Below are 144,179 nucleotides of genomic sequence, written 5' to 3'. Positions count from 1 at the left end.
TCATCCCATACAATCCGAAGACACAATGTCAACACACAACCTCTGTGTAATCCATCTAACCCAAATCTTCTACACATTATAAATTATAAGATACATTTTGGTTCCTTGTCCATCATTAAATAAAAGAAATGCATACATGACCTCTAACAGACTTTAGTTCGAAGAACTTTCAGTAATTAAGTACGATTACGGAGTGTGAATGATCATAATATTTCACACAATGTGTAAATATGCAAACCATACGCAAAGCAGCAAATATATATCTCACACAATAAACAGGTCATTAGCATCATATCAGCATAAGCAAATAAATGTTCATACGTAACCTTAATAAGTAAATATGAAGGCGCAAGCAGATAAATCACAACGTATATCTTACATACATAACCACAGTCAGCACAATTAATCAGTTGTCAATTACAATTTAAATAAATAAGCACAGCAGGCACATAATAAAAAAATATGACATCAGTGAAAGAGCAGTGCAGCCAAGCGATGCATAATATATACAAATAACAAGCCTGTTCATTAATCAATAATTGTCAAAATCAGCAAATGTACACAAGCACGTCGCTTCACAAGTAAATTCATAGAACATGAAATTTAGCACAAAGTATGAATCACGTAATCGCAAGCAGCAAATTACGTCTAAAGTACGTACCTAAGTGGAAATATGTTACCTGAAAAATAAACTCAATTAATAGTTACCTTTTTTAGTTTATTACTTTTTTCTTCGAAATTACATTCTTCCTGAAATTTTCTCCATAGCAAGTCGTCTTAACGTCGGACATGCACAGAATTTACCTGAAGGTCTTAAATATTTTATACAACCGTATCCTGAAAAATACTGAACGTTAATAACATAATTTATAAAGTCACCATAGCTTTATACAGAATTTAGTCGGAGAAATTAGACTGTGTATTTGTTTACGTCTGTCAGTGCATTCGCACTGAGCGCTCGATCAGCTGTAGGCGCGTGACGTAGGAAGCGATTGTTTACGGTCAACGACTGCCTTGTGCGGCGCGCAGACTGACTGTTGCTTTGAGTATGTGCCGCCGCCGGAACACGGCGCGGTATCCTTGTACTCTCTGCATGTTTACGTATAGCTGTTGGTTTCTCGAAAGTATGTCATTCCACAAAAATTTTTACGTTCGATATATGATGTATTCCCTTAGAGTGCCGAGATTTAAGAGTTTCTACTTCAACAGTGTTATCATGAATGATTTTGCGAACCCTATATGGACCGTTATAAAGCAGAAAAAATTTGCGACACAATCCCTTTCCTTTGTGAGACAAACGGTGGGACTTAATTAATACCTTCTGACCAACTGAAAAAGTTTTTAAACGACCAGGACGTTTAGCTGATTTCTCTCTTCTAGCAGCCGCAGACGCAATATTTTGTAGAGCCAGGTTGACAACTTCAGAATGCCGCAGTTTCCGTGAAGGCGGAAAAGGAACGATTTCAGAAATGCGATTTGTCGGTGCTTTATTTTTTAATATCAATAGAGGCGGTAAAGAAGTTGAATCATTAGGAAGTTCATTCAGAATGTTTTGAAAAATATGAAGATACTGATCCCAAGTTCTGTGATTCTGATGACAATAAAGACGGCACAATTTATTGATTTCCTTCATCCATCTCTCTGAAGCATTAGATTGAGGGTGAAAAAGTGAAATAAAAATTGGTTTAATCTTACGACGCCGTAGAGTACGAAGCCAAATTTTAGAGCGAAACTGTGATCCATTATCTGATATTACCTTATCAACATGACCAACTTCTTTAAGAAAATGTTTGATGAAAGCATTAGATACTGAACGAGCTGTTGCCTTGCGTAAAGGTGTAAAACACACATATTTTGATGTCAATTCCACTGCTACGAAAATGTACGCAAAACCATTAGTAGAACGAACCACTGGACCGAACAAATCGACTGCAGCCATGTCCTTTAATTTCGCTGGAATGATAGGAAACAACGGTGCTCTGTGAGAAACAGTTGGCGGCTTAGCCTTTTGACATAATTTGCATTTGGCAAGAACAGATCGAATACGTTTTTCCATATTACTGAAGTAGCAATTTTCTCGTAATTTATGAAAGCATTTTCTGGGACCAAAGTGTGCATAACTGAAATGTGTAAACGAGGTGTGGCCAAATCATCCAATCTAACAAAGCGTCTAAGAAAATTACAGACACCAAGGAAACTACGAACATCACGTTTTGTGGAAGGAACAGCATAATTACGAATAGCATCTAGTTTCTCTGGATCAGGAAGAATACCTTCTGAAGAAATAATGTGACCCAGAAATTTCACCTGAGAACGACCAAATTCAGATTTTTTCAAGTTCACTGTAATGCCAACTCTTGCAAAGATACGCAATAATGAATCCAAAATTTTGTTGTGCTCGCTCCAAGAACGTTTAGCAATAAGAATGTCGTCAACATATGAAGTAATATTGTCACGAATATAAACAGGTAAAATTTCGTTTAAACTACGAATGAATGCTGCAGAAAATATAGTAAGTCCAAACGGTAATTTCTGAAGTCACTTTTGGGTAAAACAGTCAAATCCGGTTATTCTTTAGCTACTGTCTAGATAGATGGATAGTAGAAGAGTTATTTTTTATAGATACAAAGAATAGTGAAAGAGTAGGCAGCGGTGCAGAAAACTAAAAGGGAAATAGCACCACTACAGCTCGGGGCCCTGTGAACGCTACGGCACATATTCACTTAGTGTAGTGAATCCCTTGAGGACATTAATAGCTGCACATAAATTTCAGTTTGTGACTTAGTGGCAAATTTGGCAAAAGTGCGTACATAAATTGATCTAACCATGCACATGGATGTATGTCATTCTTAGAGTTGCGGAAGATCTTAAATTTCCGAACAGTTAAGAAGTGTTTATAGTCAAAGTTTTCGCCTCGTGGCGACAAAGACCTACCGCGTCTGTCCCAGTCCCAATGTCGATTATTGTCAAGTTCGCGCGCCTGGCGCTCTCTTGTTGCATCCCGTAAACGAAATAAATTACTTTCTTGAAACCCCTCTGCTATCTGTGATTCTAAATTTCTTTTGATGTCTTTTCCTACAATTTCGCCTTCAATTTGTTTGACTTGCTTTCGTAATGCCTCAACTTCCCTTTTAACGCGTTCATTAAATTTTCCTTGGTTTTCAACATGTTTATTTATGTTCTGGTACTCTTCAGTTTCTGCAAATGGTAATGGAGCTGTATCATCCGAATCTCTGTCCCCATGTAAACTAAGATTTGTCAATTTATCTGAAATCTCCTCAACTCTTTCCGATAAGTCACCAATTTTTTCTTTCTGTTTATTTACGTCTTCCGTAAGTGTCGCGACTCGGGTTTCAGTATTAACACCTTTAGTAGTTAACTGTTCATACTGTTGTGTTAGGTTATTTAATCTGTCATTTGGTACGGATTCCTCGATTTTCTCAAATATTTCTTCCTTATCGTGTACACGTTGTAAATTCAACTCTGATAATTTTTGTACTATCACGCGATCTCTTTCTTCCTGTTCTCTATCCTGTTCCCTTTGTCTAATCTCTACTGCAATTAATCTATTATTGTGAGAATTCAAATCGGTTGTACTTCTTCTCTGATTTCTTTCTTTAATTCATCTTTCATGTTTTTGAAGCATGTCCCTATTCGTGAGTCTATCCGTGTTTCCATTGTTTCCATCTCTGTTTCTAAACGTGTTGCCACTGTTTTTAATTCAGATCCCAAAGTTCCCATCTCCGTTTTAATTGTTCCAATCTCTGTTTTAAATTCAGATCCTAACCGAGTTTCCATTGTTCCCATCCGTGTTTCCATTGTTCCTATTCGTGAATCTAACCGAGATCCCAAATTTAATATTGCACCCATCAACTGCTCCATATTAAATGATTCAGAATTCTTTTTGCCCCTAAAATTTCCCGCAAAACTAACTTCCTTCTGCATAGCCATAAGGCTATCTGTGTTCGATACTATTCCAGAATCTTCTGTCGTTAATCTCGGATTCTGTGAATTTTCTGATTGACAAAAATTTTGAAATGGATCCGGACTATTTTCCCGACTTATTACATTGTTTTCCACTTCATTATCCATCATACTGTTTTCCTCTGTTGGCGAGTTCGCCATGTTAACAATTTCGTCATTCTCACTATTCATCATTTTTGCCTTTTTCATCGATCGCGTAATCATTTACAAAACATACAAAACTCGTCACTGTACGAAAATTACACACAATGACTCTTTATCTCCAACAATACCATTCACACGAAATGTTTCCTTCAGACACGATTCGAACAATTGAAATAATTGCACTAAATTGTCAAACGCGTATACAAGACAACAAATCAAATTCTGAGAAAAAAATACCATTAGAAGAATGACAATTACCAAATCTACACATGCAAAATAGACTACAATTACTAAACTACAAATTACTACAACAATACTACTGTCTACTATTTTTACAATCAGAAGAATTCCAAGGGACGATCCTGGCAGCGTCGCCACGTGCATGGGGGCTTAATTAAAATAAAATGAATGAAAATAATTTTAATTTTTTGATTTAGTAGCTGTCTGTTCGGTTACGAAGTCTCGTAACGGTTGGCCCTGACTAGTATTATTACGCAATCTGACTGCATAGAAGAACAACAAAGAATGAAATGGAAATTTTCATTAACACAATTAATTAATTAAGTCCCCAGCAACTATAAAACCTACGAAACCAAAGCACAAGTGTAACTGTTCTGTGTGTGGAAGTATGACTCAACGTACGCATCTGGCATGGTTCTTCTTCAATAACACAAGAAATTTTAAATAACATTTATACTGAATTAATTAAAGAAAATAAAAATACCATAATTACTCAAGAAAACCAGAATTACACTCTAATACAAGAACACAAGCCAGATGCTTTGTTGACTGAACCTGTAATGAAGCATTATTTACGACATTAAATAATGAAAAATAAATCAAGTTTCGTTACCTTCATATATTGATGAAAAGCACTCAAATTATTACAATATCTCCATTAGAACAACATCTGCTGTCTATCCATCAATCAACTACATAAAACATGGAAAAGTGCCGGCCGCGGTGGTCTAGCGGTTCTGGCGCTGCAGTCCGGAACCGCGGGACTGCTACGGTCGCAGGTTCGAATCCTGCCTCGGGCATGGGTGTGTGTGATGTCCTTAGGTTAGTTAGGTTTAAGTAGTTCTAAGTTCTGGGGGACTTATGACCTAAGATGTTGAGTCCCATAGTGCTCAGAGCCATTTGAACCATTTTTGAACATGGAATAAACTCGCTCCACTACACCATCTCGACAAACACTTTTCACTACGACATCTCAGCGAGCACTGAGCTCCGCTACCTCTCAAAAACCACAGCCTACCACGAGCTCTGAACAAGCACAGACCACTACGACATCTCAATAATCACTGCCAGTGGAGGCGGCGGAACAATACTCTCTAGCGCGATCTCTGGCGCTGTGGCTCAGTGTAGCCACCTTTCAAAACCATGCTCACTTTCTGCACGAAGAAATTGCATAACTGCTCTTTGTGCTGATCGGTGGGAATCCATCATGCAACGAACTGTGGAAATAATTCTCCAGAAGTGAGAAAGTTGTTACGAAGGCGTTAATTCCCCTTGTTTGACTAGGAATAGAACGACACCTTCTCTTGCAGCCAATTAGGATTACATAGAACGCGGCGGCAGCGAAGGCTCCTTTTTACTTGAGCATTCTTTATAATATACGATTATTATGTGAGGGAAGAAAGCATAAAGCAATAGATAAGTAAACCCAATATGTCAGATTAAGAGATGCTATACTCGATATTGGTCGGACGAGATACCTACAGCTTACGAGGCTGGTTTGATAAGTCTGCTAAATTTCTATGAAAGAATGGAACATTTTTGTTGTGCCTTCATGGTTGCCAAGCTTGATAATTCCAAGGATCGTATAAGGAACTTCAGCAATGTACAGCATATAGTTAATTTTTGACAGCCATCTGAATTGTCAGTGTGTCGACTGCGACTGAAAAATCGAGAAAACCGAGTTTCGTGCTGGTACTAAACATTTTTATCTGAGGTGTTGGACTGTCGCACAAATCAAGGCAGAACTGGATGAAGTTCACGCGGACTCAGCACTATCACTGAAATCCATTTACTTTTGGATTAATGAATTTAATCGCGATCAGAGAAGCAAAGAAGACGAACTTAATCCAGACATCCAACTGAGTGATGAGTAAGGAAACTATTGACAAAGTGCATGATATGGTAATGGAAAACCGCCGAATAAAAATCCTTGAGATTTCTGAGATTGTAGACATCTCAACTGAGCGAGTAAATAATATCCTGCAAGGAGAACAGGCTGTGTGCAAGATGGGTGTCGCGATTGATCACAGTCGACCAAAAGCGCGTCCGGCACAGCATTTTAACACAATGTCTGGCGATGTTTCATTGCTAACCGCAACATATTTTGCTCTGATTTGTGATTTTTGATGAAACATGAAGCCATCATTACACACCAGAGTCAAAACAATGGACAAAGGCACGTAAAAGTGCACCCAAGAAGGCACAGATCATTTTGTCAGCTAGTACCGTGATGGCCACTCATTTTTGGAATTTTCGAGGAATAACTCTCATACATTACTTTGGCAGAATCGTAACTGGACCCCACTATGCATCATTTTTGAGTCGTTTGAAACTTGCCTTGGCTGAAAAAAGACCACAGTCGACAGGCGAAAAAGTGCTCTGTCACCAGGGTAATGCACCATCTCAAACTTCAGATATAACAATGCCTTAAGTGGAAGCAATTATCCATCTTGTTTCATCAGACTTAGCAGCAAGTGTCTTCTTCCTGTTCCCTAATTTGAAACTTTGGCTTGCTGGGAGGAAACTGTCAACAAATGGGTAATTGATACTTGCTGTCAACGAGCTTTGCGGAGTCTGACAGAACCTATTTTTCCCTTGAGATGAAAAAGCTGGTGGACCAAATGTACATCCCTCAGAGGAGACTATGTCGAGAAGTACGGTGAGTTGTTTACGAAAGAAACTTTTTCTTGGTTTTTTATCAGACTTATCAAACCAGCTGTTACACGCTACACATGTATACAGTGATGGCCCACGTAGCGCAACAGTTTATCGTTGACTGATGCTTTTGTTTGACAGTAACACCATACTAACACTATGACGTCATGAGAAATAACGATTAGTTCCAACTAATTCCATGTCGTTTACATCCAAAATAACGATGTGGAAAAAGATAATAAACGAAATATCTATCTGAGGCAAGTAACGGTAGAGGACCCAAAAGTAGCTGATGAAATTCAATACCTAGCTCTTCGCCGCGCAAATGAAGGGATACCGTCGCGTCATTTTTCGAGATCCCACACTGCAAAGTGGAATCCAGACAGACACGGGCTCAACACACGAACTTTATGCTGGCGGAGTAATGGTTGCAGAAGCCCTGATGTGAAAGTGCAGAGACGGTTGCTGAAAAATGTATGAGAAAGAACAAACAGTAGTTGGGCATGCGCTCGCTCTTCGCCCGCCTGCAGGAAGGAGCGGCGCGGCCTACGTAAACAGCAGAGCGGACGGCGCCGGCGGAAGCCGCCAGCTCTCCGCCCCCCGCCCCCGGCGCCGTAAGCGGCATGCGAGATGCCCACGCCTTCCGCCCCTGCTTACCGACAGCGCTACCGCGCGCTTAGCCCCTAACGAATAAAAATCGTGGATATTTTTCCTTCTTAAACTGGACGTTTCCCCAATTTTAAAATTCTCCACCGAGGCATCCACTCTTACAAGGTTTTCCCCCTAACGCGTAACTCGTGTAAGATGTGACTCGTACATCGTTAGACTAGTACGAGACGAGAGAAAGTTTTTTTAGTAGGCGGAATGTCCATCATGGTACTAGTCCACGCTGTTATTAGACGAGTGAGTGTGTGACTGTATTCCCTCTTAGAGTAGATTGTGGAGTGTAAAACATCTCTAGTTAAGTATGTTCTCACAACGGTGCCGTAATCGCAACTCTAAGCTTATCACATGTTTTATACCCAACGGGAGAATTCTTTTTCTTTTCGCATGCTTGTTTGTGGTACCCTCGTCTATGCTTTTGTTCAAAAATGGTTCAAATGGCTCTGAGCACTATGGGACTCAACTGCTGAGGTCATTAGTCCCCTAGAACTTAGAACTAGTTAAACCTAACTAACCTAAGGACATCACAAACATCCATGCCCGAGGCAGGATTCGAACCTGCGACCGTAGCGGTCCTGCGGTTCCAGACTATGCTTTTGTCTCGGCCCGATTAAATATTCTTTTTAATTAACAACAGTCTTGGTTGCAACTTATTCTTTTATTAACAACTCGTTTCGTCCACCACGTTAGAAACCATAAAACAGCACTGTGCTAGACTGAAACATACGATGAATCAGATGAACCCGCAGAGGCATTTTCCCTTTCCAATATATTTTTTGTTTCTTCTGAATCATGTTTATACGATAATTTTAGGCAGCAATTATTCAAAGTATACTTGGAGAGCGCTGCTTACCTACGTGCCTACGAGGTTTTTGTACTGGGTGATAAAAAAGTCAGTATAAATTTGAAAACTGAATAAATCACGGAATAATGTAGATAGAGAGGTACAAATTGATACACATGCTTGGAATGACATGGGGTTTTATTAGAGCCAAAAAAAAAAATACAAAAGTTCAAAAAATGTCACACAGATGGCGCTTCATCTGATCAGAATAGCAATAATTGGCATAACAAAGTAAGACAAGGCAAAGATGATGTTCTTTACAGAAATGCTCAATATGACCACCATCATTCCTCAACAATAGCTGTAGTCGAGGAATAATGTTGTGAACAGCACTGTAAAGCATGTCCGGAGTTATGGTGAGGCACTGGTTTCGCATGTTGTCTTTCAACAACCGTAGAGATGTCGGTCGATCACGATGCACTTGCGACTTCAGGTAACCCCAAAGCCGATAATCGCACAGACTGAGGTCTGGGGACCTAGGAGGCCAAGCATAACGAAAGTGGCGGCTGAGCACACGATCGACACCAAACGACGCGCGCAAGAGACCTTTCACGCGTCTAGCAATATGGGGTGGAGAGCCATCATGCATAAGTATCGTACGTTCCAGGAGGTGTTTATCAGGCAGGTTGGGGATGATGCGATTCTGTAACATATCGGCGTATCTCTCACCCGTCACGGTAGCAGTTGCAAAACCAGAATCACACGTTTCCTCGAAGAAAATAGACCCAATAACGGTAGATGTGGTAAATACAACTCATACCGTGACTCTCGTCGTGCAATGGAGTTTCCACGATAGATCTAGGATTTTCGGTAGCCAAAATTCTGCAGTTGTGGGCGTTGACAGACCCTCGGAGCGTGAAATGAGCTTTCTTCGGTCCACAACACGTTACTCAACCAATCGTCATCTTCCGCCATCTTTTGAAACGCCCACACCGCAAATGCCCTCCGCTTCACTAAATCGCCAGGTAACAGTTCATGATGCCGATGGATTTTAGCATCGGAGGGCACGCCTAAGTGCCATCCAAACAGTAGTGTATGGAATGCCAGTGCGACGTCCGACTGCACGAGCGCTGACTTCCCCGTGCATAGACGAACCCGCTACAGTCTCCATTTCTTCCTGAACTGTCTCAGCAGCATTACGCCTTGTGCTCGGTCGATCACTACGGCGTCTATCGTCTAAACAACCCGTGGCTTCCAACTTCGAAATCATTCTCGCCACAGCTGCATTTGTCAACGGACCTTTACCCATTCGAATCGCCTTCCTATGGCGATATGATCGTAACGCTGAACTAGCACCTTTCCCATTCTGATAATACAGCTTCACTAAAAGCGCCTTTTCAGGTAACGTCAACATGCTGCGACTGCTGGCGCATCTGATTCTCTCTCTCATTACAGCTCCTTTTATACACGATTGTCATACGCAGTCACTGACGTTTTGCTGTCCAGCGCCATCTGTCGGACATTTTTGAACTTTTTTTTTTGTTCTAATAAACTCCCATGTGATTCCAAGCATGTGTGTCAATTTTTACCTCTCTATCGCCATTATTCCGTGGTTTATTAAGTTTTCAAATTTATACCGACTTTTTGATCACCCGGTATTTTTGGCTTAGTGAATTGAGCGCCTGGCGGACAGGCTGGTAGCACCATTGAGTTCACACTGGAGACTCAGATAGGCGAGCTGCAACTACACCTACATCTATACGCCTCAGGCCGCCTCAAGTTGTGTGTCAGTGCCAGTCACTCCTTTTCCTGTTACAGTAGCGAATGGTTCGCGGGAGGAACGTTTGTAGGAGAGCCTCCGTATGGCCTCGAATCTGAATTTATTGTCATGGCCTTTTCGCAAGATGTGTGTAGAAGGAAGTATCATATTGGTGGGCTCTTCCAGGAACCTTGTAGGAAGGGCAAGCGCAGCTATGAGTAGTTATCTTGGGTATCAATAATCCACTTCAGCTGTATTTAGTTAGACCTTTATTATTGGATCACTACCGGTTTCGTGGCACTGGAAGCCTCATCTTCAGGTGAACATACACGAGGGTGAGTCAAATGAAAACCTTAAATATTTTTTAAAATATTATTTATTGTGCAGAAGTGGTACAAAGCTGTCTCACTTTTCAACATAATCTCCCCCACGCTCAATGGCGTACCTCTTCATCAGAACGGAACTTCTTTCCTCCCATTGCGTCTTTGAGTGGTCCAAACATATGGAAATCGCTTGGGGCAAGGTCTGGCGAGTATTGTGGATGAGGAAGACACTCAAAATGCAGGTCTGTGATTGTTGCAACCGTTGTACGGGCAGTGTGGGGCCTTGCATTGTCATGTTGGAAAAGGACACCTGCTCGGAGCAATCCACGTCGCTTTGACTTTATTGCAGGCTGCAGATGATTTTTTAGGAGTTCTGTGTATGATGCACTGGTGACAGTGGTCCCTCTAGGCATGTAATGCTCCAAAATGACGCCCTTTTCGTCCCAAAAGAGAGTCAGCATAACCTTCCCTGCTGATGGTTCTGTTCGAAACTTCTTTGGTTATGGTGATGCGGAATGGCGCCATTCCTTGCTCGCTCTCCCCTAGTTTCCAGTTGGTGGAAGTGAACCCGGGTTTCGTCCCCAGCAACGATTCTTGCGAGGAAGCCATCACCTTCTCGTTCAAAGAGCCGAAGAAGTTCTTCACAAGCATCAATACATCGTTCTCTCATTTCAGTAGTCAGCTGCCGTGGCACCCATCTTGCAGGCACTTTGTGAAACTGGAGCACATCATTCACAATGTGGTGTGCTGACCCATGACTAATCTGTAAACATGCTGCAATATCATTCAGTGTCACTCGGCGGTTTTCCTTCACTATGGCTTGAACTGCAGCAATGTTCTGTGGAGTCACAACTAGTTGTGCCTGACCTGGATAATGAGCATCTTCCACGGAAGTTACACCATTTGCGAACTTCCTACTCCATTCGTAGACTTGCTGCTGTGATAAACATGCATCACCGTACTGAACCTTCATTCGTCAATGAATTTCAACAGGTTTCACACCTTCACTACTCAAAAACCGAATAATAGAACGCTGTTCTCCTCTGGTGCCAAGTCGCAAGTAAGGCGGCCATCTTTATACTGATACTGCGACGGTATGTGTGCATCAGCACTATGCTGTCACATACAGGTCATTCTGCACGCTGTTTGTAGCACGCTTACCAACTTACAGGATAACGGCACTAAATTTCGATTTGTTATTACAAATTTCAGGTTTTCATTTCACTCACCCTCGTAACTAAAACATTAGAGAGGTAAAGTTCGGAACCTTTCTTTACAACATTCGTTATCAGTCAGAACAAAACGCCGCTAAAAGGCGATATGTCATAGAAAAAAGCAGCACGATTCCAGTATAGTGTAATTCTGCTATTTTATTCTGACATATCGCCCATTAGCGGTGTTTCGTTCTGACTGACAAAGAATATTGGGAAGAATGCTTCGGAACTTTTACGCTCTCATGTTTTAGTTAAATGTTCACCTGAAGATGTGGCTTCTAGTGTCATGAAACCAGTAGAATTAAAGAACTAAATACAGCTGAAGCTGTTTAGTGTTACCAAAGATCTTCCAAGAACGTTCGCTCTTGGAAGTCGAACAGTAAACCACACCGAAACGCAGAAGGCCTCTCTTGCAGCGTCTGCCATTGGGACTGGCTTTCGCGCTTACTAAATGAATCTGTAACGAAACGTGTAGCTTTTCTTTAGGTCTTCTCTATTTCCTCTAGCAGTCTTATCTGGTACGTATCAAAGACTGAAGAACAACATTCAAGTTCTGGGCGGACAAGATACCTACAGCTTACACCCCAGTAGTCTTATAACTGGGCCGCTGTCAACGAAACATATGTAAACGTCTATGGCTCACACAGCAAAACAGTTAAACGTTGACTGGCGCTTTTGTTTGACAGTACTGCCACACTATTTCAGTGACAAGATTTATTCGCTGCGTGGTGTCTGTGGATGCATATTTTTTCAGAACAATTCACTGGCTTCTTCCGTTATGAAACTTAACTTTTTTCAACAAAACGTAACGTCGTAGTAGTTCAGCCGTTTACGATGAAAGATAGGGTTTACACTATGAATGAAAACATACACGACACGATTTCAATATTTTAACATTTTATTATTAATTTCACAAACCGGTTTTCGACTGTTACTCTATCATCGGGTACAAAAATAAATATAAATATGGGAAGCAGTGAAACCTTCGTCAGCTAAAAGATTTTAAACTAGTGCATCTGCAAAGGTGGAAGTTGTTACTGTTATATTTACGAAAGATGAATTATTACAGTGAAAATGCGATGCCAGATTATTTAACTAAGATAAACTAAGTGACACAGCAACTAGTGAACCGTATAACAAATTACAACAGTAATTCTTAGAAGAAAATAAATTTAACAATGAACTTTCGTGACATGTTCCACGGGAGAGACCAAACGAAATAATCATACCTTTAACAGGTACTAAAATACGAACAGATAAGATATACTAGTGAGATCAAGCAAGTAAGTGAAGAAGCTGTGATTACACAAAGTAAATCTTTTTTTTAACAGGGCACGCGAAATTATAGTGACAGAAATAAAGGGAAAACTGGGGCACGTGAACAAGAGAGGTGTTTTACAACATGGAGTAGTATCTGCAGTTAGGAGCGGCGACTAAAGGAACCGTGTCTAGCCATTCAGTAGTAAGTTTGGGCAAACAGACATATGTCTGTTAAGCCACTCCCTTGGAACATGTCATCAAAGTTTATTTTGCAATTTATTTTCCACGAAGAAAAATTGTTGTAATTTGTTGTATGGTGTATTAATTAACGTGAGAAACCTTACATCGTAATTAAATAATTTTATATCGCATTTTCGCTGAAGTAGTTCCTCTAATTCTATAGTTAAACCTAACATTAACAATTTTCATCTTTGGAAACATACTGTTAGATGCATTACATTAAAATCTTTGATCCTACAAAAATCATACTGCATCACATATTTTTGTACCCGATGATGGTCTCACAGTCGGAAACAGGTTCTTTAAATAGCCGTGCGCGTTAAAGCGTCGCTTCCTGGAATGGGAGCTACGCTGGTCCTGGAAAGAATCCACTAAGCTGATCAACGACGAGTGTCGATGTGCCGGCCAGTATGTATATGGTTTTCGGCGATTTCCCACAACCCACAAGGTGTATACCGGACTGATATCCAAGCCCCGAGTCAGTTACACAATTCATAGACAATTAATAAGCTTTCGATCACTTTTACACGAACAACGCACATACTCCATTCCTGGTGGAAACGCGGTGGCGACAGGAAGGGCAACACTAGAACTACAATGTGCGTCATTTTTTACCCACGAGGGCCCTGCGCCCCTCCATAATCATCGCAGGACCAAACGCTCCCGTAACTTTTGATCAATTATGGGGTTGTACAACTCACGAAAATTTCGTTTCGCTAGCACCCCTAGAAATATGAAAAATTTACCAGTTACACCAGTAGTACCATGTAGGTCATTTTTGACCCACGTGCATTTTAACCCAACTTAACATCAGTAACACCGATTTTCCGGCAATAAATCGTTTCTGGGCGTGCCTCGACGTTATACATGAGATCTTGGAGTACATTATGACACCTTTGGCCAAAAAGTAAGTGAAATGCGAAGAATTCAGAGATCGGGCGATACTTTATATTAGCGCAGCTTTCCGTTTTCTAGGGACTGGCGACATGCAGACCTACGGAGTGACTCTGGGAATGTATAGAGTAACATGGGGAAGCCCGCCCCCCCCCCCTTCCCCCGACACCGCTCACGCTCTTACACTACTGTCTGGGGCACAGCTAATAGTTCTCTTGCACAACAGCAGATGACAGGTGCGTCGCCCTTACGGAACGTCACGACTGACAACTTCATCACCTACGTGAGTCTGGCAGATGAGCTGAAACAAAGAGGAACACGTTTACTTGGCACCCTCCGGAGATCACTCACAGAGGTCTCTCCTGCAACGCGAAGTCAGGCAACAATCTTCTCACAGCATGCCAAGGTACAACGAAAAAAAATCTTTATTCTGAGTAACATGCATGCTGGATGTCAGGTGTATGAGAATACTGAGAACAGACTTACAGAAAGTGTGAAGTTTTATAATGAAACTAAGGTTGGAGTCGATATACACTCCTGGAAATGGAAAAAAGAACACATTGACACCGGTGTGTCAGACCCACCATACTTGCTCCGGACACTGCGAGAGGGCTGTACAAGCAATGATCACACGCACGGCACAGCGGACACACCAGGAACCGCGGTGTTGGCCGTCGAATGGCGCTAGCTGCGCAGCATTTGTGCACCGCCGCCGTCAGTGTCAGCCAGTTTGCCGTGGCATACGGAGCTCCATCGCAGTCTTTAACACTGGTAGCATGCCGCGACAGCGTGGACGTGAACCGTATGTGCAGTTGACGGACTTTGAGCGAGGGCGTATAGTGGGTATGCGGGAGGCCGGCTGGACGTACCGCCGAATTGCTCAACACGTGGGGCGTGAGGTCTCCACAGTACATCGATGTTGTCGCCAGTGGTCGGCGGAAGGTGCACGTGCCCGTCGACCTGGGACCGGACCGCAGCGACGCACGGATGCATGCCAAGACCGTAGGATCCTACGCAGTGCCGTAGGGGACCGCACCGCCACTTCCCAGCAAATTAGGGACACTGTTGCTCCTGGGGTATCGGCGAGGACCATTCGCAACCGTCTCCATGAAGCTGGGCTACGGTCCCGCACACCGTTAGGCCGTCTTCCGCTCACGCCCCAACATCGTGCAGCCCGCCTCCAGTGGTGTCGCGACAGGCGTCAATGGAGGGACGAAAGGAGACGTGTCGTCTTCAGCGATGAGAGTCGCTTCTGCCTTGGTGCCAATGATGGTCGTATGCGTGTTTGGCGCCGTGCAGGTGAGCGCCACAATCAGGACTGCATACGACCGAGGCACACAGGGCCAACACCCGGCATCATGGTGTGGGGAGCGATCTCCTACACTGGCCGTACACCACTGGTGATCGTCGAGGGGACACTGAATAGTGCACGGTACATCCAAACCGTCATCGAACCCATCGTTCTACCATTCCTAGACCGGCAAGGGAACTTGCTGTTCCAACAGGACAATGCACGTCCGCATGTATCCCGTGCCACCCAACGTGCTCTAGAAGGTGTAAGTCAACTACCCTGGCCAGCAAGATCTCCGGATCTGTCCCCCATTGAGCATGTTTGGGACTGGATGAAGCGTCGTCTCACGCCGTCTGCACGTCCAGCACGAACGCTGGTCCAACTGAGGCGCCAGGTGGAAATGGCATGGCAAGCCGTTCCACAGGACTACATCCAGCATCTCTACGATCGTCTCCATGGGAGAATAGCAGCCTGCATTGCTGCGAAAGGTGGATATACACTGTACTAGTGCCGACATTGTGCATGCTCTGTTGCCTGTGTCTATGTGCCTGTGGTTCTGTCAGTGTGATCATGTGATGTATCTGACCCCAGGAATGTGTCAATAAAGTTTCCCCTTCCTGGGACAATGAATTCACGGTGTTCTTATTTCAATTTCCAGGAGTGTAGTTGACCAACTGCCTAGACACTACAGTGTTCGAGATGGCACCCACCGACGGCCTGTGCAAGTCTTTTACAATATTTTTGATCTTGTCATGATCAGCGCTCACACAATTTTAATCTACTTACGTCTAAGAGGATTTCATGTCGAGACTTGGCCCTCAGAGTAGCAGGTGAGCTTGTTGCCCCCTACAATGTGCAAGGAGGAACCAATCTCCCCCTGTATTATCGGCATGTGGAAATAGAATTCAGGTTTCTTAAAAACAGCAAAGCAACATCAAACGTATGCTTCAAGTGTAATAAGTATGTTTGCAATAGCTGCCAGGCAAAAACTCTTGTCGAAAGTCTGATCTATGAGCCCATACCAGCTTTGTCAATTCTGTCAAGTCTTTGTTCTTAAATATTTCCAAATATTTAAAATTATAGATTGAAATTGTTTGTTCTTATGTTTTAGTTCCTTGATAGCAATAAGCCAGAAAATACGCAGAGCATTTTTGCCACCTGCTGCATTTTACAATTCTTCAGAAATATTTGGTTATTACTTTATTTGTCTGTAAAAGTAAAAATACTATTAGTACTCATATAACCAATATGTTTTGATTCTGATTCAGTCTTTTTATAAAGGAAGACATTGCAACATTGTTTTACTTACTTGTTTTAACGATGATTGATTAAAGATTGTGGAATTTCTTCTGTAAAATTTAAAATAAATACATTATTTCTGAAAATTTATGTTAGACGGTGTACTATTCACTTTAGAGACCAAATTATCCTTTGGTTACACTTTAGGGTCTTTCTGAACTTATTGTCATCATGGCGACTCTCACAACTTTACTTTTACAGACAAATAAAGTAATAACCAATTATGTCTGAAAAATTCTAAAGCGCAGCAAGTGGCAAAAATGCTCTGCGTATTTTGTGGCTCATTGCTATCAAGAAACTAAAACATAAGAACAAACAAAATACGAATAAAACGGTGGTTTCCTACTAGGTGCACGGCTAAGTTCGGTACTTCTAGTGTTAAATTAATGATGCCAGATCTGTTTAACACTAGGATGCATATACAGGGCCTCCGAGTACCTTGTATGTCTTCGTTTTTAAAAAAATTCAGTAAATTTTTGTTTGATTTCAAACTGACTTCCAGTACTCTTTCACTAACACTGTGACATTCCTCCTATGAAGTCTGAACGAGATACCTTTTTAAGTTTTTTGTATAATTCAATATGTTTACCCATACACCGTGAATGCAAAAGCAGGGTTTCAGAAGCCCTCACACATTTATAAATGTTCTTTAGGCTATATTGTCTTCAACATTAGTTTGGGAGCAGTTATTAATTCAACAATAACTGTAGTGGTATTTCCAGCAACAGGAGTGCCAACAGCCGCAGTAGCTTTAGTAGTAATAGTACAACTAAAAAATAATACACACTACTTTCACATATTGATGATGTCGGTGTATTATTGATCTTTTTGCTATCAGATGTTTTATTAGTGCTGCTCTTGTCAGCCTCATTGTTACTGTAGTTTGTTTGTTGTTGCAAGGCCCATATTGTTACGAGTATGACTCGTTTAGTGCTGCACAAGCTACTGTTCGAGAGACACGCCTTTTGCTATGGCTTCGACACGCAAAGCAAGAGAGTCAGTATGCGCAAATGCAGCTAATTTTGAAAGTGTTGTGGCTCAGTGGTTTGAAGAAGATGATTCTTGCGAGGAAGGAAATATTTTTGAAGATGCAAGTAGTGAAGAATCAGCCAAAGAACCTGCAGATGTGAATATTGAGGCAGATGACAGTCCTTCCGATAAAATTACTTCATCAGAGTCTGAAAATGAAGAACCACCACAAAAGGGTATAAAAGACCACACATACATTAGTCTGAATGGAACAATATGGAAATTAAATCCTCCTGCAACTTTTCGTACGCCTGTCCATAATACCAAAAAGAAGGCACCTGGTGCAACCCGTGGTTTGAAAACCGGTAAACCTAAGGATGCCTGGGACTATTTCATCTCCAAGGAAATACTAGAGAAAATCATCAACTGCACAAATATTGAAGGCAGAAGAGTGACTGCATTACGTGGTAAAACGTGGAAAAACGTTTCGCTTGCTGAAATGGAGGGTTTTCTTGTTCTTTTACTGCTTTCCGGTGTTGAGAACAGTTGGGATGTCCCTATTAGAGAATTATTCTTGGATGAAAAGGCAAATCCTACATATAAGGCCACCATGTCAGTAAATAGATTCTAGGATATAAGGAGAATGAGTAGATCTGATGACAGGCGTACCCGTGAAGCTCGATCTGCAGATGACAAACTTGCAGCTGTTCGCTATATATTGGAATTATTTCTTGGCAAGTGTAGAAATAGAATGATTCCCAATGATTCGTTCACAGTTGACGAACAGCTAGTCCCATTCCGTGGAAGATGCAGCTTCACCCAGTATATGCCCTCTAAACCAACCAAGTATGGCATAAAAATATTTTGGTTATGTGATGCTACATCTGTATATGCTTTAGACGGAGTTGTTTACACGGGAAGCAAGCCCCATGAACCTATTCAGAAAAATCTTGGTTTGAATGTGGTGAAAGATCTTGCTAAAAGGACTGAAGGATCATCAAAAAATATTACTGTTGACAACTTCTTTACTAGTGTGCAGCTGGCAGAAGAGATGCTTCAGAAGCAAATTACAGTGGTGGGAACAATCAAACAAAATAAACCAGAAATTCCTAATGAGATGAAACCATCTGCCTCAAGAGCAATTCATTCCTCTTTGTTTGCATTTAGACGTGACAGTAAAATGGTGAGCTATGTTCCCAAAAAGAAAAAGTCTGTAGTTCTCATCAGCACAATGCATTACGACAGAAACATTGATGAAACTCATGCAAAAAAGAAACCAGATATAATAAAGTTCTATAACTCTACGAAGGGTGGAGTAGATCAAATGGACTAGAAAATTCTTTATTACACTTGTAAGAGACAAACAAGAAGATGGCCATTTGCATTATGAATGAATTTGATGGACGTCGCAGTAATTAACAGCGAAATTTTATTTTCTGACATACCATAGTGGAAGAAGTGATAAAAGGTGTTTGTTCCTAACAGATTTAGCAGAGGAAATGGTAAGACCACTAATGGAACTTCGTATTCATATCCCTGTTCTTCCAAAGAAAATCGTTGATGCCATGCAAAGATGTGGTGTTCAAAAAGATAACATATTGCCGAACCAACTACCTGTTTCAGGAAAAAGAAGAAGATGCAATTATTGTTCATATAATAAACACACGGAAAGTGCTATGTTTAATGATATTCTCTTAAAATTGAATCGAGCTTCACGCTGGGTGCCATTTTAACGATATTACTGGAATGAATGATTTGAAATTTCGTAGAAAAAAAAAAGGAAATAATAATTTTATTTCTTGCTTAAAAGTTAATTTGCCTTAGTGCGAACTTTGTTGTAGAACCACTCTCTTCATTACGTGTGGTAATAAAAAAACAAATTTTACTTTCTTAAGGATTACGTACATTTAAAGGAAATTATTACGTGCACTCATATTAATTGGATAGTACTATCTGGATAAGAACTGAGTCTCTTAAATCATTCGGCCTTGGCATACATTTTCCAGAATGCAGTGGGTTTTTCTTTTTGTGAAATATTTTTACTGACTTTTTATCCCGGCACTAGCCATAGAACACAAGAATATTTTAATTAACAGAAAATGTCTTAATTATTGCCAAGCCGACATTTATCACTGATCAAACCTACTACATTACGCATGTGATTTATAGATGACGTGGGCATGCTCATTTACATAAATAATTCACACTTTTAATGAATACTAATATATTTAGCCCAAACAACAAGTCAACTCACATTAATTCGTACGCTTTGATTAAAGGCGGCAAAGTCCCGACAGATACAAAAGAAGTACATCTTAACTCTGCTGGATAACCACGATGCATACACAACCTTTAGTGCCCACAATGCGGGTTAATGAATCAGGCGCGTCTAATGGGCGCGAGCGTAGCTGCACATCGCGTCTGCTAGAGCGATCAAGGATTAACACTTCCTTACTTCTTCCTCACTTCAGCTGCTCTGTCCACAACTGACCCTTCCTCACTCTAGCGGCTCTGTCCACACACTGACTCTTCCACACACTAGCTGCTCTGTCCACAACTGACCCTTCCTCACTCTAGCGGCTCTGTCCACACACTGACTCTTCCACACACTAGCTGCTCTGTCCACAACTGACCCTTCCTCACTCTAGCGGCTCTGTCCACACAACTAGCTGCTCTGTCCATACAACGACAGAGAGTCTCCACATGCCAAAGATAAACAACGGCACGACTATTACGATTATTAACATTTCTTTGTAAATCGATTTCTAGCAAATATCGCTGATACCGCAAATACTGACACTTTTACATTCACATAATAAATATAGAAATTTCCTATCCTAATACAGAGAAATGTTACAAAAAAATATAATAAAAATAACAAACATATTTCATACCACATTCAGTAATATTAAGATATATATATATATATATATATATATATATATATATATATATATATATATATATATATATATATATATATATATAACTTGCCCAGATCGGCGTATATGTTACAAATAAATTGTGAAAATGCCAGGGAACGTTACATTGCCCCCTGGCAGCATTTGGCAAAGAGGTTTTACACTTTGACACAATGGTGCCAGTAACGTTCTTTACACCTCTGTATGTTTTATGGAATGGCTCTTGTAATTAGCCCCAGGATTATATAAGTACATGGCTCCCCCATTTGGGCGTAGGCAATCAGGAAACCTGGGCAAAACTGTGCCGGAGCCCAGCCATCCCAGTTGGTTTATAGTCCATATTAACAGTTTTTCATTTGAAGTATTTTTGCAGTTTGTCACAAACGGGTTTACACAATTACACAATATCACTATTTTTCTTGTGATACACTACAAGGTCACTTGTCCTAGGATATATCAATTACGGACGTACATAGTACATGTTCAATGTTTATCAAAATGAAGTCATTAATATGTTATTCAGTTTATGTAAACATTTCAAAAGCCAATAATGTATTTGATGAGCGGTGGGGTGCGGCGCTCGGCGCGGCGCGCTGACTTCGTGTAGGTCACCGCCCCATCGTTGACAGCTACGGCGCGTACGGGCGTGGCTGTCTGGTCTGCTACGGGCTGCTGTGGCCGCTGCTATAGCCGAACGCGTTGGATACCAGCTCGCCCGTGCGACGTCTTCTTGCGGTGCTCCAGGAAACATGCAACAAGTTCACAAACAGTATACTATCCGTATTTCCTGCTGTGGGAAAGAACGCACACAATATTTTCCACCGTCATGACTTGTCATTAGTCACACGCTCTTTCCTAGCGTCCCTTTACATACAAAAAGTTAAAATTTGACACTAGGTTTATCCACCGTCCGTTATCGGTTCACTGTTCGTGTTGTGCTAGTTCTTTATCAGTGACTGTCACTGTCTGTTTCTGCCGCACAATACTACACTTTTGTTAAAGTTTATTTATTTCTATTTACAATGTCCGCTGCTGAATTTGTTTGCAACAGCACATTCGTAACCTTTTACCAGAGTGTAAGATTTACGTACATACAATCAACGTCCTACGTAACCACAGTGAAGTCTCTGTAGGCGAAAATTTACTTGGACCGTATCTGGCTAGCTCTTTCTTATTGATTGAATCTGCACATGCTTCAATTGAAGCTTCTTTGTGAGTTTCTTTACGCTACATAAATTTACAACAAGGTTGCCTCCCGTGGTGCTCTCGGGTCACTACTGGGTGCATTATTTTGTGATAACACTAGTGAGATAATAAAGTTCTCAGGGCCTTATATTACTAATATTGTTCCGGGTTCAGATCTGTCAATCTGACAGCTACACATAGATACACATAATATAAAGGATTGTGCCAAGAAATATCTCAAATTAAACACAAATTAAAAGAGTACATAACACAAATATCCACACACATGAAAAAAGTCAATCATATTCTTATAACTACACACTCCTACACTAGTACACCTTATTAATGTTCATTGTTTACAAAGGAACGGTGTCCGCATAGGACTATTAGTCTTTTACTGTAGGAATGCTTTTACATCCTTACGCGGATACAGTCCCCGTACTCTCCCTGAGTGGGGATCTGCTAAGAGATAGCTACACTCATGTGGCACACTTACTACTCTAAAAGGTCCATTATACACCAATTGCCACTTGCTATTCTGTTTCAAAGATGCCGAGGACTTAGGATGATTGCGTAAGAGCACCAAGTCCCCAACATTAAATGTTTGGTTATTCGTTACATGTCGATTATATTTTTCCGTCCTTTTCTGGGCGCACCTGGTAAGGTTGCATCCCGCTTTTCTTATCTTCTCTTCCTTAGGCTCAGGAATGACTGGGACCTTAGGCAAGGGTGCCAGCCACTCGTTCAGAGCTCGATTATTATTCATTAATATCTCATTTGGTGGATACCCCGTAGAAGCATGCGGGGTTGCGTTGTGAATTTCGACAAACTTATGTATCATATCTGGCCACCTTGTGTGCTTATATGCAATGTATAACCTGCAAAATTTATTTAACTCTCCAAATACTCTCTCTACTAAACTTGCTTGTGGGTGAAAGCGGGAAATTAGTATACGCTTTATATCTTGTTCATATAAATAGTTTTTCCAGGTATGGCCTGTAAAATATGAAGCATTATCCGATATTATCGCTTCAGGCTTACCTACTTGTATAAAATATTCTTTGCCTAACCATTTCCCTATTCCACGAGCAGTGGCTGATTTAAGGCAGTATATTTTTAAATATTTTGAAAAGGGGTCATACACCGCTAAAATGTACTTCAATCCACCCCTGGCTCGTGGGTAGGGTCCTGCTATGTCTATAGATACTAATTGAAGTGGTCGATGAGGCACAATAGGATGCAGTTCAAACCTTGTGGACTTATTTTGAAACTTAGCCTTTTGGCACAGAGGACAAGTCCTGATAATGGTGCGAGTCTGCTGGCTTATCCCTTTAAAATAACAGAATTTGGATAAAATCCTTATTGTTTTGCCTATCCCAGCGTGACCCCATGCTAAATGCGTGTGCCACACTACAGCTGGGATAGCCTGTTGTGGTATACACACGACTCCGTGGTCATTTGACACACTTGTTTTATAATACAGAATATTATCTACTATTTTGAAATTCTGAACACTTTTAAGATTGGTTCCTTCTTTAATTTTGCTAATTATATCTCCCCAGATCGGATCAGTTTCCTGCAATATAGACATATTCTTACACATGTGTAAAAAGTCCCTCCTATGTACTTTATCTTGTACCAAGAGTATTCGATATTCCTCCGATTGTTCTAAAATATTTGACATTGAGGATTGCCCTAGTGGAAGCCTCGACAAAGCGTCTGCCACAACATTATCTTGTCCCTTTAGGTACATGATTTTAATTTTATATTCCTGTAATGCTAACCTCCATCTTAGCAAGCGGGTATGGTATAATTTGCAAGTCATTAAATAGCTCAGAGCCTGGTGGTCTCTGAATACTTTGACTTCCTTACCATAGATATAGTAGTTAAATTTCTTTACCGCCCAGACCACTGCAAGAGCCTCTAATTCGGTAGCAGAATATGCTCTCTCGCAGCTGCTTAGTGTGCGGCTGGCAAACTCGATTATTTTTACTGTTGTGGGGTCGTTGCTCCTTTCCCACTGAAATAAACAAGCACCCAGACCGTATGAACACGAATCTGTCGCTATACAAAAATCTTTTGTCATGTCTGGGTGTCGCAATATGTTTGCATTCACCAAGGCGTTTTTGATAGCGTCAAATGCGCGTTGACATTCGTCTGTCCACACCCAGTGCGCATTTTTACGCAACAGGCTCAATAACGACTCGTTATTCATTAATTGGTTCGGGACAAATCGTCTAAAAAAGGATGCTAGACCTATAAATGCCTTGAGCTGTTTCTTAGTTCTAGGACTAGGAAACCCACGAATTGCATCAAGTTTTTTGTTGTCAGGTTTGATGCCTTGTGGTGTTATTATGTGACCTAGGAATTGAATCTGATTACGTCCAAACTTGGATTTATCAAGATTCGCTGTTACCCCTGCTTGCTTAAACCTTTCTAAGACTTTACTCAGTAGTTCTACGTGCTCCTCCCAGGTGGCAGTGGCAATCACTAGATCGTCTACATATACTGTCACCCTTTGCAGCAACTCCGGACCCAAAACCGCGTCAAGGGCTGTTATGAAAACTCCTGCACTTACATTTAGGCCGAAAGGTAGTACCCTAAATTGGTAGCTTCTTCCCCCAAATATAAATGCAGTATATTGTCTCGACTCGGGTGTAAGTAGAATTTGCCAGAAAGAACTTCTCATATCAATAGATGTCAAATATTGCACTCCATGGAATTTTCGAAGTTGCTCATCAAGGTTTTCCGGATGAGTCCTGACAGGTACAATGATTTCATTTATGTCTCTTGCATCCAGTACTAACCGTACCTGTCCGTCAGCTTTTGCTACCGCCACCAATGGACTACTATAAGGGGACAAAGACGGTTCTATTATTCCCCACTCGATCAGTTTTCTTATTTCCTTAGCTACTATTTCCTTCTTGGACCAAGGAATGGAGTATGAGGCTCGACAGTAAGTTTTGTGAGGCTTTACCTCGATCTTGTATTGATATCCCTTAACAACTCCTGGTCGTTCAGAAAATACATCTGCATAATTAGATAATAACTGTACTATTTCCTTCTGTTGAATTGAATTTAAATTTTCGGACTGTGATACTTTGTTCACTAATATATCCATATTCGCCTTTGATTGATCACCTTGTACGTCAGGATAATAGAGATTCTGCCCTGGACAATAATTGTCTAATTGTAGTATCGATTGATTCCTACATTTTATATTTATGGCGTTACAATTAGGTACAGGTACCTCTTCAGATCTAAGCATGGAAAATTCTATTCTCCTACCAGCATTCATCAAACTTAATTTTCCCCGAGAAAGGTCTATTATTGCGTCCCTCTCTCTCAAAAAATCTACCCCCAAAATACAGGCTACCTTTAAACCCTTTACTACCAGGAATGAGCTCGTTATGGCTTCTTCCCCTATATACATCTCTACCCGCACTTGGAGCTTAATTATTTGTCGCTGTGCACTTATGGCTCCAGTGACTCTACAATTATTCACGGGAAAAGTCAGCATACGCCTTTCCTTCCCCAGTACCTTGAATAAGTCCATACTCATAACACTAACAGTAGCACCTGTATCTATGACCACTTGCACATCAATATTGTTAATTTTAACTTCTATTATCACTTGTACATTGTCCTTGTGTTCCTTTATGCACGTGGATGGTTCGGTTATTAATTCATCTCCCATCTGTACCCCGTCATTATACCTAAGGATACAGATTGTTTTCGGTGTTTTGTTTTGTGTCGGGCTGCTCTCACTCCAAACCGTAGCCGACGATGGAGAGCGTATCTCGGCCGCATCTAGTTTGTTGAATTATTGCTAGTGGATGGGCGTGGCTGCTCTGTGTCATTGACCTCCACTATGTGCACGTTGTGTTGCGTCGGCCGCCACGGCTGCGCAATTGGCGCATTTTGTGGTGGCGGTCGGTTATTGTCATATCTATCACTGTTTTGCCGGTCCGGACTGGGCCTCTGGTTCTGTGGCCAAGTTCGGTTTGCATCATTATAAGTATTAGTGTTGTACGGCCCCCTGGCATTTTTCCATCTATGACTGCTTGGTGGGCCTGTTTCATACCGGTCATCGAACCTCCTTTTCCTATCATTATTCCCCGGTGGTCTATTTCCGTTCCGGTCTCTATCTCTATTTCCGTTTTGTGTATACCCTTGTCTCCTATTATTACCTCCGCCGTTTCTATTACTGGTTAGAGGCGTGTTATTTCTACCATTTCTATAACTATTTCCGTTACTTCTAATCTGTTCAGAGGCCGCCTTAATGTCCTCCTGAATCAGGTCAATTGCGTCCAGAATAGACAGGAAATGTTCCATATCATTTTCGGGCACGTGTATAAGCTTTTCCTTTACATCTATCGGCAAGTGTGATTTCAAAAGTCTGATCAAATCCCGAGATGAAATCTGTTCGTCCCAGTAACGGGTCTTATTAATGTACTTCTCAAAATATTTTCGCAAATTGCCTAATCGTGGAGAATACGGCTCTGGATTATATACTTCCTTCCGTAATCTCTCCTGAATACATGTTGACCAATATTTGGCCAAGAATGCCTTTTCGAATTGCTCATATGTATCGCAACTGTCAGCTGCTTCGGTTGCCCATAACGCAGCATCTCCCTGTATGTAAGACATAACAAACTGTATTTTCTGGGTATGACTCCAAACGCTAGGCAAAATGTTTCTAAATCCCTTGATAAACGCTACAGGGTGAACAGATTTCTTCTCCGTTGTAAAGATCTGAAACTGTCGGTTCCTAATCAGACTTTCTTCAATCACTACTTTGGAATGACATTTATTTGTTCCGCTTACATCGGTTGCCTGTCCTGTCTTGCAGTCACAATTGTGTACTGCTGTATTTATATGCCTATCATTGTTGGACTTGGCTGGCGTGACATACGCCAGCGCATCGTCTTGCCGCAAACTTAGCTCCATTTCGGCAAGACGGCGGTCTACACTCCGCTGCCACAGCGGAATGTCCTTTTGCACTATCTTTTTAAGATCTTGCACATCCGCAGTAGAATCCATCTCTCTGGCCTCAATTGCGGCGTGCACTTTCTCATCTAATTCCTTTATGAAGTTACGTTCTACTTTGTGCACATGTTCGATCACTTTGTTCTCAATTACGTGGGTTGTGTTAAGTTCTAGTTGTTCGACCCTATTAGTCAGGACACTGACTTCCTCTACGATATTGGCATTAGCCATTTGAATACTATTTAGTCCTTCGCTTAATGCTTGCACCGTTTTGGGCATGGTTTCATATTTTTGTTTCAAGTTAACAATGTCACTTTGCATAACTTCTAAACCTTGCATCAACTGCAAGTCCCTCTCATGCATGCGTCGGTCACGCTCTGCTTGTTTGGCATCACGTTCTTTATCACGCTCTGCTTGTTTACATGCAAATTCAGCTACCAATCTCTGGTCACGCTTTGCTTGTTCGGCATCACGTTCTTTATCACGCTCTGCTTGCATTTGTACAAATTCAGCTTGGAAAGTGATCATGCGCTCAAACATATCTTTTAATGATTGCACTTCTGACATCACACCACTCTCTGGTCCGTGCCCAGTGCTTGCGGATGGCTCACTATTTACGCTATCAACTGAATCACTGGGTGGCAGTGGCAACATTTCTTGCCCTTCTGCCCCCAGATTCTCACATTGTACTTCCTGAGCTACGTCACTAACATTACTTTGTGTCCCATTTTCTAACTCGGTATCACTATTAACTAACTGTTGCTCATTATCCATGTTGATATCTTTCTGACTACGCAATCTAACCATAGTAAACAAAAGAAATAAAATCTGAACTAAGTATCCTAACACTTCAGGTTTCACTCACATAAGCACACAAGAAATGGACATTACCCAATACATACGTACTATATACTACAATGACTAACTACTTAAATGTCCTGTTATTTTAAAACAAAGTACTAACAACAAGCACACCACTAATGATCCGAGGACACTGCACGGAGGCTACTTTACTACCTACAGGACAACTACACTGTAGCTTTACCTTTTGGTGATCTATCTTGGGTGCTGCTGCCCCCTGATATTGTGGAAGGTTATTAATTTTTCAAAATAATGAGCTCTCTGCTTCAGCTCCGGATACATAGTGTTCTCATGCTAAAAATCATACACAGGCATTACCACACAATATTGGTTAAGCAATACATACAGTACATGACAAAATTATTAAATGTCCTGCAACAAAGTTCGACTATATTAATTCCCTAGGTATCTCAAGGGTATTTCGTGGCCACTGCATATTCGAGCCCCACGCTGGGCGCCATTTTAATGATATTCTCTTAAAATTGAATCGAGCTTCACGCTGGGTGCCATTTTAACGATATTACTGGAATGAATGATTTGAAATTTCGTAGAAAAAAAAAGGAAATAATAATTTTATTTCTTGCTTAAAAGTTAATTTGCCTTAGTGCGAACTTTGTTGTAGAACCACTCTCTTCATTACGTGTGGTAATAAAAAAACAAATTTTACTTTCTTAAGGATTACGTACATTTAAAGGAAATTATTACGTGCACTCATATTAATTGGATAGTACTATCTGGATAAGAACTGAGTCTCTTAAATCATTCGGCCTTGGCATACATTTTCCAGAATGCAGTGGGTTTTTCTTTTTGTGAAATATTTTTACTGACTTTTTATCCCGGCACTAGCCATAGAACACAAGAATATTTTAATTAACAGAAAATGTCTTAATTATTGCCAAGCCGACATTTATCACTGATCAAACCTACTACATTACGCATGTGATTTATAGATGACGTGGGCATGCTCATTTACATAAATAATTCACACTTTTAATGAATACTAATATATTTAGCCCAAACAACAAGTCAACTCACATTAATTCGTACGCTTTGATTAAAGGCGGCAAAGTCCCGACAGATACAAAAGAAGTACATCTTAACTCTGCTGGATAACCACGATGCATACACAACCTTTAGTGCCCACAATGCGGGTTAATGAATCAGGCGCGTCTAATGGGCGCGAGCGTAGCTGCACATCGCGTCTGCTAGAGCGATCAAGGATTAACACTTCCTTACTTCTTCCTCACTTCAGCTGCTCTGTCCACAACTGACCCTTCCTCACTCTAGCGGCTCTGTCCACACACTGACTCTTCCACACACTAGCTGCTCTGTCCACAACTGACCCTTCCTCACTCTAGCGGCTCTGTCCACACACTGACTCTTCCACACACTAGCTGCTCTGTCCACAACTGACCCTTCCTCACTCTAGCGGCTCTGTCCACACAACTAGCTGCTCTGTCCATACAACGACAGAGAGTCTCCACATGCCAAAGATAAACAACGGCACGACTATTACGATTATTAACATTTCTTTGTAAATCGATTTCTAGCAAATATCGCTGATACCGCAAATACTGACACTTTTACATTCACATAATAAATATAGAAATTTCCTATCCTAATACAGAGAAATGTTACAAAAAAATATAATAAAAATAACAAACATATTTCATACCACATTCAGTAATATTAAGATATATATATATATATATATATATATATATATATATATATATATATATATATATATATATATATATATATATAACTTGCCCAGATCGGCGTATATGTTACAAATAAATTGTGAAAATGCCAGGGAACGTTACATATGACAGTCATTAAGTGTGAAACCAACATTTGTAAGGAACATAGTGGCGTTCTTTGTGCTTCTTGTTTGTCACATGTTGAAAATTAAGAAAAATGCTATTTTATGTGAACAATGAATAATAACTTTTTGTCAAAATATTGCCTATATACATAATATTGTGAATAATGAGTGTTTTAATTGAAGAAATTGGTTGTAATAAATGCTATAAAATGTAAACTGCAACTTACAAGTGAATTAATAAAATTATTTGTATATTTGTATGTAAATGGATGTAACTAATAAAAATTAACTCTTACAGGTTTTTTTTAAATTAATAAAATGTTAATCAGGCCCACCAGATCCTGTTACTGTATCTCAGGAAGCTTTCAATATGACAATAAATTTGACAGAAATAAATTTAACTCCAAAGAATGATTATATGAAAAGAGGAAAATGTTGAATTGGGGCAGGGCCTTGGAGGCCCTGCATATGCATTCATGTGTGTCTTCGGCATCATGCATCCTAGGGTTAATAACCATGCCGACCGTGCATCTACGCGAGACAAAGGCAGAAAAGAAAAAAGAAGAATCAGTTGACTTGGAACACTCTGAAAGCATGTAGCGCTATGTGTCTCTTTATTTGCGTTGTTCAATGCATCAACATCATCGGAATGAGTACCGCAGCGAGCCAATAATTTTACCAGGGTGCTTCGGGGACAAAGATCATGCAACACGGACAATACCACAGATACATTTCACTTCCTCTCTACGTTCGCATAGTATAAAATATCGAAAAAGCACAGTTGCCAACGACCATCTGTTACTTGCTAAATTACAAGTTTCCTCAGAATTCAAAAGGACTCGAACCTTTGTCGCGGGGGCGGGGGGGGGGGGGGAGCATCGCGAACCGTGACAAGACGCCTGAGACCATGCGGCTACCCCTCGCGGCCACAGATTGGCAGATTCATAATTTACAATAAATGATTCTCAAGTCTAACTGTTGTGCCACCAGCAAGGAACGCATATAAAAGCACATAAAAAGTATAAGGTATGTAACGAAGTTATATACGGCATGAAGAAAAAATGGCCAAGCGATTTCTCATTCCGATTCAAGACGAAAGTTTACCTAGCAAAACCACATCGTGTGCATTTTGAAGGGACATGTACGAAAACGAGGTGTTGGCATTACTTTCACATTATGGAGCGCATGTACAAAGGCACGCGTATAATCCCACAGTATCACAGAAGACTAGGCTGCTGGGACAACAAACTCACACCCACTATGGAGCTATGGTTCGAATCCTTGTTAGCTCCTTTTCTTTTTTTTTTAAAAAAAAAAGGTACGTTCCCTAGTTCTCGTCATTTATAGGACAGACAAAATTTTGTCACATGACAATACCCTATCACGTGAAAATGGGATTCATTAAACTGCAGGCATTGGGTATACTAACGGTGCAGTACACAACCATAACTGCTCCTGTTAACTTCATGAAGGGCGGCTTCCCGATAGAGAATACAGACGATGAATACGACAATATGCTTTTGGTGCTGGGTGCGTCCGATAACCATACTGCTGTTGCTGGTTGTTCGTATGCTTCTCGGTACGCTCGAAGTCACCACCAAGATAAGAATGTTTTTCGTCGTCTGGGGCAACGCCTTCTGGACACTGGTGAACTTCGTCCACAATTAATGGACATCAAGGACTAGACGTATTCCACAAAAAGAGGACGCCTTTCTTGAAACGGTCACCTCGGCGAATACCCATGATGTTGGAAGTCACTTCCAGATAACTCAATGATTAGTTGTTCAAGTGTTGTACGACGAAGAACAGCATCCAATTCATTACACGTTAACCTAACACCTGCGGCCAGAAGACCGCATTCGTCGAGATCATTTTTGTGAATCTCTTGCAACAAGTGGAACATAATGAACATTTTATAAATAACGTGATATTGACTGACGAACCTGGCTTCACTTTTGAAGGTATTTTCAATCTCCGCAACAGCCATTAGTGGTCGGAACACAACCCACATGTCACCAGTGAACGTGGTTTGAGGCACGCCTTAGCATAAACCTGTGTGCTGAAATCGTGGGAGGAGTGCTTTTGGGCACTCACCTGTTGTCGGACAAGTTTAATGCGTCCCAATACCGTGCGTATCTTTGCAGTACCTGGCCTGACGCATTAGAAAACGTTCCGCTTACATTCGGTGAGATCTATGGTTTCGGCATGATGATGCACTACTACACTTTGTAATGAATGCGCGTATCTATTTAAACGAATCATTTCCAGGGAAATGTGTTGGCGGTGGAGGTCGAATGTTCTGGCCTCCACGTTTCCCGGACCGTAATTCGTTAGATTTTTATTTGTGGAGACACTTAAAAGAACAAGTTTACAGCACTCCATCCGTTGACAACCTTGCACGCGTACATACCGCTTCTGCAGTGGTGGATGCAGGTGTACTGAGTCACGACCTAATAGCTAGCATGCATGCCGCTTAGGCGATGATGGACACAGGCGTATCGCGTAGGGTCCTGCAAAGTGTACTCCAGAGAGTGGCGAACTGTTTGCAATTGCAAAACGGTCCCTTTGAACATCTTCTCTAAAGTTAACGTCGCTCGTACAGAATGGAATTATTGTGCATAGCATAACGCCCAGTCTAGTGCAGCCTACCATTATGTTTTTTATACGTCATTGGAGACAGACGGTGTTACTGTATCAACTATTATTTTCTGTTGACCTTTTTTTTGTCTTGGATGAAACAAAGCGGACGTTTACGTGTGTAAGTAGTTCATGTTATGTCTTAATTTTTAAATAAAAGTAACATTAATAGATAGAAATACACAAGATAACGCATTGTGTAGATGTAAATTGGATACGAATTGATGGTTTGATTGAAAAGGAAAAGTTTGGCACTTACGCGACTCGGAACATCGGCGAGTGTGCATATCCATTTCAAACGGCTTTGTCCGACTCACTGAGCTAATGGGACAGCACTGTCAGAACGCAAAGCTAATGATATCTGTTCTTGGCCATGCTGCCACGGCCTCGTTTCCTTTTAAATCGCATTTCTGTTAAATCTATTGGTAGGATTAGGTTTCGCTAGATCCACTTTCATCTTCAATTGAAATGAGAAACCACGTGCTGACCGCTAAAAGTAGGATTTTTTATTCATCCAGTATAATGCGTTAAAAAAAACCATGGCATTTAGTTTTAGTATGTAAAAGAATGTGCTACTTTTCACATTTTATGAATGGGTCTACACAATCAATTTCTGTTTTTAAATCCTAGTTGATCATTCAACAAGTCTTTTGAATGTAGGTGAGAATTTTTAAATATTTCAGAGTCTTGTGAAAGGTTCATTTTGCAGCCCTTGACAACATATGCAACATTTCCATTTTAAGCAAGGATGGGGGAGGAAGAGTGTGTTTCATGACTACGAGATGTTCTACAAAAGTTGACTTAATAATTTTGCACGTATTCAAACTGACTGTAAAGCATAAATTATAAAATGTGAAAATTAGCCCACTCATTTTATATATTCTAACAATGTGTCATTTTTTCAGCTGTATTATTTATAATTTCTTTAAAAGTCTTACTTATACTATTTGTATTTTTTTATATAAGTTCCTTACTGCTGGCACAACAGCTTGAGATTCACATGGGTGTGATTCGTTTACTGTAAATTGTCAATCTGTGTTTACATACTACATGTACATTTTTGCACAGCTCATGGCATTAGGCTGCTGTGAAGAAATTGAGAACTGCTAAACCAGTACCATGTAACTTTCCTTAATACGATTTTATACGTTACATAGAAGTGTAACCAAGCTCTAAAAATTTGTAATACCCCTAACATTGAAGGCTTCTGAAGATGACAAATTAATTTGTCAAAACCGGTCAAGTGTAATAAAAATATCTTTGCAAGCCGCTATGAGTGAAATAATAAACCTACTACCTAGTTATTTTGATTTATTTGTTTGGAGAATTCATTGAGAAACGTCCACATAATTGCACTCAAAAAAATGTGTGTTTCGGTCAACCTGACTTGCTGCTAGAATAGACCACCCAAAACATCCACAACTAGCAAATACAGCGTGGAGGTGTTTTCGTTAATTAATGGAGGTCAATGGGATGAATTTTCTGACGTACGTCAATAACTTTAAAGGCTCGTACAGCGACATTTTTTTAGAAATATATCCTTTCTTCTTTGTTATTCGGAAGAGCCTTCAAAGAGGACTCCACAGACGTAACATGTGTCTAACTTGAACAGGTAGTTGCCTAACCTCACTACAAAGCTTAGTGCTATCTTTAGTAGGAGATGTTCAACGAATGTCTGCCCTATTGCACCAAATACAAGCATACTCCCAGAAGAGGTATGGTCCGTGTGTTTAACCTGTGGAATGTGCTCAAAATGTTCACACTGAGCATTGACACATAATTTCATCTGGAATTGCTGCGGCACAGATCTGTGTCAAACGCTATTTCATGTCTTTGGGGTATCTTAGTATTTCGTTGCTACCCTGTTGTTGATGAATGTTCAGAAGTAAGAATTCTGGTGAACATGCAAGCCATTTTGTGTTTCGCGAAAGACCCATCCATCGATCTCCTAACGTTCTGTTCAGGAAATCTCACAGTATTTGTGAGGAACATTTGTCATGTTTGTACCACATGGATGACCTCAGGTCTTCCAATAAGATTGGCAGCATGTCTGCTAGGAACTGTAGCTACTGGTGAATATGTTATCCTGTAAAACAGAAACAGGGAACAACGACGCTATTATAAAAAAGGCCGCACCGTACGTTGATATACCGGGATCATCGTTTATGCATATCTCTCAGCTAGCGTGCGTTTTCAACTGACGAGTAACGTATATTGCGAAAGTTCATTTGTCCATGGTTTGCAAACGATGTTTCATCCATAAACAAAGCCTCACACAGAAACGCTGCACCGTATTGCTTTTTTCTTAAACGCCAGCAATCGATTTTGAAAACCACTTCCCTGAAGCTCTTGATGGAGCGACGTATGGAAACGGTGAAATTCGTTGGAGCAGAGGACTTGTTTGGTTGATTCCACTCCCACCAACCAAGCGATTAGTGATATATGAACTATGTCACCACTGCTACAATGTTAGTCAAACACTTCACGTCAGCTGACTTTTTTTACGTTGGCATAGTTTATTCTTTACATTTTCAGTTTGTTGATTTTTTTATATCGTTTGCAGGGTCATACCGTGAATGCTTGTCACCATTTCGATACCTTCCAGCATACACTAACACCTCTGCTCTAATAGTTGGGTGACGTCAGACATAAACGATACCCATATATCCTTTTGGACTGTCATATTCTTTGCGAAATGGATGGAAGGACAGATTTGAAATTATTGAGCGCTAAACAGCTCCTCAACACCATCCTTTGCCAAGATCGCAGTACTGGCGTATGAGTGGTCACTCACATTAAAACGAAAATCAAACCCCACATAACTCCAGCCACATTCACAAAAAATTTCATTTACAATCAGCAGTATATCTATGCATACAGATATCATATGTTAATACTATTAATAAAACAGTGAATGACCTTAATGTGACTGGTTGATCGCGGAAATTATAGATACGCGAATAACCAAAAACACATTAAAACCGTCGTCCAGTCAAAACCGGGAGTAGTCGTGACGCCACACAAAATGTCAGCAATTTCCTAGTTTCAGTATCGTCACCGCCTATAATTGAGGGTAAATCCATCAGTAGGCCAGAAAGTTTCTACCTATGGGCATAAAAAACATACGGCGTTAAAACAAGGTGCAAATACTGGGTTACGGTGGATATTCAAGCCGCAAGAGATAAGCATGAGTCATTGGGCATTATCCGATACGTAGCCACACGAGAACCATTTAGTTCCTCCTCGGAGTTTGAATGAAAGTGTGCCATGGTCGAACAGTTGGTTTGATCGATCGTGTTGGCCAGTTCCAGTCACTGCTTTTCCCACTCAACCAACACTCTCTTTGTCACCCATGACACTGCAGCCTGGGGGACGACGTTAAGGTGAACTTCGGTGTTTTCATGGCAGACTGCATCTGGTACTCTGTCAGCATTCTCGTTCCCCCGCGATCCCCATGTGTCCAAAGACCTAGCAGAAGATCATCGCCGGCCGTTGTGGCCAAGCGGTTCTAGGCGCTTCAGTCCGGAACCGCGCGAATGCTACGGTCGCAGGTTCGAATCATGCCTCGAGCATGGATGTGCGTGATGTCCTTAGGCTAGTTAGCTTTAAGTAGTTCTAGGGACTGATGACATCAAATGTTAAGTCCCATAGCGCTCAGAGCCATTTGAACCATTTGAACAGACGAGAAGCTTCCCTCTGCCGAGAAATCTAAAGTATTCCAGTGCCTTTTTGATCGCACCCAACTCTGCATATTACACAAAGATGTAACTTGGTGGACAGATTTTAAAGATACAGTGACGGGAGATAACATAACAGTCGACAGTGTCCCCTTGCCTTGATCTATCATGTCCTCGCGAAACTGTGATTAAATTCTGTTAAAAACACTCATTAAAACCACAGGTAGAGTGCTGATCTTGTCGTATTCCGCCACGCCCTAGTTAAGAGTGGGCCTTTCAACCGTTTAGAAAAGATATTTTCTCCATCCCTGTTTAAGAATTTATATATTTGCTACACCAAGCCTTTCGCACGGGGAGAAAAGGGTTTTCTTACCCCGTGACCGATAAACTTTCGTGGAGTAGTTAAGTCCCAGTACCGACAACGAGCAGTTCAGAGATGGACCTCACTTTCTCTACAAGTCGCACCATGAGGAGCTCTCGCCGGATATTAAGTCTGAATATCTACTACAGCAGACCACAGACCGATGGGCTGGCAGGGCAGACGAAATCTACTTGAGCTACGAGCTTCCTTGCATATATTACAGTAACGCAGACATTTATGAGACCTCTTCCTCCGACGGCACGACAGTGGTTTGCGCCAATGTTACCTGATCACAGTTTGATGTAGTTCCATCCATGTTGAGTGATCGAATTCCTCTTCAAAAACTCTTTCAAGTGCCACATAAAAAAGACTGTAGTTTGTGATGTTACATTCTTGTTCACCATCAGATTCCGTCGCAATGAGGTAGAGTTCGGCGGACTAGTGAAATGGGCATGGATTCCAACTCTCACTGTCGCGTTCGCTATCTTCATTCGGGGTGGTCACTATTTATTTTTCCATAACCTTTCCTCTGGCTGTATTTGCGACCCATGGCCTTCACTCATGATCACAGGTTATTCTTAGGCTATCCTAGATTAAGCTAAATGATTTCATGTGGGTCAATGTCCTGGCGCAAGTCTTTAAAAAAAATGGCTCTGAGCACTATGGGACTCAACATCTGTGGTCATCAGTGCCCTAGAACTTAGAACTACTTAAACCTAACTAACCTAAGGACATCACACACATCCATGCCCGAGGCAGGATTCGAACCTGCGACCGTAGCAGTGACGCGGTTCCGGACTGAGCGCCTAGAACCGGGAGACCACTGCGGCCGGCCCCGTGACAAGGCCATAACATAAAAATGAGGCATCCTTCTAGATAATGGAAACATGTCCCGCGAGTGAGGAACAACAACGATCTGGGCCGATCCTCCTATATTCTGTACTAGAACAACATTGCACAACACAGGACTTTCTCGAGCTAAATAATAAGGCCACGCACGGGAAAGCGGTCTGCGTGGCGCACTTGGGGAAGGTGTGTGTTGCCTTCCGAAACTGGGTTAAAACCGCCAGGAGACCCTCTGATTCCCGGAAACCTTCAGAATATCTGAAGTGCTCTGTGGCTCAGAGGAACCTGAGTGGGGCGGGGACCGTAATGTCCTATCCCGTGGCCTTGACGTGGCCCCAGCGCTCAGTAACCCCCTTAGATGGGGTGAAGCTAACACGGGAAGGGCCGTCCATGCATGACGTTAAAAGGCTAGCCCTTAACTGGGTGCAATCCTCACTGAACCGCACTGGCCCACCGTGAATTATCAAAAGCGGTGGGTGAGACATGGTCGGCCATGATCCCCCAGTACGTGTGGAGGCCCTCCAGGGAACGTAATTCGGGTTTGAGTGCCGCACCGCCTCAATGATATCAAACTTCACAACATAAGACCCGGGCCATACCATCATTTTTCATCACATCACTCTCATAACACCTCCGGGCTGTGGAATGGTGAGGGTTGTCGTTGTGTCACGGAAGGACATTAAACTCCCGTCAAGGTAGGACGTTAAACGCCCCCAACCCAAGGCGAAAGCGAAGGGTGCGTGGCACAGGGGGAGCTGTGTCTGAGGGACTAACCATCTGTCCCTCCCTCAATTCGCGGGGCACAAGACCAGTTGGTGCTCTGCATGCCGGCGACCTCGTTTGTCGGCGTGGGACCTCGGCGCGAGTCGGCAAGTGCGCTTCGCCGCGCGCGTAGGTAACCGGGGCGTGTTCTGCCAAATCCAGGGGGTGGTGACATCGCCTGGGCCAGGTTAGCTGGGTCCAGACCGTCGAACGACTCGGTGACCGGCCCGCCACCTGAGTAGGAGCGGGCCCTAGGCCTGTAGGTGGGAGCTCGGGCACGTAGGCGGCAAAGGACTAGAAGTGCATCCGCTTCTCCGGAGTGCGGGGTGCACTTGCCGATGAACACTGGGAGAAATCGTCGGTGACGAGACCACTCAAGCGGACCAGTACACTGGCAACGGTGTGCTGAACTCGGCGGCTCAGGGATGCCCTTGACCTAGGGACGAGGTTGGTGGGCGAGCTGCATCTTAGTCCCCCCCCCCCCCATGCCAGAGGAGCCGGTCCGGGGCTAGAGACGGGCTCCCAACCCCCCCCCCCTTTTTTTTTCGCTTGTCAAATCATGGCTGAACCAGAGACAAGCGATTCGTGTGCTTCTGCGAGAGCTTCGATGCTTTCTGCTCCCGACCCATCTGGGCAAATGGAGGACATAGATGAGAGTGTAACTGAGAGACAAAACAGGATCACGCAACTGTTGGAGTCCAACGTTAAGAACGGAAAGTTTAGCCAAACTGCAATTCTGGCAATAAAAAATGAACTTGCTTCCTGGGAGATTGCTCATGCTAGGCTTGAGGGGCGAGTTGTTGAACTACAACGGGAGAACATCACCCTGTGGAGACAACCGGCCAAGACATGGGCAGATGTAGTGGCTCAGGCTGCCCGCAAAACCCAGGCAACCAGAGAGACAATAGGGAAGGTGACACAAAAGCCGGACACGGCGATCTTTTTAAGACCCCTGCCCGGCCAAGACACCAAGAAGGTCCCGGAAATTTTTACCACCATGGTAAATCCAGTTAAGGACAATATTAAGGTAAACAAAGTTAAAGCAACTAAAAATGTCGTAATTGTAGATGTAGCAACAGAAAAACAAAATCCTAAATAATCAAAATCTGTGCAAGGCGGTCAGGTGTGAACCCCCACTCGTAATCATGTACGATGTACGTTACGATGGACAACAATGAATTATGCGACACGATAAAGAATCAAAACTTTGACAATATGACTGATGAACAATTTAGAAATGACTTTAAACTGCAATTTAAGACAGGTCCAAGAGACAGACATACACCATGTAGCAGAAGTAACGGGATCTATGTGGAAAAAGCTCACATCTATGGGTAGAATATACGTTGGATTTCATGCCATCAACGTGCGGGACTACTTGGTGGTGCCTCGCTGCCACAACTGTGGCGATTTGGATCACATCCACAAGTACTGTGACAGGAAGCCGGCTTGCTCCAGATGCGGAGCGGAAGATCACATAAGAAAGAATTGCACCAAATCTGGAATCTGCATTCCATGTGTAAAGAGTGGCAAAAAGACCTGTAACGAATCAGGAAGGAATTGCCCAACCTACAGGATATTGGAGCAAAGATTGATATCAAGAATTGATTATGGCTGAAGCCGCAGCTGTGAGCAGGATGCCAAAAAGGAAGTCTCCGGGGAAGAGGCGCAGAGACGCGGCTAGGGCTGCTAAATTCTAGCAATTCCTAACCTTCGTTGAAGGCAGTAAAACTGAAAGAACAGGAATGGTAGACGTGTCCGTCCAGACGGACCTGTGTGAACGGGAGGATGCCGCTCTCCCCTCCCCCCGGAACTCGAGATTGCCAGAAGATCGGGCACCTGAAGTCAGGCATCCTGCAATAGCGGACCAAATAAAAGCCACAAGAAACAGCTCCACATCCGAAGAACCACTTCAAGTAAACACAATCAGCAGCACAATAACCACACCTACCTCTGACCAATCGTTAGTAAAACGTCTAGAGGTGGATCCCATCGGGATCTACCCAAATCTGGAACATGCCTTGCAAATTTCCCGTCTGCAGGAGCCAGCTGTCCTGACCACAGCATTAAGGCACGTAGTGCGGGTGGGACACCAGTATGGACGTAAAGTCACCCTCTCGGCCATGGAGGCTGTTGATAGAATACAGTTAAAGACCATAAATCTCCCCACTGACTTGGGAGCCCTGCGTGACCTTGTCAAAAAGGTTTTTCAAAGAAGAAACGAGAAATTTGATTGATAACAACACGTGCAGGAATGCGCTAAGAACAGTGTCTTGAAATTTCATCAGTAAACAAAGACTCACATTACACGGTATATACTTTAATCTGCCCAACTCCCACACAAATAGGAATTGTAGTTTCGGTAAACTATTTTTCTCAGTACCAATTTTTTGAAGTAAAACCTATGTTGGCGAAACGTAATCATTTTTACATACTGGAGCAGCAGTCATGAGTACTAGTCCTGATGAGATACATAGATTATTGCGATTATAATTGTACTGTCCAAATCGAAAGTCAGTTTTGGAAATAGTAGCATATTGATGAACTGCAAGTATATGAAGGGTTTTCTACCAGTTCAAAGAATAATTATCGGTTGTTAAACGTAAGATCGTGCTGCAGTAAGGAAATTGTCACTGTCTGAGGTAATATGTCTGTGAAGATTTCCTTTCTGTTATCAGTTGTGCAGTAGTGAAGGTCTGATTGCTTAGTAGTGTTATTTATAAAGTGTCACTTGGAGTATTTCTCGTGTAAAGAGTAATTGATGAAAGAGAGCAGGGAAAGATATGAGGACATTAGGAGGTATGAATTTATTATAATGATGACACAATAGAGATAAGTATGTTCAAAGTATTGGTGATTATTGATGATAATGATTATGATGATAATAGGATAGGAAGATGCAATGGTTAGGAATTATCGATTACTATTACGAATGAGTAGGTAGTGGTTAGGGAATATATTAGGGACCATGTTTTTGTTGAAACTGATTTTTCTTTGCGTGGATATATTTCATCAGCTTGCATGTCGTAAAAGGAAAGTGATGAACAGTTATATGTTTAGTAGCACAACAGCAATCTGAAATGGTGAATAATACCAATCTGGTAAAAAGTAACATATATTTTTTTTTGTGAAGTTTTTTGGATTATCAGGTAGAACTGGTATGACATACATTCCTAACATATTACGTTCTTTGTGATGTTTTGAGAACTTTTTTTTTTTATTTGCTGTGTAAGGCATACGAGAGCATGATCCTGTTGAAGCACGTACAGTTTTCTTTGGTAACTCACTACACACCGTTTAGTCTTCAGGTCAGGTTATGACAGGCATGATAATATAGATGTTCGTTAAAACGAATTTGTCTACTATGCATATATTCCAGATTTATGAGGCATAGTTGCATCTAGCATGCACTGTTGAATGAGAAATTTTTATGATGACGCCAGGCAGAGAGAGAAAACATGAATGAGAAGACAATTGATTGAAATATAGACGTATCCTGTGGTAAGATGAGTATTTTAATGAACAATAGGACATTGATTGATAACGATATTTTCCTTTTTGCATTTTAGCTCATACTGATTAATTTTCTTGGCATGGATGAGATTAGTGTTGTGAAATATGTATGATTTTGTTGCATAAAGTGACTATTGCTTAACACAGCTTTTGCCTCTTGTGAACTCATTCTTACAGAATTACTGGTGCACCAACATACCTTTTTACACTGACTACTTACTGACATTTTGTGATGACAATGGTATCTTGCATTTTTGTGATGACACAAGTTGGCTTTACTTACGGTATTGCTTTGATGATGAAATTTTTGTGTATGATTTGTCTTAGCCTAAGATGGGTTCTTCTTTTTGTTCATTGATTTAACTTAATGATTTTTGCTGCATATGCATATAATATTTTGGTGTATTGGCTTTCTGATGAAATATCTGTCATGTTTATATGTGTATGATAATGAATCTGACTGCATTTCTTTTATTATGAACTATTTTTGTGAGTGTTTGTATACTGTGACGCCTTTAATTGTTGTATGAGATCTCATTTAGGATAAGCGTTTAGTGTTAGACGCTATAAATGAAGTAAATGTTATGACGCAACAGAATTATAAAAAATAAGCATACGAAGAGTGTAAGTCGAAAACGTAGGAGATGTACATAAATATGAGAATGAAATGTGTACAAAAATGGAGGTATAAAAATGTGTGAGTAAGCAGGTCAAATAAAATTGCATATATTTTGATTGTAATTTGGAGAGATAAATGAGTACAGGTAGGTTGAATAATGATTGTATTATGTGGCTATAATGATGTGATAATGAAATGCAGGCAAACCGACTTGATGTGTCTGGCAGGTATATTGAGATAAAAAGTGTTTTTAGAAAACTGTGATATTTCAGTGAAAGTGTAGTATGCATGCATTACAGAAGTTAAGAAGCTTGTCAGGACATTAGAGTAGTACATGACACCAGGATAAAATATGAGATTTCAGTGAAAGTGTAGTATGCATACATTACAGAAGTTAGGAAGCTTGTCAGGACATTAGAGTAGTACATGACACCAGGATAAAATCTGTACACAGATTGACTGCGACCATGACTTTGAAATGCATGCAGTTCGTTTTCCTCTTCCTTTACATGAACCATGATACATTTCTTCGTTTTTCCTTTATTCCCGATCTCTACACACCTTGTTCATTGTATATGCTTTTCATGCATGCATCTTTATTGCTACTGTTCCTGTGGTTCACATGTTAGTTGTTAGTTCTGAGTAACTAAACATTTACTGTAACATAAGACCTGCTACTGTGCGCGCACAGGATTTTCTTGTATATTTTCATGGACGTTTGTCGCCATTATAATGATGTTTTATCGGTTGTTCCTTTTGTTAACTTTACTTTGTATGTGGCGCAGAATACTGCATAATTCTTTCTGTATGTAGATGTTTTCTGATCACACTGTTACTGTAATCTGCAAATATTCATGTTCTGTACGTAGGCTTCATTTTGATGCAACGCTCTTGTGCCACTTCACATACTTGTTAGGAATAAGGTCATTTCTTACAGAGACCAGATTGTGTGTGCTGTTCAGACTTTTGTAATGTACTGTAAAAAAAAACACAAATTCATTGAAGTTGCCAGGGATTTAATTAGCTTTTGCCCAAAGTTAAAGGAATCAATAGATGTGTGTGAAGTCATCTCAATGACTTTAACAGGACAGTCAGTGGAAAACTACTTACCTGAGTCTACTCTTTACAGTGGACAATCAGGTGGATTACTGAGTCTGCCTCTGATATAACTTCATCAGCGATTCAAGAAATGTGTCAGTATTGTGCTAGTTGCATTCTGTTCTTAGTCACATGATTAATGTCAAGAGACATTAACAGCATGTTCGTTGCTACTTAGTGATGCAACATTTTACCTTCAATTGTATTCACATACGAGCTTCACGATTAATGATATGAGACATTAAAGCTAATCCTCGATGGTTATGAATGGTGCAGTATTTCCCTACAGTCTGCAGCACTCGGCAAACTGTGTGTGTGCTTTCTTCTTGTGCAAAGACAATCTCCATATGTAAAACACCATCCAGAAATTTCTTTCGTACATATTGTACCATAAATCCTAACACTTGTGATAGTATTTATAATTGTAACTTATTGACTCACTTCGAATTTTTTAAAAAAGTTTCGTTCTCCTGGCCGTATTACAGCTAAGACACTCCATACGAAATTTTGTCAGAGGGGCAGGGGATAATGTAAGGTTCTCATATGTTTTCTGCTATTGTGAATAATTCACCTGTACTGCACTGGGACAAAGGTGAATGAGCTCACTGCATGAGTTGAGAATTAGATCCTCGTAGCGAGGAGTTTTTCAGAGAATGAGAGCTACTTTTTGTGAATCTGGGAGAAGCTATCTGGAATACCTTATTATGGAGATGAAAACTCATTTATAATACTTTCTTGTTCTTTATGTTGATGGAGAAGATTTTGGAGTAATTTTAAAGGTAACAAAGGCATGTGCAAGAATGAAATGTTTGTTTGAACTATTAATTGATGGAAAGCTTTGTCCCACAGGTAGTCGATAACTTTCATCATTAGTTTTAATTTGATCTGTCTGTTTTTCCCCACCTCACAAATAATTCAATTGGTTGAAATGTTTGTACTGTTTTATGATGAGAGAATTTTGTAATTGTTAGAGTCTTCTTATGTTATGCAGGCTTCTGATCGATATCGGAGTTATATTTCTCAAGAACGGTTTTCCGTTAAAGTAAAACGCACCTCCACGATTCGTACTAAAGTTTTGAATATTCTGTCGTGTGTCCATTACACTTTACGCCACACGAAGTCAAAAATTGTTTCTGACAAGCGAAAAGAAAGAAAATAGTACTGAATAGTTTGTTTTGCATTAGTTGCTGCATCTGCTGGTTTGTATTTTGCTTTCGAGAAAGTCAGTATTCCAGACACGAAGACAGCATGCTGAGCAAGAGTATGTCACTTTAATTTCAGGGCAGAACTCACCTGGCATTCTTGAGCAAACAGCGTGTAGTAGGGATTGTCAGGAGCCGTGCTAGCAAGCAGTTTAATTTTCAGTGGAAAGTGTTGGTAATTTTTAAACAGTTATTTTCTTCCGAATAGAGCAGTAGCTTGTTTTTGTGGAATTTCCAAGTCATTGCACTTCATGTCACGCAACGTTCATAATGTCCTTCGGTAATGAGTTTTAGTTACTTGGTTTTATCGAGCACACTGTTAGTTTCTTTTGGGATTTAATTAGATTCTTTTTCTTTATTTCACATTGTACATTTCATAAAGTTTAAAGATTTATTTCACGACACTGTTCACATGCGCAATACAGGGCCAGTCAACAGGCAGTTTGAATACTATATCTAAAGCACACGTTACAGGAGGACAAAGTTTTTGAAATCAGTATACACGGTGAGTCACCTAACGTTACGGCTGGATATATGTCGTAAACCACATCAAATACTGACGAACCGATTCCACAGACCGAACGTGAGGAGAGGGGCTAGTGTAATTGTTTAATACAAACCATACAAAAATGCACGGAAGTATGTTTTTTAACACAAACCTACGTTTTTTTTAAATGGAACCCCGTTAGTTTTGTTAGCACAGCTGAACATATAAACAAATACGTAATCAGTGCCGTTTGTTGCATTGTGAAATGTTAATTACACGCGCCCGGGTTCCCGTGTTCGATTCCCGGCGGGGTCAGGGATTTTCTCTGCCTCGTGATGACTGGGTGTTGTGTGCTGTCCTTAGGTTAGTTAGGTTTAAGTAGTCCTAGGGGACTGATGACCATAGATGTTAAGTCCCATAGTTCTCAGAGCCATTTGAACCACTTGTTAATTACATCCGGAGATATTGTAACCTAAAGTTGACGCTTGAAACCTCCGACGTTCAGTTGCGTGTTGTAACAAACACGGGCCACGGTCGGCGAGCAGCATCTGCAGGGACATGTTTACGATGACGACCGTGTTTACGAGTGTTGCTGTAGTGCACTGTTGTGGTTTGGTCTAGCTGTCGCAGTGTCCTCGTGTAGCGCTTGCTGCTATTGTTATTCTGCATTCGTCTCCGCACGCAGACCAACTGTAGTACACCGTGTTACCAGACGTCTGTGATAGTGTAGTGTTGTAGGAACTGTGACCATGGTGTATTCGAACTCTGAAAAGGCGGAGATGATACTGATCTATGGCGAGTGCCGACGAATGCATCTGAAGCCTGCAGGGTGTATGCAGAACGGTACCCGGACACAGAGCATCCAACGTGCCGCACATTGCAAAACATCTACCGCCAACTGTATACAACAGGTATGGTCGTAGCACGGAAACGGGTCCGTAACAGGCCCTTCACAGGAGAAGCGGGTGCAGTTGGTGTGTTAGCTGCTGTTGCCATGAACCCACACATGAGTACACGGGACATTGCGACAGCCGGTGGACTGAGTCAAAGTAGTGTCATGCGCATACTGCATCGTCACTGCTTTCACCCGTTTCATGTGTCGCTACATCAGCAATTACATGGTGATGACTTTAATCATCGAGTGCAATTCTGTCAATGGGTATTAACAGAGAATGCGTTGCAGTTCTACCTGTTTACCGATGAAGCGGGTTTCACAAACCACGGGGCAGTGAATCTACGGAACATGCATTACTGGTCCGTGAACAATCCTCGCTGGCTCAGACAGGTAGAGCGACAGCGACCGTGGACTGTAAATGTATGGTGCGGAATCATTGGCGACCGCCACATTGGTCCTCACTTCATTGCAGTGGCCCAAACAGCTGCAACATACATCGCGTTTCTACAGAATGATCTGCCAACGTTGCTCGCAAATGTCACACTAGAAACGCGTCGACGTATGTGGTATCTGCATGATGGTGCACCTGCACATTCCACAATTAACACTAGGCTGACCCCTGACAGGATGTTCGACGGGTGTTTCATAGGACGTGGAGGACGCATAAATTGGCCAGCCCGTTCTCGTGATCTTACACCTCTGGACTTCTTTCTGTGGGGTACGTTAAAGGAGAATGTGCCTACAACCCCAGAGGATATGAAACAACGTATTGTGGCAGTCTGCGGCGACATTACACCAGACGTACTGCGGCGTGTACGACATTCATTACGCCAGAGATTGCAATTGTGTGCAGCAAATGATGGCCACCACATTGAACATCTATTGGCCTGACATGTCGGGACACACTCTATTCCACTCCGTAATTGAAAACGGAAACCACGTGTGTACGTGTACCTCACCCCCCATGGTAATGTACATGTGCGTCAGTGCAAAAGACCAATAAAAAGTTGTTAGCATGTGGACGTAATGTGTTGTTCCAGTCTCTTCTGTACCTAAGGTCCATCACCGTTCCCTTTGGATCCTTACGTAATTCGGTGCTCTCCGATACACACGATCGAACAGCGGAGGAGTGGTACTCAAGAGTCAACTTTAGGTTACAATATCTCAGGATGTAATTAACATTTTACAATGCAACAAACGGCACTGATTACGTATTTGTTTATATGTTCAGATGTGCTAATAAAACTAACGGGGTTCCATTTAAAAAAACGTAGGTTTGTGTTAAAAAACATACTTCCGTGCATTTTTTTATGGTTTGTAATAACCAACTACACTAGCCCCCCTCCTCACGTTCGGTCTGTCGAATCGATTCATCAGTATTTGATGTGGTTTACGAAATATATCCAGCGGTAATGTTAGGTGACACACCCTGTATTCAATAATCACACATACAGCCAATTTTTATAGCTAGCTTATAATATGTCCGTTGCAAATATATAGTATGTTTTAGTGAAGAATTATCTAATTTACACGTTAATGCAAATTTTCAATAAAAATTTTACGTTACGCAGCGACGTAGTCATTGTACGAGACGGCAATCGCGGATTCCTTTGCTCCCACATACATAAATATGCTTAGCTAACTTTTGTAACAACAAAGAATAAATTTTTAAAGCAAAATAGCAAAGCTGTCACACAATTTAACGATTCTCGTCCTAATGAAATATCATCTCTTATATGTGAGATATGCCAGCTAAGTTTGTTAATTGTCAAGTGGTCCAGTTTTACAGTCCATTTTCTCCTCATATTTCACCTTTCCAGACGCTTTCATATATTGCTTATAAAATATGGTGTGTTATTTCGTCCTTTCGACGGTTATGTCTAGGCCATATCTCTAATTTATGTGACCACATTTTTGCGCACCATTAGAGCTTTTATTGCCACTCACAGAACTTTGTAATAAAACGCTCTTTACACATCCACAAATTATTTAAATCCTTTATTCGGCTTTCGTGCCAACTCGGTAAGAAGGCTATATTCAAAGCCTGATCGTTGATCTTTTCATTTAGACTGAAAACGTTATCAACGATAGTTTTCTCCTCTGTCCTTTCCCCCAGTAATTGCTACTCACCAGACGTGCATGCCTCTTCATAAATTTTACCACAATATTCTGCGATCTGCAACTCACGCAAATATCATTCTCCGAGTAAGAGAACTTCACAGTCTAAACTATACTCGTCCGTTTCATCAGTGCTCCTCAAAAACAAGCTGATCCCAAATGCTATTGTTTAACGAGGTATTACTCAAAAGAGCCCAAATGTGAACCAGGGCAATTCTCTTCAAATCGAAGTAGATCAAGACAGACACATATACGAGGTATTGTTGAAAGGGGAGCGCTACAGCGTGCTATGCATGTCTAATTATCTTGATCCTGAATAAAGAATAGTGTGACGTTATTCACAGGAGAAGCAAAAGAATTCCGCTAAATTTCCATTATGCGATAAGTCACACAAATCTGAAGTCTGTAAATTCAACTAAATACTTAGGAATTACAATTACAAATAACATAAATTGTAATGATCACATAGCAAACGTTGTGGGTAGAGGAAACCAAAAACTGTGATTCATTGGCAGAACACTTAGAAGGTGCAACAGATCTACTAAAGAGACTGTTTACACTACGTTTGTCCGTCGTATTCTGGAGTATTGTTGTGCGGTTGGGATCCGCATCAGATGAGACTGACGGATGACGAAAAAGTTTAAAGAAGGGCGGCTCGTTTTGTACTATTGTGAAATAGAGGAGATAGTGTCACAGACATGATACGTGAATTGGAGTAGCAATCACTTTTAAACAAAGGCGTTTTTCGTTGCGACGAGAAATTGAAATATCAATCACCAGTTTTCTCCTCCGTTTGCGAAAACTTTCTGTTGGCACCCACCTACATAGGGAGAAATGATCAACACAATAAAGTAAGAGAAATCAGGGCTCGCACAGAAAAATTTATGTTCTCGGTTTTCCCGCGCGGCTTTCGAGAGTGGAACGGTAGAGACATAGCTTGAAGGTGGTCCCTTCAACCCTATGCCAGGCACTTGATTGTGAATAGCAGAGTAGTCATGTAGTTGCAGACACAGATTCAATAGCGAATAATGGTGACTCTTTTCCAGTTCCTATGCATGTTGTTCTAATGCACTGTTGTTTCGGTTTCATTGTCCATCAAACGTTGTGTCTTACAGTAAAAGATTCATGATAACAGTTTTTTGACACTAAAGTCATCAACTGGAAGGTTTGCTATACTTCCGTACGAATGACGAAGCGTTAACGAAATTTCCCAACTGCAAGGTGATAATCATGGAATACACAAAGCTAAGTGGTATAGCTTTAAACCTCTTGGTCTCTATTCCTAAGTGAAAATCCGAAGTTCCACTTCCATAATCGTACATCAACAATGAATCCATGTCGGTACCTGAACATACAGAAATTAAACGCTGACATGCATTCTTAGCTGGTCGTAAAACCACTTAGAGTCGCTTTTCCTACAGTAACACATCTATATTCATGCCTCAGTAAAGCAAACTGTCGCTTTGCCTGCAGTAACACGTTTATATTCGTGCCTCAGCAAAATAGTCGAATGAATATGTTTGGCTGTTTTGAACAACAAAATTCTTTTCGCAGCTGTGTCCTTTTCTCTGCACCTGGCCTGAACTTAATTCAATTACATTTTAAAACTGATTGTCACATACATAAAACTGTTTCAGAAATGAAAGGAAATGAGCGTATGGCATCGTTGGCCGGAAGGCCCCATCCGAGGAATTTCGGCCGCTAAGTGCAAATCTTATTTCAGTCGAATCCACATAGTACGACGTGAGCGCCGGTGATGAGGATGAAATGATGATGAGGACAACACAAGACCCAGTCCTCGAGCGGAAAAAAATCTCCAACCCGACCGGCAATCGAACACGGGCCCGCTTGCATGGAAGGCGAGCACATTACCACCCATCTAAGCAGGCGGACACTGTTTCAGAGTATAAACCGCAAACAGCAGTTCTATGATCCTTTTAATAATACTATGAAATGGATCATACAACAGCAGTTTGCGATTTACTTCTCAAGAATGCATACGTTCAGCTGCGCTTGCACACATTATGAAGTTTGCTGTTTCAGAGTATTCCATCATCATCCTAAAATCCAGTATTACAAGACGGAAGCTGTGAAGTATCGATAGTTACTATTACATTGAACTGTCCGTACACTGACGGAAAAAAATCGCAACTCCAGGAAGGAATTGTGCGACGTAAACGGAAGTTGGCAGGCGTGTTTCTACAGGTACATCTAACATTTCATGTCTATTTATATATCGCGCCAGTCGCGTAAGAGTGGCACTAGAAGTGCTACTAAGAAAACGCAGATCAGGTTTGTTTTAAATGAATGCTGTGATGGTCGTTAGCGTTAGTTATGTTTGAGATTGGACGCAGTGAGTTGTTGCTGGTCAAAAATGCAAGTTTGGCAAACACCTCACTGAGTTTGAACGAGAATGTTCCTTCTACTATATTGCAGAAAGGACTGGCAGGAATTTAGCCACTGTACAAGATTGCTGGCAGCGGTAGTCAGGAAAACGTACGGCTGCAAGAAGACCGGGCTCCACACGGCCACGTGTTCGGTGTATGGCTGTGGCACATCATATTGCATCTGCAGCACCAGTTCAGCAGCAGTTGCCTCCACAGTCATACAACGAACTGTTACAGCTCGGATACTTCAAGGAAAGCTCCGAGTCTGACGCCCTATAGCATGCGTTCTACTGACCCCAAACCACCGCCATTTGCGGCTTCATTGGAGTCAAGCAAGAGCTCACTGGAGGGCAGGGTAGAGGTCTGTTGTGTTTTCTAATGAAAGCTGGTTCTGTCTCGTTGACAACGATAGCAGTGTTGGTTAGAAGGAGGCCAGCTGAGGCCTGCAACCAACCTGTCTGAGTGCTAGACACATTGGAAATACGAAACTTCCTCGCAGATTAAAACTGTGTGCCGGACCGACACTCGAACTCGGGACTTTTGCCTTTCGCGGGCAAGTGCTCTACCAACTGAGCTACCCAACCACGACTTACGCCCCGTCCTCACAGATTTACTTCCGCCAGTACCTCGTCTCCTACCTTCCAAACTTTACAGAAGCTCTCCTGCGAACCTTGCAGGACTAGCACTCCTGAAAGAAAGGATATTGCGGAGACATGGCTTAGCCATGGGGGACGTTTCCAGAATCTCGGTCCAGCACACAGTTTTAATCTGCCAGGAAGTTTCATATCAGCGCACACTAGGGTGCCGAGTGTAAATCTCATTCCGGAAACATCCCCCAGGCTATGGCTAAGCCATGTCTCCGCAATATCCTTTCTTTCAGGAGTGCTAGTCCTGCAAGGTTCGCAGGAGAGCTTCTGCAACGTTTGGAATTAGGAGACGAGGTATTGGCGGGAGTAAAGCTGTGAGGTCGGGGCGTGAATCGTGCTTGGGTAGCTCAGTTGGTAGAGCGCTTGCCGCGAAAGGCCAAGGTCCCGAGTTCGAGTCTTGGTCCGACACACAGTTTTAGTCTGCCAGGAAGTTTCACATCAGCGCACACTCCGCTGCAGAGTGAAAATCTCATTCTGGACACTGGAATTACATCTGGAGTTATGCCCTAGAGTTCGATTTCGTATCACAGCAGGAGTACTCTAGTGGTTATCTAACGCGCGCTGACTCCAAATTTGTAAGTGAATCTGGTATTTCGACCTGTTGTGCTGTCATTCATTCCAGGAGGTCGGGGTTTCCCGACTTTCATTAATGTTCATCAGTTGTTTTTTGGTGATGTGATTTTTTTTTTCGTCAGTGTATTTCGACAGTGATTTCATCAGCCTAAGATGATTTCAGTAACGCATCGTAATCCTCTACCTGTAATTTACATATTGTCGTCATACAAATTTTCAACCGTTTGTAAGGAGATTCGTCCCATTTTCCATCGCCAGTCATCTTTCGCCTCATTTGTTACGCTACCGCTGCGACGCCGTTTTACTGTGTTTTGCTGCGAAATAACGGCTCGCACAGTTTAGAAAAAGAGACGCGATCGTACCATTGTTATATGACCAAGACTAGTTGTTTGTAATGGCTTTACCGAATAGTTATGACAGCGTGATTTGTCTTGAAACTTTAAGTGCGGCTGAAGTTAGGACATACAACTTCTGAGAGCCGTTCGCTGCCATTCCTATACTTCTGCTACGGATCATACCTCGTTCGGACGTCGGCTGGCAGCACTGCACTGCACAGAATTGCCCTTCCCAGCACGGAACTCGGTGATAAACGCACTACGGCTAGCCAGACATGGAATTTTTAATTTTTTTGTTCTTTTTTCATCAGTCTTCTGACTGGGTTGACGCGGCCCGCCACGAATTCCTCTTCTGCGCCAACTTCATCATCTCAGTGCAGCATTTACAGCCTACGTGCTCAATTGTTTCCCGGATGTATCCCAATCTCTGCCTTCCACTACATTTTTTAAATCTCTACAAATCCCTTTAGTACTTTGAAAATTATTCTATGATGTCTTAACAGATGTCCTATCATCCTGCCCCTTATTGTTGGCAGTGTTTTCCATATATTCCTTTCCTCACCGATTCCACAGAGAACCTCCTCCTTCCTTACCTTACCAGTCCACCTAATTTTCAACATCTTTCTGCAGCACCACATCTCAAACGCTTCGATTCTCTTCTGTTCCAGTTTTCCCTTACTCCATGTCTCACCAAAGTACAATTCTGTGCTCCAAAAGTAAATTCGCAGAAATCTCTTCCTCAAATAAAGGCCTGTGTTTGTTACTAGTAGACTTCTCTTGGCCAGGAACGCTCTTTTTTTCAGTACTAGTCTGCTCTGATGTCCTCCTTACTCCGTCTGTCAAGGGTTATTTTTGCTGCCTAGGTAGCAGAATCCCTTACCTTCAGCTACTTCGTAATCATCAATTCTGATGTTAATTTGCCGGCCGGGATGGCCGAGCGGTTCTAGGCGCTACAGTCTGGAACCGCGTGACGGCTACGGTCGCAGGTTCGAATCCTGCCTCGGGCATGGATGTTCGTGATGTCCTTGGGATAGTTAGGTTTAAGCAGTTCTAAGTTCTAGGGGACTGATGACCTCAGATGTTAAGTCCCTTAGTGCTCAGAGCCATTTGACGTTAATTTCCTCGCTTTTCTCATGTCTGCTACTTCTCAGCACTTTCTTCTTCTATTTACTCTCAATCAGTATTCTGACTTCATACACTGCTCATTGTATTCAGTACATCCTATAATTCATCTTCACTTTCACTGACAACAGCAGTGTCATCAGCGAATCCTATCATTGATATCCTTTCATCTTGAACTTTAATTCCACTACTCAACTTTTACTCCATTCTCGTCATAGCTTTTTTGATGTATAGATTAAACAGTAGAGTTGAACGACTTCATCCCTATCTTAAACACTTTTCAATCAGAGCACTTCATTCTTGGTCTTACATTGTTCCCTCCTGGCTCTTGTACGTACTGTATATAACCGTCGTTCCCTACGGCTTAACTCCATTTTTCTGAGAATTTTAACATTTTGCGTCATTTTACTGTATAGAACACTTTTTCTAGGTCGACAAATCCTCTGAATGTGTCTTGATGCCGGCCGCGGTGGTCTCGCGGTTCTAGGCGCGCAGTCCGGAACCGTGCGACAGCTACGGTCGCAGGTTCGAATCCTGCCTCGGGCATGGATGTGTGTGATGTCCTTAGGATAGTTAGGTTTAAGTAGTTCTAAGTTCTAGGGGACTAATGACCACAGCAGTTGAGTCCCATAGAGCTCAGAGCCATTTGAACCATTTTTTTGTGTCTTGATTTTTCTTCAGTCTTCCTTCTATTATCAACCGCAACATCAGAATTATTTGGTGCCTTTACCTTTCCTAAAGCCAAACTAATCGTCGCCAACCAGAACCTCAATATTCTTTTCCATTCGTCTGTATATTATTCTTGTCAGCAACTTCGATGCATTAGCTGTTTAGCTGATTGTACGATAAATCTCGAACTTTTCAGCTCTTGCAATCTTTGGAAATTTGTGGATCCTTTTTTCCAAAGTCAGATGTTTATCGTCAGACTCATACATTCTACACACCATCGTGAATAGTCATTTTGTTGCCACTTCCCCCAACAATTTTAGAAATTATGATCGAATGTTATCGATCCCTTCTGCCTTATTTGACCTTAAGTCCTCCAAAGATTTTTTAGGTTGTAGTTCTAATAATGGATCGCTATCTCTTCTACGCTGAAGCGCCAAAGAAACTGGTATAGGCATCGTATTTAAATACAGAGATACGTAAACAGGTAGAATGTGGCGATGCGTTCGGCAACGCCTATATAGGACAAGACGTGTCTGGCACAGTTGTTGCGGTTACTGCCGCTACAACGGCAGGTTTTCAAGATTTAAGTGAGTTTGAACATGGTGTTACAGTCGGCGCATGAGAAATGGGACACAGCATCTCCGAGGTAGCGATGAAATGGGGAATTTCCCGCATGACCATTTCACGAGTGTACCGTGAATGAGATACGAACGGTACCTAACGACTGGAAAAAAGCGCAAGTCATTCTCGTTTTTAAGGAAAGGCCTTAAGACAGATCCACACAATTATAGACCTATATCGTTGACGTTAATCTGTTGTAGAATTATGGAACATGTTTTATGCTCAAGAATTACGACGATTTTTGAAAACGAAATCATCATAGATTCCGCAAAAAAAGATCCTGCGAAACTCAGCTCGCTCTGTTCCTCCATAAGATTCACAGCGCAATGGACAACGGCGCTCAGGGTGATGCTGTGTTCCTTGATTTCAGTAAGGCATTTCACACCGTCCCGCATTACCATTTAATGAAAAAAAATACGAGCTTACGGAGTATCGGAGCAGACCTGCGATTGGATTCAAGACTTTCTTGCAGATAGAACTCAACACGTCGCTTTAACGGAACTAATTCGATAGATGTAAAGGTAGTATCGAGAGTACCACAGGGAAGTGTGATAGGACCGTTGCTGATTACAATATATGTAAACGATCTAGTAGAAAGCGTCGGATGCCCTTTAAGGCTACTCGCAGATGATACAGTTGTCTATACCAAAGTAACAACGGCAGAAGATAGTAAGAATTTGCAGAACGACCTTCAGAGAATTGATGAATGGTGCAGACCCTGGCAGTTGATCCTGAACGTAAATAAATGTAACATATTGTGCATATATAGGAAAAGAAATTCACTATTGTACAGTTACACTATTGATGACAAACAGCTGGAGACAGCGTCTGCCGTAAAATGTCTAGGCTTAACTATCAAGAGAGATCTTAAGTGGAATAACCATATAAAACAGATAGTGGGAAAATCAGACACCAGACTCACATTCATCGGAAGAATCTTAAGGAAATGTGACTCATCCACAAAAGAAGTGGGTTATAAGGAGATTGTTCGCCCTATTCTTGAGTATGGTTCATCTGTCTTGGGTCCCTATCTGGTAGGACTGATAGAGCAGATAGAGAAGATCCAACGAAGAGAGGCACGTTTCCGCACGGGACCGTTTAGCTGGCGAGAGACCGTTACGGAGATGTTAAAAATTTTTTTAAAAAATCCACTGGCAGACGTTACAAGAGAGGCATTACGGGGAGATTTACTATTGAAATTTCGGGACAACACTTTTCAGGAGGAGTCGGACAACATATTACTTCCGCCCACATACATCTCGCGTATTGACGACGAGGAGAAAATTCGAGAAATAAGAGCCAAAACAGAGACTCACGGACAATCATTCTTCCCACGCACGATTCGCGAGTGGAACAGGTTTGAAGGGATCGGACAGTGGTACCGAAAGTACGCTCCGCCACACACCATTAGGTGGCTGGCGGAGTATGATGTAGATGTAGGTCAGGAATCCGGTAAAACATCAAATCTCTGACATTGCTGCAGCCGGAAAAGGATATTGCCAGAACAGGACCAACAACGACTGAAGACAATCGTTCAACGTGACAGAACAGCAATCCTTCGGCAGATATCAATGCTGAGCCATCTACAAGTGTCAGCGTGCGAACCATTCCACGAAACATCACCGATATGGACTTTCGGAGCCGAAGCCCCATTGGTGTACCCTTGATGAGTGCACGACACAAAGCTCTACGCCTCGCCTAGACCAGTCAAGACCGACTTTGGACTATTGATGACTGGAAATATGTTTCCTGGTCGAACGAGTCTCGTTTAAAATTGTAACGAGCGGATGGACGCGTATGGGTATGGAGACAAACTCATTAATCCATGGGCCCTGCATGTGAGCAGGGGACTGCTGAACCCGGTAGAGAGTCTGTAATGGTGTGGGGCGTGTGCAGTTGGAACGATATGGGACGCCTGATACATCTAGATACGACTCTGACAGATGACACGTATGTAAGGGTCTTGCCTGATCACCTGCATCCATTCATGTCCACTATGCACCCCGACAGACTTGGGCAATTCCAGCAGGACAATGCGAGTCCCAACACGTCCAGAAATGGTACAAAGTGGTTCCAGGAACACTCTTCTGTGTTTAAACACTTCCGCTAGCGAACAAACTCCCCAGAAATGTTCATTATTGAGTATATCTTGTATCCCTTGCAACATGCTGTTGAGAGATTTCCACATCCTCGTACTATTACGGATTTATGGAAAGCCCTGCAGGATTCATGGTGTCAGTTCCCTCCAGCACTACTTCAGACATCAGACAAGTCCATGCCACGTCGTGTTGTTGCACCTCTGCGTTCTCGAGGGGGCCCTACACGGTATTTGGCAGGTGCACCGGTTTCTTTGTGAGCCTTGGAAAAAATTGCTGTTTTGAAGAGCGCGCCGCGTCGCATTGTGTGAAGCAGTCGCCCTCCGTTTCTGGCGGTGGCGCCGCTGTGGCAATCGCAGCTTTGGTGTCTCCCTCTGGTGGAAAAGGGGAAAGGTTGCCTGTTCACGTGCATTTAAGGGGCGCGATAAGCTCGCCAGGGGGTCAGTTGATCAGTCGGAGTGAGTCTGGGTCAGTCACTCGTCACCAGTTGCTGGTTTGTCTCTCGTTCGCATTTTTGCGGCAGATAGTGTCTGTCTGTCGTTCAGAGTGCTAGTATGTCTGTCGTTTGGGTCAAACTTTAAAGCCGGCAAAATGTGAGTCTTGACACTTCGCCAGTAACAGAACTCAGCTAGTGGTCGCCCGGTGGGGGCTGAGTTCCTGCATCTGAGTCTGCGCGTTAGGCCGCCAGTCTCCTCGAGTTGCTCGGGCAACGGTCATTGGCGGTTGGATCGATCGGTTGGTCGGTCGCGCACTGAGACACGAGATGACTTGTCCGCCTTGAGCGTCGGCGCATGTGAGGTCGCCACGTGAGTCCAGTGGGCCGCGCCGTATAGCGAGGGGTAGTGGCTTCGCGGCCGACACGAGAGCAACAGGAGTCAACCCACGACATCGGTCTGGCCGGTGCGAGCGGCGACGCCGTGAGACGGGAGATCGGCGCGCCTTCCTGCGTCCGTTGAAGCGGCTGGCAGCGGACGGTTCGGGAGAGCGTTGGGGGTGCTGCGCCAGGTCTTCGCCAGAAATCGCAGTTTATTAGAAGTGATTGGAGATATGTGGTTTCATTTACTTGTTAAATTCTACTTGTTTTCTTGGTGAGGTCGCCAGCCGCTTTGTTTTGGGGTCGTCCCACCATTCTTCTCCGTTGGCCCACCCGCGGGAAGTTGGTTATTTATGAATTGGGTGGTCCGTTTTTCCCTTGTGGAGTAGGGGTGGCTTAGAGCAACCTGTGGTTCGGTTGTTCGGTAATCTCCCTGACAATCTGCCATACGTTAAAAGCTGCCTCTGTCATGTTTGTCGGATTCGGTGTTAACGAATTTATTGCTTGAAGGGTAACGGCCGAATTCCTGAAGTATGTTGTTATTTTGCCTATCATCTTGCGAGGCGGTACTGTGTAATGTACAGCATTTTTGGCCAACATTCTATATTTTATGTAAGACTGCATTTCATGGGTTTTTATTTAAATGGTCATTTTAGCATATAAAGTTGCCACCCTTCCACCGTAAGAGTTTAAAAAAAAAGTCAAGTTGCACTTTCGGTGGCAAGTTAATCTTTTAATGTTATTTTTTTTGTAACATTTCCATCCCTCCTACGGGGTGCATAGTTTATGTGCTTGTGTGAGTTATTAAAATTTTTAGTTTAAAGTAATCTGGTGTGTTGCAGATTTGCGCCAGTGTAGTCTTTCAGAGGTTGTTGTGAGCGGTCGTGACTAAGGCCGTGTCAAAAGGGAGCGGCAAGGTTCTCAGACCGAAACATCATACAGTCAGAAATTTGTTCTTTCTGCCTCTGAATAAATTGTAACTTGATATTTAGAGGATGCTTTCTGATTATAATTTTAAATCTGTTTCCAAATAAAAGGGCATTTAGGAATAAAATTTCCGTTTGTAGAAAGAAATTTGATTTGTTTTAATTAGTTACGCACTGGCAACTACTTCCACGCTCACATAGTGTGATTAAATGTGTTAATGTTCTTGATGAATCACTAGTAAATAAAGCAAATTCTTAAGAAAAGGTTTTGAAAGTAAATTCACGGTTCACTTTGGCTGTTCAGTGTATATCGATTCCTTCTTTTTCTTCTACCGCGCCTCTGCCGCTCATACCATAAACAGTTATTTTCGTAATTGTGTCACTGGTACTTTTCTAGTGTCACTTTGAGCTCATTGGCTTGTCACGAGTCTATTTTCTAGTACGTTTTACGTGGATCGTTCATAGTTTGTGTGTTGATTATCCGGAATCGGCCTATTATTTGCTTACCGCAATGTTATATAGGGGTGAAATGTCACCGTAACGTTCCCCAGAGTTCCTATCGACCCGGAAGATTTGAGGATTTGACACTAACATCAATTAATATTTACTTTTTTTTTAAATTTCACTCCCTACCCTAACCTAAATAGACATACACTCAGGGGTGATGTGTTGTCGGAATTGCCAATAAGTAGCCTAGCAAAATCGAATATTATGGGTTCAAATGGTTCAAATGGCTCTGAGCACTATGGGACTCAACTGCTGTGGTCATAAGTCCCCTAGAACTTAGAACTACTTAAACCTAACTAACCTAAGGACATCACACACATCCATGCCCGAGGCAGGATTCGAACCTGCGACCGTAGCAGTCGCACGGTTCCGGACTGCGCGCCTAGAACCGCGAGACCACCGCGGCCGGCATTATGGGTTCTACGTGAACACTGTCCGAGTACGACTATTTTTACATAGAACACCGAACCAAACTCATAATGGTGCTAGCAGTGTCTTACCACAATAGTATTGGTTTTTCCAGAGGTTAAGTTGTAACATTACGTGCGCCAAAATGCACGCTATTCTGACAGGATGAGTGTTGTCTGGATACGATGGGCAGAGCGTTCTACGTGACATCAGGTCCTATCGCCTGTCAGACGACAGATGATCTGGTGGGAGACGGGGTGTGGGAGATACTTGGCGACTGTCAGAACTCTGGAGGTTTGGGGAATAGGGAAAAACCGCAAAACAAAAGCTGTGAAGTGCACACAGGTCCCACTCTGTGACTTAGCTATACTCGAAATCAGAGCCGAAAAAATATGAATAACCACATACGCGGACGATCCAAACCATTAGGACCACTGAGCAGTGCGAGACTGAAATGCCACCTGGTGCCACTGCGGGTCGTGACGAAGTGACTGTAAGTTTTAAAAGTTCTATATTTTCCAAAATATTGCATTTACAAATATGATTGATGAATGAATGGAACCGTAAAAACATCAAGTTTGCATTTTTCATCCTACAAATGTACCCCTCTGGTCACAAGACACATATTCAAGAGGAAATCAGTTTCTTTCCACGCCTTATGTACTTTATGCCTTATGTTGCTTATACAACGCTCGGTTATGTACCTATGGCTTAGGGGTAGAATCTTTGACTAACACTCGATACGTCATCGGACCCGAGTTCGAACCTCAAGGCACACTCTTGCTCATGAGAAGGGAAACTGCCCCTAAAAGGCGGAGGAATCAGTAATGATCAATGGCATGAGGATGTAGAAGGCAGTGGAAACCACTGCATAAAGACACACGAAATGTAACCATAGGTCTTGTGGACTGTAATTGAAAAAGTGTCCTGACGATCTCTCCAGTGCTACAGATTCCATACTAGTCCCCCATTCGGATCTCCAGGAGGGGACTACCAAGGGGGACCTGATCATGAGAAAAAGATTGAATAACCGACGAAAACGTAACGTTTTACGGATCTGGGAGTAGGATATCAGAAGATTGAAGCTAGAAAATCTGAAAAGGGACATGCTAAGGTTTAATCTAGATATAATAGGGGTCAGTGAAGTGAAGGTTAGGATCTCTGGTCAGACCAGTATAGAGTAATACCAACAGCAGCGGAGAATGATGTAGCGAGAGTAGGATCCGTTGTGAACAGGAAGGTACGCCAGAAAATGACCTGTTCAGTGATATGGTTATTCTCATCAGAATCGACAGCAAACCAACACCGACAACGATAGTTCATGTATACATGCCAACGTCATAAACAGAAGATGAAGAGATAGAGGACATGTATGAGGATATTGAACGGGTAATTCAGAACGAAAAGGGAGATGAACATCTAATAGGCATGGGCGATTGGAATGCGGTTGCAGGGGAGGATTGCGGGAGAATATGGGCTTGATAGTAGGAATGAGAGAGGAAACAGAGTAATTGAGTTCTGCAGTAAATATCAGCGAATGGTAGTGAATACTTTGTTCAAGAATCACAACAGGAGGACGTATACTTGTAAAGGTCAAGAGGTACGAGATTACATCATGGTCAGGCAGAGCTACCGAAATCAAATATTGAATTGTAAGGCGTACCGAGTAGCAGAGATAGACTCAGATCACAATTCAGTAATGATGAAGAGCCGGCTGATGTTTTAAACACTAGTCAAGGAAGAATCACTACGCAGTGAAGTGGGATACAGAAGTATTAAAGAAGTTCTCTGAGCCTATAGAGTCTCCGAAAAATAACAGCTTAGTAGACAATTCACGTGAAGGGACATAGACATCTCTGAAAGGCTGTCACAAAGTTGGAAGCAAAAACATAGGTACAAGAAAGATAACTGCAAAGAAACCATGGGTAGCAGAAGAAATACTTCACTGACTGACGAAATAAGAAAGTACAAAAATGTTCAGCGAAACTCAGGAATACAGAAATAAGAATCACTGTGCAATTAAATAAACAGAAAGTATCGGGAAGGTAACACGAAATGGCTGCATGAAAAGTGTAAAGAAATTAACGTTGGGAGGACTCACTCAGCATTCAGATAAGTCAAAACGACCATCGGTGAAACTGGAAACAAGGGTGGTAACATTAAGAGTGCAGTGGGAATTCCACTACTAAATGCAGAGGTGACAGCGAACAGATGGAAAGAGTACACTGGAGGTGTCTATGAGGTGTAAGACTTGTCTAATTACGTGATAAAAGAAGAAACAGGAGTCGATATAGAAGAGATAGGGGATCCGGTATTAGAATCAGAATTTCAAAGAGCTTTGGAGGACTTAAGATCAGATAAGCAGAAGATACAGACAACATTCCATCGGAATTTCTATAATCATCGGGGCATTGTCAAGCAACTAAATGTTCACGTTGGTGTGTAGAAGGTAAGAGACTGGCGATATACCATCATATTTTCGGAGTAACATAAATCACAAATTTCCTAGAATAGCAAGAGCAGACTAATGCGTGAATTATCGCACAATCAGCTTAACAGTCCATGCATCTAGGTTGCTGACAAGAATAACAGAAAATAAATTCGAAGATTTGTTACATTACGATCAGTTTGGGGTTAGCATAGAGAAAGACACCAGAGACGCAGTTCTAACGTTGCGGCTCATACTGGAAGCAAGACTAAGGAAAAATCAAGACACTTTCAAAGGAACTGTCGATCTGGAAAAAGCGTTCGACAGTGTAAATGGTACAAGAACTCGAAATTCTGAGAAAAATAGGGGTTAGCTATAGGGAAAGTCAAGTGATATAGAGTGTGCGCAAAAAGCAAGAGGGAACAATGAGACTGTAAGACCAAGATCGAAGTGCTCGGGTTAGAAAGGGTGGAAGGTAGGAATGTAGTCTTTCGTTTCTACTGTTATTGATATCCTTAATGAAAGTAAAACAGAATTACAGGATCTGTGGAACGAAATGAACGATCTAATGAGTACAGAATATGGACTGAGAGTAAACACAAGAATGACGAAGATAGTGAGAAGTAGCAGAATTGAAAACAAAAATGGTTCAAATGGCTCTGAGCACTATGCGACTAAACTTCTAAGGTCATCAGTCGCCTATAACTTAGAACTAATTACACCTAACTAACCTAAGGACATCACACACATCCATGCCCGAGGCAGGATTCGAACCTGCGACCGTAGGGGTCGCTCGGCTCCAGATTGCAGCGCATAGAACCGCACGGCCACTCCGGCCGGCAATTGAAAACAGCTAGGAAGTTACCAGCAGAATTGGGAATGACGAAGTAGACGAATTCTGCTTCCTATGCACTAAAATAAGCCATTAAGACAGAGAAAAGTGGACATCAAACGCAAACGCAGACGCAGAAAGGCATTCCAGCCTAAAGCCTGGCACAGGCATTAATTTGAGGAAGAAATTTCTGAGAATGTACGTTTGGAGCACACCATGGTGGTGAAACATGGACTATAGGAAAACTGGAAGAAAAGAGAATCGAAGATTTTGAGATCTAGTAATACAGTAGAATGTTGAAAATTTGGTGGACTAGTAAAGAAGCAACGAGAAGGTTATTCGCAGAACTTTGAGGGAAGGAATATATGGAAAAACACTGACAAAGAGAAGGGACAGGATGATAGCGCATCTGTTAAAACATCACAGACTAGCTTCCATGGTACTAGTGGAGCTGTAGAGGGTAAAAACCAAAGAGAGTAGAAATTGTAGAGGAAGACAGAGATTTGAATACATCCAGCAAATGATTGAGGACGTAGTTTGCAATTGCTTCTCCGAGATGAAAAGGCTGGCACGGGACAGGAATTTAGTGTAGGCTGCAGGAAACTAGTCAGAAGAAAAAAAAGAAAAAAATAGGCACACTTAGTGGACCGGTTCTTTTTTGATTATAGAGACAACCAGGTCCCCAAGTTGTCGATATCAACGCACAATTCTTGGTTTATATTGCGGTTCTTTTGCATACTTGCTGTCGTAACTGTTTAACATTTCGCATATTGCATATTCCAACACACGAAAATTATTATCTTGCTATGTCGTCAACTGTTGGGCAAAATGCGAACTCGCTGTCTTTATGGTTCTATTCATACATCAGTCCTATTTGTACATGTAATACTTTGGATAATACAGAACATCGAAAATGAACGACTCATTTATAGTAGTCCTGTATGTAAGCGGAGCAGATACCAATGGGGAATCATTCTAGCGACGGTAGAGGCCACGAGGTTTTGCGCTGGTTCAAATGGCTCTGAGCACTATGGGACTCAACTGCTGTGGTTATCAGTCCCCTAGAACTTAGAACTACTTAAACCTAACTAACCTAAGGACATTACACACATCCATGCCCGAGGCAGGATTCGAACCTGCGACCGTAGTAGTCCCATTTTGCGCTGGCATAAGCGACTTCAACAAAGGGCAGATTGTTTAAACCTGGCACCTGGGAATGTAAAATAATAATGGTCGGTGGGTGAGAGTTACAATCCAACTCGTAGTTCTAGCATTACTTCCGACATAAGCGCTCTTGATCCATCTCTGACAATGACCTTCACCCTGCAAATGATGCTTTGTTTGTACCGAAAATGCAGTCCGTGTCGGGACAGTTGTTGCATCTTACAGCGTCGTAATAGATTGCGACGTTCCGTAATTGGTGCTCCACTGGTTCGTTTGCTCCAGGTAGTTATCCCAGCGCAGCGAAATGTGAACATCGCATCTTTATCAGGTACGTCTGATCAAAATGGCCTGTTACTATACTCAGAAACCGTAGAGCTGGTCTGTTGTCCGCGTTTTACTACGTGAGTATCTACGGAAAGTGATTGAAGGACGGTGATACCACTAGTACATGACAAGATGGGGACCACTGCTCGTCACAGAACGTGGAGGTAGTATGCTTACCCGCTCTGTAAAGCATGGTTGGCAGCGATCTTTGGATATATGAGACAGAGTAGAATGCTGGTGTATGCTCAAGTGTTATGGGCCCCAACGTTCACTACACACTGTTGAACACTGGGCTCGCATCAGACGTGTTCCCATGTTGACGCAACTACAGCGTCCATTTCGATTACAGTGGTTACGATATGTTAGGGATTGGTCAGTGGAGCAATGGAACCGCGTCGCCTGGTCGAATGAATGACGTTTCTTGCTACTTCAGGTCGATGTTCGTGTCTGCAAACGCCTCCATCTAGGCGAACGGCTGCTCGAAACATGCACTCTGTAAGAGGTATATGACTAAGGAATTTATTGCTAGCGCACTCGAAAAGATCTAATTTCGATGGATTGCTCACGCGCTGCCTGCGATATGTGAGCTACAATACAGGGTGATTCAAAAAGAATACCACAACTTTAGGAATTTAAAACTCTGCAACGACAAAAGGCAGAGCTAAGCACTATCTGTCGGCGAATTAAGGGAGCTATAAAGTTTCATTTAGTTGTACATTTGTTCGCTTGAGGCGCTGTTGACTAGGCGTCAGCGTCAGTTGATGCTAAGATGGCGACCGCTCAACAGAAAGCTTTTTGTGTTATTGAGTACAGCAGAAGTGAATCGACGACAGTTGTTCAGCGTGCATTTCGAACGAAGTATGGTGTTAAACCTCCTGATAGGTGGTGTATTAAACGTTGGTATAAACAGTTTACAGAGAATGGGTGTTTGTGCAAAGGGAAAAGTTCTGGACGGCCGAGAACGAGTGATGAAAATGTAGCACGCATCCAGCAAGCATTTGTTCGCAGCCCAGGAAAATCGACACGCAGAGCTAGCAGAGAGCTGCAAATTTCACAATCAACTGTATGGAGAGTCCTACGAAAAAGGTTAGTTATCAAAGCTTATCTTCTGAAATTGGTTCAAGCACTGTCTGCAGCTGATAAGATTAAAAGAATCGATTTCTGTGATTTTATCCTTGCTCAAATGGAAACAGATGAATCTTTCGTTTCAAAGATTGTGTTTAGTGATGAAGCAACTTTCCACACTAACGGGAAAGTCAACCGTCACAATGTCTGTATATGGGGCACTGAGAATCCGCGGGAAACAACTCGGTATGAACGTGACTCGCCTAAGGTGAACGTTTTCTGTGTCATTTCAGCCAATAAAATTTTTGGTCCCTTTTTCTTCGAAGGTGCTACTGTAACTGGACTACAGTATCTGGAGATGTTAGAGAATTGGCTGTTCCCTCAGCTCGAACAAGAAGCACAACAATTCATATTTCAGCAGGATGGAGCGCCACCACATTGGCACTTATCTGTCCGTAACTACCTGAACGTCAACTACCCGAGGCGATGGATCGGCCGCCAGGCAGCCCGTGACAGAGCACTTCATCACTGGCCTCCAAGAAGCCCTGATCTTACCCCCTGCGATTTTTTCTTATGGGGGTATGTTAAGGACATGGTGTTTCGCCCACCTCTCCCAGCCACCATTGATGATTTGAAACGAGAAATAACAGCAGCTATCCAAACTGTTACGCCTGATATGCTACAGAGAGTGTGGAACGAGTTGGAGTATCGGGTTGATATTGCTCGGGTGTCTGGAGGGGGCCATATTGAACATCTCTGAACTTGTTTTTGAGTGAAAAAAAAACTTTTTAAATACTCTTTGTAATGATGTATAACAGAAGGTTATATTATGTTTCTTTCATTAAATACACATTTTTAAAGTTGTGGTATTCTTTTTGAATCACCCTGTAGAATCTCAGACCAGAGAGCAGTGTCGGCTGCAGTAGGAGCAGTGTCGGCAGTAGTAGTGGTAGCTGGCAGTCGGGCGGTTGGTCCGGTCGTGCCTGAGCGATGTAGTATAAGGTAAAACCAGCCGCACGCATATCTAATTTGTTACAATTAAATTTGTACTGTTGTTATATCAAGTCCCATGTAAATGTTTTTTAAAAATATTTCAATAATAATCTTTTTTATGAAACTACTTTTTGACAATCATTCATCTGAATGTAAAGAATTTACTAATTTCTGCAATCCATGGTCATCCCGATTATGGTAAAGAAAAATAAGTTGTTTCTTTTTATACATGACAAATCTAGCGACCAGCACTGCACTGGGCTGTGCCAGAAAAATGTCTTATAGGAGCAGATATATACGCGTTATCCGGCAACTTCATTGAGGTAAGAATTTTCAATTTATTCAGAATGATCTTTTAGGGCCATGACGCAGCACTGCTGACGTCCAAATTTACCAGTTTAGATTCACAGTCAGTTAATTATTGAAAGGTTGTATATGAGTCACTTTTTTTAATGGGAGGTTAGTCACGTTATTACTGCGAGGTTACGGAATAATAAACTGTTGGGAAGTTACACTAAATGTGAATGTTATAATTATATATATTTTTTCTGTTGGGAGCTTGCAACTGAACCATGGATGGGGGTCGGTCGGAGCTGTGTTACGCTACAGCAACTATTCAACGGGGCTTCCTGAAGAGCTGTTATTCAAGGCACTTTGACAGCTATGGATTACATGATCATTATTGAAACAAAAAAATTTTTCAGGAGACTGTCAACAGCATCGATGTAGTTGGATAAATGTATGGTACACACTGTGCTGTCTTACAGTGTATTTATTTACAATACCTTTCGATCACTGAACACTTGTGTGTTGCACTGCTGGATATTGTGGTGACTGAGCAGTGGTGCTGTGCTCTTACTGCCGTTACATGGTTTCATGTTTTCAATGTTTTCTGCTTGCTTAAGCCGGTGTTATGGCGTTAAATATCTTTTCTGACGTTTGAAAGACAGTTATGGCGTTACTTTTCTAATGAAACAGCATGTATGACATGTGAAATTGTCACATTAGATGTTTTTCCACTGTGAAGATGACCAGTGATCAAAGCCTCTCCTCCCCCTCTCCGTCCTCAGCCCACAGGCGTCATTGGATGCGGATATGGAGGGTCATGTGGTCAGCACACCGCTCCCTCGACCGTATGTCAGTTTACCAGGCCAGAGCCTCTACTTCTCAATCAAGTAGCTCCTCAGCTTGCCTCACAAGGGCTGAGTGCACCCCCCAGTGCTCGGCAGACCGGATGGACACCTATCCAAGTGCTAGCCCAGCCCGACAGGGCTTAACTTCGGTGGTCTGACGAGAACCGGAGTTACCTCTGCGGCAACGCCGTTGGGTAATGATCAAAGCCGGTTGTGAATAAATATATTGTAAGACAGCACGGTGTGTACCACGCATTTCTCCATCATTATTGCGGACCACCTGCTTCCTTTCATTTCTGAAGTCTTGCCCTATGGCCATGGCATATTCCAGAGGATAACTGTGTCCCAAGCCCACAACCGTTCTACAAGGTTTTGAGCAGAATGACAGAGAACTCACGTTGGTGTCTTGTCCTCCAAATTCGCTTGACCTGAATTCGGTGGAACACATGTGGGCCACTATCAGGCGCCAACTCCTCACCCTTCAACCGCCGGCTCACAAAATCCTGCTCTTCTGACATCCGTTACTAAGATTTATGCGAAGAACTGGAACATAACGTTGTTCTTTCTTTGCGGTACTCATCGTTTATCTTTCTGTGCGCTTAACCAATAAAAAATCTTTCCGTTATCAGTTTTCAGATTACTCACACAGTGGCTTCCTTTCTTTAATTTATAATGGTTACTTTGCAGAAAAATTAAAAGTTTGGATTGAGTTTCTCCCTTTGTCTTCCTGCATTACATTCTTTTCCTCTCCCCGCACGTGTTCCTCATTCTTGTTTTGAGACTTCATCACTAGGTTTTACTGATATCTAGGAAGATTTCTCTGTCATTTCATGTACACCCAGCACGATCCACGTGACTGACTAGCTGAATTATCTGGGTCATGTTGTGTGTACTCGACATTCGGCTGCCAGAGCCCTGTTTACCTCGGATCTCATCGGCTGACTCCCACATTTTTCATGCTCCGCCAGCACAGGCTTTCTTATATTACTGCATGAATTTGTTAATGTGATAAATTTGTAAATGTTTCCAAGTAACTTGTACGGTTTTGTCGTGTACAGTTAGGTAGCACCTGAAGATTGTATTAGTCTCCTGAAACTTGGGTAGTACACATGCCTTGATCTAAATAAAGAAACTCTGAAATTACGACTGCAGCGGATGTCAGTCATCATGAACAATCTAAGTAACAACTCAGGATGTCCCACTGCTGTTGTTGTGGTCTTCAGTCCTGATACTGGTTTGATGCAGCTCTCCATGCTACTCTATCCTGTGCAAGCTTGTTTATCTCCCAGTACCTACTGCAGCCTACATCCTTCTGAATCTGCTTAGTGTACTCATCTCTTGGTCTCCCTCTACAATTTTTACCCTCCACACTGCCCTCCAGTACTAATTTGGTGATCCCTTGATGCCTCAGAACATATCCTACCAACCGATCCCTTCTTCTAGTCAAGTTGTGCCACAAACTCCTCTTCTCCCCAATTCTATTCAATACCTCCTCATTAGTTATGTGATCTACCCATCTAATCTTCAGCATTCTTCTGTAACACCACATTTCGAAAGCTTCTATTTTCTTCTTGTCTAAACTATTTATGGTCCACGTTTCACTTCCATACATGGCTACACTCCATACAAATACTTTCAGAAACGACTTCCAAACACTTAAATCAATACTCGATGTTAACAAATTTCTCTTCTTCAGAAACGCTTTCCTTGCAATTGCCAGTCTATTTTAGAATTGTGTAGCAATAGGTTCTTCCTCACTGTGAGCCCAGAGTTTTGTTCAGATTTAGTACGTGATATTGCACCAAACAATTTGCAGTATAGCCATCTTACTTTGAATGCTAGTTTTTTTTAAATGTTGGTTTTAGGGCGTAAGATAAGCAAAAAAGAGAAAGTGCGATTATAATTACGAGAGCGTGGCCGGCCGGGGTTTACGAGCGGATATAGGCGCTACAGTCTGGAACCGCGCGACCGCTACGGTCGTAGGCTCGAATCCTGCCTCGAGCATTGATGTGTGTGATGTCCTTAGGTTAGTTAGGTTTAAGTAGTTCTAAGTTCTAGGGGACTGATGACCTTAGAAGGTAAACCCCATAGTGCTCAGAGCCATTTTAGCCATGAGAGGGTGAATTAAATACGAAGCTTGTGTTGTTGGCCACCTTTAAGACGGTGAGGCGTGTTCATGGATAGTTGAATAAAGGTTTTTGCTTCAGAATTGAGCTTATAGTAAAATGACATTCAAAAAAATGAAATCAGACATCGTATTCCAGCTACTGAATGAAGATCGATCCGTTTTTGGAACATGCAGTAAATACTTAAAGTTGCGACAATGGCGGCCGATGTGTTTCATCATCGTATTAAGATGACCGATAACGAATATTCGCTGAAAGATGTTAAAAAATATCAGATGAGGACAAGGAATAGGCTAAATAATAAGAAGTGATTGAAGTAAATATCCATAACAATATAATTTAACTCAATGAGTATATTAGTACATGACACCAGCTTTTAGTTCATCCGTTCAGGTGGAATGCTAGGAAACAAGAGACTGAAAGACGATGCTGAGACAACAAAATGGCTCTGAGCACTATGGGACTCAACTGCTGAGGTCGTAAGTCCCCTAGAACTTAGAACTACTTAAACCTAACTAACCTAAGGACAACACACACATCCATGCCCGAGGCAGGATGCGAACCTGCGACCGTAGCGGTCGCGCGGTTCCAGACTGTAGCGCCAGAACCGCTCGGCCACCAGCGGCCGGCCTGAGACAACACCATTTAATCTTTTTAAAATAAAACAAGAACGAAATATAGTCTGAGAATGCAATTTACTATACACTTGACATCGGGAAGCTGTGGACATAAAGTTAAATATCGTATTCTAGCACGCCACAGCGGGTGAATGAGTCGCTGCAACGTTGCCAAAAGTCGGAAATGCTGTTTGAGAAAACATTTAAACTCGTTTTGCTATGGCAATGCCGATGAAAGGACACTGTTCATTATTTACTTACACCCCACGTTTCCTGTGGCACTTACTGCTCGCTTTTCGCGGCGCTGCTGTATTTCAGAAAACGATTGTTATGTGGGGCTGTTTTCGTAGGTGACACCGGATCTGCCGCAACGATTACGTCACGCATACGCATCCGAGGCCGAGAGGGCCGCCCCTCCGGCGGATTTTAAGCGGAATAACGCGTTTATTTTGTACAAGGGTAATTAAATTTTGTGAGAGGTAGAGCTTTCAGAAAGTTTTCGGCTGGGGCCGTTCCAATAGGGGAGAGCGCAATTCCGTTGGGCAAGTGGGAGGGGGAGCGAGCCAGCGAAACGGCGAGCAGACGCCGAGTTCCGGGAGTCGGCGCGGGCGGACTCGCCCGAATTACTTTTGTTATTTAAAACGCGGTCGAGATTAAAGGTTTAATCCGTGTGCCACTGTAAACGTTAAAAGTAAACACGATAATAAACAAAGCCTGCACAAAAAGGAGGTGCTCCCTGCGTGAGTTGAATTTAACGAGACTGATGGAATTAGAGCACGGCAAGGGAAGAGCAGGAATAAACTGCGACAGAGTGGGGGACAGGGAAGGAACAAAGAGGGGTGGCAAAGAGAGCGTGTCTCGGCGAGCGTTAGCCGGCGGAGGCGCGACTCGACGCCAGCGCCGCGCTGTAGCTGTTTCGGGAACAATTGTATTGGCGGTGCGGTTGGAGCGGAGCGAGAACACGCGCGAGTTAACCGAAATTTTTCTTTCACTGTCTGCCCGAAGATGTGTCTTGGAAGCTCCGGTGAGTGCGGTAATTCTTCTCACTGCTCCACAGCTGCAGTAGATTATTCACGAGAGGTGGTAAGGGACCCATCCAGGCGTTCTACACAGACGTTACTCTTTTTTGTGACGTCTGCCCCGTGCGTCTGGCGACACGCTGCGCATATTCGCCTGCTCTGCAGAATACCGTTTCTGTTCATGGGGGAAATTGATTATCCCCCCCCCCTGGTAGAGCTTACCAGTCATTGCCACTGTTTATGAAATTGGGAATCAGTGTACTATATGATACTACAGTCATACTTCCTCAGTTTCCATAGCCTCGGGAAATGTCACTGTCTTCAGAAGTAGGTACAGTTCCTGTGCCGTTCATGACTATTGTTTCAGATGAGTCTTAACACATTACGACAAACTGCACCTGAACTCAAAATCCTATTCCCCCGAAATACGTTAAGATATAACGGAAGTTTATGGTACAGCGTCCTCTTTAGTCTTGTAGTCATCACTCCTTTATTATGAGTCAGAGTATGGTCTGTGCTGCAGCTGGTAGCTGACGTTGCAACGTGTTGATCTGTGTATATGACACGAAACTCTTCAAAATGGTTCAAATGGCTCTGAGCACTATGGGACTTACCATCTGAGGTCATCAGTCCCATAGAACTTAAAACTACTTAAACCTAACGAACCTAAGGACATCACATACATCCATGCCCGAGGCAGGATTAGAACCTGCGACCGTAGCGGTCGCGCGGTTCCAGACTAAAGCGCCTAGAACCGCTCGGCCACAGCAGCCGGCCACGAAAATCTACACCCGTCTTTTGTACACGCCACGACAGTCTTGTTGGCATATTTATTTAGCTGCTGTCACACCTGCGGAGCTATCCTAAGCTCTGGTAGGCTACTGAGATGCTGCATACACGCCAAAGCTTATTACGTAATTAGTCATTATTTAATTACAAATGCGACAGAACCATTTGCGTAAATACAAAGACCACGTCATCGACGTATTCATTAAAAACTGCTAATGACAACAATCCCAATGCGACATTTAAAAGATGAGAAAATTTATAAACAACCCAAATAACTTCGTGCGTTGTAGTTTAGCTACGAACGATGCCCCATTGGAGAGATCCGTGCTGGTGGTTATAGAGCCCTATTCTTGCTAGCAGTGGAATACTGCTAGGATGTTTGACCGTTGAACTCTAGAGATATACAATAGCGGACAGCATTGCAACACGAAGAAGGACCTGTGCAACATAAACAAAAGTTGGTAGGGGAGTTTCTACACCTGTAAGATGATGCCATTCAAATTTCACGCCAGTCGCATAACAGTGGGGCTAGTAGCAGCCGGCCGCTGTGGTCGAGCGGTTCTAGGCGCTTCAGTCCGGAACAACGCGGCTGCTACGGCCGCAGATTCAAATCCTGCCTCGGGCATGGATGTGTGTGACGTCCTTAGGTTAGTTACGTTTAAGTAGTTCTAAGGGACTGATGACCTCAGACGTTAAGTCCCATAGTGCTTAGAGCCATTTGAGCTAGTAGCGCCACTGTGAGGCTGCATATCAGATTTCTTTAAATACAAGCAGTAGAGGTCGTGTATGTTAGTTACCTTTTATTGGACGTAGTGAGTTAATGCTAGTCAAGAACACCTTTGAGGCGGCAAAGACACCATTATCAGCACCAAGCTAAGTTTGAATGAGGTTGCGTAATAGGGTTATGAGAAGTGGGATGTTCCTTCTGCGATACAGCAGAAAGACTTGGTAAGAATGTAACCGCTGTACATGACGGCTGACAGCGGTGGTCTCGAGAATGTACGGTCGCAAGAAGACCGGGCTTTCGAAGGTCAGTTGGCACTATCCATAACGGAGACACTGTGGGGCGTATGACCCTGGCGCATTGTACTCCATCTGCAGCAGCAATTTGAGCAAAGGTTGCTGCCACAGTGATACAACTAACTGTTACAAATCGGTTACCTCAAGGACAGCTCTGAGCCATACACCGTGTAATGCGCATTCCACTGACCCGAAACAACCCCTTTTGGAGACTTCAGTGGTGTCAAGCGGTTGTTGGGTTGTGGTGGGGGGGGGGGGGGGAGGGGGATGCTGTGTGAATGTCTGTTGTGTTTTCTGATGGAAGTTGGTTCTGCCTCGGTGCCAGTGAGGGCCTTGTGTTGGTTAGAAGGAGGCCAGTTGAGGCCTACAACCAACCTGTCTGCGTGCTAGACACACTGGACCTACAACTGGATTTATCGTCTGGGGTGCGATTTTTTGTGACAGCAGGAGCACTTTCGTGGTTATACGAAGCACCCTGACTAGAAATTGGTACGTCTGTCTGATGATTCGACCTGCTGTGCTCCCATTCATAAACAGCATTCCATGACGTGTTTTCCAACGGAATAACACTCGCCCACACACCGCTGTTGTCACCCAACATGCCCTACACAGAGTCGACAAGTTGCTCCTGCCTGTTCGATCATCAGATCCGTCCCAATTGAGCACTTGTGGAAGGTCGTCGGATGACAACTCAAGCGTCGTCCATAATCAGCAGTAACCGTCCTTATATTGACAGACCAAATGCAGCAGCCATGGTACTCCATCCCACAAACTAACATCAGGCACCTGTACGACACAATGCATGCACATTTGCATGCATGCACTCAACATTTCTGTCGGTTACATCGGTTATTAGCGTACCAGCATTTCACATTTGCAATGGCTTTTCTCGCGCTTACATTAACCTGTGATCCTGCAATGTTATTCACTTAAATGTGTTACCTAGACAAATGTGTTCCCGAAATTTCATTACTCTACATTAATCATTTTTTGTTACTACGATTTTTTTTTCCATCGGTACGTTTGACACAGCGAGTCTGCATGCAATTAACCAGTTACATGCTCGGAAATTTATACCTACTGTTAATCAAAGTATGCGAAGTGTATTAATTCCATGTGTGAATTATTTCGCTGGACTTGTAGATCGCCTAACGACTTAAATACATGACTTTGTAAGGGCTGCCAGCCACTTTTAAGTAAGTAAATAAACTGGAAACCCTTTACAAATCTTGAATGCGTCACTTCATAGTCTGCGTGAGAACACAGATTCGAGTTATATGTAGCAACAATCCATTTCGGCCAGTAGTAGCTGGTAAAGATTCGATGTCTTACTTGCCATTGCACTGGGATAACTAATTGGGGTTAACAAGTCAATTCAGTAGAAATTACTGAAAATTGCGATCTATTGCGACGCTTTAAGATCCAACTAATGATCACGACACGGAGTGCAATTTCGTTACAAATGAGGAAATATCTGCAGCAGTCAGAGATAGAGCGAGACCGCTCGTATCAGAATTCACGTTAGAACTATAAGCTCCATTTTTACTCTCACTCGTCAATCATTAAGCGTGGTGGCTTAATCGCAATGTATCAGTATCACTATTCTCGTGATCTTTCACTAACATGTTGCCTCTGGTGAGGCGGCTCCGGGCGTGGTGGCCGGTTTGTTATGGAGATGAGCCGAAGAACGTAACTGTAACGAGCTTTCCATGCGTTCTATTAGCCATGGTTTTAGACGTTGGAGAGCGATCAATATGGGGTCATGTTACCCGGTATAAGTTATTGAGTACCGACGTAGCGTGTGCCGTGATGTATCAGAAGTTCGCCGAGCTGCCAGGGCAGTGTTCACGGTCACTTTGATCTGTCTTCCTTCTGTTTGTTGGGTACGGACGCCCGTATCTCCATGGCATTCGAAGGGCGACGTGATTCCAAGATCTGATAGACATTTTATACTGATTCATAGACTGATATCTTATTATAATTTATGTCTTAACCTCATGTAACCGTGGTGCTTGTGAACCTTCAGATAGTGTAAAGTGCTGTGTTACCGAAGAAAGCGTATTTGGAAGATTGGCGGTGTGCATTAGTGTATGCGTTACTTGTTCTTGTCCGCCTCCCATTAAGTCTTCTCATATTAAAGTAAATGATGGGTCATGCTTAAAAAATGGAGGCGCAGTGAAATGTTTAGTAATACCGGTTACCAGGGACGTTTAATTGCTGATGACAGAGTGTGTCGATTTTGCTATTTTACTGGCCCATTTATAATATGCATTGGTTGTTCTGGTTTCCTTGAAGCTAATGGTAAAGACCTGTGGTGTCTAAGAAATTATATAGTGGGTCTGTCCTATTTAAGTGGCTCAGGTAAATTTGAATCTGTTGCAGGACGCATTTGTTCTATCCAAACCCTATGGACTAATGCGTGTACGGATGAGCTCTGAATGCCATGCGAGTGTCGTTGTTGCTGTTCCAATAGTTTGCTAAAAAGCAAAAATATTCTGATATGACTATTTTATTTCTGAAATTAATTTTTTAAAGTATTTGTAGCTGGTTCTCAAATCTTATTGTTGGACTTGTTTAGTTGATGCGTGACTGTGTATTGGAATTCTAATTAAAATTATTTGCGCTGCAGGGAACTGTCATTAATAATCTTTTGTACACCATCGCTATTATGTGCAACGTAGGAACAGGCTCCACTTAGATCCCCTCGGTTTGCTTAGCAGCTGTTTACGTCTTGGAGGGCATACGCTCGGCAACTCTCGTCGCTGTCTGTCATTCGCGCTGTTTCCTCCAAACACAGCTGCTCTAGTTAACGTTCGTGTTCAAGCTAACTTAAACTTGGAATAATTCTGAATTTGTATCCGTGAGCTTCACCGTAAGCAAAGTTTGATGTGTATTGAGATCCCAAAACATACCTTAATCCGTTGTAACTTAATAATTCTTGTGTTATTGGAAAATGTGTTAATTCTTCAACTGAAGTGTGTTATTGGGACCAAAATTACCTTGTCTAGATATTTGTGTAAACTGTTTCTCATCACTTTAAATACGGTTTGAGTTTTTTTTATCAGTCAAGTTTAAATTGTGTTTATTCTCACCATTTGGTAATTAACGCCCATCTGTTCTGGTAGTGTTGTTTAGATTTACATCTGCCTTTATTACAACTTTACCCTTATTTCATTATGTGTCTTACACAGGGCTTGTTTCGCCTTAAAGAATATTAAGTCTGCTCGGATCAAAGTTAAATTTAAATTTTCTGTAAATTATTTGAACTGGTTTTGATTTTTAAATGAGTCTCATTACATAGGCTTTTAATTAATATAAAAAAGGTTTAACTGGCTGCTATGTGATTGAAACTGTTAAATAAACATGTGTTCTACCAGTGAATGAAGTGTCTAAAATTCCTACTGGTCCAGCCCTTCCCAATTCTCCTACCTGGCTGAGATAATAGGCTGTAATTATCACGTTTCAACTGGCAGCACAGCGTGGTTGTGTTCTAGTCGTGCAGAAATTTTTTGGCTAAGCATCTTCACTCATTTTTTTTTCTTTTCTCAGAATGATTATTAATTATTGTACTGTGTAAGGTGTATGCTTCGCCGGCGATGGGCGAGGCATGACAGAATCTCTGACCAGAGAGTAGTTTATTGTTAGTTGTTTCTTGTCGCGAGTCTGCGCTAGTCTGCACGAGTCGACAGTAGAAGTCAGTCTGCAGTAGTAGTTAGTCGGATACAGTAGTAGTCGGTCGGCTTTAGTAGCGAGTCGACAGTAGTAGTCTGCGGGAGTCGGCATGCGTCGGCTGTGTGCTCTGCTCGCGACTCTGGTCAGGACTCTGGAGGATGAGTATTGTTGTAGAAGGTAAAGAAGCAGCCTTACGCATAATTAATAATGTATGTTAATTGTAATTTAATTTGTTCAAAAAAATGCCCCAATAATAATTTTTACAATATAAAGTAACAATTTTTTTTAAAGAAAAGTATTCATTTAAATTTAAAGAATTTTTCCAATGCATTATCATTGCTTCCAAGAATCAAAAAAAATATACGCCAGCATTGCATGAAGCTGTGTCGAAAAATGTATACATAAGAGCAGATATATAAATGCAGTTTTATTATTTTTTTTTTTAATTCAGAATACATGGCCGAAGGTCAGCGCTGCTGTCCTTATAAAATTTACCAGATATTATTATTTCTTTTGGGAGGTTACATTTCGTTCATGGTTCATTATTTAATTGATATTATTGTGGGTTTTTGGTCAATTTTCATTTATCAATTTTTTGGGGAGTTTACGCATGGCTCCATTTTCAATTTTCATTCCTTAATTTTTTTTGGGGATGTTACATTTGGCTCCATTATCATCCCTTAATTTTTGTGTGAGGAGTTTATACTATGGCTCCATGGTCATTTTTCATTTAATAATTTTTGTGGGGAGGTTACACTTGGTTCTATGGTCTTCTATCATTTTTCAATTTTTTGGGGAGGTTACAACTGTTTCGGGTATATGTTATTATACTATGGAGGCTCGGACGTGTCCTGCAGTAGCTTTGCTTTGCCGCGAGAAACTCATGTATGAGTTAAAAATATGTGGCCAGGTAATTGGTCGAAATGTAAATGAATTAGCAGCACTTTCACGTCTTGCTGCTGAACACCCGGTGAACGTCGCTCCTGACAGTGTCGACGAGGTAGGTTCGGTTATTATTTTTTACTCTATACTTTTCTTAGTTACAGTCAACCTACCCATGGTGTCGGAGTAACCGAGTAACCGAATAACCGAGTGTCTGACTTAAAGCAATTAGAGCTAACAGCCCGGCAGGATAATTCGCTGAAACAAATGCTAAGCCAAATTAAAGAGTTACAAGTTGCGGTTAGTCTTCTTGGATTACATCCATTAACTCGAGAGCTATTAACTAGCGTTTTTTTCTGAGGTACTCTCAAATCAAACTTCATTAATTGCACTCAGGAAAAGAATAATACAGCTTAAATTATGGGTAGAATTATTAGACAGTGTTCGTGGAATACCGTTGATGTGGCGCGGTTACGAACAAATGGGTCTGTTGGTAAAGGGTATGCTAAATTACCGAATCCTCTGGTTCAGCTGTTGAGAGGGACCACTGATCTTTCGGTAGAGCAACATAGCCAGCTTGAAAATTTTTTGTGATTAACAGTCCGATTTGGAGATCATGCGAATTCGTTTGGTGTTTCACAAAAAATTATTATGGAGTTATTACATTCATTAACTCGAGAGCTATTAACTATCGTTTTTTTTCTGAGATACTCTCAAATCAAACTTCATTAATTGCACTCTGGAAAAGAATAATACAGCTTAAACTACCTCCTCGAATTGAAAGAGAAGTTGAGAACAAATATTATTGGCGTGAGCAATCTATTGATGAGAACTTAGGTGAATATATTGAGAGGGTCCGCACAGCATTGACCGCCGTAGGGTATCCGGACACAGATTTAGACATTGTTCGTAATGTTCGTGGGGGGGGGGGGGGGGGGAGGTGAAACCGGAGGGCCATGCACAGGTTACCTTTACCACTAAACCCGCTTCTCTGGCTGAACTTGATCATTTGCTTGCCTCTATTGAAGAAATGTGGTTGGCCAATAAATGCCGCGACAAAACCGAGAATGACGATTCTAGTGTTATCTCGACGCTACTAATGTGTGACACAATTTACATTGTTGCTTTTGTGCTGTATCTGTTTTATATCTGCACAGTTTTTCTGAATTCTTCTGGAAAGTAAAACATGTTTTAGTAGTAACTTTTGTGGTATAGCTACAATGAGACAGCCTTTTTCGTAGCACAGCGATACGTTAGAGTATAGTACTTTCTTGATCACGGTACTGTACGTAATAACTACGATATCTACACGCATAGCATTTCACATTTGTTTATTACGAGGTAAGTACATTGACGTCTACAGAACTTTGCTTACGGACGACGATAATTACGACACTTGGCACATTTTTACCCTTAAACAACGACAGAGTTTATCTTAGAACAAGACGCACAGTTTAGCACTACAGTACACGTATTTGAGTGATTAATTTTGTACTTAAAATATTTATTTTTAAAGATTTTTGAATTACAAGGATAAAAAGGTTTTCCGTGATAAATTTCATTCCATTGCTGTAATCTGTAACACCTGAGGGTATAATTACATTAATCCTCAGGGGGGTACACGCTTACTTTGTGTACCATGTGTTTGCTTATACAACTTTACACATCGGTACCATATTTCTCTAACACATAATTACACAGCTATCTGATCATTGAACTGAGAGACACAAACATTTTTTTACTACGTCAGTGACACATGTTTACGCAGTTGCACAGTTGGAGGTGAGCCGCCAGCAGTGGTGGATGTGGGGAGTGAGATGGCGGAGTTTTGAGAGCGGATTATCTGGACGTGTGCCCATCAGAGACAGTAAATTTGTAAGACTGGATGTCATGAACTGATATTTATATTATGACTTTTGAACACTGTTAAGGTAAATACATTGTTTGTTCTCTATTAAAATCTTTGATTTGCTAAGTATGCCTATCAGTAGTTAGTGCCATCAGTAGTTAGAATCCTTTATTCAGCTTCCAGTATTAGCGCACGCTGTATTGCAGTAGTTTCAGTAACGAAGATTTTTGTGAGGTAAGTGATTCATGAAAAGTATAGGTTATTGTTAGTAAGGGCCATTCTTTTGTAGGGATTTTTGAAAGTCAGATTGCGTTGCGCTAAAAATATTGTGTGTCAGTTTAAGCACAGTCATTTATGATTTTTCTAAGGGGACGTTTCAGTGTTTGCCAGAATTTTGAGCGGAAAGAGTTCCTTTTGTCCACCTTAAAGTTGCGAACCCTTAACTGTAATCCAGGGCACTTGGTGCAAAATTTCACCGCCAAGCGAGATGAATGCCCAAGCAGCTGACACCAGAAGAACAGAAGAACACGGGTGTGGGTAACGCACCTAAACCACCGAATCTAGAGAGATCACCTTTCGCCATTAGAGTGCGTCCAGTTGCGGTTAGGACGTGCAAATTCCAGCCTTCATTGCCGATGAACAGCAGTCAGCTTGGGTGGATGAACTAGGCGCCTGCTGAGTACGCCATTACGCTAGAACGTTCCTTGAACAACCACTGAGGAGGCGCTGTTGGTGGCCCTTGGTTCATCTGGACGATCAGTTGCCCAGCAGTTGGACGTGTATTGGCCCGTTAACATTTCCGCAGCCATCGTTCACCTCTGACATTCACCTCTACACTGTTTTCATACAACATATGTCTCGGCCCCCAATTTTATAGCGCCATTTTGCTATGCACGGTATACATATACCACGGCGGCAAGTGAGCAGTTTACGAACTTAACCTTTTGGAAATACTTCCACCGTTGGCGCGATGATGATGATGTTTGGTTTGTGCGGCGCTCAACTGCGCGGTCATCAGCGCCTGTACACCTTCCCAATCTGTATACAGTCCAAACTAGCCACTTTCATGAATGATGATGAAATGATGAGGACAACACAAACACCCAGGGCAGAGAAACTCGTCAACCCGGCCGGGAATCCAACCCGGGACCCCGTGATCCAGAGCTAGCAACTCTGGCCACTAGACCACCAGCTGCGGAGCCGAAAGCCAGTGATGATACCCGTTTGTACGTGTCTTACATCGCTCCATTTCTGTATTTCGTGAACGACTGCACTGTTTTCCGCGTCTCCCGACAGGCTTTATGTACCTCCACGGCTAAGGCTGCCATCTCCCGTCTCTGACAATGCACCGTGACATCGAACACAGGCAGCGATCACATTAATTTGATCTGACTGTGTACAGTGCATTCCTTATCTTGTGTAAGCTCTGCCTGTTGCCTTAATTTGAAAGTGTTCTCCTGCCTACATCTTCGTTAACAACTGCCTTGACAAAGTAAGCTTTCACACGGACTTTTTCTGCTAGGTTTATTTCAGTCATTAAAATCTGGATAGTAATCACTATTTGACAAAATTTAACAGAATAATTCACATTGTGAATATTTCCTTATTTATCACAATTCCAATATTTGTTAACTCTTTATCAGTTGACACTTCATCTGCAACTATATGTACGTGATTACTCTGCTATTCACAATCAAGTGCCTGGCAGAGGGTTCAGTGTACCACATTCAAGCTGTCTCTCTACCGTTCCACTCTCGAACGGCGCGCGGGAAAAACGAGCGCTTAAATTTTTCTGTGCGAGCCCTAATTTATCTTATTTTATCGTGATGATCATTTCTCCCTGTATAGGTGGGTGCCAGCAGAATGTTTTCGCAATCGGAGGAGAAAACTAATGATTGAAATTTCTTGAGAAGATCCCGTCGCAACGAAAAAGGCCTTTGTTTTAATGATTGCCACTCCAATTCACTTATCATGTCTGTGGCACTATCGCCCCTGTTTCGCGATAATACAAAACGAGCTCCCTTATTTGGACTTTTTCGATGTCCTCAGTCAGTCCCACCTGATGCGGATCCTACACCGCACAACAATACTCCAGAATGGAACGGACAAGATTGGTGTAAGCAGTCTCTTTAGTAGACCTGTTGCACCTTCTAACTGCTCTGCCAATAAATCACAGACTTTGGTTTGCTCTACCCACAACATTATCTATGTGATCGTTCCAATTTAGTTTATTTGTAATTGTAATCCATAAGTATTTAGTTGAATTCAGAGTCCTCAAATTTGTGTGATTTATCACGTAATCGAAATTTAGCGGATTTCTTCTAGTACTCATGTGAATAACTTAACACTTTTCTTCATACAGGGTCAATTGCCACTTTTCGCACAATACAGATATCGTATCTAAATCATTTTACAATTCGCTTTGGTCATCTGATGACTTTACAAGACGGTAAATGACAGCATCATCTGCAAAGAATCTAAGAGAGCTACTCAGATTGTCTCCTATGTCGTTAATATAGACCAGGAGCAATAGAGGACCTACAACGCTTCCTTGGGGAACGCCGGATAATACTTCTGTTTTACTCGACGACTTTCTGTCTATTGCTACGAACTATGACCTTACTGACACGAAATCATGAATCCAGTCGCACAACTGAGGCGATAATCCATATGCACGCAGTTTGCTTATAACTCACTTGTAAGGAACGGTGTCAAAAGCCTTCTGGAAATCTAAAAATATGGAATCAATTGGACATACCCTGTCGATAGCACTCATTACTTCACGAGTATAAAGAGCCAGTTGTGTTTAACAATAACGATATTTTCTGACTCTGTGTCCATAAATAGTTTTCTTCGAGGTAACTCATAATGTTCGAACACAGTATACGTTCCAAATCCCTACTGCAAATCGACGTTAGGGATATGGGCCTGTAATTCAGCGGATTACTCCTATTTCCTTTTCTGGGTATTGGTATGACTTGTGCAATTTTCAGGTCCTTAGGTACGGATCTTTCTGTGAGCGAGCGGTTGTATACAATTGCTAAATATGGAACTATTATATGAGCATACTATGAAAGGAACCTGACTGGTATACAATCTGGCCCGGAGACCTTGGCTTTATTAAGTGATTTAAGCTGTCTGTTAAACCGAGGATATCTACTTCATTGCTTCTCATCTTGGCAGTTGTTCTTGATTATAATTCAGGAATATTTACTTCGTCAACTTTGGAGAGGGAGTTTTGGAAAACCGTGTTTAATAACTCTGCTTTAGTGGCACTGTCATCGGTGACTTCACAGTTGTTATCGTGCAATGAAGGTATTCATTGCGTCCTGCCACTGGTGTGCTTTATGTGTGATCAGAATCTCGTTGGGTTTTCTGCCATATTCTGTACGTTGTTACCACTATCTTCTTCTCCGTGCCATGTCACAGACTTTGGTTTGCTCTACCCACAACATTATCTATATGATCGTTCCAATTTAGGTTAATTGTAATTGTAATCCCTAAGTATTTAGTTGAATTTACAGTCATCAGATTTGTGTGATTTATCGCGATTCTTTTTCTCCCTCATTCCTTTCCCCTTTTTCTCTTCGGGGAGTAGAAGAGGGTTACTCACAGAAATAAAGTACTGAAAATGGATCGTGAGTCGTGCCTGCATAGCTCAGTCAGTGTGAATCTTGGCAAACAGTTTAAATCTCTTAGGAACTTTCGGAGCAGAACATATTCCACACCAGGGTGACAGATTCATTCGATGGAAGTTCCTTACGTGATGCATAAAGTACTTGGCAATACTAGAAGGAAAAGTTTCGTTACGATTGCCAGAACTGCGATACTGAACAAAGAACATTCGTTTCATTTTACAGTGTTAATTTTGAAACAAATACTGGCAAACGATTGAAAAGTAAATAGAGATCACATCACCCAAATGATCTACTGCAGTTGTTTCTCACTCTCTCTCCCTCTCCGACAGACACTCACGAACAGGCACAGACACACATTCCCTCTCTCTCTCTCTCCTCTCTCTCAGACACACACAGACACACACACACACACACACACACACACACACACACGAAGGAAAAACTGTTTGTTTTGTTGGCATAACAGCGTGATGTAAACTGTGGCACAAAATATTCTACCAGATACTTTGGCGTAAAACGTATACGTAAAGCTCCAATAGTTGGCACAGTTACATTTCAAAAGGAAGTTTAAAGTTTGTTGCTGGAACTACTCGTGAAAACCTCCACTAGGGTCCTCTTCTGGTCTCTCATCGCTCATGATCAGTCAAGTTCCTGAGTGGATGAATTTCGCACATGTTCAGAACAATATTTCACACAATTTTATTTAGTTAGGCCAGTTACCACTTGCTATGAAGGTGTTAATTGTAAGCTACTGCCTGATTGAAAATAATTACAGCTACACACTTACGTGCGGGGAATATATGTATCCATATAGCCCCATTAAGGAAGCGTAATGCTGAAAATACCTGACGTGTTAATGCAAATTGATCACATAACTGTAACATAACCAATACAAGATAATTCGTCAATATCCCTGGAGTGCTACAATATTAAGCACAAGTCCGCAACGAGGTACTGTCTCATTAATCATTCTGCTGCAGTGTTCCTTCATATTTCGACATTTCCCCTCGTTAATCATAACATTACGATATTTACACGGGACGTACACAACGTGTGTTCGGTCACGTTTGAATTCAGTCACTTAAAAGCAGCGAGATAGTCTGCGTGGCAACATGGGAGACAAAATTCATTGTTCATCAATTATTTACGACGTGGCTTCGCCATGTCGGCACTAAGCCTCCAGCTGCAGTATGAAGTATTAACTGCAGCGCATCTGCGATGATAAGGCCTAATGTGGTAGCTTACAACAAAAGCACATTCATATTTCAGCTCGGGGTCGTAACTACGCATACTGTGCCACTAGCTGGAACGGCGAGGCTTCACCTAATCCTAGCAGCTGAGCTGAAAACTGCCAACGGCGTGGGTGTACTTAAGTCCATCTTCAGTAATTGCGATGTTTAAATTCTGCTCACCGTTGCAGTAATACGTTGCTTCTGGTGTTATACCTAAACAGAAAGATGTGGTTCCCAACTAATACAGTTCACAATTTCTCAGGTCACAATATCACTAATAAACTAAGCTTCACACCGTTGGCTTAGCGGCTCTAAAGGGACAGAAAAGGCACACATTTTCTGTCACGTGTGTACGAGTCAAATTATGTCATTTAAACATTAAAAGTTTGACGTTCATTTCTCGTTTTGGAAAGTTGGCTATTGAGTCTGCTGCTGTGTGCATTCTCAAAACTATCAATCTGAGATATTATTATCGCGAGTGGCAGCGCGCGAACATTTGTTGAGAGTAGTCAGACGCAACCTGGCATGGAGAGAAGCTGCCCGTCGGGAGAGGTCACGGCCTGCCCTGACCTTCCAGAGGAAATTTTTGTATTAATCGAGTTTTGGTAATTTGCCTTCTTGGTGCAGGTTGTTTTTACTCACTTGCACATTGGAGGGATTTTGTCGTATTTGTGTGTGCATACATTGAAACTGTGCACACTTTCGTATTTTCGTTGTAATTATTGATTAAAGACATTTTGGAATAATTAAAGTTTTCGCTAATCAAACTGTCCAAGGAAAAGAAAAGTATCAGTAAAGTTTGTCGGTGTATGATTCGTCTGTTTTCAGAATAAAGTAAATTAAAAGTTTTTACTGATTCCTTTCATTTTTACACCGTTTATGGCTTGTTGATTAAACCCCTACAATCATTTAATTTCTATAAAAAAAGGAAAAGGAGAGTAGTTGCGTCAGTAGTCGTGACTATGCATTGCATTCTGCATGGATCGAAGTACTTCTTTTGAATTACTTTTAGCATTTTGCTGGATGCAGAATATTCATGTCGTGGCAGCGCAAGACGAGGCAAGTTGTCAGTTGCGTGTAGGAGCATTGCAGTATTAATTGTTAGGTGATGTTAGAGAATATTTTAAAAATAGCAGTCTCATACAAAAGACTTTATTTTTCATGATTTATAGAAAGAGTAATCAACTTCTGCTTCTTTTCTTCTCTATCAGAACATTGACATGTCTGATAGAAGAAACTTCCAGAAAATGTTTGAATACTGATATGTCGGATTACGAGTTTCCATAATACAAGTTGTGCGGCTACATATAAGATTTTATGATAATGATGACTAAGTTTCACTAGACAGCCTAGCAATTTGCAGAGACACAGTATAGATAATGATGATATTGTCACACAAAGAGCTTTAGGCATTTCTGGAACTTTCTTGCCACAACAATATTTTTTGATAATAAAACATTCACCATGCTAGTAATAACAAAAATTTTAGAGAGTTTCAGTTTATTTAAGTTCTTATCATTCTAATTTTTTGTTTTTATCGTTTTAATTTTAATAATTATGCTTTATTGTTCATTTGCTAGATTAAATAAAACCTGCACCTGGCCACTTGTCTGCCAGGATATAGTTACGTTGGGTGTTTGCGCAGTTACAGATGGTTCGTCTTGCTACTGCATTTGCAAACTTTTATGCAGTAGTTATCGGTCAACAGTGGTCGAATAGCTTTTTTGTTGCTTGCGAGCTGCTCCGCATTAATAAAAAATTTTCATTTCAGCTGTTTTTTTGTTCAGAAGTTGTTTATTTATTTCGTAATAGTGAGGTTAACAGTTTTGTGCTAAGATATTTTTCTTGCATTTTTGTGTCATTTTATTTATTAATACAGTGACAATGAAAACTACAGCGCAGGCAGGAATTGCAAGACTGTAGAAGTAGCTCCAAACGAAGTTCTGGAAAATCTCAGACAAAATGTAGAAAATCCTTCTCAGAACGATGAAGTCTGGAAACTTTAGAACAATACGGGGAATAATCAAGCCTACGCTATTATTTGCCAATCATGCGTGATGAACTGCAAGGGACTACACGCATTTTAGGGTGGCAAAATACCGTGACTCGAACTCGTACAGAGCAAGGTAATTTTGTCTTCCCCCCTTTCGTTAATAATGTTATACAATTAATAAGAGCCCAACTTGGTGAGATTAAAAAATCCAATGACGTACTTCATAGAGAGATCAAAGAATCTAGTAACAAACGGGAACAAAATTTCACGCTGGAGGAGCAGAGCTTTAAATTTTTCGGGATGAGATTAATGATAATTTAAACCGTAAATTCGAAGAAATCTCAGAACGGTTGAAAACTCAGGTACACGAGGAACTCAGGCTCGTACTAATAATCTTGAGTGCAGTCTTGATCATGTACAGTCTGTTGATATTGTTGAGCTGAGGCAACAGACGTCACAGCTACAGTTACAAATGTGGGAATTAGTTGGAGTTATTAAATATGCAGACTCACGCCGAAGTTTTAAAGACGCAAACTCAAATGATCACAGTTGTAAAACGAGTCGTAGAGTTATCCGAGAGAGTGGTGGAAACGAACAACGAATCATATGAAAGGTCGGACGACACTCAGCCAGTTCCGTTCGCTGATACCGAAAAATTTCAGTCTCTGCAGCGTTTTGAAGAACAGCAGATGACGACTAATCAGATAAATAAACGTAAAGTTTGAATGATACAAGAACACTTTGCTAGTATCGAAGAAAAGATCGGTCGCGACAACGATACCAGTAGTTCAGTAATTATCATAATGGAAATGACAATGAACGCTCTAATTTTGGAAACGCTAATCACTACTCTCTTGAACGTGGTATGTTTGTAGGACACAGTGACTGGAGTGAGAGTTACGGTATGATAAAAAAATTTCTCATCCGTTCAGAAAACATTTTCTTACATTCAGGAAATTTAAATTTTACGTAATACCAGCAATATATATCACCCAGGCGAATTGTTACAACAATTTAACTACTCTTTTCACCAACGGATCAATTGGCTCCAAACTACATTTCATTTGCAGTTACCTCGAAAGAGGACCTGTAACAAGAATGAGATCGATAGCGCGTGAACGTCACACCTGCACTGATTTTTATTAAGGTTTCTTATCTGAAACAACTCAAGATCGCGTGAAACATAACATTATTACGATGCAAAATTAGAGCTCTATTTTGGTTTTGTTCATACCAGATGAACTCGTCAACAAACTCATTTGGTACACACATCTAAGTTATGCACATTTTTTATGTTAAGAAATATTTTCACTAATTATAGAATACACGTTTCTTCAACAATACCGGAAAGCGACTTCGTATAGTCTTGGCAAAATGCAAACTGCGCCGAAAGGCAAAACCACCTACCGTTAAGCACAGAACACCACATTTCCGATCATTCTTTTGAAACTAAGAGAATTACCTGCTGTTGACATTTTCGGTCGTTACGATATCTAAACATGGTCATTCATTTGTTTTGGTAGCTGTTTAACTTGCCTCTAAATCTGTGCCATTCACACCTTTACGGAAAGCAATTGCAAAATCTGTTTCGACAGTATTTTACGGAGTTTTCTGAAAGAAGTAGGGCATGTTGGAAAAGTAATTCCAGATAATGGCCCACAATTTCGTTCTAATACATGACTCAAAACTTGGAGACGTAGAAAAACTAAACCAATATTTATTTCACGTTTAATGCCATCCTGTAACCCTTCTGAACGCATTACAGAAGAATTATATAAACTTGTGCAGATTGTATTCATGTCGTCAACAAAGAAATTGGGATTTGTATTTGTCAGATTTTCAAAAATATCTGACGAACTACCAAATGATTCTACAACTTTGCCTCGATCCCGTGTATTGAAGATCAAGTCCGCAGCTCGTGGTCGTGCGGTAGCGTTCTCGCTTCCCGCGCCTGGGTTCCCGGGTTCGATTCCCGGCGGGGTCAGGGATTTTCTCTGCCTCGTGATGACTGGGTGTTGTGTGCTGTCATTAGGTTAGTTAGGTTTAAGTAGTTCTAAGTTCTAGGGGACTGATGACCATAGATGTTGAGTCCCATAGTGCTCAGAGCCATTTTTTGAAGATCAAACCATCACCAGAGCGTATAAAACAATTAATAGTCTCCCTACACAACGACCTTCAAGACACCGTGAAGTAATCAATTTAGCATTCTAAAACATCACAAAAGCCGCAGAGGAAAGGAAGAAACTTCAGAACCCATGAGTGTACATCAAGAGCTTACAGGTAGGCCACAAAGTGTTGCTTAAATCGTATCATGTGTCACACACAAGGGAAAGTCTTCAAGTAGCAAATTTTTCTTGGTGTATGAAGGTGCCCTTCGCATACGCCGAATCGCACATGTAAATACTGTGGAACTTAAAAACCATACACACACATAAATCACGGGGTCTTCATCGTATATCAAACATCAGAGTATACAAAGAGTAATAATCTAAGGGATTATTATTCTGTTGTAAAAATATGCAGTGGCGAGCGCAGATGCCCCAGCTGTTGCAGTACATTTTCTTACGTTAACTTTCAGCATTGCTGCACACTCTTCAACTAAACCGTGTACCTGTTAATATATATTTTACTGTCGATTTACTTGGTGGGAAGTATCAGTAGATAGTTACTATTTACGATTTGTGTTGTCCAATGAAAAGTACTCTGAATTTACTAAGCATAGTCTGACAAGGTGAGAATACAGTGGATGTAGATTTTTTTTTTGCGTCTATAATTGCACTACGGCAATACGAAATCAAAAGTCATCTGTGAACAATTTGTATTCAGCTAATAGATTTCTGAGTTTACTGGTGAAGAATCTGATTGAAATATAATACTGTTATCTTACTTCTTGAGCTTGGAATTCTTCTTTTGAGATCTTGTTGTAGCAGAGTAGACTTGGTTTGAGGTTCTAAGATAATCTTTTTTGCTTCAGGAAAATAGTTTGCACAAATAATGACGTTTCTAGTGACTTGAGGAAATTTCTAATGTGGATTTTGCTTTTCCTTTACCAAAGGGAATACTGTGTTTTGAGGAAAGTGCCTGAAATGACGTTTTTGGTAGGGACATTTTTTGTGAAGTAATTCATGAATTCTAGAGATATAGACAACTGCTGACTTTATTTTGGATAAGAGTTTGGGTATGAGTGGTTCTGAATTGAGAAAGGTATTTCAGATGGGCAGTGGTTTAACTAGGAATATTGCTGACTGATGCTTGTTCTGATATTAAGGAAGTATCTTGAAGAGTGAAAATTTCAGACTTGTTTGCATACACATGATGAATCTAGGGTATATTGTGCGACGTAGATATGGAATATAAGGAATTTTGCTTAAGGATTTTCATGTAATGCTTATGATGTAATTATGGTTTATTGTGGTGGAACTATGGTTTATTATGGTCCATTTATGGTAGGCTACGTGAAGTGGATTATGATTTGTAGGACATTATGCTGAAGGTTAATCATCAAATATGTTGTTCTGAGGAAGACACGTGAGGCATTATGTATGATATATTGACGAAGCGTTTTCTTTTTGCAGCTATTTCTGAAACAAGACAAGGTAAGGAATGTACACTCTTTGAACGAAGCATTCCCTAGCTGGACTAGACACATGGACGTTCATGCACACTTTGTTCGAATGTAGAGTCACAGTGATATTTTCAAAAGAGGTTTGTTTTGGTCATGAAATGATTTCTGTGGAGACAGTATTATTGAAGTTCTGTGGCTACTGACGCGATGTATTTTGACATGTAAGAGCCCTCGATTATGGAATGGACACGAATTAGAGTTTGAGATACCAATCATACTTGTTATATACATCGTAAGCTCCAGAAAACGGGAAACTTTTACCTGGGTGAAACATCAGCGCATGCTGAGAATGAATGGTTTCACAAAGATTTTTTTGTCTATTGCCGAATTATGTGATGTACGTGCGAGACGAATTTTCGAGCTTTACGAAGTTGTGGAACGAAAATGCCTTGGTAAAAAAGAATTGTTTCTTTACCTATTACCGTTTACACTAACTGTACTTTATTCTTATTGTGTGACATGATCATAATTGAATTTTCTCTACTGCAGAAGTAATAAGAAACACTGAACTTTAGGCGTATGCATGAAATAAACAATATTTTCAGATAGATTTGTAACATATATAGCGAGTGATTTAGAGTCCACAATGCGGTTGTGGTCTGTTACAGATAACTGGGCATTCCAGAATTACCCGGCCATATCAAAAACAATGATCCATGACTTGTGCATAAGTATGTTACACGTTCTGACTGCTTTTTTCTTTTCAGCTTGAAGTGATTTTACGCCTTGATGTAAGTTGATCTGCTACATTGCCCATGCATGTGCCTTTCTATATAAATAACTCTTATTTCAGAATTTTTCTCATGCTGATGAATGAAGATGTTAGGTTCTGTTACAGTAGTGATGCAATGACGATTCTAGCATTCTAGCACGTTAAGATAATCACTGTAAGGTGATTGTTTCTTCTCACTAAGCAATACTGAAGCTCAAGAGAAATAATTTGTTTATTTTCGGTTAATAAACCACTTCTTGCAGCTACTACTGGACAGTTCAAGAATGATTTTTTTTGTGTTGCATCTTAGAGTAAATTATATCATTATTAGCTGCTTTACAAGATATGTTTTTTGAATGTTGTATTTATTTTGCTGCTCTGGCTAACCACATAGAAAAGTTGACATTTGGCATCTGATGATACTGACTTAGTGATGCTACTTGCTACTTTCTGTTCGATAATCATCATATAAACATTACTATGATGTTTTAAAAATTAAATATTTGTGCTGTAATAATAAGGATTTACTTGTATTGTCACTTCCCCATACTCAATAGTTAAATTTGTAAAAAAGGTTTATGAAATTTGAACTGACTATATGAACTTGCACTCAAGTCTCTTATACTTACAAGATGGAATTGCATATACACATACATATATTTTTTCTTAATTATCTTCCACAGAAATTGGATTGTATAAACTTCAGATTCTGGTTGTTTACCTGTAATTCTTAGTGTGTAGGTGAATGCATTTTCGAGAAACGCTAGTTTTCTATTTGCATGATCATCTGAATCACATGTAATTTCTATGTACATATTGGCACTGGGATTCACGATTAACTGTAATATCAGTATGCCAATCAAGAATGTCATATGTAACATATTTTGTATGCTCTGAATCGACACATGTATGTCATGGTATGCTGTATACTGTACCATCAGCAAATTTATGCGTATACAACGAGTTTGCCACCAAGTGGTTGGACTGGACTTATAATTAACAACTACACTTCAGGTATCACAATTATGTAATCGTCTGTGGCCACACGTTACGTCATATACGAGACATCTAAACTTGTATGTGAATTATGAGAACCTGTTTTCTCAAAGTGATAGAACTTCAATGCTTTAACAACCTTATCATGAATTTTTTGGTATTTAACAGGATATACCTGTGCTTTATACAGTCAGCACTGATTCCGAACAGTATCATTATCTGAATATGAAAAGGAATGACACACTAAAAAATTTGAGTGTGGTAGTCAGTGGACATAGTCTGTGTAGCTAGTCCTTGAGTCTATTTACACCTGAAACCTGAATGTCCTGACCTGAGTATTTTAACTTTTGTATGTTGTTATCGGTGGACATCATGTATGCAACTAGTTGCTGACTCTGCTTACACTTAAAACTTGTATGTCCTCACCTCCGTGTGTTAACTTCTTGGTGGACATACTGTGAGTTGTCCTTGAGTCTGCTGCACCTACACGGAAGAGCCAAGGAACTGTTACACCTGCCTAACATCATGTACAGCCCAGTGAACACGCAGAAATGACAGAACAGGAAGTGCTGCAACATGGCATGGCATGGATTTGACTAATGTCTGAAGTAGTGCTGGTCAGAACTAACACCATGAAATGTGCAGGGCTCTCCACAAATCCCTAAGAGTTCGAGGGGGTGGAGATCTCTTCTGAATAACACTTTGCAAGACATCCCAGATATGCTCAATAATGTTCATGTCTGGGGAGTTTGGGGGCCAACGGAAGTGTTTAAACTCAGATGAGTGTTTCTGGAGCCATTCTGCGGCAATTCTGGATGTGTTGGGTGTCGCATTGTCCTGCTGGAATTGTCCAAGTCTGTCGGGATGCACAATGGACATGAATGGATTGCAGGTGACCAGACAGGATGCTTACGAACGTGTCATCTGTCACAGTCCTACCTAGAGATCACTTCAACTGCACACACCCCACATCGTTACAGGGCCTCCACCAGCTTGAACAGTCCCCTGTTGAAAAGCAAGGTCTACAGATTCATGATGTTGTATCCATAACCATACACGTTTATCTGCTTGATACAATTTGAAACGAGACTCGTCCGATGAGGCAACATGTTTCCCGTCATCAGCAATCCAATGTCGGTGTTGACAGGCCCAGGCGAGGCATAAAGCTTTGTGTCATGTAGTCATCAATGGTATACGAGTGGGCCTTCAGCTCCGAAAGGCTATATCAAAGATGTTTTGTTGAATGGTTCATACGCTAACACTTTCTGATGGCCCAGCATTGAAATATGGAGCACTTGGACTATTGTCATATTGAACAATTCTCTTCAGTCGTCGTTGGTCCTGTTCTTGCAGGATCCTTTTCTGGCCGCAGCAATGTCAGAGATTTGATGTTATACCAGATTCCAGATATTCACAATACACTTCTGGAATAGTCATATGAGAAAATCCCCACTCCATTGCTACCTCGAAGATGCAGTGCCCCATTGCTCATGTACCGACTATAACACCACATTTAAACTCACTTAAATCTTGATAACCTACCATTGTAGCAGCAGTAACTGATCTAACAACTGTGCCAAATACTTATTGTCTTATAAAGGCATTGCCGACCACAGGGCTGTATTCTGCCTGTTTAGACATCTCTTTAATGGAATAGTCATGCCTACGGCAGTTTCTTTGGTGCTTCAGTGTAAAACATTACGTTACATTACCTAACATTAATACATGTTCCATAAATCATGAGTATAACATTTCATAATGGTGTGGAATCTGTTAGTTTACCCTGTATTCAATAAACAGACACACACACACACACACACACACACACACACACACACACATATATATATATATATATATATATATATATATATATATATATATATATATATATATATATATATATATTACAGTTAGTACTTCATATTTAAAATTGATATACTGAGTAGGAGAAGTTTTCATTCAGAAATTACTTTAATTTGTTTTTAAATGTTGGCTAGACTTTTAATGTTTTTTGGCAAATGACCAAAGATTTTTATGAAAGCATAATTCAGCCCTTTCTGTCCCAAAGTCAGACTCAACATACAGTAGTGAAGATCACCCTCTCTTCTAATATTATTTTTGAATTGGTATGGCTCATTAACAAAAAAATTCGTAACTGAATACATGTATTGTGAAGGTATTGTGAATATTCTGAGTTCCTTAAAACATTTCTGCAAGGTGCTCTTGGGTGGGCTCCAGCTATTATTCTGATTACCCGCTTTTGTCAAATGAATACTTTCTCTCTTAATGATGAATTACCCCAAAATATGATGCCTTATGAAAGCAGTAAATGAAAATAGGCACAATAGTCTAATTTACTGATATGCTTATCACCAGAATTTCCAATAACCCTAATAGCATAAGTAGCTAAACCTAACAGTTGCAGCAGATGATCAATGCGTTTCTTCCAACTCAATTTATCATTAGTGCACACACCCAGAAATTTTGAATATTCTACCCTAGCTACAGACTTCTGTTGAAGGTCTATATTTGTCAGTGGTGTTATGCCATTTACTGTACAGAAATGTATATACTGTAATCTCTCAAGGTTTAGTGAGAATCCATTTGCATAAAACCACTTGATAATTTTCTGGCAGACATTATTTACATTTGCCATCGCTAATTCATGCTCTTTGGGCGTAATTAATATACTTGTGTCATCAGCAAAATGAACTAGCTTTCGATCTTCATGATATAGAGTGGCACAACATTAACATAAACTAAAAACTATAGGGGACCCAAGACTGAACCCTATGCGGCACCATTCTTGAAACTTCCCCAGTTAGAGGACTCTGCTGACTTTTGCAGACTATCTGTACTGTTAATTTCAACTTTCTGCATTTTTTCAATTAAATATCAATTACACCATTTTTCCATTTTCCCACTCACACCACAAAACGTAAGCTTATCTAGAAGAATTTCATGATTCACACATTCTAAAGCCTTTGAGAGATCACAAAATATCCCAATGGGTGATGCTCAGTTATTCAGAGCATTTAATATCTGATCAGTGATAGCTCATATAGCATTTTCTGTTGCATAGCCTTTCTGAAAACCAAACTGAAATTGTGTTAGTACTTCTCTTTTAGAAATATGTGAATCTACTCTTGAATATATTAATTTTTCAAGAATTTTGGATAAAGCTGCCAGAAGTGAGATTGGGCAGTAGTTGGTAGCATTAGACCTATCCACTTTTCTTATGCAATGGTTTAACAATAGTGTGGTTTAGTCTGTCTGTAAAAATGCTCTGTTTCTGTGAGTTAGTAAATATTTGGTTGAGAATCCTACAAGCTTTTAGTACTCTATTCAAATTGCCATCAATTCCATGTGAAACTTTCCTTTTGAGTGGGTTTATGATTTTTCTAATTTCAGTAGGAGGGGTTGATTGAATTTCAGTTTTTAACGAGAAAAAAGAAAATATTTATTATATAAAATGAATGGATGAAAATGGAGAAGAATTGGCTTTAAATATTTTTGTTATTTACTCTTTCAGTACGATCTTTGTTGTAGAACCCCCCTTTTTTTACGTGTGGTAATAAAAATTCATTTAGACAGAATTAAGCACATTTAAAATTACGTGAACTTTAGCAACCCTCTCATGCTGATAAATTCAAACTAACTGATTAATAACATTTATGACTTTGAAAATTATTTAAATTAAATTTTTTACGTATTTCGGCCTTGGCACATATTTTCTAGATGCAGTGGGTTTTTAAATATTTACTGAAGTCTTTCCAGGCGTTAGCTATGGAACACAAGACTGTCTCTGTTAGCATAAAATGGTTAAATATTGCCAAGCCGACCTGAACGTTTAATTATCATTGACAAGACACACTTCACTCTACGTTTAAGTTATTTGGTTTAGAAATTGAAAGAACCAACAGATTAACAACTTCAACGCTAATTATCCGCCTATGAATGCACAAATGTAAAACCAGTAATAAATTCAGTCAGCCTCAGGATCGCTGTAAAGGAAAAATATTTCGTAATTCACTGCTAATTTTACCTGCTCCCGATTTACGGGTTTGGTTAATTTTGTAGCGGAACAAGCTTTTAAATGTGCCGCCGCTGCAAATCGTTCGGTCGCGGCACAGCCCAGCAACACCAACGATAATCGCTAAAAGTGCTGACAATTCTTTAAAGAAATATTATAGATGACATGGGCAAGCTAATTTACATTAGTAATACACAATTTTGATAAATTATAATGTATTTAGACCATAACAATTATTAAAATTACACACCTTTATAATTTCTCCTCTAATGGCGGCTAAAGATAGATACAGACAAAAGAAGTCTACTCATTCATATAATGCTACGTCACAGGTTCCTCTCTCTCTCAGCTCTCGAGGAAGACGTACATTTTTTCATCGCAGATATTAACATATTTCGTAATTATATTATGAGTATAGAAATATTACAATCATAAATACATCGAGAATATTATTACAGAAAATATTACAATAATAACCAACGTCCTTTATACAAAATTAAATAATATTTTTTGTTAAACAAACATACGAATTGCTTCAAAGCGGCGTACATAGTACAATTAAATGTCATTTCAGTTGATTAACAGTGTGTGTGCTCCCAGGGAACGTTACATTGCCCCCTGGCAGCATTCGGCAAAGAGTTTCTATACTTTGACACAATGGTGCCAGTAGCGTTCTTTACAATTCTGTTTTTTTTTTTTTTTTTATGGAATGGCTCTTTTAATTAGTGCCAGGGTTATATATGTGTTCATGGCTCCCCCATTTGGGCGAAGGCAGACAGGAAACCTGGGCAAAACTGTGCCGGAGCCCAGCCATCCTAGTTGGTTCAAGATTAATCTTGTCTCTTTAATAGTAATTGTTTTGAAATGATTTAGCAGTTTGTCATCAACGTTTACATAATATCACAGTCACATACAGTTCAACGAAAGTTTGTTGTGTGAGTTTAACAACTCGTAATTATCATTTTGCGATATACTGCAAGGTCATTTGTCCTAGGATATATCACTTAGTTTTTTGAAATCATTTAGTTCAACGTCACTTTCATAATGTTCTCACTATCTACGTGTTACAAATCCATCTCCTACACTTGTTAGTGTTCATTTTCTCTCGTCAATTTACGGGTATACATAATAAGTGTTCAATGTTTGTCAAAAATCGAGTTCATTGACATGTTATGCAGTTTGTGTAAATATTTTGGAATATGTCAATAATGCTGTAGTTGGTGAGCGGTGTGGAGTGATTGTTGAGCGGCGCTCGGCGCGGCGCGTCGGCTCCGTGTAGGTCACCGCCCCCGGTGTTGACAGCTACGGCGCGGAGAGGTGTGGCTGTCTGGTCGGCTATGGGTTTCGGCGGCCGCTGCATAGCTGAAGTAGCCGGATGCGCGTTGTATATCAGCTCGCCCGTGTGACATCTTCTTGCAGTGCTCCAGCAAACATGCAACAAGTTCACAAACAGTGTACTATCCTTACGAGCATTTTTCCTGCTGTGGGAAAGAACGCAGTCAGTTATTGGGAGTTATTATTCAGTAGGCCTTCACTAGTCTGGTTTGCACAATGTTTCGTTGTCACAGTAACGCGTTTTATGGGCACACAATATTTTTTCACCATGTCATGACTTGTCATTAGTCACACGCAAGTTTTCACCTTAGAACAAAATGTATCTCTGTAGTCAATGCGCTTTCCTGGCGTCCCTTGACACACAAAGAATTTTTTTTTTTGTACACACGCACAGTACAAGTTATAGTTTGACACTAGCTTGGTCCACCGTCTATTATCGGCTCACTCTTCGTGTCGTCTTAGTTCCTTGTCCACTTGCACACACGGCGATGATACAGTTTCTTATTGCTTGCTCGAAACAATCTCGTGACGTATTGCTGCAGTTTTAACAGTCACTGTCTGTCTCGGCCACACAATACTGTACTTTTATTTAAGTTTTTTCAGTTACAATGTCCGTTGTGCAATTTTTTGTAACAGCACATTCGTAACTTCTTTGTTCGCTCTTTACCAAGATGTGTGATAATTGCGGACATGGTAACAAATATTAAAATTTCGTATTAGTTTGCCCAAAAATCATCTATATTTATGTTCGAGTAGATTTCATTTGTGCATTCCAGCCAGATTCAGGCACATTGTTCAATAACTCCTTTGAAATTATGTCTCACTTTACTTGCAAGGTCCTACGTAACTACAGTGTAGTCTCTGTAGGCTAAAATTGACTTGGACTGTATCAGGCTAACTCTTTTTACTGATTCGATCTGCACATGCTTCAATTGAAGCTTCTTTGTGCGTAACTTTGCGTTACTTAAATTTACAATAGGTTTGCCTCCCATGGTGCCCTCGGGTCACTACTGGGTGCATTACTCTCTTTGATAATACTGGTTTGAAAATAAAGTTCTCAGGGTCTCATATTATTAATATTATTCCGGGTTCGAACCTGTCAACCTGACAGCTACACATACTAATCACTACTAAAATGTTCCTCCTGACTGATCTCTGTCACAATTAACACTACCAATAATTGCACTAATCCGGTTATCTGTGCAGACATTTAAAGTATGTTTAAGCTAACACTAATTAAAAAGAAGACATAACACAAATAATCACAAACAAAAGAGAAAGTCAATCATATTCTTATAACTAAATACTTCTACATTAGTACATTATCTCTACAGATAACACATCATTAATGTTCATTCATTTCCAAAAGAATGGTGTAATTTTTACACATAACACGTAGGACTATTAGTCATTTACTGTAGGAATATTTTCACATCCTTACGCGGATACAGTCCCCGTACTCTCCCTGATTGGGGATCTGCTAAGAGATAGCTACTATTTCCTTCTTGGACCAAGGAATGGAGTATGAGGCTCGACAGTAGGTTTTGTGAGGCTTCACCTCGATGTTGTATTGATATCCCTTAACAATTCCTTGTCGTTCTGAAAATACATCTGCATAGCCAGATAATAACTGTACCAAATCCTGCTGTTGCATTGAGTTCAAATTTTCGGACTGTGATACTTTGTTCACAAGTGCGTCCACATTTGCTTTTAATTGATCACCTTGTACGTCTGGATAATAGAGATTTAGTCCTAGAGAATGATTGTCTAAATGTAGTATCCACTGATTCCTACATTTTATGTTAATAGCATTACAATTAGGCACAGGTACCTCTTCATATCTCAGCATGGACAATTCTATCCTCCTACCCGTGTCCATCAAACCCCGAGAAAGGTCGATTACTGCGTCCCTTTCTCTCAAAAAATCTACCCCCAAAATACAGGCTACCTTTAAACCCTTTACTACCAGGAACGAGCACGCTATGGCTTCTCCCCCTATATACATCTCTACCCGCACTTCGAGTTTAATTATTTGTCGCTGTGCACTGATGGCTCCAGTGACTTTGCAATTGTTCACAGGAAAAGTCAGCATACGCTTTTCTTTCCCCAGTACTCTGAATAGGTCCATACTCATGCCACTGACAGTAGCAACTGTATCTACGATTGCTTGCACATCAATATTGTTAATTTTGATCTCTATTATCGCTTGTACTTTGTGCTCCTTTATGCACGTGGGTGGTTCAGTTATTAATTCATATCCCATCTGTACCCCGTCATTATACCTGAGGATACAGATTTCCGATGTTTTGTTCTGTGTCGGGCTGCTCTCATTCCAAACCTCAGCCGACGATGGAGAGCGTATCTCGGCTGAATCTAGTTTGTTGGATTATTACTGGTGGATGGGTGTGGCTGCTCTGTGTCGCTGACCTCAACTATGTGTAAGTTGTGTTGCGTCGGCCGCCACGGTTGCGCAATTGGCGCATTTTGTGGTGGCGGTCGGTTATTGTCATATCTTTCACTGTTTTGCCGGTCCGGACTGGGCCTCTGGTTCTGTGGCCAAGTTCGGTTTGCATCGTTATAGGTATTGGTGTTCCACGGCCCCCTGGCATTTTTCCATCTACTATTGCTTGGTGGGCCTGTTTCATATCGCTCATCGAACCTCCTTTTCCGGTCATTGTTCACCGGCGGACTATTGCCGTTCCGGTCTCTACCTCTATTCCCGTTTTGTACATAATCTTGTCTCCTATTGTTACCTCCACCGTTTCCATTATTTGGTGGAGGCGTGTTATTTCGACCATTTGTGTAACCGTTTCCGTTACTTCTAGCCTGTTCAGAGGCTGCCTTAACATCCTCCTGAATCAGGTCAATTGAGTCCAGAACAGACAAGAAATTTTCCATGTCGTTCTCTGGTACGTGTATAAGTTTTTCCTTTACGTGTATCGGCAAGTGTGATTTCAAAAGTCCGATCAAATCCCGGGATGAAATCTGCTAGTCTCAGTAACGGGTCTTATTAATGTATTTCTCAAAATATTTTCGCAAATTGCCTTATCGTGGAGAATACGGCTCTGGATTATATACCTCTTTCTGTAATCTCTCCTGAATACATGTTGACCAATATTTGGTCAAGAATGCCTTTTCAAATTGCTCATATGTGTCGCAACTGTCAGCTGCTTCGGTTGCCCATAATGCAGCATCTCCTTGTATGTAAGACATAACGTACTGTATTTTCTATGTATGACTCAAAACACTAGGCAGAATGTTTCTAAATCCCTTGATAAATACTACAAGGTGAACAGATTTCTTCTCCGTTGTAAAGATCTGAAACTGTCGGTTTTTAATCAGGCTTTCTTCAATCACTATTTTGGAGTGACACTTGTTTCGCTAACATTGGTTGCATGTTTTGTCTCGCAGTCGCAATTTTTCACTGCTGTATTTATATGCCTATCATTGTTGGACCTCGATGGCGTCACACACGCCTGTGCGTCGCCGTGCAACAAGCTGCTCAGTGTGCACCGCCCTTCTTAGGTCCTGCACTCCCGCACTGGAGCCCAAGTCTTTGGCCTCAATCGCGGCGTGCACCTTCTCGTCTATTGTTTGATTAAGGTCGGTGTCCTTTGCCTCTAACCAGTTCGTAAATTCCTTTTCAATTTTGTTCGCCTGTTCGGACATTTTCCGCTCTATTGCTTGACTTGTGTCAATTTCTAATTTTTCCATCCTGTTAGCCAGTACACTGATTTCATCTACGATACTGGCGTTAGCCACCTGGATATTATCTACTCTTTCGCTCAGTTCTTGCACCGCTTTGGGTATGGTTTCATAGTTTTGTCTCAAACTAACAATTTCACTTTGCATAGATTCCAAAGATTGCATTAACTGCAAGTCTCTCTCATGCTGGCATCAATCACGCTCTGCTTGTTTAGCATCACGTTCTCTATCGCGTTATGCTTGCATACGTGCAAATTCAGCTACCAATCTCTGGTCATGCTCTGCTTGTTCATGCACAAACGTAGCTTGGAAATTGAGCATGCGCTCGTACGTAACTCTTAATGATTGCACTTCTGACACCTCACCACTCTCTGGTCCGTGTCTAGTGCTTGTGGGTGGCACAGTATTTCTACTTTCAACTGAATCACTGACTGGCAGTGGCAACATTTCTTGCCCTTCTGCCCCCAGATTCTCACATTGTACTTCCTGAACTACGCCACTAACATTACTTTGTGCCCCACTTTCTAACTCGGTATCACTGCTTGCTAACTGTTGTTCATTATCCATGTTTATATTTTTCTGATTACACAATCTAACCATAGTCAACAAAAGAAACAAAATCAGAACTAAATATCCTAAAACTCAGGTTCACTGACATAATCACACTACGATGACTAACTACTCAAATCTCCTGTTATTTAAAAAAAAACACTAACAACAAGCACACCACTAATGATCCGAGAACACCGCAATGAGGCTACTTTACTACCCACAGGACAACTACACTGTAGCTTTACCTTTTGGTGATCTATCTTGGGTGCAGCTGCCCCCTGGTATTGTGGTAGGTAGTTAATATTTTGATATAATGAACTCTCTTCTTCAGCTTGACTCATGAAAAAAAATCATATACAGGTATTACCACACAATATTGGTTAGGCAATACATACAATACATGAAAAAATTATTAATTGTTCTCCAACAAAGTTCGACTACAATAATTCCCTAATAATCTCATGGGTATTTTGTGGCCACTGCTTATTCGGGCCACACGTTGGGCGCCAGTTTAATGAGAAAAAAGAAAATATTTATTATGTAAAATGAATGGATGAAAATGGGGAAGAAATGGCTTTAAATATTTTTGTTATTTACTCTTTCAGTACGAACTTTGTTGTAGATCCCCCCTTTTTTTACGTGTGGTAATAAAAATTCATTTAGACAGAATTAAGCACATTTAAAATTACGTGAACTTTAGCAACCCTCTCAAGCTGATAAATTCAAACTTACTGATTAATAAAATTTATGACTTTGAAAATTATTTAAATTAAATTTTTTACGTATTTCGGCCTTGGCACATATTTTCTAGATGCAGTGGGTTTTTAAATATTTACTGAAGTCTTTCCCGGCGTTAGCTATGGAACACAAGCCCGTCTCTGTTAGCATAAAATGGTTAAATATTGCCAAGCCGACCTGAACGTTTCATTATCATTGACAAGACACACTTCACTATACGTTTAAGTTATTTGGTTTAGAAATTGAAAGAACCAACAGATTAACAACTTCAACGCTAATTATCCGCCTATGAATGCACAAATGTAAAACCAGTAATAAATTCAGTCAGCCTCAGGATCGCTGTAAAGGAAAAATATTTCGTAATTCACTGCTAATTTTACCTGCTCCCGATTTACGGGTTTGGTTAATTTTGTAGCGGAACAAGCTTTTAAATGTGCCGCCGCTGCAAATCGTTCGGTCGCGGCACAGCCCTGCAACACCAACGATAATCGCTAAAAGTGCTGACAATTCTTTAAAGAAATATTATAGATGACATGGGCAAGCTAATTTACATTAGTAATACACAATTTTGATAAATGATAATGTATTTAGACCACAACAATTATTAAAATTACACACCTTCATAATTTTTCCTCTAATGGCGGCTAAAGATAGATACAGACAAAAGAAGTCTACTCATTCATATAATGCTACGTCACAGGTTCCTCTCTCTCTCAGCTCTCGAGGAAGACGACAAAGAATGCACATTATGTAGTGCAATTTATACTATTGTTGATTATGCATATCTTTTTGTAATCTTACAACATTATTTTCCTCTGTGGCTATATTTTACATTTTTTCATCGCAGATATTAACATATTTCGTAATTACATTATGAGTATAGAAATATTACAATCATAAATACATCGAGAATATTATTACAGAAAATATTACAATAATAACCAACGTCCTTTATACAAAATCAAATAATATTTTTTGTTAAACAATTACAGTACATACGAATTGCTTCATAGCGGCGTACATAGTACAATTAAATGTCATTTCAGTTGATTAACAGTGTGTGTGCTGCCAGGGAACGTTACAAGTTCTACCAAATTGCATAGGTATTGCCTCTTCCACGTACAGCCTTGCATTTCTAATAAATAGCCGAATCCTACTTTCTCTACAATACTTAAAAATGGTTATTAAAATATTTTCTACTTCTGACTTTTTGTTTGCAAACCTTTTATTGAATCTGATAGAAATACAGTGTTTATTCCCTGGTTTTCAATGGCCACATAATTTTTACACCCTTAAAAACTGTAAATAACATTTTTGTTATCTAGTCAAATTAACTACTGCTAATCTTATTCGGACATGACTGCTTGCCTGCACAACGATATTTGTACATTTTTTCTCTGTGCACTGTTTGCAGCTGTATGTATTGTTTGCATCTACACAACTCAAGGACACTTTTACACACTTTAAGGACTATAAATAACCTTTTGTTATCCTGTCAAATGAAGTACTGTCAGTGTCATGTGGATATGAGTGCCTACATACACATGATGATAGTTCTATCTTATTTACCTTGAGTAGATTGTGCAGCTTATCAGTTTCCCATTCTCCACATAACTTACATAATCTTATGCTTACGTTTATGTATTGTATCGTTTTAAGACGTTTGATGCTGTTTTGACAGCGTTGTTATCGAAGAATTTTGCATTTGCTCCTTGCCAACGTGTTAGGTAAGAATTACTCCTAATAAATTATTAAAAGTGAGGGTGGAGGTTATGGAAGTTGGACGTTCATTTCTTTTTTTCGAAAGTTGATTATTGATTCTGCTACTGCTTGCATTTACAAAACTCTGAGTCTGAGATATTATTATCGCATTTGGTCAAGAGCGAACAGTTATTGAGAGTAGCCAGACGCAACTTGGCATGGAAAGAAGCCATGCATCAAGAGAGGTAGCAGCCTGCCCTGATCCTGCTAGTGGCGCCAGAGGAAATTTTTGTATTAATCGAGGATTTTTGGTTATTTGCGTTCTTGCTGCAGGTATTTGTAGCTTCCTTGCCCACAGGAGGAATTTTGTCAGATTTGCGTATCCACACATTGAAAGTAATATTCGTAAACATGATTACTCATTAAATAATTACCGAATGATTACAGTTTTTGATAATCAAAGTGTCCATGGACAAGAAATGTCTGAGTAAAGTTTGTCAGCGTGTGAATCGCCAGTTTTCGGAATATAGTAAATTACAATTTGTTATTGATTCCTAATGAACTCAAGGATTGTTGATTAAACTCATCCTGATCAGTTAACTTCTATAAAAAAAGTAAAAGGGGAATATTTGAGTCAATAGGTGTGACAATGCACTTCACTCTGCATGGTTTGTGGTACTTTTTTTAATTACTTTGTTTTTGGCATTTTCCTGGATGTAGCGACAAGACGAGTAAGTTGTCTGTTGCGTGTAGGAGCATTACAGTATTGTTTGTTAGGAGATGTTAGAGAATATTTTAAAAATCGCAGTCCTTACAAGAGAAATTATTTATCGTGACTTGTAGGAAGAGTATTAATTTATATATTTTGTTCTCTATCAGCATACAGACTTGTCCGATAGTAGGAAGTTCCAGAAAGTGTTTGAATACTGACATGTCGGAATAAGGGTTTTCATAATACAAGTTGTACGGCTACATATCAGATTTTATGATAATAATAATGAAGTTTCTCTAGATAGTCTAGCAATTTTTTAGAGAAAAATTATATATTACGATGATATTATCAGAGACAGAGTTTTATACGTTTCTGTTCATCTATTGCATAATAATAATATTTAATAATAAAGCTTTCATCAAGTTAGTAATATTAATTTTTTATCTCAAAACTTTCAATGTGATTAAATGTAGAGACGATTACTTACCACCAACGCTTCTGCATCAGGGTGACCAGCGGTCTGGATTTCGCAAGACTGTCCCGATTTTCCAGTTGAAAACCAGTTCCCTATTAACTCTTGTCGGGACACAGGAAAATTTCGATACGTTTCAAACAATGTAGCCTGTTCACAATATAAGTGTTTAAATAAAAAACCACACTTATAAACTTAACCGAAATTGACAATTCAGTTTTTAGACTGAAGAGAGCTATAGTGCATGAATAATTTTTGCAAATGAAACTAACGAAGTGTTAGTGCTGGAAAACCGCTGAAGTTGAAAGTGAAGACCAAATTAAATGATGAATGACTTAAGGTTTACACATGATTTATCAAATGTGCAGATGATTATAATTTCCATTATGTGTGGCGCCCATGTTTTAGTGCTTAAGAAAGGCGAAGTTGATTTGAAAATATGTAATCACTACAGTAGACAAAACCTTTGAGCATCAGCCAGTCTCTTTAATGCAAATGACAATTTTTACTTGTTTTACCTGTCACGAAAGTATAGAGCAAAGAAAGTGATATCTGTGGAAGAATCGTTTACCATCAGTAGAACATACAGGTTTACTTCTATAGACTTCGGGATTAATTTATTCTCTCCACTTTTAAAAATATCTGAAAAATATTTATGTGGACGGACAAAAGCAAACAAAATAGTTTCATTAATTTTACGTTCATATTCAAAAGAGCATCCAACGAAAGGCATGCTAAAACCTTCACATTAGTAATATAAGACATCTCTCATTTTACAGCAGTGACAGTGAAGGTCTGACCAAACTACTGCAGGAGTTAGGGAGCTTAGCAACACATTTACAGTGCTCAATTTCAAGGAAAGATTCTAGAAAGAACGCTGTAAAGTGAATAGGAATATTGAAACTTCCTGGAAGATTAAAACTGTGTGCCAGACCGAGGCTTGAACTCTGGACCTTCACCTGTCACGGGTAAGTGATCTACTGACTAAGCTACCATAGCACGACTGACGACCCCTGTTCACAGCTGTACATTCGCCAGTACCTCATCTCCTACCTCTCACACTTCACAGAAGCACTCCTGCGAACCTTGCACAACTAGCACTTCTGGAAAAATGGATATTGCAAAGACATGACTTAGCCACAGCCTGGGGGATGTTTCCAGAATTAAATTTTCATTCTGAAGCTGAGTGTGCACTGATATGAAACTTCCTGGCAAAGGTCCCGAGTTCGAGTCTCGGGCCAGCACAAGGTTTCAATCTGCCAGGAAGTTTTTTACCAGCGCTCACTCTGGAGCACAGTGAAAATTTCATTCTGGAATAGGACTGTTGTTGCACTCTCTCCAAAGCAGTAGGAAGTAGCGTATACGAATAATAGAATAACGTTCCTATAGGTCCAGGTGAAAATTCAAATGCTGTCAACAAGCACAGATTTTAGAGCTATTAACATCACTAAAAAAAGTGTCTAGCAAGTAGATTTCATCCCCGATAGGCGATTCCACACGTTCTGCAAAATGCCCATATCAGAACCTCTTTATCTGACTGGAAATATTTCCTAGATACTAGTTTTGTTTGATGTAGGATTATGTTGGGTGTAAAACTGGGTAAATAAGTGCGCATTTCTACAATTCATAGTTAAAGTTGCTCTTTTTTCCCATTGTGAAAGCAGGTTTATCGGCAAACGAATTACTGCAGGTGTTTGCATTTCTAATACCTGGAAATTGAAATAAGAACACCGTGAATTCATTGTCCCAGGAAGGGGAAACTTTATTGACACATTCCTGGGGTCAGATACATCACATGATCACACTGACAGAACCACAGGCACATAGACACAGGCAACAGAGCATGCACAATGTCGGCACTAGTACAGTGTATATCCACCTTTCGCAGCAATGCAGGCTGCTATTCTCCCATGGAGACGATCGTAGAGATGCTGGATGTAGTCCTGTGGAACGGCTTGCCATGCCATTTCCACCTGGCGCCTCAGTTGGACCAGCGTTCGTGCTGGACGTGCAGACCGCGTGAGACGACGCTTCATCCAGTCCCAAACATGCTCAATGGGGGACAGATCCGGAGATCTTGCTGGCCAGGGTAGTTGACTTACACCTTCTAGAGCACGTTGGGTGGCACGGGATACATGCGGACGTGCATTGTCCTGTTGGAACAGCAAGTTCCCTTGCCGGTCTAGGAATGGTAGAACGATGGGTTCGATGACGGTTTGGATGTACCGTGCACTATTCAGTGTCCCCTCGACGATCACCAGTGGTGTATGGCCAGTGTAGGAGATCGCTCCCCACACCATGATGCCGGGTGTTGGCCCTGTGTGCCTCGGTCGTATGCAGTCCTGATTGTGGCGCCAAACACGCATACGACCATCATTGGCACCAAGGCAGAAGCGACTCTCATCGCTGAAGACGACACGTCTCCATTCGTCCCTCCATTCACGCCTGTCGCGACACCACTGGAGGCGGGCTGCACGATGTTGGGGCGTGAGCGGAAGACGGCCTAACGGTGTGCGGGACCGTAGCCCAGCTTCATGGAGACGGTTGCGAATGGTTCTCGCCGATACCCCAGGAGCAACAGTGTCCCTAATTTGCTGGGAAGTGGCGGTGCGGTCCCCTACGGCACTGCGTAGGATCCTACGGTCTTGGCGTGCATCCGTGCGTCGCTGCGGTCCGGTCCCAGGTCGACGGGCACGTGCACCTTCCGCCGACCACTGGCGACAACATCGATGTACTGTGGAGACCTCACGCCCCACGTGTTGAGCAATTCGGCGGTACTTCCACCCGGCCTCCCGCATGCCCACTATACGCCCTCGCTCAAAGTCCGTCAACTGCACATACGGTTCACGTCCACGCTGTCGCGGCATGCTACCAGTGTTAAAGACTGCGATGGAGCTCCTTATGCCACGGCAAACTGGCTGACACTGACGGCGGCGGTGCACAAATGCTGCGCAGCTAGCGCCATTCGACGGCCAACACTGCGGTTCCTGGTGTGTCCGCTGTGCCGTGCGTGTGATCATTGCTTGTACAGCCCTCTCGCAGTGTCCGGAGCAAGTATGGTGGGTCTGACACACCGGTGTCAATGTGTTCTTTTTTCCATTTCCAGGAGTGTATATGTGCCTTCACATCTGATTTTTGTGTCGTCCTCCATCTATTCCTCAATTTGCTTCCAAGATAGTAGCATTTCTTAATCTTGCCTATTTTGTGGTCCGCAAGTTTACAGCTAACATTATTTCTGCTACTTCTCATTACTATCGGCTTTCTTCAGATTGTTGTCAAACCATACACAACAACAGTCCTACTCCAGAATGAAATTTTCACTGTGCTCCAGAGTGAGCGCTGATAAAAAACTTCCTGGCAGATTAAAACCTTGTGCTGGCCCGAGATTCGAACTCGGGACCTTTGCCAGGAAGTTTCATATCAGCGCACACTCAGCTTCAGAGTGAAAATTTAATTCTGGAAACATCCCCCAGGCTGTGGCTAAGTCATGTCTCTGCAATATCCATTTTTCCCGGAGTGCCAGTTGTGCAAGGTTTGTCCTCGTTAGATTGTTTATTCCATTCATCATATTCTGAAATTCTTCTTCACTTCCGCTGAGTACAGTAATATCATCAGGGAATCTAATCACTGATATGCTTTCATCTTAAAGATTAATCCCAGCCTTGATGCTTGCTTTTATTTCCCACATTGCTTTTTCGATGCACAGAATGGAAATTAGGGGTGGAAGTGTATATCCCCCATCTTACACCCTGTTCAATCCCAGCATTTTGTTGCTGTCCGAACACGATTATCAGTACCATTTGCAGCTTTAAAGGAACGTTTCTCTCAGGGTCAGAGATAAGGACTTCTGGTGCTCGATTACTCATGTGGGAGACTTAAACGGTTCGGTCACATTAATGTAACCACTTGTCAAAAGTCATAATAGCCACCTTTTGCAGAGCAAGAAGAGAGTAATTCAGGTTCATAAAGTTATCAACAAGGATGTGGAAGTATGCTGAATCCTGTCCCGTGACTAGCTTCGCAAGGTTTTTTTTTTTTTTTTTTTTTTTTTTTTTTTTTTTTTTTTTTTTGTAAGGATCCACATCATAAACAGCCTGATCGAGATGATTCCACATATTTCCAACTGGGTTTAAGTCCAGGGAGTTTTGCGAGCAGCTGTGTGTGGTAAACTCATCTTGGTGCTCTTTAAACCGCGCAAGTACAGTACGAGCTGTGTGAGACGTTGCACTGTCCTGGAGATAGATGCCTTCGTGCCAAGGCAAAAACAACCCAGATGTAGGGTTGAACATGGTCCCCAAGAATAGGTGCATATATGTGTCGATCCACTGTGCTTTCCAGAATGACGAGATCACTCAGTGAATGCCACGAAAACATTTCCCAGACAATAACGCTCTCTCCTCCGACCTGGATCCTCCCGGTATTGTTTCAGAGTCTCTGTTTTCAGTCATTTCACGCCGATAGAGCATAAAACGTGATTCATACGAAAACGCTCTCTATCAGCACTTAGTGGACGTTCAGCTGCGATAATGGCGTACAAATTTCAGCCTTCGTCGCCAAACAGCACTCAGCACAGGGTCGCATTTGTTCAATGCATGCTGCAGAAGCCCACATGCAGCGACGTTTGTTGAATGGCTGTTGAGACACTGTTGGCACTCTCTTGGTTTTATCTGGACAATATGTTGCATTTATTCATCCGTACACATCTTCACAGCTGTCGTTCACCCCTGTCATCTATGGCCCATAGTGCAGCACAACTGCCTTGGCGACAGTTTTGGATGATACTGTTTCACCATACACAGTATACTTCAACCACGGTGGCATTCGAGTAATTGGCAAACTTAAGTGGTTCAGGAATACTTCCACCCTTAGCCCAAAAGCCAATGGGCATGCCCTTTTGTACATCACATAATGCGCTCCATCTCTGCGTCACTACAATGTTTTACATATTTCCTTGCCACTGCTAGTACCACTGCTAGTGGTGCCACCTGCCATCTGTGAACGTTTATTACACACTGATGTTGATATAGGTGGTGGTAACATTAATGTGACCAGACCATGTATATTCAAGGTCTTCACCACTCCCTTCCCTACATAGAACTGCCATCAATTGATCAAAGTCACCAGGGTGAAAAGTGGCTTAGTCATAGTTAAGATAATCTGTTAACTCAATACTGGTCACATAGTCTTCCCTGTCCTACCCACGGACCTTAGGCGACTGGACTAGGTTATGACATACCTCGATACTTCTTACATGATATGAAATTACGGAGAAACCCATGGACGAATTGGAGCACAATAAAATGATGCGAAATCCATCCCCTCCCCCACCGACCAATAACATTTGAGCCTCCCTTCTCACGTATCACACCTTACAACTAGCTCGGTTATATAGGCCTCTTCATTCAACAACTGAGCATCATAGCAGGAGGCTCAGGTTTGTGATTAACAATAATTCTGTGTTTGATGGTATTTGGCAATAATAATAATCATCTAACAACTTATATAACATTATTTTTACACTCATTTTTCGTTGTTTATTAACAGTTTATTTTCTTTTACGAGGCTATTTGATTATTATATTTTCCTTTTATTTACAATTATTTGTTCTTGTTAACTAAGAACTATTTTTGTTGGTGTATTAACACAGCCATTATTTTTTCTTACATATATAAACTGATTTTATTTACAAAATAACTTTAACTATATGATGATTAGGTATGTAACACAAAAACTAGAGGAACTTATATGCTACACTCCCCATTTTCTTTCTATATACAGTATTTGCATTTCAGTAATTCCTTGCAATAATTTCTTTCTATACATACAGTATTCACATTTTAATCGAATCTTTCTGATCACATATACAATTTATAAAAGGGAGACTAGGATTAGCAGCATCAGGTGAAGAGAACCACACATGTACATGTGCAAATATATACAGTATTTAAACATACACATAGTGTGCAGTAATTTACAATATATATACAATATACAGAAGCATAATGTGCAAACATGCAAGCATACTCATATACACAACTATGACAACAGGTTCATGCAACTAGTGCACACACTCGCACATACATCCACCATTTACAAATAAATAAATATACAACCACACACTCAGCACTCGATGAATAGTGTGAGTAAGGCACGATGCCAACCCCATCCCCACAAGTGAACAATTTGTCGACATGATGCAGCAGCGCTACCTTCAGCTGCTGTGCAGTATGTACCTTATTGCCTCATGATTGAAGGGTAAACTGCTGCCGCATATGTGGAGCAGCGCCAATGTCCTCTAGCAGGCACCTCTTGCTCTCGACTGTGAGAGCCTTCGAGGCCACATTGATGCTCGCCATAGCCTACCTCTGAGTCTACATGGTATGTACACATTTTCGAGCTGAGTCCTGTAAATTCCACAGTCTGCAAACCATTCACCTAGTCTTTCATCACGCCAATAATCTTCGTGTTTGGTAGTGTTATTCCCAACGAATTGTCATCTGCATATCCACACACAGTGTGAAGTTTGGCCTCCCAATCTCGCAGTGGAATCCTTACATGTGCAATTAGAAGAGGTGCTGAAAGCACAAACTGGTGTAAACAGCTTTGATCACTACACTGAAATCTTAGCCATCTCCAGAGTGATGAGGCCTTCATTAAAGATGGTAGTGCACATGAAATATGGCCTGGTGATGTAATGTCTTGTGCCATAACCCCATCCCATCGGTAAACTAAATTAATTTAGCAGTGTTTTCTAACATTTTCCATCTGAAAGCTGAGTTATTCATTAATTTTTAAAAATTGTGGGTCTTTAGTGTGGTATTTATATCAGTGTACTTGAAGGATATTCTGCAGGTGATGCTATTACGTTACATCCCCAACTTGAGACACTGCTGGAGGCTTTTGTATTGCAGAATACATCGCTGCTTATTCCTCAGTGTTGTCAACAACTTTGGGGCGGAGATGAGGTGTTCCAAACACAGTGGCAAGTCGCCATTCATGTCACACAAATGGATAGGATATACCAGTTCTACTTCCACAATATATTCCTCATCACTATCTGCAGACACACCACACATCATACAAATGGATGGGATATACCCATTCTACCTCCCCAACATATCCCTCACCAGCATCCGCAGCCACATCACAGATCTTATCCTTCAGCTGGACGATTTCGTCCTCAGGTAGCCACTAGAGCCCACCAAATAGTAAGACTTGGTTGCATTGCGTACCTGCAGAGATTGTTTACATCGAGATAAAGTATGTAAAATAGTCATAATCCCAGTGCTCCTACTCAATCATTCAAGTCTTATTTGCCTTAACATACCTCTGCATGCACTGGCAAAGCCCTTATGAATCCCACATTTGAAAAAGAGCACCATGTTAATACCAGTCAGCAGTTCAATGTTGACACGTCTTCTTTACACTACATCCCATAAAACCCCTGGCACAGTGAAATAGGAAGTAGGATCCATATAGTATGTGAACAGGCATACACTCCAGCATTTCTCGAAAATGTCCATGTATAAGCTTTCATGTCCTACTAAATCAGGAATCTTAAACTCCTGCCAAATATTCACCACATGGTCATATCTAGCATCCATTATGGTAATGCCTGTTAGTTTAGTGTTGAATTTGGTTATGTCAGACAGTGTGGTTTCGTGGAGTCTCTCCATCAACTCCAGGTATTTGTTTGGAAAGGACGCCTTCATCCACACAAGCTGGAACTTCGCATCATTGGGATATGCACCTCTGGTAAGCTGCATGTCCTCCTGACACATTGTCTCTGCAAGTTTCTAAAGAGACATGCATATGAAGGTAAGTGATCTATCTCTCTGCATATGAGAGTCACAGAGCATTTTCGCTGTCTTAGGGTAAAATTAAAGAGTGACCCTCCTCACTCTGTCATTGACCAAACCGCCCTGCAGCACCATCACCTATTTAATCTGCAACAGACCAGAGGTAGGCCACTACATTCCACGTTTCATGAATGAAAGGAGCTTGTGATGTCCTCACCCATCCAAGTGCACTGGATTTCTCGAGATGCAAGAGATTTCAAAGTGGCGTGATGTAATAACAGACGGTTAAGAAGAAGAAGAAATGGATGATTTTTATGGATGATGGAGCTCCAGATGGATGGCGTTCCACGCATCTCCAATGTCCTGCACTTGAAATGGGCTATAATGTTTGATCACTTGCATTTCCGACCTATCAGTCATATGGAATGTGGCGTTGTTAATATTCCAATGTAAGAAATATATTTCAAGTGGATGACATACATCCTTCTTCCCAGTTTCCCTACAATAAACTATGTTATCGAATGGTAAAAAGAAAAACTACTTCCTTAAAACCTTGGCTCTGTGTGATACAAGTACAGTGTAGCTTTCTGGAGATATATAGCGCCCACTGTGCACATCCGATCACAGTCCAGAAATTATACTATGCCTGCATAAGCCCTATATAAAATGATCGTTAGTAATGGTGAATACCTCTTACAAGAAAACAGATAAACGAATACCAGCAGCCTCCGACATGTGAAAATTACAAATCATTCTAACTCTGCAAACAGCACATCTGTCAGGCAAATGTATACACGAGGATTGCAGTGCATCACAAGCATTATCGCTAACTTAGTTATGAAGCTGAAGTCCCCATTATGGTGTGTGCATCTAGCAGGTGAAAGACACGTCTGCTGGTTCTCTAGACATGAGAAATACGTTATTTGACTTTGTAAATTATAGGGATGATTTGGAATCCGTTACATCACCAACATTGGTGTTAGTGAGTCGAAATACCAGTTTCCTCTATTTTTCATTTGTCGGCTATTTTTCATGTAAAGGTCCTCACACATGAGGTAAGTTTCCAGTTACTCAGTGGTCTAGAGCACTCTCCACCTTGCTTAAGTTTGGGGTTCGTAGAGAAATAATTTCCAGTCCATATCTTGGGAATTATGTTGCGCAAGCTATCGGTAGGATGCTGCTGTGTGCTTGATATCGAGAATTACCGCGAAAATGGTGTAATATTATCGCAAACAATGCGAAAATACATCTGTTCTTGTAATCCCAGAGTCCAGAGACGGGTGTAGAAAAGCAAGCAACCAGTCAGGTCCGGACAGAAACAGTAACGCATTTGTGCAGAGGGGAAGCAAGCCCAAATTTGTAGAACTGTTCTGAGAGTGACTTCGGTCCGCTGAGGGCGTTCTATTCGCCCATCAGGTGTGGATGATCGCCGACCTCGAAGGGAAATATCTAGTGTAACGAAGAGTATATACGGCGCTGTCTGTCTTTGTGGTATATGTACAAGTGATGTAAAAGGGATGATTTTGTATGGTGCAGGATACAAATTGTATGTTTACTATATCAAGACGGTAGGTGGTGATATATTGCTGGGTTGTAGATTGGTGTTATGTTCTGATATTCAAGCTCCTGTTCTCAGTGGGAGAGCTTTGTAATTGAGTAAGAGTCTTACTGTATTTGAAAATATGTAGTAGCAATTTTCTGTGTTTAATTGTCGATGCAATATGGCGATCTGTGTAAAATAGTTTCTTGCCTCTGAATGTCCCATCTGCAAAACGAAAGAAAAGGCGGACTGTGCTTCCACACCGTCGGCATCAGTAATTGAGAGGGTAAGTTCAATAAGAGCCAATCATAATGCTTGATTCATACACAAGACATCCTTTGTGCTGGGATATAGGAATCTCTACTTAGCGGCGAGAATGTTTGTGTATGTTGAGAGCAGAATGGGTAACACATAATGGATGGGGTGCCATGTTAGGGCCACAAGGAAGAATGCATTCGACGTTATTTTGCACTATTTTCATGAACAAGTTCTGTTAGGACAAGAATATCCATGCAGACAAGCTGAGACATCAAGAAAGTGGACATTAAATATTTCTGGGGCACTATACTATTTCCGAGAGTTTGACTTGGTTCTTATTTTAGATCGTGATGTGGTTTGAGTATAGCTTTGAGAATGTTGCTAAATGTGCTTACGATGGTTTGTAGCTACATGCACGCACTTTGCGGCATTGCATCAGTCATTCAGGGAGGTTAATCACGGTCAGACGTATCTTGCATGTCACACTAGGAACAATGCAACCTGTGCTATTTGGTAACGTCATTATCCACAGGTACTGCATCAGAATGTTAAAAGACACGTGCTGCCCAGAGGTGACTCGCATATGGGACCAGTGTGATCATATGTTGAGGTCCTGTGATGTCAGTATAATATTCAAAGAAGTCTAACTGTACACCCAAAAATAGAGCCAACTTTCACCTGTTCGCTGCAGGCATCAGCGGCAGGACAGTGAGGGCTTGCACTGGCCTGTGTCCAGCGTCGACGCACTCTGCAAATAGGTCTTCACTCCCGTCTGTCTGCTCGCAGCAGTGCCTAGGTGATCACGTATTTTTGAGAGGAATTTCTCAGGTGTAAGTATGAATGCGATGTCGTCACCTCATGCTTGGGGGCACCTGTGCATGGTTTGACAGCTGACAGCAGCATCACTTTGTGGGGGCTGCCGGCAGCCTCCTGTGCAGTCTAGTGGCCAGGGGGTGGCGGGCGGTGCTTACACACGTTGATTGTGTGACTATTGCATTATTTTGCTGGAAGGTCTGTAGGCTGTGCTATACATTATTTGGACAGTTTACAAGTTGATTCCATGTCAGCACATCAGTGTACAGTATTATTTAGTAGGAGTTTGGATGTCTACACTGAAATTATTTCGGTGAATAAGGAGTTGTTCGCGTGTCTACAGGGCATTATTTAGTAGTAGTTTACAGGTCTGTGAGCTGTATGGTGTGAGCCATGCACATCAGGACGAGTGTTTGTATCAGTATGATAAATATACTGTCTCAAATCTGTCCCTAAATAAATTGTTCCAAAATAAATCGAGTGCACTCCTTCATGACTCTCACCAGCAGCCCAGCGCAATCTGAGTCATTTTCGCTTCATTTTCCCCCCTCCAGACCACCATCTGGGATGATGTCACAGGAGGGATGACAGCACCCTCTCGTGGCAGTACTGTGTACTAGGTCAGTAGGACTCTAGATCTCGTGGTGGAGACAATGCCTGCAAAATAAGGACTTATGTCCAGCACAGGCAGAGTCCTTTTCCCATTATTTTCCCCCATAACAGACTGCTATCTTTGGTTACATCACATAATGGACGACAGCACCCTCTGGTGGCAGTACTGTGTACTTGGTCAGTTCAGACCCCATGGCGACTGTTCCAAAATAAATAAAGTGCACTTCTTCTTTACTCTCACCAGCAGCCCAGTGCAAGCTGAGTCATATTTGCTCCAGTTTGCCCCTCCAGGCCATCATCTTGGATTATGTCACAGGAGGGACTACAGCACTCTCTGGTGGCAGTACTGTGTACTAGGTCAATTGGACTCTACATCTCTTGGTGGAGACACTGTCTGCCGCCATTTTCTCCCACCATCCGGGATTACAACATGGAATGGACATCAGTGCCCTCTAGTGGTGTTTCTGTGTACTAGGTATAGACCTCAAGGTGAAGACACTGTTTCCCACAATCTTGGATAAAGGTACTCACATCATTATCTGACGTCGCAGCAGCCATCTTGGGTTACGTCACAGATGAGAGTGCCCTCTGGCGGCAGTACTGTGTACTATGTCAGTTGCCGACCGAATCTCATGGTGAACACCTTGGATGGTGTACTGCCTCTAATTGTTTAAATAAAGACTGGTGCATGCCAAATAATAAAGACTTATGACCAGCACAGGTCGAGTCCTCCCCCACATCTTTTCCTAGAATGAGGTGGTGGTTGGGTGACTTAGGTTAGTGGAGGTAGCCGAAGTGACCTATCTTCCCATCATTTTCTTAGGTTAGTACAGGTTGCATTGTCCTGATGGAATATGAATTTCCTGCCATTTTCTGGGGGAGGGGGTTAGGTTAGTGGAGGTAGTGCAACTGACTGATCTTCCTGTCAAAATTCAAACTTCCCACCAAAATCCGCCATACTGAATGAAGTCATCACAGCTATCTTGGATGATGTCATGTGCTGTTGCCAAGTCTACATGCTGCCGTCTTGGATACATCTGGCAACAATGCAGAGTGTGCTCATACTGTCCTTGTCTCAATACTGGCGGTATAACTGTGCAGAATGGATGTATGTCCAAGTTCCTTTCCAGAACGAATGCTGCAATACAGTTCTCCTGAAACCATTCCAAGACCAGTGTAGCGTAAATACAGCATGGAGGTGGCTAGATTAGCATCATTCAATGAATGGCCTCTTGCTACTAAGCAGCAACCAGATGAGCTAAGTGAAGTAGAGTACTTTTACGGCAGGAATGATCATGAAACAGTGTGTTTCCTTTGTGGTGGTGGTTCGAAGCACCGACATGATATGGATGACCCATGGAAGCATACACACTGCGATTCTCCAAATGTGTGTTTCTTATTGGTGTAAAGGACATCTGTGGATACTATCTATTGAACGAAAAATGCAATAATTGCAGCAAACAACGTATTAAATATTAAACTTGGGGCAGATATTCTGAGAAAAGCAGTGTGATCTGAACAGCATGTTGTTGAAGGTACTCATCTGTGTAAAATTTGCTGTCAGGACGAGATAAGTGCATTGTTCCATCCACATGGACACCTTACTATTTGTGTTAAAAGTGCACTCTTCATTTCCTCATGTACTGTGTGTTGGGAGTGTATCTACAGTTAGTATATTCATTCAACTTAATTAAGACAATATCAGCTAATACAGTATTTCTTGCCTTTGTACCATGATGGACTCTACAGCTCACAAGTTAATTGGCACATGTTGTAAAGCACAGCCAATGTCTTTTTTTGTAAGCAAGTTCACATATGTAGCTATATGCAATTTCTAACCCTAAGCTTAATGGAGTGTATTAATGTCTATTGGAGAGGTCTATTTTTGAGTGTCTGAATCATCTGCAGCAACGTTCAGACTGTGAGGTGCACACTTTAGCTGGAAATTTGCATTAGCAAACACTACTTACATCGCCACGGTATAATGCTACTATTGTGACGTAAGCTGGTGGGCTTTCTTAAGAGCCATCCACGTGAACTTCATGATGTATTACACATAGAATGACATGTTTTGAGAGTACTATGTTAGCAGTGTCGGCTTGTGGTGGATCACTAGCACCGCTGCAGTTCCAGCTTCCTGTTACAGTCAAATCGCTTACTGCCCATGAGAACTGAATAACAGAGGACAGTTTACTATTACTCATTTGTAGTGGGTTCCTCTCATTCTACTGGAGCATCCAATCCGGCAATATGTCTCCTTCACTTCCATGTTGTGACTGTCGGTCCTGCCAACACTGGGTAGGAAGTCTCTTGTGGTATGGTGTTTCAGGCAACACTATGTTGCGATTTGATAGCGGCGATTGCTGAGTAAGATTACCACTACCATGTGCCAGTAGCTCCATATGGTGTCAATTAAAACTAACTTGAACATTAGCTATATGGTGTTTAACAACGTTTCTGCTGTTTGTCTTCTGGTGTACAGGTAGACCATTAACGATATACTATCTGCAAATGACAAAAATACGCTGTATTTGAAAGTGCTCCATTATAATAGGGGAAGCGTTTTCTCCCCAATACCATCAGTGGTACAGTCTGTCCTTCTCAAACTGGTACTCTGTCACACACATATCGCGGAATTTACCATTAAATTACCCCATTACGTTATTATTCGTCACTATTTTTTGCAGAATGTGGTAGGATGCCATAAATTATACACAGAGCATATGTAATTCACATACTCTTCTACCTAACAAAACTACACTATATATCTTCATTAACGGAACCGGCGTTCTTGAGCATTTCGATAAACGTTTCCCTAGGTGCAGCATAGTGTCCGCTTGGAGGACATCTCGCATATACAGCAACATCTGTGGTTATACTTTAAGTTAGGAGAGTTAGGGACGACTGTTTAACAGAGGTGATCTCCAATTGCAAAGCAAAACTTACGTATTATACAGGGAACACTTTCAATTATTTTTTGTACAAAAACTAAACATTGTACAGATGTCATATACATTGCATTTTGAAGAGAAACTCTGAGAGTTTCTTTTTACAAACACTCGATATGCGAACCATGAGTGACCCGGCAGACGTCAATACGGTAATCGAATTCTTGCCATACCCGTCCCAGCATGGCATCGTCGACTGTGGCAGTCGCTTCCCGTATTCTCTCCCGGAGCTCTGCTACATCACTTGGTAGAGGCGGTACATACATCTGATCTCTAATGTGTCCCCACAGAAAAAAAGTCACACGGAGTGAGATCTGGTGATAGGGGAGGCCATTTCATAAAACAGCTGTCCCCTTCTGCAGCACGCCCGATCCATCGATGTGGCAGTTCCGTGTTTTCAGGTACCCACGAATTTCACGATGAAAGTGGGGTGGAGTCCCATCCTACTGAGAGATGAACGGAAAGGCCGATTGCATTGAGGCATCAGCCATTGCTGCAACATTTACAAGTAGGAATATCCAGTGACAGTTCTCTCGGCGAAGAAGAATGGTCCATACATTTTTCAACGTGACAAGGCACAAAAAACATTTACCTTTGGGGAATCACGCTCAAATTCAGTGCATTCCTGTGGAAGCTTTGTACCCCAGATTCAAGAGTTATTCCTGTTCACTTTCCCATAGTGTGAACGGTGGTGTCGTTGCTAAAAATTAAGCGGTCAACAATGCCATCCCCATCCTCATTCAATTGTTGCAACTGCGAACAAAACTCAAAACGCTTGTCTTTGTCGTCGTCAATGAGCTTCTGCACTAGCTCCAATTTGAATGGTTTCATAGACAGCTTCTGTCGCAGGACTTTCCCCACTGTCACTGGAGCCATTTCGAGTTCACGGGATGCACGACGCACCGTTTTCTTTGCACTTCTTATGAATATCTCTCGTACGCGCTCCGCATTCACTTCACTCACACTGGGACGTCCGCTTCTCTTTGCCGGAACCATGCACCCCGTCGTAGCGAATTTGTTGTGCCAGTGGTAAATTGCCTTTCTTGTTGGTGGCTTTTTGCCGTATTTGGATCTAAACATCAGTTGAACAGCTGTAGCACACTTGTTTTGGTCGAACTCCAACACACAGAAAGCTCGCTCCGCACCTGAAATCATCATGTTAGCGACTAGCGCTGACTATCGGCAAATTACCAAACTAAGCTGTGGCGTTATATCTGTACAATATTTGGTTCTTGTGCAATAAATAATTGAAAGTGTTACCAAACTTAATGTACACCCTGTATGTGTCGAAGCACAAGCTCAGCAAGAGAGCAAAGTTGTTGGTAACCAACTTACACATTTAATAAAATGACCAGACATGTGGCTACACGATACTTTTAACGTCTTCCTTCGGTAAAGAACACGGATTACTTGGCTGGGGACCGCTACAAAATGGATCCCGTGTTTGTTCCATGTGCGCTACTGTTCAGGTATGTACACAGTGACCTTTATCTTCCTTTTCAACTACCCTGTTATATGCACTGGCAATTACTGGTAACACTTCATCGCTATTTCTGCTGTGATCACATTATTTCGTCTCTGTTTTCCGTGTATTACGAAGTCGATACCTAGTTCCTGCAAATCCGCACTCTCATGCTGCAATGTTGATGTATCATTCCTTGTGATATTTATAGCCGTTTGGTATAAGCTATGGTTATTGTGTCCCCCCCCCCCCCATGAACCATGGACCTTGCCGTTGGTGGGGAGGCTTGCGTGCCTCAGCGATACAGATGGCCGTACCGTAGGTGCAACCACAACGGAGGGGTATCTGTTGAGAGGCCAGACAAACATGTGGTTCCTGAAGAGGGGCAGCAGCCTTTTCAGTATTTGCAGGGGCAACAGTCTGGATGATTGACTGATCTGGCCTTGTAACATTAACCAAAACGGCCTTGCTGTGCTGGTACTGCGAACGGCTGAAAGCAAGGGGAAACTACAGCCGTAATTTTTCCCGAGGACATGCAGCTCTACTGTATGATTAAATGATGATGGCGTCCTCTTGGGTAAAATATTCCGGAGGTAAAATAGTCCCCCATTCGGATCTCAGGGCGGGGACTACCCAAGAGGACGTCGTTATCAGGAGAAAGAAAACTGGCGTTCTACGGATCGGAGCATGGAATGTCAGATCACTTAATCGGGCAGGTAGGTTAGAAAATTTGAAAAGAGAAATGGATAGGTTAAAGTTAGATATAGTGGGAATTAGTGAAGTTCGGTGGCAGGAGGAACAAGACTTTTGGTCAGGTGATTACAGGGTTATAAATACAAAATCAAATAGGGGTAATGCAGGAGTAGGTTTAATAATGAATAAAAAAATAGGAGTGCGGGTTAGCTACTACAAACAGCATAGTGAACGCATTATTGTGGCCAAGATAGACACAAAGCCCATGCCTACTACAGTAGTACAAGTTTATATGCCAACTAGCTCGGCAGATGATGAAGAAATAGATGAAATGTATGACGAGATAAAAGAAATTATTCAGGTAGTGAAGGGAGACGAAAATTTAATAGTCATGGGTGACTGGAATTCGTCAGTAGGAAAAGGGAGAGAAGGAAACATAGTAGGTGAATATGGATTGGGGGGAAGGAATGAAAGAGGAAGCCGCCTTGTAGAATTTTGCACAGAGCATAACTTAATCATAGCTAACACTTGGTTCAAGAATCATGAAAGGAGGCTGTATACATGGAAGAAGCCAGGAGATACTGACAGGTTTCAGATAGATTATATAATGGTAAGACAGAGATTTAGGAACCAGGTTTTAAATTGTAAGACATTTCCAGGGGCAGATGTGGATTCTGACCACAATCTATTGGTTATGAACTGCAGATTGAAACTGAAGAAACTGCAAAAAGGTGAGAATTTAAGGAGATGGGACCTGGATAAACTGAAAGAACCAGAGGTTGTAGAGAGTTTCAGGGAGAGCATAAGGGGACAATTGACAGGAATGGGGGAAAGAAATACAGTAGAAGAAGAATGGGTAGCTCTGAGGGATGAAGTGGTGAAGGCAGCAGACGATCAAGTAGGTAAAAAGACGAGGGCTAATAGAAATCCTTGGGTAACAGAAGAAATATTGAATTTAATTGATGAAAGGAGAAAATATAAAAATGCAGTAAATGAAGCAGGCAAAAAGGAATACAAACGGCTCAAAAATGAGATCGACAGGAAGTGCAAAATGGCTAAGCAGGGATGGCTAGAGGACAAATGTAAGGATGTAGAGGCTTGTCTCACTAGGGGTAAGATAGATACTGCCTACAGGAAAATTAAAGAGACCTTTGGAGAGAAGAGAACCACTTGTATGAATATCAAGAGCTCAGATGGAAACCCAGTTCTAAGCAAAGAAGGGAAGGCAGAAAGGTGGAAGGAGTATATAGAGGGTTTATACAAGGGAGATGTACTCGAGGACAATATTATGGAAATGGAAGAGGATGTAGATGAAGACGAAATGGGAGATAAGATACTGCGTGAAGAGTTTGACAGAGCACTGAAAGACCTGAGTCGAAACAAGGCCCCGGGAGTAGACAACATTCCACTAGAACTACTGATGGCCTCGGGAGAGCCAGTCATGACAAAACTCTACCATCTAGTGAGCACGATGTATGAGACAGGTGAAATACCCTCAGACTTCAAGAAGAATATAATAATTCCAGTCCCAAAGAAAGCAGGTGTTGACAGATGTGAAAATTACCGAACTATCAGTTTAATAAGTCACAGCTGTAAAATACTAACGCGAATTCTTTACAGACGAATGGAAAATCTGGTAGAAGCCGACCTCGGGGAAGATCAGTTTGGATTCCGTAGAAATGTTGGAACACGTGAGGCAATACTGACCTTACGACTTATCTTGGAAGAAAGATTAAGAAAAGGCAAACCTACGTTTCTAGCATTTGTAGACTTAGAGAAAGCTTTTGACAATGTTGACTGGAATACTCTCTTTCAAATTCTGAAGGTGGCATGGGTAAAATACAGGGAGCGAAAGGCTATTTACAATTTGTACAGAAACCAGATGGCAGTTATAAGAGTCGAGGGGCATGAAAGGGAAGCAGTGGTTGGGAAAGGAGTGAGACAGGGTTGTAGCCTCTCCTCGATGTTATTCAATCTGTATATTGAGCAAGCAGTAAAGGAAACAAAAGAAAAGTTCGGAGTAGGTATTAAAATTCATGGAGAAGAAGGAAAAACTTTGAGGTTCGCCGATGACATTGTAATTCTGTCAGAGACAGCAAAGGACTTGGAAGAGCAGTTGAACGGAATGGACAATGTCTTGATAGGAGGATATAAGATGAACATCAACAAAAGCAAAACGAGGATAATGGAATGTAGTCAAATTAAGTCGGGTGATGCTGAGGGAATTAGATTAGGAAATGAGACACTTAAAGTAGTAAAGGAGTTTTGCTATTTAGGGAGTAAAATAACCGATGATGGTCGAAGTAGAGAGGATATAAAATGTAGACTGGCAATGGCAAGGAAAGCGTTTCTCAAGAAGAGAAATTTGTTAACATCGAGTATAGATTTAGGTGTCAGGAAGTCGTTTCTGAAAGTATTTGTATGGAGTGTAGCCATGTATGGTAGTGAGTCATGGACGATAACTAGTTTGGACAAGAAGAGAATAGAAGCTTTCGAAATGTGGTGCTACAGAAGAATGCTGAAGATAAGGTGGGTAGATCACATAACTAATGAGGAGGTATTGAATAGGATTGGGGAGAAGAGAAGTTTGTGGCACAACTTGACTAAAAGAAGGGATCGGTTGGTAGGACATGTTTTGAGGCATCAAGGGATCACAACTTTAGCATTGGAGGGAAGCGTGGAGGGTAAAAATCGTAGAGGGAGACCAAGAGATCAATACACTAAGCAGATTCAGAAGGATGTAGGTTGCAGTAGGTACTGGGAGATGAAGAAGCTTGCACAGGATAGAGTAGCATGGAGAGCTGCATCAAACCAGTCTCAGGACTGAAGACCACAACAACAACAACATGGTTATTGTAGGTCCAAACATGAACGATGTGGCTGACGACTTAATATCAAGTGTATATTTCAACAGAGGCAGCATCATTGGTTGGTAGAATCTCTAACGTCATTTCCAGTTGTGGTCCACAAATTGTTTAGATCACATCTTCCACGTGTACATATACGTACGTTATAGAGAATGACACCACTTTGATATTTGTTTATGGTTTTTAGCCACGAAGGGTCATCATACAGTGTTTTGTGTTAGGCGTCAGGCGTTTTATGATTGCTCTTTGTGCCTGCAAGACGTACGAAATCGAATTTCCATAAGGATTTTGCTTATAAACATATAATTTAATGGGTTATACAGGCAAATTAAGTTTAGCAGTGTTTAATTTGTGCTTGTAAAGTGTGAAACATCTCACAATGTATGGTGTGTATTTTTCGGAGACATTGACGCTGACATTGACTTTGGGAATATCGCATCTCTCACTGTTACTGCCTTTGGTCATGTGTTTAGAAATAGTACAGGTTCTTCTGTGGTCTAAGAAATATCCGGTGATAAGAACACCTTATTTCTTCCTTCCTTCCCTACTAAGACAATAGTGTTGTGTGTGAGTTTGTGATGGTCAGTATCAAAGACAAGCCTCAATTTGAGGAACAAATTTATGAGAATGTACGTTTGTAGCACAGCATTGTATATTAGCGAAAATGGACTATGCAGAAACTGGAAAAAAGAGAGTCGAAGAATTTGAGATCTGGTGCTACAGAAGAACGTTGAAAATTAGATGGACTGATAAGGTAAGGAATCAGGAAGTTCTTCAGAGAATCGGCGGCGAAAGGGGTATACGGAAAACACTGACAAGACGAAGGGACAGGGTGGTAGGACATCTGTTAAAACATCACAGAATAAGTTCCACGGAATTAGATGTAGCTGCAGAGGGTAAAAACCGTAGAGCAAGGCAGAGATTGGAATACATCCACCAAATAATTGAGGATGTAGGTTGCAGGTGCTGCTCTGAGCTGAAGAGGTTGCTACTTGAGAGCTAGGCTATTTATACAACACAGTACGTTCCAGATGCCCGTGGTAGTATTATTAGGAGACTTCTTTTTTTATAAACTATCCAAGTCATTTCTTGTATGGTTATAAATTTAGTGCATTACTGATAGTGATGGGCTCCCTCTTTATTATATACCTTTTAGATTCTGTTGTTGATTCTTAGCGTTTTGTGCATTCTTTCTAGGTCAACACAAATTATATCCAGGAATATGAAATTTAAATGACTGTTTATTGGGAACACCACCACTACCACCACCACCACCACCTCTGATGCATTTCCTATCACTCACCGTAAGCAACTGCACTTTGACGTTTGTGCACACTGTGATGTACCAAATGCAAACGTTCACCCTAACTGTTTTGTGATGATGGAAAGCAAAGCTGTTTCACCAACCTCTTCTTTCCACAATGCCTTATGACACGTTCTACAGGAAAACCAGTTCAAAGCTTTTCTGTAATTTCTCTGTGTAAAAAGGAACCCTGTGATATCGTCACCATCACTGTCTTTTAAGATGTAAGTTCTTGGGTTCGTTCTCTGCACTTTGGACAGAGTATATATCTTAACTGACCAGTTCAGAAGGTGAGACTTTCAAAATCAGTTTTACATTTCGAAATACGCATTAAATCACATACAATGTACTTGAGTTGCATGTATCCACCATCTTAATACTTTTGTATGCTGTATTTAGAAGTCCACTCTCACATACATCTTAGTCGTACGATGTACAGCTCGAATACAGTCCTCAACAAAATGTGGGAGAAATTCTAGCCATGTGTATGAACCACAAAGATTAAATTTCATCCGCATATGCATCTTAATGGTTCGTTCAGATCCTCCATAATATTCGCTTTCATGTTTTTATTCCATATAGCCCCGTTACTGACTCGAAATATTTATTCTAAATTTAACATCAATGGCAAGTTTCTATGCTGTCAGGACACCGGTTTGCCCCAGCTGTTCAAACAGCTGCGGAACTTCCAGAGAGAAATTTTCACTGTGCAGCGGAATGTGCGCTGATATGAAACTTCCTGACAGATTAAATCTGTTTACCGGACCGAGACTCGAACTCAGGACCTCTGCCTTCCGCAGGTAAGTACTCTATCAACTGAACTACCCAAGCACGAGTCACGAACTGTCCTCACGGCTTCACTTCCGCAGTACCTCGTCTCCTACCCTCCAAACTTCACAGAAGCTCTCCTTTGAAACTCGCAGAACTCGAAGAAAGAATATTGCAGAGATATGCTTTCAACATACTCTCAACACTTTGGACCTCGGGATATCGAATACCTTAAAGAACTCCGTAATGGAATGTCCCATGCATCAAGCTCCAACGTTTCCGCGTTCAAAATCTGGTAATTCCCGTCATGCAGCTATAATCACCTCGAAACTATTTCAAATGGAGCACCTGAGTACAAATGACAACTCTAATGCTGCACTGCCCTTTTATACTTCGTGCACGCGACACTGCTGTCATATGTACATGTGCATATAGTTATCGCAAGATTTTTTTCACCACGACGTATTTTTCTGTTATCCAACGTTTCCTCACATTTACCATCCTTATACATATGTCTGTCTGTTAACTTCTGCGAGTGGCTTTCACCTGAATTGCCTACTTACTAAAGACGAAATACCTCTTCTCCTAACAACTCCTTGAAGAAAGAGGACTTTCAAAATTCGGCTCCACATACTCAACTTTTTTTTCTTTTCATTTTTCTTTGGCAATATAGAAGACAACGAGAACAACAGGGTGGGCTACGAATCAACACTGATGTTGGTGCTTCTGTTGTGAAAGATAAAAGAACGGTAATGTATGAGAAGCGTTCAGCAAGTAATGCAAATCAAATGGCTCTGAGCACTATGGGACTTAACATCTGAGGTCATCAGTCCTCCAGAACGTGGAACTACTTAAACCTAAGTAACCTAAGGACATCACACACATTCTTGCCAGAGGCAGGATTCGAACCTGCGACCGTAGCAGTCGCGCAGTTCCGGACTGAAGCGCCTAGAACCGCTCGGCCACCGCGGCCGGCGCAAGTAATGTAACACCTTTTTTCCCTGCCAATTTCGGTTGAAAAAATGGCGAATTTTTTTGCGGGACAGTATGGAATATTCCCGCTTGAGCCCCTATACCTTCATGAAGTTCCGATGGGTAGCGGTCTATCCGTAGCCTTGAAAATGGCATCTTTAACAAAGGAGCGATCCAAGCTGAATTTGATTTGGAAGAAACCAAAGCATCCAGATATTCATAGGTACTTGCAAATGTCTACGAAGACCTGGCAGTGAATGAAAGCATGGTAATTGGATGAGGCGTCTGTCGTCATCGCAAGAAGGTCACATAGATCTATCTGATTGCCTGCATGCCGGCTGGCAGCACACAGATGTGACACATGCAGTGTCGGAGCGTCCGGGCACTCTCGGTCGAGGCGATCCACAGATCACAATCAGACACATCGCCACTCAACTGCAGTCTCTGGTGGTAGTGCCGACACACTCGTCCGCAAAATGTGGCTCTCAAAGGTGTATGCCCGCTGCATTGCTCGCCGCCTAACAGAAGACCAAAAGAGCAAGGAAGGACCATTTGTGCGGAATTGCTTGCGTGTTAAGAGGGTCATACTGACATTTTTTATAAAGCATCGTGACAGGCTATGAAACATGAGCTCAGCTCTTTGATCCGGAAATAAAACAGCAATCCATGGAGTGGCCCAACACCGCCTCTCCTCCGAAGAAAATGTTCAAAGCCGCATGCTCGGCTGGTAAAGTCACGACGACGGTCTTCTGGGGCTCTGAAGGGGCTATGTTGTTTGGCGTCCTCCCTCATAGTGCAACGATAAACTCTGAAGTGTACTGTGCTACACTTAGGAAATAGAAGAAACGACTTCAGCGCCGTCATCACAAAAATGCAAATGAACGTCTACTTCTCCATGACAACACAAAGCCTCACGCAAGTCTGTGGACCCGAGAGGAGCTCACAAAACTCCATTGCACTGTTCTTCCGCATCCACACTGCAGGCCAGATCTCGCACCTTCATACTTCCATCTGTTTGACCCAATGCGGGAAGCAGTACTTGGATGATGGGGAGATTATTGATGCAGCAGGACGTTGGCCCTGACGTCGACCAGTAGAGTGGTACCATGCGGGCATAAAGATGGTGCAAGACCGTCCCACTTAACGGACATTAGGTTGAAAAACAGGGATTTGTTGCCAAAAGACTGGGAAGAATATGGTGTATTGGAATCCTGAATAAAACAAACCTGCTTTCAGAAGGAAATATGTTTCATAACTTATTGAACGCCCCTCGCACAGAAAGTATCCGTACACATAGGACAGAAAGTTAGAGATCACTTCTCTAGAGAGTGAAGACTGATCATGGTAATGACACAGATTTCTTAATATATGTGAAGGGATATCTAAATATATTCGCCGAAAGCGAATAAGTTGGCATCACCTGCATTAAGTGCACATGTTGGTAAAGCGTGCACGATTGGTCTGCTGATGATGCCACCGCTCGTTTTAAGTAGGAAATTCAGGTTCGAGACCCGGTTTGGCACAAATTTTAATAGTCACTAACAGGCAGAACAGCTGTGCTCGACGCGAATTTATGTAGATACATTTTCGAACGGTTTTGAGTCATCATCGTTGGAAGTGTTACATGTCGGGGCGGGTTTTACACGATAATTCATAGTTATCGACGCCCCCTTGTCTTATTCTCACTGATACAGGAATACAGGATTAAATTGCGAGCATTCAGTAACGAAAGTAAGAGAAAATGGTATAGAGATGTAGACAGTGTGACATGGAAGTTTAGGTCGGTAGGAGAGGCACGTGCGGATAGCCTAATGTTAAGGCGACTGCTCGAAATAAGCGCGAAATCCGGCTTAGAGTCACAGTAGGGCACAAATTTTCATATGTCCCAACAGGCAGAACATCGGTAACCAATACAGCTGACGCCACGATACTTGCATTTAGTGAATGTATTTCGGCCTAATTCCGAACGGCTGTCATTCATCATCAATGTAAATATATGGAATGGTTATGGAACAATGTACAAATTGAATTGTTTACACGTCGACTAGCTGAGTACCTGCCGTTGCCCGGTAACATATTTATTCCACTCTTCTATTAGTCGATCTCCTCCTCCTCTCCACCTCCCCCCCCCTCACGCCATCCTCTTTCCCACTGTCTCTGTCCATCTCCAATTCTCTCAACCTGCCCTTCTCTGTCCATTTCTTCCTCCACCTCTCTCTGTCAGATTCCTCCTCCACCTCCCTCTCTCCATCTCCTTCTATTCCTTTTCTCTGTCCATCTTCCCCCCCTCCCGCCACCTTTCTCTGCCCATGTCCCCCCTCTCTCCCTTTCCCACTAACTCTCTTTCTGTCTCTGTCGATCTCCTCCTCCACAATACCTTTGTCCTTTTCTTCCTTCCCCTCAACAGCCAGCCTTGCCACGCTGGTGTTATCCCCCCCCCCCCCAACATCGCCTAACTAAGTTAGGCGGTATTGTGCCCGGCTAGTACTTGGATGGGGGACTGTCCAGGAAGAAGCAGATGCCGTTGGATTTAAGAACACGGAAGTCGCCAAGTGGCGTCCAATTGAAAGACTTGTACCAGGCTGTGGTGCCACACGACATTTATTTATTTTTTTACTTCTTCTTCCCTTGTCTTTCCAAGTCCTCCTCTGCCACCCACTTCTGTACACAGCCCCATCCCAATAGGTGGTTGGTGGTTCTTACCTCAGCAGTATTTCTTTCTAAGTAGCAAGTTTGGTTGAAGTCTATTCAGGGGTTTTACACACGGCTTCACCCATGCACGCACATGTCACACATAATTCACATATATTTAACATATTTCACCCGTAGTTGTACACATATTCCACATGTACCCCCAGCGAATTTCACCCCGGAGTTCTTTTTAACGCCGGTCGATGTTCATGACGTCTTATATCCTGAACTATGTGTCACACAGCGATATAATTTTGCAGGTATATTCTGCGGCATATTTGGATACTGTCGGCGAAGTGTGTTAGGAATAGAGTTAGTAAAGAACTAATAAATTAAAACGTTATGCGTGATGTGATAATTTTACTGCACGACTAGTAGTAAGCGATAAACTGTTTTCCTTTCACCAATTTGTAGGAGGTGTCACAGAGAAGAAATGTCTCAATAGTTTAAAAATATGTGTAAGGTTTGCAGCTAGTGAGTAAGTGTTCTCATTCTCAAATAATGGATGGATAATGTTTGGGTATCTGTGAGTCGTGAGCTACACTTCCTTTTCATCTCTATTACCATCCCTTTGATAAATAGGTGGTTGTTACTGCTAAAGCGCTTTTTTCCATACAGTAAGTGAGAATTTAGCCGTTTAGGAGGAGATGTGGAACATATATCCATTTTTGTAAGGTGTATGAACTACATATCTTTGTATTTAGTGTTGAATAAAGAAGATATGATATTTTTATGTTCTTTTTCTTTCACATTTTGGTGATTTTTGGCCACATTGTAGTCTGGGGTAAAGAATACACCGCGCGTGTGCTTATGACGTATATTTGTATTTAGGTGTGTGTAGTTAAAGATTAAATAATTAGCTTTAGCTAGTAAAACTGCACAACTATCTCAGAAAAGCAGATTTAGTTGTGACTAACTTGAATGTAAACACCCACGGCAATATTTTGGAAATTTTATGGAATGTGAAGTAGTTACCACGTCATTTGCCGTTCCGTTTCCATTACTCTGTAGACCGCACGTTAGCCGTTTAAATTACTTTTCACTGAATGCACGGCATATTCACTACGTTTTAATTGAATTCCATTTCTGCTGATCTGTCGTTTAACATGCAGCAGATAACGAAGAGCAAGTGATTCCGTGGCATCATTGTGCGCATTAAATAACGTATTCACTGAGCTGTTGCCTCAAGTAGACTTTCTAACTAGACTTTCTCTCCCTGTTTATCAACAGAATGGCGGCTTCCAGGAAGCAAATTTAAACTTGCTTTGTTACGCAGATTGCCAAGTCAAAGCACACTGTCGCCCGGTAATGGGTTTGAGAATCGCTAACGTAAAGATCTGGCGTAAATCAGAGAAACCGTTTCTTTACAAAGCGCGTAAACGTAAAAAGCAAGAAGCCGAGAGGAAAGACAAGACAATGCGTTTAGTCATTAGTAGCAAATTGACATGTGGCTTTGTTTGCCGAGCTTTTTGCAACCTTTTGCTACTGCGAAGAATTTTTCGTTTTTTTTTTTCTTCTTCTTTTGTCTAGCGTGTCTGCTGTTAAAAGAAACGTATTACAACTGCTTCAAAGATCCAGCTGTGGTAAATATTATTATTCAATGGTAATTTTAAACGTCATTAATCAACACGTGAAGTATTTAAATTATAGAAAAACGTAATAGTTGTACTCAATAAGAGATTAGTTAAAATTTAAAAGTTTCCCACTCTGGGCACGAAGTCCATCGCGACGGAGTGTTTCGATAAAAGGCTCTAAGTTTACTAATTGACCAATCATAAACTTTCTTGAGAGTTTCATTTGCTTTCTCAGCAAGGAGTTCTATTAGTTTGCTCAGTGACTATAATATTGCTTTCATCAGCAAAGAGAATTTTTTCACCATGAGTAACACTACTGGGAAACTCATTGATGTGTATCAGGAACAGTATTGGTCCTAATATGCTACCTTCCAGAACCCCTATATTAAAGTATTTTGGTTCTGTTAAGTATCATACTAAATGTTTAGATCTATCTGAAGTATGTGTTATCTCTACTCTTTGTACCCTATCTGTTAGGTATGATCGAAACCAGTTGTTAGCTACGCCTCTTATTCCTAATGCTTCTAATTTATTTAATAGAATCTTGTGGTCGACTGTATCAAACGCCATAGAAAAATCCAAAAATATGCCTGTGACACACTCATCATTATCAAGAGCATCAAATACAACTTTTGTGAATTCTACAATAGCTGACCCCATATTTTTGCCACTTCGGAAACCAAACTGTGATTCGCTTAAAAGATTGTGTTTATTCAGGTAATTCGTTAATCTGTCTTTCATAATTGCTTGTATTATTTTTGAGAATGGTGACAGCAGGGAAATGGGCTGGTAATTTTCTGTGTCTTCTGCATTACTTTTCTTAAGCAAAGGTACAACTCTTGCCTGTTTTATTGCTCTGGAAATGTCCCTGATGTGAACGAGTCACTTATTATATTTCTTAAGGGGCCTTGTATAATCCCTATGCATTGTTTCAGAACACACACATTGGTACTTCATCTAAGCCTACTGACTTTTTATTTTTTAATTTTCGAACAGTTTTGTTGGCTTCATTCTCTGTGGTTGGAAGTTACATCATTGTATTTAATGCAACATTACTTACAGGTGTTATATTTGTTTGGGAGAATTTTTGCTGTAACTTCTCTGCATTACTTGAAAAATGAACGTTTACATAGTTTGCTAAGTTCAAAAGGGCTCTGAGCCCTATGGAGCTTAACGTCTGAGGTCATCAATCCCCTAGAACCTAAACTACTTAAACCTAACTAACCTAAGGACATAACACACATCCATGGCGGAGGCAAGATTCGAACGTGCGACCGTAGCAGTCCCGCGGTTCCAGACTCAAGCGCCTAGTACCGCTCGACCACAGCGGTCGGCAGTTTGCTAAGTGTTGTGGATCATTTATTACCTTATCCTCCATCTTAGCAGTATGTTATTCTGCGTTTGTTTGCCTCCCCCCGTTTCCTTTTTTATACCACCCCAAACTGCTTTGCTTTTATTCTCTGCATTATATATTATTTTGTCATTAAATGACTTTTTTGCGGAAATCCGCACCTTCTTATAGATCTTCTTGTATCTATGATAAAACTTTAAGAATTCTGGATCATTGCGAATCTTTTTCATGGAACTGAGGTGTTTAAGTGTTTGAGAGGACTTCTTAATACCTGCTGTTATCCATCTGTTTTTGTGAGATGTTGATACAGACATGGATGCTTTTGGAAATGCCTTTCCAAAGTTCGGTTTAAACAATGTAGACAATTTAGAGAATTTCATATTCACATTGGTTTCCTTGTACACATCATCCCAGCTTTGTTATTCTAGTTATTTTGAAAAATCTTTCATTTTGATTTCTGATAGATGTCGTTTGTAGGCTTGTAGTTTAGGGGATCATTCGATGCCTGATTTTACTGTTGTTACTTGACAGAGATGGTCTGATAGTCCGAGACCTTTTACAGCTACATCACATTTTTCGCTGTTCATATTGGTGGCCATATGGTCAATTACTGATGAAGTCGTTGTAGTAACCCTTGTTGCACTATTGACGAATAGGGTCGTGGCAAAACTTTGAACGATGTTTATGAAGATGCTTCTGGATTCATTTATGAGATTAGTGATGATGTTAATGTCCCCACACATAATTATGTTGACTTTTGTACTTGAGACTTTATCTAAAACTTCTGTTAACTTATTGAAAAAAGTGTCCACACTACCACTGGGATATGTATACATACACAAAATGATAAATTTCTTAGTGGTGTCAAGCCCTGTTAATTCAATAGCTGATATTTGAAAGTGTTTGTCTTCACTTACTGTGTGGAGGTCATGTCTTGATGTGAACTGTGTTCCTTTTCTGATATAAATGCATGATCCTCCTCCCCTAGAAGTACTTCTGCAGTAAGAGTTTGCCTTTTCATACAATGATACTACTACATGTTGGATTTCTATGTCCCTACACCAGTGCTCAGTAATACAAACTACTGTGCAGTTCAAAGATTTGAGCTCAACTTGTAACAGTTGTATTTTATTTAATACTGATTGCAGGTTTTGATGGAGGATTGTTAAGTCTGTGAGATGTCCTATGTTACTCTTGCCAGTGGTTTGTTTTTCTTTGTGACACCTGGTATATGTGATATTTGAGGTGTTAAAATCTATCTTGTGAGTGATTTTACAATATTTTTAAGTGCTGGAGATACTCTTCAGGCAGGGGAACGTGTTGTCTGGATTTATCCTAAGAAAGATTTCCTATTATCGGTTAGTGATTACTAACTTTAAACCTGCATTGCACCACTGATTCTTGATACTCCGTTCATATTTACGTTGCTGTACTACTGCCGCGTCTTTGTGCATGAGGTTGTATATTCGAATTTTTCACGAGATTTGTTAATCACCGTTCATAGGAGAAATGGTGTGTGTGCTGTTGCAATTCACGAACAGCAAATTTCCACACGTTTACTCTCTTCCCTCATAATCCTCTAACAGTTTTGCTTTTCCCACCTCTACTTTAATTAAAGATTTTTAAAATTGATCTCCCACCTTATCTTTCAAGCACTTCTTCAGCTAAAGGTTTCATTTCCTCGTTCTTCACTTTCACCGTCCTCCTAGAGCACTGTGCTTCTAGTATTTCCAGTGTCTTGGCCCCCTGGATTTTGCGGTCATCTTATTTCGCCCCTATATGCACCTACGTCTCCATTCGCGAAATCACTATGAAGCTTCATTTTTGCTACCATACGTTTATTTTAGTTCCTATTCGATTCACTTGTAGATCTTTCGATGAAGATTGTTTAATCGTTTCTGTGAGTGCAGTAATTAGTCTAATTCTATAAGGGGCGTTCAAAAAGAAATGAGCCGGAGGCATAATTACAGAAACCAGTGCCTGTGTGTTAGAAGTACGCCGGCCGGAGTGGCCGTGCGGTTCTAGGCGCTTCAGTCTGGAACCGCGCGACCGCTACGGTCGCAGGTTCGAATCCTGCCTCGGGCATGGATGTGTGTGATGTCCTTAGGTTAGTTAGGTTTAAGTAGTTCTAAGTTCTAGGGGACTGATGACCTCAGATGTTAAGTCGCATAGTGCTCAGAACCCATTGGAACCTTTTGTTAGAAGTACTGACCCTGGCTGTTGCGACACTTGTCCCACTGTCGCACAAGGCGGCGAATGGCTGTCTCATAAAATTCCCGGGGCTGCGATTTTAATCAGTTCCGCGTGTACAGTTGGACGTCGTCGTCCGAGGTGAATCGTTTGCCCCTCAGAGCCTTTTTAAGAGGACCAAAAATGTCGTAGTCACAGGGAGACAGATCCGGACTGTATGGAGGTCGGCCGAGAACCTCACATTTGAATTTATGCAGGAGCGCCGCGACTGTGTTGGCCGTATGAGGCCTTGCATTGTCGTGGAGCAGAATGACCCCACGAGTGGGATTGACTGGTAGTTTTGATTTGATCGCTTGGCGAAGGATGAACAAGGCTTGCGAGTAACGCTGGGCATTCACTGATGTCCCGTACTGCAGGAAGTGAATCAAAAGGGTGCCTTCTTCGTCAAAGAAGAACGTCAGCATAACCTTTCCTGCACTCGCGTGGACGACGACGACCAGCTGTGACAACCATTCACCGCCTTGTGTCTCAACAGCCAGTGTCAATACTTCTAACATACAGATATTGGTTTCTGTAATTATGCCTCTGGCTCGTTTCTTTTTGAACGCCCCTTATATACTTGCAGTCTGTAGGAGGAGACTTCAAAAAGTAAGGTACACATTATTATGAAAGGCCAAGTAACGTGTACTGAATGCTGCACTACACTTCTAAGTGACACAGATACATGTCACTATTTTTCAACATAATGCAAAGTGTCTGTTAACAACGGTCAGAACGTTCTATCAATCGCCCAGTTCCTCAACGATAGAAATCCACTCCTTGGTCACTGAGCCATTCGAGAAACGCTGTGAGAACGTCCTCATCGGTGGGAAATCTCTCTTTTTTTCAGCTTGTGAAGAGATGGAGATCGCATGGACAAGATCTGAACTTCTCGATCAGCATCTGTGCTGTCTTGATCAAATTGTTGGCACAGTTTCCATAGTCTCCCTTCATAACTAGTACCCCTCCCTTGTTGAGTGGTCAGCGCGGTTGACCGCCATTTGGAGGAGCCATGCTCGATTTCCGGGACTGCCAAGAACTTTTCCTTGGTGGGTGGACTGGTCCGTGGAGTCTCAGTGTCGTCAGGCCAACTGAGTTCAAGGTGAAGAGAAATGACGACGAGCGGGAGAGGGTTGTGCTGACAGCACGCCAGTCCATACCTCATCGAAACACGCCATTGGCGGTCGGTCGAATTTATTTCGCTGCCGCTGGACGCGAAATTGAATTCGGTCCATATACCGCTAGGGTTTCACGGTGAATCTGGGTGCTATCCAGAGCTTTACCCACAAGAATCATATTGCCCACGTATTCAACTTTTGAGTACGTTTCCATTTGCGCGGCATTTCAGTCGCTCACTCTGATGCTCCTGTTATCCGCACCGCAGTAGAACTGTGTCTGCAGGAGGATGTACTTTCTTCTCACCAAGTGTCACCCTTGTTGCGCAATGGTCGTAGCGTAACTTACTTTCTGAAGTCCAGAGGTGAGTAAGCAATATGCAAATGGCAATTAGTCACTCGGTTTTTCCTTCTTGGAAACGAATTTCTGCAATGGGTGTCGACGTAGTACTAAATCCAAAGCAATGCGAAAAAATCTAAAAGCTGTTTTCTCATGCTTTCCTGATTCAGTGCCTCTGAAGAGGCAGAACGAGCGAATTGAGTTTTAATTTTTAGGAAATCCGTTCTGATTACCGTTGACAAAATAGTTTTGTTTTATGTCACGAAGTTGGGACTCATAGAACGTTAGAGTATTCTTCTACAAGAAATGATGAAGGATAATGGGCGATGGTGAAGTAAATCAGTCCCACTGCCTATTTCTTTATTGATCAGCATGACCTGCACTCGATTCCTACCATTAGTAACAATTTTTTTGTCAGACCTATTGAACATTGTGATACACGCATCGGGAACGTTAGGGCTGACCTGGTTACAGATTACAGCACTACCTGAAATTTTATTTTCGTTTATAAAACTAATACTGATTATGTAAACTGATTCCAGTTTATTCATGGTCAACTAATTTTCAGTTTATCATTGTCAAGACTGAAATTAAGTAAAAAAAAAAAATGGCTCTGAGCACTATGGGACTCAACTTCTGAGGTCATTAGTCCCCTAGAGCTTAGAACTAGTTAAACCTAACTAACCTAAGGACATCACAAACAACCATGCCCGAGGCGGGATTCGAACCTGCGACCGTAGCGGTCTCGCGGTTCCAGACTGCAGCGCCCAGAACCGCACGGCCACTGCGGCCGGTGAAATTAAGTCATATTCACGTATTGTATACTCTATAGAATTTGATAAAAAAACTCATAGTTCATTGGACTTTTGGAAGACTAATCACTGTGTCAGTTTCATATCTTCAAGATTACAAAGTAACCCTCTCACCAACAATAATATTGTCAGTACGTCAGTGGGCAACACGAATTTACGAGGTTATATATAACTGACATTTTTCCACTCCGGGGCGTGAGCTATATTGATACGAAAATAAAAGTAACAGATTTCAAACTGCCAAGATCTCTTTAGTAGAGCGTTTATTCTGATTTCCGATTTCGGCAAACTGTGTTGCCATAATATGAACAAATGCTAGTCTAAATCGAATGTGACATTTTGAAGTTTGCTATTTTGTTTACATAATTTTACAAGACTAAGGTATTGAACACCCAAAAAATGTGTGTGCCACAATTATTTCAGCTATAGCTGGTAAACAATAGAAAACAACGACAAAGGGCAATACTACCGAGAATGTTTGATTAAAAGCTACTTGTCGTATATTAATTTACTCACTGAAATCTTAACCACAGAAACAAAAGATGTCAAACCATTTTCGTATGATGAGAGTTGGCAATAATCTCTTAGGATTTAAAGGTTGGCTACAGAGCGCATACACAAGCTCTGGAATCTAAGGTATTGTTGTCGCGCTTCGCAGCGCACGGATTAATAAGTTGCAGTTTGGAAGCCAGAGTAGGAGCCCGCTTGCTGTGGTGCGCACATGTGTTGGGTGAGGGGTCGTCGCCGAGCTGCCGTACTGCCCTGTCCGCCAGCAGCGACACAGGATTTGGTATTGATATTTTTTATAAATTGCAGCGCGCTTATTAATGTAAAGAAAAGGTTTTGAGTATGTGCGTAGCAGCAGACGATAATTTTGGAATGATAGGAGTTGAATTCTCAAGGGAAACCATTGTTAGGCGAATAGATTAAGTATTGATTTTTGTCATTGATTTATTTTGTAATTGTCAGTGAATTGTTTCACTATGTATTTAATTGAGAAGTATTTCAGTCTGTCTCAAGAGTTTGATTAATTTGTAATATTGCTTTAATGCCACTGGAGGCAGACTTACATACGAAGCGATTGTTCATAGAGCTTCTAGCGTTTTGTTAATTGAATGAGAAAGAATCGCTTTCAGAATATAGTTTTTGAAAAAAAGGAATTACTTGTTTGGGTTATCATTTATCGAGTTTAGATTTGACCAAACCCTATCTCTTGAATTATATGTAGTTGTAGTAAGCAGCAGCAGCCGCAGCAACAGCAGGAGCCGCCATACAGAACATGCATTGCTCTCTGCATGAATAATAGGTTATTTTATGTTTTTGTTAAATAATGGAATGCAGCAGATCAAGCAGTGACAGCAGTAAGACTAAGTAAGTTATTTCTTGCGCACAGGATCAATTTAAAAAAAAAAAAGTTTAGGCGATCTCTGTAATAGTGAAGTTAACAAGGGTACAAGCACGAGATTTTCAGTGGAAATACGAGATAGGAAGCTAGAGATCGCGACTTTCAATGAGTCCTTCATCTTATGACAAATTATTAAAGTCAATACGACGTAAAATAGAAGAGCAAAATTCGTCAATAGGAGAGGCAGTCGCAGACGACGAGATTATGTATAACAGAGCAAAAATATTATTGAAACCCTAGAAGCAATTATATCTGTCCTGCAATGATATATTCAGATAATTAGCGTAAATTATGTGACGATGCAAATACGTATTTCGGAGCTATTGCATACATAGTTCGGGCGTGACGTTGAGGAAACCGGCTCCAGCCCGTGAAGAGTCAACAATCAAGTAATTTAAAATAGGCTATAGGTAAAACAACATTCTGCCTGCTGCCAAAGGGCGCAGTATTTCAGAAAAAAATAGAACATGCAGGCAGCATTCTAACCATAACAAACGTGTAGCTGCTTTGGCAGTGAAATGTAAACGAAAGACTAAATTGCGCTACATGCCAATGTTTCTGTCTCTAGTAACTTCGCACTAGTTCTTGCAAAACCCACGCAGCACAAACTATCAACTGTGGAAACACTGAAGTGTTTCGACTACAGCCCGACGTGAGTGTTCCCTTTATAATGTGGGCATTCTGACTTCGGCAACAGTGTCCTTGCAAAGCTTTACGAATGCAGTCCGCAGCAGCAGGGTTCGCTGTCCCATGCTGTACAGTATGCATGTCAGACCCCCGGCAAATGAAAGTGACGTGATTTCGTGCAGCTGAAAAACGTTGAGTTTTCGTATAACTGCAGGTCCGCCACGATAGTAAAAATAACATATGAATAGCTATAAAATTACGTTTGCTATCTGTCACAAAAACTGATCCCCCTATATTTTCATAGAGATGTACGTTTATTCTGAATGCACAGTAAAAACAAAAAACAAAAATTCACGTATTTTTGTTCTTATCGACATATGAGATCTCTTCTTTGTTGCTATCTTTTCTACTCCAGACGAAATTCTGACTGCAGCGGTTGCTTTTAAAACTGATTTAAGATGAATTTTAGCAATAGACAAAAGACTTATTTCTCTCCACAACTGTAAATACCATAGATGTTAAGTCCCATAGTGCTCAGAGCCATTTGAACTGTAAATAATAGCTTGCAGCGAGAATCACTTCATATCACTGATATAGGTTTGTATGGAATTTTTTAATGTATATTATCAAACCTGACTGACACATATTTGTAAAACTGAGGACACACACTTCACTAAATTTATGTCCGCAAATCAGAATTGCACAGAATCTCAGATACCTCTTTATGTGTTAGATTAAACACTGATTCAGTGTAATGGAATTAAATAAAGCACAGAAAACTTGTGTTTTAAATATTTCTAATTTGTAATCCTTGTTTCAAATTCTGGTTTCAGGCTTACAATTTTTCCGCTTGTTTCTGATATGGTACTGTTTCATTCTAACTGAAAATGTTCATATTCCATATCGGGAAAGTGCATCAAATATTCGTTCTTGCCGCGCGGGGTAGCCGCTCTGTCTGTGACGTCTTGGCACCGCACGAGAAGGTCCCCCGTCGGAATGTTCGAGTCCTCCCTCTGGCATGGGTGCGTGTGTTGACCTTAGCGTAAGTTAGTTTAAGTTAGATTAAGTGGTGCGTAAGCTTAGGGACCGATGACCTCAGCAGTTTGGTCCCGTAAGACCTTACCACAAATTTCCCAATTCCCATATTTGTTCTTTAAATACTTTCCTTAAAGAATTAGCCTACATTTGATTGCCTTCATCAGGCATATTAGTAGACATCCGATCTTTTCCTTATAGTTTTAAATTTAAATCGTACACATGTTTTGTTATGTAAGATAAACCGTGTAACCACATTGCGTCATAGACCGGAAATATATCTTGTCTTCTCGATATTGGCTCTGAGCACTATGGGACTTAACATCTTAGGTCATCAGTCCCCTAGAACTTAGAACTACTTAAACCTAACTAACCTAAGGACATCACACACATCCATGCCCGAGGCAGGATTCGAACCTGCGACCGTAGCAGTCCCGCGGTTCCGGACTAGAGCGCCTAGAACCGCATGGCCACAGCGGCCGGCTTCTCGATATTAAAAACTGATACACTTCCTCTTTTAAGTTCTAGAATATAGAAATTGTTTAAGAACCTTGGAGTGCAGTTAACCGTATCCAACGTACTTTGGTGTAGTAGGGCAAACTGGAATATTCATCTTCTCACTTTAAAAAAGCAAGTAATCGTCACTAAACATCGAAATTTATGAAATAATCTATTTTTTTTGTACAGGCGTCTACACATGTGAGTTGTTTATTACTTTGGCGTATAATATCTCTTGATTTACAACGAAATACATATGAACTACAATTAATTTAGCTTTGATTCTTTCCGAGTAATGACGAAAATCAAATTTTTTCGATGAAAAGAGCGCCATCTGTAACTACAAGAGTTAATCTTCTCAGCGAAAGAAAGATTTTTTTTTTTCTCAGAGGTCCTCAAATCGAATTAAATATAATGCATCTTAGTGTGTATTAGTTTTAGATACTGATAATAATAGTTCCTCATCAATATGTAAATCCATGTGGCAAGCACGAAGTAATACGGCAGATTGCGCTATGTCCCCAATGACCGTCCTTTCGACACCGACAATGGGAAAAGTTTCGAAATGAAATGCTGTCACGTTGATTTGATTGCTTAAAATGACAACCAGATCAGTATACTAATTCTTTCTTCAATTGTATTTTGAGACACAGAAATTGCTTTAATCGTTCCACATTCTCGATGCAAATAATATCTGCAGTTTTAATTAGACATTCCTTAACTAAATTACCTTCAGTAAAACGTTTCCGTGTTTGGTAAAGATTCGAATTAAACTTGAACTGACGCTTTTTCACCTAGGACATATCTACATCTACATTTATACTCCGCAAGCCACCCAACGGTGTGTGGCGGAGGGCACTTTACGTGCCACTGTCATTACCTCCCTTTCCTGTTCCAGTCGCGTATGGTTCGCGGGAAGAACGGCTGTCTGAAAGCCTCCGTGCGCGCTCTAATCTCTCTAATTTTACATTCGTGATCTCCTCGGGAGGTATAAGTAGGGGGAAGCAATATATTCGATACCTCATCCAAAAACGCACCCTCTCGAAACCTGGCGAGGAAGCTACACCGCGATGCAGAGCGCCTCTCTTGCAGAGTCTGCCACTTGAGTTTATTAAACATCTCCGTAACGCTATCACGGTTACCAAATAACCCTGTGACGAAACGCGCCGCTCTTCTTTGGATCTTCTCTATCTCCTCCGTCAACCCGATCTGGTACGGATCCCACACTGATGAGCAATACTCAAGTATAGGTCGAACGAGTGTTTTGTAAGCCACCTCCTTTGTTGATGGACTACATTTTCTAAACACTCTCCCAATGAATCTCAACCTGGTACCCGCCTTACCAACAATTAATTTTATATGATCATTCCACTTCAAATCGTTCCGCACGCAGAACAGTCCTCTTTCAAGCTTTGTTGCCTCAGCAGTCTCTCGTAAATACCGTATTTTGTTTTCAGTACCGACAAATGTTGTATGCTAATAACAGCATTACTAGATATTAAAACGATTATTATATTTCGTAAACGGGAGAAATGGCCCAGTAGTTAGCACAATAGTCTCTTATTAAGAAGACGAGGCTTCAAACCACACCCGGCCATTGAGATTTAGATGTTCAGTAGCTTCCCTAACACTTAAGTCAAATGCCAGGATGTCTCCTAACCTCCGCAAATCTAAGTCCTTTTGGTCTGTCGGTAACACGCTCAACATCGACGGAATGTTAAATCCTAATCTAATTTCTTCCTTTTTTATTTCTTGGGTAACTTAAAAAAATACTCCACTTTACATTTTTATCGCAAATTAAGAGGATCCTCAACATTTTTATGTTTCAAATTCCACTTGGTTCCGTTGGAAACAACAGGTATCCTTCCATAGCCTATTGGTCAGTCTAATTCGAGTCGTCGTGACTACGGAGTTCTCTGTGGTCGTTTCCTGCGAGGGAAGCTTGTTTATTCCTTTGATTGCTTTTTATAGCTGTATTTGGTAATACTTGTAATTGTTTTTTGTTTGTTTTCTGCTGTTAAATGTGGTTCAAAATGGTTCAAATGGCTCTGAGCACTATGGGACTTAGCATCTGAGGTCATCAGTCCCCTAGAACTTAGAACTACTTAAACCTAACTAACCGAAGGACATCACACATATCCATGCCCGAGGCAAGATTCGAACCTGCGACCGTAGCAGTCGCGCGGTTGCGGACTGAAGCGCCTAGAGCCGCTCGGCGTGTTAAATGTGGTTTGGAGGTGGATAACTCAACTGTCTAAGTTTAATTTTTGAAGATGGAAACGATTTCTCGAAGGGGAACTATTAAGTTTACGTTCAGGCCTGAATGCCCTAAGCCTGGTGCGCTTGAAATTCATTTGTGTATTACTGAAGAAGCAAATATCTTCACATATCATTGGAGCTCCTTTGTCGCAGTATGCTGCTGTCATTTTTGTGAAATTGAAGGATACTAAATTGTGTAATCGAACGGTAGAAAACTGTCGTTGTTTCCTAAAGTTGCCACACTCAGGTGGTAACGTCAGCGATGTGGAAGTATCTCATGATGATACGTGTTTTCATACTGTGAGAGTTTTCTAACAGCCTTTCGAGAGTCTTCCACATCGCATAAGCCGGGCTCTACGTCCATATGGGCGGGTAATTTCAGTTTCTGAGGAAAAATGCGATAGTGGTTTTCCATTGCCTGTGCTTCATGGTGTGCGCCAGGTGAAAATCGATATGATGAAGCACATACCGTCGTTTATGATTGTGTCAGGCTATAGATCTCTTGTGACCTACAACGGCCAGCCAAGAGCTTCTGCTTTTTGCGACTCGCCACAGCCGTACGTGTTGAGCGGCAGCACCGTCGCGTCGCGATGGCCCGGTTACCGCTCGGCAACGATGCAGAGCCAGCTGTAAACATGCCGCTGTCCCACTCGGCCGCGGCCGAATTCAAACGAATGACACGCAACGAACTTCTATGCAGACATGGCGACAACTCTCTGCCCTTGACTGCAGTCACTGTCCACACGGGCTACGGTGGGCGGCGTGCAGTGACGAATGTTCGTCCGAAGTGCTGGGCGAGTTCATTCGTTTTTTCGGAAGAAGGCCACCTCAGTCCACTGCCGTCTGCCGTTCAATGCACGTCCATAGTCTGAATAAAATTACTTGACAGCTGACACTTCACGCACTGGAGGTGTCCTCCTCCAACCACAGCATTCAACGTCACGCCAGAACTTTTCGCTATTGCCAAGTTGCGACAGCAAATGGTCAGTTTACTTGCAATTCCTTATCTGGATTTTGTTCTTGATTTGATCGCGATTTCTGGATCTGGCCCTTTTATTTCGCAATTCATCAGACATGATAACCATCTCAAAAACAAGACACACAAAATGACGGGAACGTAATACGCACGTTTCGTACACAGCTTTAGCGAAACACTAGTGAATGCTTTCGAACAAGACACATTTGGGCGTCACATATTCAGTTATTATCATCACAGAGACTGGCCTACGGTATGTATGCTTCATACGATGGATAAGGTACAGACGACATTCCACGACGCCAAAGTTTTTGGAAGCAACAGAGCGCTGAAATTGGTTATTTAGGGGCATTAATGACACAGCACCAGTCCATGGTGCCGGGACGCAATGGTGAAATTATCGTCCTTACGTGCTGAAATTCGAGGGTTCGAATCTCGTCAGGTGATACAATCCCTTTTTTCTCTAAATCTTTATGAAACTGACTCCACATGAGTGCTAAAAGGAACTTATTAAACTTCGGTTACACGATAAATCAGTCTAATTTAAAAGCCGTCAATTGAACTAAATACGCAGGTATTACAATTACGAATAACTTAAATTGGAAAGAACACATATACGATGTTGTGGGGAAGGCTAACCAAAGACTGCGTAACAGACTTACTAACGAGACTGCCTACACTACGTTTGTCCGTCCTCTTATACATGAGGGATCCTTACCAGATAGGACTGACGGAGTACTTCAGAAAAGTTCAAAGAAAGGCAGCGCTTTTTGTATTATCGCTAAATGTGGCAGAGAGTGTCACAGAAACGTTACAGGATTTGGGCTGGAAATCATTAAAAGAAAAGCGTTTTTCGTTGCGACGGAATCTTCTCACAAAATTCCAATCACACTTTCTCCTCCGAATGCGAAAATATTTTGGTGATACCGACCTACATAGGGAGGAAAGATCACCACGATAAAATAAGGGAAATCAGAGCTCGCACGGAAAGATATATATGTTCATTCCTTCCGCGCGCTATATGATGGAATAATAGAGAATTGTGAAGG

Source organism: Schistocerca nitens, chromosome 5 (assembly GCF_023898315.1).
Source record: "Schistocerca nitens isolate TAMUIC-IGC-003100 chromosome 5, iqSchNite1.1, whole genome shotgun sequence".
NCBI classification, from domain to species: Eukaryota; Metazoa; Arthropoda; class Insecta; order Orthoptera; family Acrididae; genus Schistocerca; species Schistocerca nitens.
The sequence above is the reverse complement of the archived record's forward strand: the minus strand, read 5'-3'. Positions refer to the sequence as shown.